This window comes from Colletotrichum spaethianum, assembly GCF_022836535.1.
Source record: "Colletotrichum spaethianum MAFF 239500 DNA, contig09, whole genome shotgun sequence".
In the NCBI taxonomy this organism is placed as follows: domain Eukaryota; kingdom Fungi; phylum Ascomycota; class Sordariomycetes; order Glomerellales; family Glomerellaceae; genus Colletotrichum; species Colletotrichum spaethianum.
The window spans coordinates 1188860-1333038 of record NW_026054779.1 but is presented as its reverse complement, the minus strand read 5'-3'; the positions used below and the strand labels follow the sequence as shown (position 1 = coordinate 1333038).

General features: G+C 35.1%; 21 protein-coding genes across 21 annotated transcripts; 13 read left to right on the top strand and 8 right to left on the bottom strand.

The window, feature by feature from the left end:
• Positions 1-25708: 25708 nt before the first annotated feature.
• On the top strand, positions 25709-26386 carry ColSpa_04547 (esterase fus5; the record flags this gene model as incomplete). Its single annotated transcript, XM_049270759.1, has 1 exon — positions 25709-26386. The coding sequence occupies one exon, from the start codon at positions 25709-25711 to the stop codon at positions 26384-26386; it is 678 nt and encodes a 225-aa protein (XP_049126716.1).
• Positions 26387-27514: 1128 nt separating this feature from the next.
• On the top strand, positions 27515-29818 carry ColSpa_04546 (calcium channel YVC1; the record flags this gene model as incomplete). The annotated part of the gene is made up of 4 exons (XM_049270758.1): positions 27515-27617; positions 27674-28085; positions 28122-29070; positions 29126-29818. The coding sequence occupies 4 exons, from the start codon at positions 27515-27517 to the stop codon at positions 29816-29818; spliced, it is 2157 nt and encodes a 718-aa protein (XP_049126715.1).
• A 2582-nt stretch (positions 29819-32400) lies between these two features.
• On the top strand, positions 32401-33101 carry ColSpa_04545 (putative GPI-anchored cupredoxin; the record flags this gene model as incomplete). Its single annotated transcript, XM_049270757.1, has 2 exons — positions 32401-32768; positions 32843-33101. The coding sequence occupies 2 exons, from the start codon at positions 32401-32403 to the stop codon at positions 33099-33101; spliced, it is 627 nt and encodes a 208-aa protein (XP_049126714.1).
• Positions 33102-34538: 1437 nt separating this feature from the next.
• ColSpa_04544 (uncharacterized protein) lies at positions 34539-34778 on the bottom strand (the record flags this gene model as incomplete). Its single annotated transcript, XM_049270756.1, has 1 exon — positions 34539-34778. One exon carries the CDS (start codon positions 34776-34778, stop codon positions 34539-34541), a length of 240 nt encoding a protein of 79 aa, XP_049126713.1.
• A 2147-nt stretch (positions 34779-36925) lies between these two features.
• On the bottom strand, positions 36926-37615 carry ColSpa_04543 (putative sulfate permease; the record flags this gene model as incomplete). Its single annotated transcript, XM_049270755.1, has 2 exons — positions 36926-37306; positions 37361-37615. The coding sequence occupies 2 exons, from the start codon at positions 37613-37615 to the stop codon at positions 36926-36928; spliced, it is 636 nt and encodes a 211-aa protein (XP_049126712.1).
• Positions 37616-40003: 2388 nt separating this feature from the next.
• Positions 40004-41133, top strand: ColSpa_04542 (uncharacterized protein; the record flags this gene model as incomplete). The annotated part of the gene is made up of 2 exons (XM_049270754.1): positions 40004-40926; positions 40977-41133. The coding sequence occupies 2 exons, from the start codon at positions 40004-40006 to the stop codon at positions 41131-41133; spliced, it is 1080 nt and encodes a 359-aa protein (XP_049126711.1).
• A 52484-nt stretch (positions 41134-93617) lies between these two features.
• On the top strand, positions 93618-94205 carry ColSpa_04541 (uncharacterized protein; the record flags this gene model as incomplete). Its single annotated transcript, XM_049270753.1, is given in 3 exon segments — positions 93618-93696; positions 93789-93885; positions 93899-94205. The coding sequence occupies 3 exon segments, from the start codon at positions 93618-93620 to the stop codon at positions 94203-94205; spliced, it is 483 nt and encodes a 160-aa protein (XP_049126710.1).
• A 1194-nt stretch (positions 94206-95399) lies between these two features.
• On the bottom strand, positions 95400-96023 carry ColSpa_04540 (spermidine synthase; the record flags this gene model as incomplete). Its single annotated transcript, XM_049270752.1, has 1 exon — positions 95400-96023. One exon carries the CDS (start codon positions 96021-96023, stop codon positions 95400-95402), a length of 624 nt encoding a protein of 207 aa, XP_049126709.1.
• A 3785-nt stretch (positions 96024-99808) lies between these two features.
• On the top strand, positions 99809-100774 carry ColSpa_04539 (uncharacterized protein; the record flags this gene model as incomplete). The annotated part of the gene is made up of 1 exon (XM_049270751.1): positions 99809-100774. One exon carries the CDS (start codon positions 99809-99811, stop codon positions 100772-100774), a length of 966 nt encoding a protein of 321 aa, XP_049126708.1.
• Positions 100775-105126: 4352 nt separating this feature from the next.
• ColSpa_04538 (8-demethyl-8-(2-methoxy-alpha-L-rhamnosyl)-tetracenomycin-C 3'-O-methyltransferase) lies at positions 105127-106170 on the top strand (the record flags this gene model as incomplete). The annotated part of the gene is made up of 3 exons (XM_049270750.1): positions 105127-105254; positions 105336-105585; positions 105652-106170. 3 exons carry the CDS (start codon positions 105127-105129, stop codon positions 106168-106170), a joined length of 897 nt encoding a protein of 298 aa, XP_049126707.1.
• Positions 106171-113095: 6925 nt separating this feature from the next.
• Positions 113096-115351, bottom strand: ColSpa_04537 (putative zinc metalloproteinase; the record flags this gene model as incomplete). The annotated part of the gene is made up of 3 exons (XM_049270749.1): positions 113096-113161; positions 113219-113385; positions 113452-115351. The coding sequence occupies 3 exons, from the start codon at positions 115349-115351 to the stop codon at positions 113096-113098; spliced, it is 2133 nt and encodes a 710-aa protein (XP_049126706.1).
• Positions 115352-116484: 1133 nt separating this feature from the next.
• ColSpa_04536 (nuclear GTPase SLIP-GC) lies at positions 116485-120016 on the bottom strand (the record flags this gene model as incomplete). Its single annotated transcript, XM_049270748.1, has 4 exons — positions 116485-116939; positions 116998-117571; positions 117623-118019; positions 118071-120016. 4 exons carry the CDS (start codon positions 120014-120016, stop codon positions 116485-116487), a joined length of 3372 nt encoding a protein of 1123 aa, XP_049126705.1.
• Positions 120017-127487: 7471 nt separating this feature from the next.
• Positions 127488-127787, top strand: ColSpa_04535 (uncharacterized protein; the record flags this gene model as incomplete). The annotated part of the gene is made up of 1 exon (XM_049270747.1): positions 127488-127787. One exon carries the CDS (start codon positions 127488-127490, stop codon positions 127785-127787), a length of 300 nt encoding a protein of 99 aa, XP_049126704.1.
• A 27-nt stretch (positions 127788-127814) lies between these two features.
• On the top strand, positions 127815-128294 carry ColSpa_04534 (uncharacterized protein; the record flags this gene model as incomplete). The annotated part of the gene is made up of 1 exon (XM_049270746.1): positions 127815-128294. The coding sequence occupies one exon, from the start codon at positions 127815-127817 to the stop codon at positions 128292-128294; it is 480 nt and encodes a 159-aa protein (XP_049126703.1).
• Positions 128295-129696: 1402 nt separating this feature from the next.
• ColSpa_04533 (uncharacterized protein) lies at positions 129697-130311 on the top strand (the record flags this gene model as incomplete). The annotated part of the gene is made up of 1 exon (XM_049270745.1): positions 129697-130311. One exon carries the CDS (start codon positions 129697-129699, stop codon positions 130309-130311), a length of 615 nt encoding a protein of 204 aa, XP_049126702.1.
• Positions 130312-134132: 3821 nt separating this feature from the next.
• Positions 134133-134330, top strand: ColSpa_04532 (uncharacterized protein; the record flags this gene model as incomplete). Its single annotated transcript, XM_049270744.1, has 1 exon — positions 134133-134330. One exon carries the CDS (start codon positions 134133-134135, stop codon positions 134328-134330), a length of 198 nt encoding a protein of 65 aa, XP_049126701.1.
• Positions 134331-134575: 245 nt separating this feature from the next.
• Positions 134576-135482, bottom strand: ColSpa_04531 (uncharacterized protein; the record flags this gene model as incomplete). The annotated part of the gene is made up of 3 exons (XM_049270743.1): positions 134576-134836; positions 134962-135327; positions 135378-135482. 3 exons carry the CDS (start codon positions 135480-135482, stop codon positions 134576-134578), a joined length of 732 nt encoding a protein of 243 aa, XP_049126700.1.
• Positions 135483-136044: 562 nt separating this feature from the next.
• On the top strand, positions 136045-137378 carry ColSpa_04530 (uncharacterized protein; the record flags this gene model as incomplete). The annotated part of the gene is made up of 2 exons (XM_049270742.1): positions 136045-136482; positions 136518-137378. 2 exons carry the CDS (start codon positions 136045-136047, stop codon positions 137376-137378), a joined length of 1299 nt encoding a protein of 432 aa, XP_049126699.1.
• A 145-nt stretch (positions 137379-137523) lies between these two features.
• Positions 137524-137862, top strand: ColSpa_04529 (uncharacterized protein; the record flags this gene model as incomplete). Its single annotated transcript, XM_049270741.1, has 1 exon — positions 137524-137862. The coding sequence occupies one exon, from the start codon at positions 137524-137526 to the stop codon at positions 137860-137862; it is 339 nt and encodes a 112-aa protein (XP_049126698.1).
• Positions 137863-139638: 1776 nt separating this feature from the next.
• ColSpa_04528 (sorting nexin-12) lies at positions 139639-140732 on the bottom strand (the record flags this gene model as incomplete). The annotated part of the gene is made up of 2 exons (XM_049270740.1): positions 139639-140336; positions 140399-140732. 2 exons carry the CDS (start codon positions 140730-140732, stop codon positions 139639-139641), a joined length of 1032 nt encoding a protein of 343 aa, XP_049126697.1.
• A 1364-nt stretch (positions 140733-142096) lies between these two features.
• ColSpa_04527 (lactose permease) lies at positions 142097-143318 on the bottom strand (the record flags this gene model as incomplete). The annotated part of the gene is made up of 3 exons (XM_049270739.1): positions 142097-142424; positions 142702-142822; positions 142955-143318. The coding sequence occupies 3 exons, from the start codon at positions 143316-143318 to the stop codon at positions 142097-142099; spliced, it is 813 nt and encodes a 270-aa protein (XP_049126696.1).
• Between the last annotated feature and the right edge of the window lie 861 nt (positions 143319-144179).

Here is a 144179-nt window from a genome sequence, read left to right as displayed (position 1 = left end):
TTAAGCATACTATTCTATATTAAACACAAAGTTAAGATTAACTTTATACTTTTATAAGTTACCTTCTAATCTATATATAACCTTATAATACTAGTCTAAATCATATAATAACTAATACTAGTTAAACATTAAGTCTAAGCTATACACCAGGTTACTATACTACTAGGTTAAAAAGTCTTTTTTATAGTTAACTTTAATAACCTCTTATTACTATAAACAAAAAAACCATAAAATCCTAAAGATATATACTACTTTTACTCTATAAAACCTAGTATACTAAACGCTATACTATTATAAGATATACTAAAACACCTTATTATAAAAAACAATAGCCTTAGTACCCTTATTATTTACTTAAAAGAACACTTAAAGACTATTACTAATAAAGAAGTATAAGTTAACGTGTATTATATTAAATAGGCTAAGGTAATATACCTACTATAAGACTTATTAAGGAACCTACTAAGCGTCCTTAAACTAAATAAATAAGCAAGAAGTAATTCCTTAAGAGCCTAACTAATAACAAAGAGGCCTAACTTATATATAATCCTTAACTATAAAGTATTAAAACTAATAAATATCTTATATTAAACGTTTAGCTAAAAAGTCTCTATTATAATAAATAGCTTTTAATAAGTAAAAGTATATACTAGAATCTTAAATAAATTTAATATATAGTAAAATAAAAGTATTATTCTAATAAAAGATAAAGACTAAATATAAGTTAACTTAGTAAAAAAATAATAAAATCAAAAGACGCTAATACAGCTATACCTTTTAAGACATATAAATAAGGCTTTTCTTAACGACTATTACAATAAACTTTATAAAGCTAAAAAGATAAGCTAAATAAGATAACTAGCCCTAATTATTTACTTAACTTTTATTATAAATTATATAGTAAACAGTAAGCCTAAAGCATAACTAGTTATAGACCTTAGGCTACTTAACAAAGTTACTATACTTAACGTATACCCTCTTCTAGACTAAGACAATATTATTAGCGCTATATAAAATAAATCTAGAATTATAGTCCTAGATACTATAGGTTTTTTCTATTAACTACCTATCTATTTAGCCTACTAAGACAAAATAGTTATTATCTCTCTTAAAGGCTTTAAGAAGTCTTATATTATTCTTATAGGCTTTAAAAATATACTTATATTTATATAAAGATATATACATTAATTATTTTATAAATATTAAGAGTTTATAAAGGTATATATTAATAATATTATTATTTTTAGTAATAATAATAAAAATTATACTAAATATTTTAAAATTATTCTTAAGATTATTAAAAAAAATTACTTTTACTTATTAGTAATAAAGTTATTTATAGAATACCTTAGCGTTAAACTTCTTAGTTATATTATTAATAATAATAGAATTACTTATATAAATAATTATATTATAGTATTTAAGAAAATTAAGTTTTTGTTATTAATAGTAGCTTTAAAAACTTATTTAAGTATAATAAGCTAGCTTAAGGAAAGTATTACTTAGTTTAACGTTATATTTGTTTTATTATAAAACAAAAAGAAACTTTTTTTTACTAAAATAAAATTAAAAGGAAAACTTTAAGCTACCCTTAATTAAATTACTTAGTAAAAATAAGTATAAAAAGCTATATTTAAAGGTATTAATACTAAACACACTGTATTTAATATGCTCTAAGATAACCTTTACTATTAAGCTTTTAGATTCTATTATAACCTATACTTAGCCCTCTTTTTTAAGATTAATACCTATTAAAATACTTTTAGCCTTTTTATCTTTTAGCTAAATATTAACTAAAATAAGACTAAGATCTTTAGCTATAATATCCTTGTTAAGTATGTCTATCTTATCCTCTTCTTATCTAAAGCTACCTTAAAGGCTAAAAAGACCTATAGGGCTATAGAAGCAGAAGTCACAGTAGTTATCTAGGCTATCTATAAGCTCTATAAAATAGTCTAGTTTAATAGCTTACTAGTTAATATCCTTATAGACTATATAACAATAATAAGTATAGTAATATATATTTTACTTAAAATAATAAACCTTAACAAAACTAACTTAAAACTTATAGTAGTAGTAATTTACTTATTATAATTTAAATTCTATATTACCTATATTTTAGATAAACTTAACGTTATACTAGACGTATTATTATAATTATTTATGTTTAAAAGTAATTACTTTAAGGCTAAAACTAGTATAAAAGATGAATTAGTAGATATTATAGTAGTAGTATACTATGTAAAAGATAAGATAATTATTAACTAAGGGACTAAGGTTACTATACTAGGAATTACAAATAATTTCAGAAGTAAGCTTAGATAAAGATATTAATAGAACAAAAAATACTAAAGGATTCTATTATAATAGTAAATAGTAGCTAAGAAAAAGAAGAAAAATATTACTTTTAATATAGCTTAATATAAGAACAAGGTCTTACTATAAGCTATTAACTATAGTCTTTTTTACTATATAAAAACAATAAGATAATAGTAACTTTATATTCTAATTAGCTATAAGTAAAAAGTACTATAGCTTACTTATAATAATAAACATTACTTTAAAGAGAATAGAATAACCTATAAGCTTAAAGGCCTCTTTATTAGACAAAAGTAAGTAAAAGTTTCTAGTTATATTAAATATTATTCTACTTATTAAGAATACTAGAAATTAAGAAGAAAAACGCTAAGGGAATTATAGCTTATCTTAGTTTATATAACCTGTTTTTATACTATTACTATTAACTTTATTACTAATATACTTAACATATTATTAATAAGTACCCTCTAGTTAATACTAAATTAACCTAAGCTAAATATATTATATATAGTCTTTTATCTATTTAATAAATAAATACTACTAATTATAAGGCATATAATATATATAGTAGTAGATTAAGTAGTAGTTTTAGCTTAAATACTTCTCTTTATAAACTAGGAATTACTATAATAAATTATATTTAACTAAGATCTAAAATTTACTTTTATTATTTAATAAAACATATTTACTACTTTAAATATTAAACTTCTCTTTTCTATATTATACTATATATAAACTAATAATATAAATAACGTATATGCATAGTAAGTTAACCATCATAGTAAGTTAGCTACTCCTCTTTACTTCTATACTTTTTCTTTTTATACTAAGTTTCCTTTATATATAACTATAGAATCTTTCTTAAAAGAAAGCTGTATTATACTTGTACTTTAAGCTATTAATAAAGACCTAAATCTTTCTATATAAAAAGTAGCTACTATCTATAATATCCTAAGAATAACACTTTAAGACTAATGCATTAGATAATTACTATAACAAAAAACACAATTAAAATCAATAAAGATAACTAAGCTAGAAGAAACAGTGATTTTTAAACAAGTTATTAACCTAATCCATCAAGGATTTCTACTACAACTTAATAATGTACAAGATATAGCTAATTACCTCCTAAATAAACGCAACGCAACGCATATTAGACCCTAATAGGCAAAGAACTTTGTATAACGCTAACTACAACTAAAGACGCGTTTTTAATATAGAATTAACTATTAGAGGGCATTAGCTAAGGATCCTATAATTATACAAGCCTAGTTTACCCTTATACAAAACATAATTACAAAATATAGAATCTATAATAATAATATCTATAATTTTAATAAAATAAGCTTCTTAATAGGAATATTATTATACACAAAGGTTATTATAACCTCTAATTACTATAAAAAGCCTTATATAAAGCAGCCTAGTAATTACAAATAGGTTTCTATTCTTTAAGGTATATATACAAATAGCTAAGTGTTACCTCTATACGTCATCATTAAAAGCAAATATTACCTCCTCTTATAGTATACTAATAACTAATTCCTACCTTAATAGTATATTTACTTTAGTAAAAATAAATAAACTATAAATAAGATTAGCCTAGATTAGCTACAGCATTTTAAAAGATACATAAAGTCTTATATAAAAAGTATTAAACAGCTCTTAATCCTTAATAGCTATAATAGCTATAAATCTACTAAGTTTAATAATTACTATAAAGAATATAGTATTATTACTCTTTATATACCTCTTTATTTATTATATAAGCTCTAGCCTCTTAATATTAACTGTTTTAGTCTACTAAAAGCGTAATATAACAAAAAAATTAAAAAAATAATATAAATATAAATTATATATATTACTAAAAACAACTTTTTTTTTACCTTTAAAGTAACCTTTTTCACTTTAATAAGTAAAAAAAACGTATAAGCTAATTTTAAATAAGCTAGCCTTATCCCTTTTAACCTAAAAGTAGTTATTTCTCCCTTAGATTTTAAGCCAAAGACGCTAACACTATCTAACTTATACCTAAGCAGCTAAGGCTCTTAAGACCTAAAGACACTAACTATAGCACATAACGCTATACAAAGCTTTACATCACTTAAAAAAAAGATTACTAGTTATTAATATAGCTTACCAACCTATTTATATAAAGTAGTTAACTTACAGGCTAAAAGTATTAATAAATTAATACATAAACTAGTTCTTATTAAAGCTAAGTGCTATAAGCTTTATACAATAAATAAGATACTAAATAAGCATTAAAGGGCTAAAAAAACCTAACTGTATCTTAGAGGGTCCCTTAATACAGCTAAAGCAAAAGTAATCTAAGTAAAGAAAAAGGTTATTAATACTAGAGGCAAAAATACGCATTAAAAGAGGGCTTATACAGAAGAAGGTGAATTATATAGGCAGTAATATAGTAATTACAGAAAGACTAAATATAACGTATAAACATATCAGGTAATATAAAAAATCTCTAAAAAAGAAAATAATAAGTAGTTTTAATTAATTTTATATAATACTACTTAATTAACTTATATAAATAGCTAGAGAGTAAGAGGAGGTAGCTGACTTACTATAATAACTAACTCACTATGCATATACGTTAAATAAAAAACTAGACAATAGAAATCATAATCTAATTTTACACTACTATAACGCTAAATATACCTTAGATAAAGATACTCCTAGCTCTATAATTTAACCTTAATAACACTTTAATATTCTTTATAAAATACTTACTTAATAAAGTAATAATAGGATTTAAGCTAAAATTAGTAATTATATTAGTTACTAGTATAAAAGATAAGAGTACTTAGGCTAATATTAAAGTCCTTTATTATCTATACTAAGAAGAGGCTATTAAGTTAATTAATATTATAAGAGTAATAGTAAAAGATAAATATAATAAAAAACATAATCTAGTTAATTTTTAATAAAAGGATATAGTTTACTTTTACTTAAGAAAAAAATACTATTTACTTAAATATCTTAAGTAGAAATAGTTAATAGAGTAAACTAGTTCCTTTAAAATAATTAAAATAAAAGATATCCTAGCTACTAAACTTAACTTCTTAGCTACATAATAGGTTTACTTAGTAGTCTTAGTAACATAACTCTGGAAACTAGCCTAGGGAAAAGATTCTTTTTAATAAAAAAGCACTTAGCTATAGCTAATAGTAGTTAATAGTATAAGTAGAGAAGACGTCTAGGAACTAGATAAAATTATTATATAATATATCTATTAGTTATATAACTAACCTTATATTAAATTCTTTATTAAATAAAAAGGCTTTACTACTAAAAATAATAGCTAGATCTTATACTTAGAACTAATTAGAATAGCTTAAGAACTTATAGATAAGTTTAAATTAGTTTATTTAATTAACTAGATAGCTAAGTATAATAGAAGGAATATCTTAAGGCTTAATAAAGAAATTATTACTAATATACCTATAAAATCTTAGATTAAAGTAATTATTCTTAGGTAAATAATTTATAAGTTACCCTAGGATATCTAGAGATAATAGTAAGCTTTATAAGACTAATAGATACTAATAGACCTCTTATATAACAAGAAAAGAAATCTTTAAATATATTTATTATATTAAGAGAATAGAGTAAAAAAAAAAAACGTAATAAGCGTAGGTATAGGCTACTAATACCTATATTAGTTAACAGAATATTACTTACCTTAACCTTATTTTTTCTTTTTTTTTTAGCCTTATAAATTTTCTTTTTATTTTTTTTGTTTTTTAAATAACTACTATTCTTATTAGATCTATTAATAGTACTATTACTTTATATAATAGCTTTAGTAATAACCTTTTTTTTATTTTTTTATTTTAATATTTTTATTTTAATAATAATAAACTTACCTTTTTTCTTAATACATTTACTGCTAAACCTAATAATAACTACCTAAGCTAAAGATAACAGCAATATTATTATTAAGCCTCTTTCTCTTACGCCTATTACTAACGCCCTTAGCAATAAGGCTACTTAGCTAGTACTTAACAAAAACAATAACCTAACTAGTATCTTGATTTTTAGTAACCTTACTACTAGTAAAAAAGACAATATTATAGACACTAATAAAAGTTATAATATAAATAAACTTTTTAAAGGTACTAATATTCCCTTTAGCTTAAAAAAGAGCCCTATTAGCCTTAATAATAAAAATAATAATAGAGCTAATAATATAACCTCCCTAAACAATAAGAATAACAGCTTTAATAACAACAGAAACAGCAACTCTAACTAGGAGGACAGTAACAATAAGTCTATCTAGATAGTTAACACTCTTACCCTTACTTATAGTAAAGCTAACAGAAGTAACCGCTATAGTAAAGCTAGTAATTACTATTATTCCCTTAAGAATGTTATTTTTGCTCTTTATAAAGAAATAGCTATTACTTTTAATAATAAGCTTTATAAAAAAGTATTTATTATTTTTAATAAGTTCTTTAAAAAAAAAATCTAAGTAAAAGAATAATAATACTTTATTTATTATGAATAATATTATCTATAGTGTTAAGGAAGCCTATTAAAGAGCCTAAAATACTAAAATAACTAGTATATTAGGTTAGTTAATAAAGCTATTATCTTATGCATAGGTTCTAGTAGTATATATATTATATAAGAACAGATATCTTGTTAAGTCTATTAGTAGATACCTTGCTGAACTACAGAGGTCTAGCTTAGCGTAAGTTAAGAACACTAGATTTACTAATAAGGCTACTAGTAGTATACCTACTATTAAGATACTTCTCTAATAAAAAGAGAAAGTAATTACCTAGTAAAATAAAATTAAAGCTAAATTTAAGAACCTTATTATAACCTATAATAAGGCTATTAATTAGCTTTACATTAAAATTAAAACTAAAAGAGATAATAATATTACTTAGAATAATATAATTAACTAGTTATATAATAAACTTATTACTAAAGTTTATTATAAGGTCTTAATTTTTACTAAGTTTACTATAAAATTTAAAAAGTTTAATATAATATCTAATAAGCTTAATACTATTAACTATAAAACTAATATAATAATAGACTAGCTTTTAATTTAAAAGAATTAAAATAACTATACTACTAAGCTTATTAACTCTTATAATAAGGCTACTACTAAGAGTAATAAGTTAAGTAAAAACGCAACTAATAATTATAGTAATAGTAACTTTTGTTTACTTAACATTAAACCTTATGCCTTTAGCACTAAGAATATTACTAAAGCCTAAAAAGCTATTAACTTCTATACTAAGGCCACTAAGAAATATAATACTTTTAGTGCTATAACTAGTACCCTTACTAAAAAGACGTATATTAATAAGAGTAAAAGAATAAATAAGCACTAAGAATTAAGAAGTAAAATTCTTATAATTCTTATATATAAATCTCTTTATAACTCTATAACTAAAAGTCCTATAAATATATAGTTATTCTTTCTAGATTCTTCTTGAAAAATAACCTATAAAAGTATATATTACTATATATAACTATACTAATACAAACTACTGCAAACTAATACAGTCTACTGCATATAAACGTATATACTTCTAAGCATTACATATGTCGGCGCTTATGCTTATCTACAAGCATATACGGGCATATATATACATATACGAGAAACTATAAGTACCTCTCGGCGCTTAGATATACGCTTAGATATACACTTAGATACTATACGTATCTAAGGGACTTTTTATATAACTAAGAGATATCCCCTCTACTTAGACAGTTTAATAAAATAAAACCTTAACAGTTAATATATATATACCTTTTCTATCTACCTTTATTCTTCTTTACTTTTCTTTAACTATTTATAAATAACCCCTTATTATTCTTACTAGTTATAAGCCTAGCTTAGTAAAGAAGACAACTCTTATACCTTTACCTTATACTTATACCTCTATTTTATACAACAAAAATTCAACCTTACCAAAGGACATACCACATTAGCTAAGAGAATTTTAAGGAATATAGCTTTAAGGTAGCTATACCTTACACCTAGTAGTCTATATTTAGCAGAATAGAGGGACCGGCTTACCAGGCAAGCACTATACCTATCGCTATATTTTACGCCACTACAGCTCCAGGTAAATCACAATCCTACCTTACTGGTTGAAGGTTATTTCTAGTCTATATCTAACAAAGACTATATACCTTAAGCTAGAATTGAACCTAAGAGCTCTAATTGAGTTGCTAATTTAATTAGTTAATCTAGAGGATAGCTAAACCACTAGACTAACTGCTCTGCCGTCTAGCCCATTTTTCAAGACAAATTTAACAGTACTATCAGAATACTAATATCTCTTACTAATCAGCTAAAATCAACTAAAATCCTTATATTTTAATTGAATTTGAACCGAATTAATACTATAGAAAAAATCTATATACTACGCCTTTTTAGTAGCCTTAACTATAATGTTTAGGTAACTAGATTTAAGGCTTTACTAATTAGTAAAGATATTAACTCTAGTCTTATAACCCCTTTAACTACACCTTCTTAATAGAAAAGTAATATAAAAGTATTAGCTTTTATAAAGCTATTTTGTAAGGATTCCTTTTTAAAGGTTATAAAAGACTTTATAATAGGATATAAGGCCTAGAAGAAACTAAAAGATCTATATAAACCTACTAGTTTTATTAACGAATATTTTATTTATAAAGAGTTCTTTAATACCTCCTTAGAATCCTTTAGATCTATAGAAGAATACCTTAATAAGGTAAAAGAGCTTACAGATAACTTATCTTCTAAAGATATAGCTTTACTAAAATAAGTTATTATAGCTTAAGTATTAAATAGTCTAGATAATAGTTATAAAGGTTTTATAACTAATATAACTTAAGCCCTTAGAAAGAATATAAATTCTTATACTATAAAATCCTTTTTTACAAATCTTATAGATAAAGTAAAAAGAAAAGGTTCTTCTATAGTATTATATACTATTTCTACTTTTAGAAAAGGAATTAAAAAGCCTTAGAAAAAGACGAAGGGTGTTTATTATATATACTGTAAGTTAAAAAACTATATAGTTAAAGACTATAACTTTTTATATCTTATTAAGGCCCTTAAAAGCTGGAAAAATAAGGATAATACTAAGGAAGAGGTCTTAAGGCAACAAAGGACTAATATAAAGAGAAATAAGCTTTATAGGGCCTAAAAGGCCTTAATAGCTAAAAAAGCTATAATAGAGGAAGAAGATTTGGAAGAATTAGATAAATTAGACGTAGAAAATGCGTATATTATAGTTATAAGCAATATAGTTATAGATAACCCTTAATAAAAGGAAGAGAGTAAGATAGACTTAGATTTTAAAGATATAAGTTATATAACCTCCTTTATAATAACTATAACTAATAATAAAATAAGTAATATAAATAAACCTATATATATAACTAGGAATAATAAATAAATTATGTTTTGCTTAGATATTACTGCTACTGTTAATATTATAAGTAATAAATCCCTATTTATAAAGACTACTTATATAAACAGGTATGTTAACTAGGGAGATACAGGAAGAAAGAAAGTCTTTCTATAAGGAGATATAGTAATTTCTTTTTTTAATAATAATAATATATATATTCTTAAAGACTGTTATTATATGCCTGAAATAGGTATTAATCTTCTAAGTCAAAATAGACTAAGAAGACTTAAGATAGCTTCTCTTTTCTAGGATATAAAGGTATCTTTAATAAATATAAATAATAAAAGAACCCTTTATAAAAGGGAAATAAAAGATAGTTTATATTACTTAAATATAAAGGTTTTAAATAAAAAGGATCTTAATAACTATAAAGAATATATAAATATTATAAATATAAGAAGAAAACCTTATAAATATAAGAAGGTTATATATAATAAAGAGATTAATAATTATAAAAAGTAGTATAATAGACTAGGATACGTAAATAGAAAAGTCTTAATGTAACTTAAAGATAATATAAATATAACTAATAATATAATAGAAGAAGACTATACCTATAATACCTGTATAAAAGTAAACTTTACTACTAAAGTTAATAAGTATTCTAATAACTATAATAAGGATTATAAATATATAAAAAAAGTCTCTTTTGATCTCTGTAGACCTATAACACCTTTTACCTATAATAAATATCGATGGTTTATTATCTTCTTAGAAAGAAAATCTAGACTTATATCTATAAAACTACTTAGAACTAAAGAAGCAAAAGAAGTTAATACTACTATTCTAGAATATATAAATAAGAATAATATAAATAAGAATAAGATAAAAGACTTTGATATAGATAGTAGTCTAGAATTTAATAATAATACTATAAATCATACCTATATAATTAAAGGGATAAATTATAATATAAAAGTACCTTATATTTATGAGCTTAACGGTATAATAGAAAGAGTAATAAGGACTATAACTAATAAAATAAGAGCTATGCTTTTACAAGCAAATTTGCCTTTATATTTATAAAGAGAAGCTGCTTTAATAGTAGTAGATCTATATAATATAACCCCTTATAAAGCTCTTAACTATAAGACCCCTTATGAAATAGGTAATAATAATATAAAGCCTAATATTAATAATATAGTAACTTTTAGATCTATATGTTACTATAAGAATAAGGATCCTAAGATAAAAAAGCTAGATAATAAGGCTATAAAAGCTATAGTACTTAACTATAGAAATAATATATATAAAGTATATGATTTTTAAAAGAAAACTTCCTTTTAGACTAGAGATATAGTTATTCTAGAAAATTAGTTTATACCTCTTACTATTAATAATAATAATATAAATATAAATAATAATATAAATATAAATAATAAAGAAAATAGTAGTAATAATAAGATATCTCTATATAACTATAAAAGTAAAAAAAAAGACTTAAATTCTAAAGGTATAAATATAAAGCTAATAAATAATAATAATATGATAAATAATAATAATTATAATAATTATACTAAGAATTAAGAAGTAAAATTCTTATAATTCTTATATATAAATCTCTTTATAACTTTATAACTAAAAGTCTTATAAATATATAGTTATTTTTTCTAGATTCTTCTTGAAAAATAACCTATAAAAGTATATATTACTATATATAACTATACTAATATAAACTACTATAAACTAATATAATCTACTGTATATAAACGCATATACTTCTAAGCATTATATATGTTGGCGCTTATGCTTATCTATGGGTATATATGGGCATATATATATATATACGAGAAACTATAAGTACCTCTTAGCGCTTAGATATACGCTTAGATATATACTTAGATATTATACGTATCTAAGGGACTTTCTATATAACTAAGAGATATCCTTTCTACTTAGACAGTTTTTAATAACAACGAGAAAAAACGATACCTTAACGGTTAATATATATATATACCTTTTCTGTCTACCTTTATTCTTCTTTACTTTTTCTTATAACTATTTATGAATAACCCCTTATTATTCTTACTGGTTATAAGCTTAGCTTAGTAGAAAAGGTAACCTTTATACCTTTACTTTCCTTTATACCTTTAACTTCCTTTATACTTATACCCTTATTTTATATAATAAAAATTCAACCTTACTAGGGGACATACCATATTGGCTAAGGGAATTTTAAGGAATATAGCTCTAAGGCAGCTACACCTTATACCTAGTAGTCTATATTCAGCAGAATAGAGGGACCGGCTTACTGGGCAAGTACTACACCTATCGCTATATTTTACGCTACTATAGCTCCGGGCAAATCACAATCCTACCTTACCGGTTAAAGGTTATTTCTAGTTTATATTTAACAAAGACTGTATACCTTAAGCTGGAATTGAACCTAAGAGCTCTAATTGAGTTGCTAATTTAATTAGTTAATCTAGAGGATAGCTAAACCACTAGACTAACTGCTTTGCCGTCTAGTGAAAGCTTTTTTAATTAAAGGCCTATATATATCTATAACCTAAGGCAACCACGCAACACTATACTATTAATAATAACCCAACCACTTTTAAGGCCCATTTTTTAAGACGAATTCAACAGTACTATTAGAATACCAATATCTCTCTCCAATCAGCCAAAATCAACTAAAATCCTTATATTCCAATCGAATTCGAACCTAATCAATACTATAGAAAAAATCTATATACCACGCCTTTCTAGCAGCCTTAACTATAATGTTTAGGTAACTAGATTTGAGGCTTTACTTATTAGTAAAGATATTAACTCTAGTCTTATAACCCTTTTAACTACACCTTTTTAACAGAAGAGTGATATAAAAGTATTAGCTTTTATAAAGCTATTTTGTAAGGATTCCCTTTTAAAGGTTATAAAAGACTTTATAATAGGATATAAAGCCTAGAAGAAACTAAAGGATCTATATAAACCTACTAGTTTTACTAACGAATATTTTACTTGTAAAGAGTTCTTTAATACCTCTTTAGAATTCTTTGGATCTATAGAAGAATACCTTAATAAGGTAAAGGAGCTTATAGACGACCTATCTTCTAAAGATATGGCTTTATTAAAACAAGTTATTATAGCTTAGGTATTAAATAGTCTGGATAATAGTTATAAAGGTTTTATAATTAACGTAACCTAAGCCCTTAGAAAGGATGTAAATTCTTATACTATAGAATCCCTTTTTGTAAATCTTATAGATGAAGCAAAAAGAAAAGGTTCTTCTATAGTATTATATACTTTTACTTTTAGAAAAGGAATTAAAAAGCCTTGGAAAAAGACGAAGGGTGTTTACTGTATATACTGTAAGTTAAAAAACTATATGGTTAAAGACTGTAACTTCCTATATCCTATTAAGGCCCCTAAAGGCTAGAAAAATAAGGATAATACTAAGGAAGAAGTCCTAAGGCAACAAAGGACTAATATAAAGAGAAATAAGCTCTATAGGGCCTAAAAGGCCTTAATAGCTAAAAAAGCTATAATAGAGGAAGAAGATTCGGAAGAATTAGATAAATCAGACGTAGAAAATGCGTATATTGTAGTTGTAGGTAATATGGTTATAGATAACCTTTAACAAGAGGAAGAGAGTGAGATAGACTTAGATTTTGAAGATGTAAGTTATATAACCTCCTTTATAATAACTATAACTGATAATAAAATAGGTAATATAAATAAACCTATATATATAACTAGGAATAATGAATATATTACGTTCTGTTTAGATATTACTGCTACTGTTAATATTATAAGTAATAAATCCTTATTTATAAAGACTACTTATATAAACAGGTATATTAACTGGGGAGATGTAGGAAGAAAGAAAGTCTTTCTATAAGGAGATATAGTAATTTCTTTTTCTGATAATAATAATATATATATCCTTAAAGACTGTTATTATATGCCTGAAATAGGTATTAATCTTCTAAGTCAAAATAGACTAAGAAGACTTAAGATAGCCTCTTTTTTCTGGGATACAAAGGTATCTTTAATAAATATAAATGATAAAAGAACTCTTTATAAAAGGGAAATAAAAGATAGTCTATATTATTTAAATATAAAGGTTTTAAATAAAAAGGATCTTAATAACTATAAAGAATATATAAATACTATAAATATAAGAAGAAAACCTTATAAATATAAGAAGGTTATATATAATAAAGAGATTAATAATTATAAAAAGTGGCATAATAGACTAGGACACGTAAGTAGAAAAGTCTTAATGCAACTTAAAGATAATATAAATATAACTGATAATATAATAGAAGAAGACTATACCTGTAATACCTGTATAAAAGCAAACTTTACTACTAAAGTTAATAAGTATTCTGATAACTATAATAAGGATTATAAATATATGGAAAAAGTCTCTTCTAATCTCTGTGGACCTATAACACCTTCTACCTATAATAAATATCGATGGTTTATTATCTTCTTAGAAAGAAAATCTAGACTTATATCTATAAAACTACTTAGAACTAAAGAAGCAAAAGAAGTTAATACTGCTGTTCTAGAATATATAAATAAGAATAATATAAATAAGAATAAGATAAAAGACTTTGATATAGATGGCGGTCTAGAATTTAATAATAATACTATAAATCATACCTATATAATTAAAGGGATAAATCATAATATAAAAGTACCTTATACTTACGAGCTTAACGGTATAATAGAAAGAGTAATAAGGACTATAACTAATAAAATAAGAGCTATGCTTTTACAAGCAAATTTGCCTTTATATTTATGGGGAGAAGCTGCTTTAATAGTAGTAGATCTATATAATATAACCCCTTATAAAGCTCTTAACTATAAGACCCCTTATGAAATAGGTAATAATAATATAAAGCCTAATATTAATAATATAGTAACTTTTGGATCTATATGTTACTATAAGAATAAGGATCCTAAGATAAAAAAGCTAGATAATAAGGCTATAAAAGCTATAGTACTTAACTATAGAAATAATATATATAAAGTATATGATTTTTAAAAGAAAACTTCCTTTTGGACTAGAGATATAGTTATTCTAGAAAATCAGTTTATACCTCCTACTATTAATAATAATAATATAAATATAAATAATAATATAAATATAAATAATAAAGAAAATAGTAGTAATAATAAGATATCCCTACGTGACTATAAAAGTGGAAGGGAAGACTTGAATCCTAGAGGTATAAATATAAAGCCGATAAATAATAATAATATAACAAATAATAATAATTGTAATAATCACAATTGTAATAATTGTAATAATCATAATTGTAATAATTATAATAATAATAATAAATCCAAGATAATAGTAGAAATTCCTAAGCAGGATAATAATAAGCTTAAAGACTATAAATAGGTAGCAGACCAAGAAAGCGCTTTATATACTATAAAAGACTGCCCTATAATTAAACCAATACTTTCCACTATAAATAATCAAAATAACAAGATAAATAGGTTTAATAAAGCTATATATATCCTTACTATAACAACAGATAAAGACCCTACTACCTATAAAAAGGCTATAATCTCTACTTCTAGAGATAAATGGATTCAAGCAATGGTTTTAGAGGTTAATAACTTACATAATATGTATACTTGGATAATACTTCCTCTACCTAAAGGAATTAAGCCCTTAGGAGGAAGATGGGTATATAAATTAAAAACGGATATAAATAATAATCCGTTAAAATATAAAGCTAGGTGGGTAGTACAGGGTTTTAATCAATATATAGGTATTAATTATCTAGAAACCTTTAGTACTACCTGTAAACCTAAGAATTATAGAGCTATATTTATAATAGGAATAAAGCTAAGCTGGTTTTTTAGGCAATTTAATATCTCTAATGCCTTTTGCCATACTGCTATAGATAAAGAAATATGGGTAAAATTACCTACAGGTTTCTCTTATAACTATAAAACAAATACCCTAGAATATACAGATAATCTAACAGAAAAAGCTTTATATTGTAAGCTTAAAAAGGCCCTATATGGTCTAAAACAGAGCCCTAGACTCTAGTATAAGTGGTTAAGATCTATAATTATAAAACTAGGCTTTAAAGAATCCCCTTATGATAAAGGTATCTTTATAGCTAATAATAATAATATAAGAGCTATAATAGCCTGTCACGTAGACGATATAATAATAGTAGCTCCTACAAATAAAGATATAGAATATTTCTATAATAATATAAATAAAGATTTACAGATACAAGACTTAGGAATTCCACATACGTTTTTAAAGAACGAAATGTGTATAGATAAAGCAAATAAGATCTTATATATCTATTAAACCAAATATACAAATAAAATACTAGAAAAGTATAATAAAAAGGATACTTATCCTTATAATACGCCTATAAATCCTGCTATTAAGCTTAGGAAAAATATAAGGTAAGCAACAAAAGAAGAAATAACTTAATATCAACAAGAGATAGGATCTCTACTCTTCTTAAGTCTTAAGACTAGGCCAGATATAACATATCCAGTTAATATATATGCTTATTATATAAGTAACCTATCTAAAGAGCATTTTATTACGCTTAATAGAATATAGGGATATATAAATAAATATCCTAATCTAGGATTAATATATAACTGTAATATTAATTTACAGTTAGTTATATTTTCAGACTCTAATTGGGCTGGAGACTTAGACGATAGAATGTCTACTACTAGATATATAAGTACCCTAGGGTACTATAATATAATAAGCTGGAATAGTATAAAACAGAAGACTATTGCTTTATCTACTTGTGAAGCTGAATATATGGCTTTATGTAAAGCTATAAAGGAATCTATATACCTATATAACTCTTTTTCTTATATATATAATAACTTAGGGTTAAATATAACGTTAAATAAGCCTATTATTTTAATAGATAATAAGGCAGCATAACGTATAACAGAAAACCCAGAGCTTCATAAGAAATCTAAACATATAGATATAAAATATTACTTTTCTAGACAAGCTGTCTATAATAATTAAGTCTCTTTATACCATATCTATACAAAGAATAATATAGCAGATATATTTACTAAATCTGTTAATAAAGAAGTATTTAAATACTTTATAGAGACTATAAATCTTAATAAAAAGGGGTTTTTACCTAAAGAAACTATAGATAATAAAGAAATACTTTCTAAAAAGAAAGTAATACAGCTTAAATACTAAGGTTTCCCCTTTATAAATTTTTTTTTTTCCTTTAAGGGTTTTTAACTATAACTATAACTATAACTATTTTTCTTAAAATTTTCCTTATATAAGGTTTTTATAAGTTTTTATATAAAATAAGTTATATCTATAACTTAGATATAACTTAAGGAGGAAACTAAGAATTAAGAAGTAAAGTTCTTATAATTCTTATATATAAATCTCTTTATAACTTTATAACTAAAGGTCCTATAAATATATAGTTATTTTTTCTAGATTCTTCTTGAAAAATAACCTATAAAAGTATATATTACTATATATAACTATACTAATGCAAACTACTACAAACTAATGCAGTCTACTGCATATAAACGCATATACTTCTAAGCATTACATATGCCAGCGCTTATGCTTATCTACGGGCATATACGGGCATATATATACATATACAAGAAACTATAAGTACCTCTCAGCGCTTAGATATACGCTTAGATATACACTTAGATACTATACGTATCTAAGGGACTTTCTATATAACTAAGAGATATCCCCTCTACTTAGACAGTTTTTAATAACAACGAGAAAAAACGATACCTTAACGGTTAATATATATATATACCTTTTCTGTCTACCTTTATTCTTCTCTACTTTTCCTTGTGACTATTTATAAATAACCCCCTGTTATTCTTACTATTATAATTATAATAATTATAATAATTATAATTATAATAATTATAATAATAATAATAAATCTAAGATAATAGTAGAAATTCCTAAGTAGAATAATAATAAGCTTAAAGACTATAAATAGGTAGCAAACCAAGAAAGCGCTTTATATACTATAAAAGACTACCCTATAATTAAACCAATACTTTCCACTATAAATAATCAAAATAACAAGATAAATAGGTTTAATAAAGCTATATATATCCTTATTATAATAACAAATAAAGACCCTACTACCTATAAAAAGGCTATAATCTCTACTTCTAGAGATAAATAGATTTAAGCAATAGTTTTAGAGGTTAATAACTTATATAATATATATACTTAGATAATATTTCTTTTACCTAAAGGAATTAAGCCCTTAGGAGAAAGATAGGTATATAAATTAAAAACGGATATAAATAATAATCCGTTAAAATATAAAGCTAGGTAGGTAGTACAGGGTTTTAATCAATATATAGGTATTGATTATCTAGAAACCTTTAGTACTACCTGTAAACCTGAGAATTATAGAGCTATATTTATAATAGGAATAAAGCTAGGCTGGTTTTTTAGGTAATTTGATATCTCTAATGCCTTTTGCTATGCTGATATAGATAAAGAAATATAGGTAAAATTACCTACAGGTTTCTCTTATAACTATAAAACAAATACCCTAGAATATACAGATAATCTAACAGAAAAAGCTTTATATTGTAAGCTTAAAAAGGCCTTATATAGTCTAAAACAGAGCCCTAGACTCTAGTATAAGTAGTTAAGATCTATAATTATAAAACTAGGCTTTAAAGAATCCCCTTATAATAAAGGTATCTTTATAGCTAATAATAATAATATAAGAGCTATAATAGCTTGTCATGTAAACGATATAATAATAGTAGCTCCTACAAATAAAGATATAGAATATTTCTATAATAATGTAAATAAAGATTTATAGATATAAGACTTAGGAATTTCACATACGTTTTTAGGGAACAAAATGTGTATAGATAAAGCAAATAAGATCTTATATATCTATTAAACTAAATATATAAATAAAATACTAGAAAAGTATAATAAAAAGGATACTTATCTTTATAATACGCCTATAAATCCTGCTATTAAGCTTAGGAAAAATATAAGGTAAGTAACAAAAGAAGAAATAACTTAATATCAACAAGAGATAGGATCTCTATTTTTCTTAAGTCTTAAGACTAGGCCAGATATAACATATCCAGTTAATATATGTGCTTGTTATATGAGTAACCTATCTAAAGAGCATTTTATTGCGCTTAATAGAATATGGGGATATATAAATAAATATCTTAATCTAGGATTAATATATAACTGTAATATTAATTTATAGTTAGTTATATTTTCAGACTCTAATTAGGCTAGAGACTTAGACGATAGAATGTCTACTACTAGATATATAAGTACCCTAGGGTACTATAATATAATAAGCTGGAATAGTATAAAACAGAAGACTATTACTTTATCTACTTGTGAAGCTGAATATATGGCTTTATGTGAAGCTATAAAGGAATCTATATACCTATATAACTCTTTTTCCTATATATATAATAACTTAGGGTTAAATATAACGTTAAATAAGCCTATTATTTTAATAGATAATGAGGCAGCACAACGTATAACAGAAAACCCAGAGCTTCATAAGAAATCTAAACATATAGATATAAAATATTACTTTTCTAGACAAGCTGTCTATAATAATCAAGTCTCTTTATACCATATCTATACAAAGAATAATATAGCAGATATATTTACTAAATCTGTTAATAAAGAAGTATTTAAATACTTTATAGAGACTATAAATCTTAATAAAAAGGGGTTTTTACCTAAAGAAACTATAGATAATAAAGAAATACTTTCTAAAAAGAAAGTAATACAGCTTAAATACTAAGGTTTCCCCTTTATAAATTTTTTTTTTTTCTTTAAGGGTTTTTAACTATAACTATAACTATAACTATTTTTCTTAAAATTTTCCTTATATAAGGTTTTTATAAGTTTTTATATAAAATAAGTTATATCTATAACTTAGATATAACTTAAGGAGAAAACTAAGAATTAAGAAGTAAAATTCTTATAATTCTTATATGTAAATCTCTTTATAACTTTATAACTAAAAGTCCTATAAATATATAGTTATTTTTTCTAGATTCTTCTTGAAAAATAACCTATAAAAGTATATATTACTATATATAACTATACTAATACAAACTACTACAAACTAATACAGTCTACTGCATATAAACGCATATACTTCTAAGCATTACATATACCAGCGCTTATACTTATCTACGGGCATATACGGGCATATATATACATATACAAGAAACTATAAGTACCTCTCAGCGCTTAGATATACGCTTAGATATACACTTAGATACTATACGTATCTAAGGGACTTTCTATATAACTAAGAGATATCCCCTCTACTTAGACAGTTTTATAATAACAACAAGGAAAAACGATACCTTAACGGTTAATATATATATATACCTTTTCTGTCTACCTTTATTCTTCTCTACTTTTCCTTGTGACTATTTATGAATAACCCCCTGTTATTCTTACTGAATTTATAGTATTAAGGCTATAGTAATAAATAAAAAATAAAAATAGATTTATTAATAGAATTAGTAAAAAAGAAAGTAAGAATAGTAATATTTTAGCTAGACTATATAGATAATAACCTTGTAAGATATCGCTAGCATAGTAATATCTTAAGGCGAGGGGGGCATATGTTACCCCTGCTAATAGACACGGGAGGTCTACCACTATATAAGGTAAACCTCTTATAGGGTCATTAAGGGAATTAACTTCTTTTACCTTTATCTTCTAGATCCTATCTTTAGTGAAGCAGGTTTACTACATCAACCATAAGGTCTGTTAGACTACACAATAGATCTGACTGCTCCTCTGAAGGACTTACTCTACCAGAAGTGTAACAATATTAAAGTGTTGTTCTTAGGACGTTATAGATAAAGGCTGCTTTTTATATAGATAGTTTTAGGTCTTTTTTAATAGCTTTAATTACAAAGATAATATAACTTTCGTTTAAAAAAGAACTTATTATTATATATAAAGTAAAATTAATATAAAGTTAAAGTTTAAGGAGAAAGGAAAAAGTAGGCTACTTACTATAATAGGCTACTTGCTATGTATATACGTTATATAATAAATACCTTTACTACTTTTAGTATTTAGTAGTAAAATAAAGCTTTTTTTAATACTAAAAGTACTACTAGTAAAAGAGTTATATATATTAGACTTATTAGCTTATTTCTTATAGTATATAATTTAATAAAGTTTATTACTAATTTTAAAGAGTTATTATTATTTTCTCTATTCTTACTTTTTTCTTTAACTTAGTATCCTTAACTTATTAGGTTACTAGTAACCTCCTTAGTATCTAGGTTATTCTTATAGATTATACTTTTAACCTAGTAAGTATTAACGCTTATATCTATATTCTTAACGTATAGTTTTTATAGCTATTATATCTAGTAAAGGTAGTAGAGAAGAGGTTACTACTAGTCTTAGTTACTAAATTATTACTCTTAGTGTATAGGTTAATATAGTAGCTAATCTTATATACCTAGTAATAAGTATTCTTAGCGTTAAGGTTAGCTATAATCCTTCCTAAATTCTTATTACCTTAAGTATTCTTACCTTTCTTATAGCCTTACTTATTATCTCTATAGCTATATCTTATAGTTATATAGTTAATATCTAGCCTTATCTTTATAATATATACTCTTATTATTTCTTTTACTATTCTCTTTTTAATTTACTAAGCCTAGGTCTAAAAAGTAAGTTATTAGCTTTATTTTTTTTTAAGTATATCTTAAAGTATCTACTATTTTTCTTTAGCTTTAATAAAGTATATATTAATTATATTATTTTTTATAGCTTTAGATATAATAGGTATAAATATAAATATAATATTAATCTAAAATAAATAAGTAGATAAAAGTTAGTAATATCTCTTTATACTTTAGTATAAGTAAAAGCTATTATAGTAAAGGTCTTAATTAGTTTCTTATTAAGGTTATTTTAGGCTATATATAAGTATATATTAAACTAATCTTTAATAGTACTTAGATATAAACTAAAGACTTTCTTTAAGGCTATAAACTACTTATTAAGACTAAGAATAAGTATAATTTATTTAATAGTAAAGAGTTATTCTTAATACTAAATAGTAATAGCTTTTTATAGAAGTTTAAATAGCTTTTAGTATAAAATATTCTTTATAGATTTTATTATAGCTTTTATTATAATTAATTATATTTAAAAGTTTATATTATAGTAATAAACTTATTTTTTATTAAAAAATACGTTTCTTTTAAGGAATTTATTATATAAAACATTAAGCTAAAAGATTCTATACTTTATTTATTTTTATATTTAAGTAATTACTTATAAAAATAATATTATTATTACTACTAAAGTTAATATATTTAACTATATATTACAAAGAATATTAGTAAACTTACTAATAAGTTATATAAGTATAACGTTTAAGGTCTTAGTTTATTAGACTATATAGGTTAACCTTAGTATATCCTAGGGTTTCTTTGTTACTACTAGTAAAAAGCTACTTAGGTAAGTAAAGGTCTAGTGATCTTCTACTTTACCTATTAGTTCTTATATAAGGTTAGTACTAGTTAAAGGTGTTAGATATAGTAAAGACCTTACCTTGTCCTTTAATAATCTTAATATGCCCCTAGTTATTAGAAATAGTAGTAAAGCTAAGTCTCTTAGCTAAAAAAAGATTTAGTACTATTCTTATAGTAAGTTATTTACCTTATAATCTATAGCTATAATAATAGTCCTAGGCTAATTACTTAGGCTACTTTAGTCCTCTAAGATTAAAGATATATTACTAATTATATTTTTATCTCTAAAAAGCTTATCTTAGTATATAAGCTAAATAATTTACTTTATTATTTATAAGTATCTCTTAATTTCTCTTTTAAGATTTTATTTAAAAAAGTATAATAGTAAAATATAATCTTTATTATTAAAAAAAAGGATCTTATATTATTTATTATTAAGGTTAATATACTAAAATACTATAGATAATTAGGTATAGTTCTATTAGAAGTTGTTTAAAAGACTATAAACTAATAGTTTATTTAGCTTTTATTTAATAAAGCGCTATATATAGTAAATATCTTAGATATAAGTATAAATTAATTATACCTTATAGTATAAAATTAGTTTAAAAATTTTACTTTTTAATTTACTTAGCTAAGTATTTACTATTACTATTATAGTAGTAATAGTATAACTAGCTTAATTAATAAGAAGTATTTAAGTATATCTATAAGGTTTTAGATTTAATTATAGTACTTTAGTCCCTTAGGTCTTATTATTAGCTATACTTAATGTTAGCGTTAATATAATAGTATATAAAGTAAGTTATTATATTATTGCTTTTATTAAGCTAAGGTTTACTTTTTAGTTATTTACTTTAATAAAAAATAAAATTTATATAGCGAATTTATTTCTTAATAAAAGCTAAGGAATAAAGTAGAAGGTTATATTACTACTTATTACCCCTCTAATAAAGCAAGTCCTTTAAAGGAGTAGTTAGATTTATTGTATAGTCTGACAGACCTTACGGTTAATATAGTAAACCTGCTTTACCAAAGATAGGATCTAGAAGATAGAGGTAAAAGAAGTTGATTCTCTTAATGACCCTGTAAAAGGTCTACCTTATATAGTGGCAGACCTCCTGTGTCTATTAGCAAGGGTAACAATATATATCTAAGGGACTTTCTATATAACTAAGAGATATTCCTTTTACTTAGATAGTTTTTAAGAACAATAATAAAGTATAATAAAACCTTAACGGTTAATATATATATATACCTTTTCTGTTTACCTTTATTCTTCTTTACTTTTCCTTGTAACTATTATAAATAACCCCTTGTTATTCTTACTATTACTATTTAATAAGTATTAAGGTTAATTTACTAAATAAAAGTAATTAAAGTATTATAATTAAATATCTAATAATAGTATTTTTTATTAATAAGTAACTAAAGTTAATACTTAGTAATAGTAAAATAAGTCTTATTAGTAATCTTATTAGTCTATTAATATTTAATAATTAGTTAAGTATATCTAAGTATAAATAGCTTTAAAGCTTTATAATAGAAAAATAATCTAAAAGTTATTTATAAAAAAATAAATTATAAAATTAATTACTAAAAAGCTATAAAAGGTTTTTATCTTCTTAAAATAAATATCCTTATATCTTAGCTTTTTTTTTTAAATTATTTTTATTACTTATAATCCTAAGTAAAGCATTAATCTTACTAGTTAATAATCCTTACTAAAAGATCACATTAGATTACTAGTGATCTAATTGATCCGTCACGTGACCTTCCCTAGTTCTTCTGTTCTGAGCCCGGTTCGTGCCGTTAGCCTGCATACTTAAATGTCTGGCTGCCCTGTTGGCCGCTCCAGGGGTTCGCTTCAGGCTGCACTAGCCACCAACCGGATTTGGGTCGTAACACTAGGCATCTACTACCTATGTAAGTAGAAGTAAAAGTTAATGGTTTAGTATCCAGTTACAGTATCTTATAAAAGGACCCAGTAAAAAGTGTACTATAGTTAACTTACTTAGTAGTAACCAGGGAGTACCTAGTATTATACATATTTGATTTCCAGTACATATCTCTACTTAACATCGGCGTTTAGTCTAAGAGGAGTTAAGGAACATATTGTCATTAGATAAGCAAAGGATTCTTAAGAAAGATAACGGCAATTTTCATTGATTTTAGCCTAATAACGGCATAGTCTAAGTAGAGCGGCGTCACGCTCCTCGAATCTAAGCACCTGCTGTTTAGGCCAAGATACACCCGTAGGTCAGCTCTCATCTCCAGAAGAGAGTACAACTCCCTCAAGGGTTGTCAGTAATACAAGTATCAGGGCAGAAAGACAGAATTAGAATATTATATCCACGTCAATTGTGTTAGTTTAATCTGTCTTGCAGCGTAGCGCCCTACCTACATTAAGAGGCATTAACAAGAGCTAGGTCAACATGCCTTATTCCTACTCTTCTATAATTATCCTCACGTCTCCCTAATCTCTTTTGATTCATTGCTACCGTATACTCAGCCAAACAGATTTACCACGCCATATCCATATTCCGCCTGCCCGATTTCGCGGGAGACTACAGGGTTTATGCTTCGTGATATCCCGGCATCGATCGCAGAGATCTGGACACGCCATGCTGGCGGCAGACCTCGGCGTCACAGCTTTCCCCGCAGGCCATTCTGACATTGACCAGTCCCCGCCCCACCAGTTCATGCCCCATCACGAACTCAATCTCGTCATCTATGGCGGCGCGATGGGGGATGATTCGCAAGGCAGTCACGTTCCAGCGAGCTGTTGGGGGCTGCTTGCACGGGTGAGTCCAGCACGAAGGATTTGCTCGAGGAATTTGGCCGCCTGGCGAGCAGTTGGCGAAGAAGGTAAGGGTGTGGAGTATCCAGGCCGAGGCCACCAAGTAGGCGTCTTTCATCACAAACCGCTGGAGCATCAACGTCAAGGCCACATGCGGGAGACGGAAACAGATAGCAAACGGTGTCGTAACGTTGGGTGCATGTTGGGTTTTCGCCACAGATGAGGTCGACGGCGAATGGTTCGGACCCGGGCCCGGTTGCCATTCGGTCTCGACCAAAAGTGTGCGCGTGAAGGTTCCGACACCATCGAAACAGAATGGACGGTCCGAGTTCGATGCTACCTGGTAGAGTTCCTGAACGAGTGATGGTTGGTCGAAAAGAGAAGTAAGTTGGGCTTATGTAAGTGAGGTGAGACCAGGACCGGGCGTCGGAGGTTCAAACGACAGAGCCCGAAACGACCGAGAGCATATGATCCACCTTCTCATCTCACCAGCCACTCGCCGTCAGCTCGCATTGCAGCCTTACTTATCCCGCAGAACGCCGCAGAATGTCCAACTAGCGAGCACAGCTCAGTCATTACCTCACGTGCAAGTCGACTCACCTTGGTCCCTTCACTTGTTCAGAGGCAAAACCCCCAGCGTGTACCAAACGCCATGTACCAGCCATACGCCGTGAACGTGCCGCCACCAGAGCGGCCCAAGATCCTCTGCCTCCACGGCGGAGGCTCATCCGGCACCATCTTCCAGATCCAGCTCATCAGGCTCTCGCGAGTTCTCGAGCCGCGGTTCGAGTTCGTCTTCCTCGACGGGCCCATCGAGACGGAGCCCGGGCCGGGCGTGCTCCCCGTGTTCGAAGGGTGCGGGCCGTACCGGCGGTGGGTCAGCGACGATCCGTCGTTGCCGGCGGAGGAGTTGCAGCGGCAGAAGGAAACGGCAATGGAGCTGCTCAAGATGTACGTGCAGCAGACGGGGCCGTACGTCGGGGTCATGGGGTTCTCACAAGGGGCGCGGGCGGCAGCGAGCCTGCTGCTTGAGCAGCAGCGGCAGCCGTTCGTGCCGTACAACCTCTTTGGTGTTTTCCTGTGCGGCACGTACCCACCGTTCGTGCCGGACAACGACAAGATCCTGGCACCGACGGCGCACGTGGTGGGGCTGTTTGATCCGTGGAAGCCGGCGAGCGAGGAGCTGATTGAGCTGTGTTCGGAGCGGAGCACACGCAATGTCGTGAGGTACCCGGGGGGCCATCATCTGCCGAACGCGCCGGATACGATTCAGAACATTGCGGCCATGGTGATTGATCTGTGGAAGGAGACGACGGGCGCGAGGACCTGATGGTGTTGGGGTTTGTTTGCTCGATGAGCTCATGTGTGGCGGACGGTCACGATGGCTTGTCCCGAGCGGCCATGAGATGGCGGACAGCGTTAGATTAGAGGAAACGTCCGGACCTGAGGCCCTTGCATGACCTAGATGGGCTGGGTGATGGCAACGGATGAGAGTTGGGTGATGGAACGTGTGAGTGAGATGACGGCGCCGGCGGACGACATTTGATGACGAGGAGGGGACGGGAGGGCATGTAAATGAAACAGCCGTTAGGCAAGCAATGAATGACATTGATGAATGCCCGTCATGTGAGTTTGTCGTCGACACCGTGCCGTCGTCGCCTGTACTTCATCCATCGAATTCACTCCGAGTCGGGAGAGAACGTCCGCTTGTGGGTGCTTGTGTAACTGCAGCGGATTACCGCAGCAATCAGCATGCGAAAGCATAGAATAATACAAAACAAAATAAAAATACCCCCGACATGTCTTTGGACCAACAAACGCGAAAAGACGATGGCGTGTGGTGTAGTGTGGTGTGGTAGTGTGGGCGAAACGGCAGGAATACTGGCGGGTTGAAGCTTGGCAGCCAAGTTTTGGCACCAACGCTGTGGGGTCGGCCCAAAGCGGCGTTAGCTCCATTGAGCTTCGATGTACCTGATTATCTAATCACCCGCAGATTGGCACTGTTTCTTGTTAAGGCTGGCCCCCCATCCCCGGTGCCCCGCTGTAGGTCGACGTCACTTACAGAAGACGCGCACTAGCAGCTTCAAGCTTGCTGTGTCTCCTCGACGCCAGCGACCAAAACAGGGAAGGATGCGACGGCCGCCAACCGCTGCGCTACACCTCGTCAAAAGCCAAGTTTATTTATTTTATTTTTTCGCGTTTGCTTTTGCCTCTTAGTCTTTAACGTCCTGCTTCACCCCTCCATTCTTGCGCCAGCTTTGGAGTAGGTGCTGTGCTGCAAGTCTTTGCCAATTGCCTCTGTCGACTGCTCCTTGCTCTTCTCGCCTCTTGAGATCGACGACCGCGACGACAACAACGACGCCGCGCGCTGCAGCAACTTAAGAAAGATCGGGTCACTCCGTACCTCGACCATTGGCTATCCGTCCGACACTGATAAGACGAGGCAACCGCAGTCGCCATGGCCAACTTCAACTGGGTTTCCCGCATGCTGGGCTGGGACCGACACCCAAGACATCACCACGACTTCCACTCGGATTGGATTCGCGACGACCGCAGACGCCGTACGTACCCCTCTTGATCTTAACCTCCTCTCCCCCCTCCGAAACACCTGTGGCAGTTGTCGCGGTCTCGGTTCGCGTCAAGATGGACCCCCTTCAACTAGCCCCCATTGCTTACAAGAGGGTCTACTGCCCCGAACCAGTCCTCCCGCAGTACCGATCCGAGCACCTCGAGTCTGCGATCCCCGCGCCCGAAGTCACAAAGATTGCTCTGAAGCTCCGCCACCTGATTGAGCTTGCGGTGCCGTGCGAGCTGGACGAGGACGAAATCACAAAGGCGCATAGCAAGATCATCACCACCAAGGTCGTCAAGGCTGCCAAGGAGGCTGGCGGCTCGCACTACGGGTCCTGTGTGGTCTTTTGCCTGATTGTCTGCAAGAGATGGTTCAAGCACCAGGCCTTGGTCGAGCTGTGGGATTCGGACTTGCACCGAGTGCGTGCCGTCGCCTGCGAAGTCATAGCCAAGCAGATGTAAGCCCTTGTCACGTCCTGGAAAGCTGTGCCCAGTACTGACCACAACCGCTGCAGCATCGAAGGCGAAGAAGACCTCCAGTACCTCATGCACTCGGTTCTGCTGCGCCGCTACTCCATCCTCATCGACGGCGACCCGACTCCTCCCGCCAACGTCATCGAGAAGGCCGTCGATCTCCACGCGGTCAGGGTCATTGGGTCCTCGGGATACCAGAAGTGCATCTCTTACCTCTGGAAAGGGTGGCTGGTCCAGGACGAGAACGATCCCGCCGTCTTTGTCGACTATAGAGACAAGACGAACCCGTCCTTCCTAGTCCACATGGACCCCGACCGTATCCGCGCCCCCATGTACCAGAACGCAACCCAGGTCCTCATCTCCCTGATCTACATCGGCCTCTACACCGCCGTCATCAACTCGGTGAATGCCAAGGGCGACTTGGACGCGGCTGAGGTGCTGTTGTACGTCTTCACGTTCGGCTTCATCTGCGAGGAGGTCACCAAGTTTTGGAAGGCTGGCTACCACATCCTGGGTTTCTGGAATGCCTTCAACGGCGTCCTCTACTCCTTCATCTCGCTGTCGCTGATCTTGCGCATCATCGGTCTGACCCATGGCGAGAACGAACAAGCGCGGAAATACTACAGCGAGCTCAGCTACAACTTCCTGGCCTTCAGCGCGCCCATGATTTGGTCCCGGCTGCTGCTGTACCTCGACAGCTTCCGCTTCTTTGGTGCCATGCTTGTGGTCCTCAAGGTCATGATGAAGGAGTCAATCATCTTCTTCGCCTTGTTGGCGGTGTTGATCATTGGGTTTCTTCAGGCGTTCGTCGGCCTCGACCTGGCCGATGACCTGGTGGCGGACGATATCCTCTTCATCATATCGGCCATGGCAAATGCCATCATGCAGAGTCCCGACTTTGACGGGTTCGACAAGTTTTCGCCGCCGTTTGGCATCATCCTCTACTACTGCTTTACCTTCATTGTCATGGTAAGCTTCTTCTATTCTCTCCGAGCGGTTGTTTCCGTCACTAATTCACGTGCAGGTTGTCCTGCTCAACATCCTCATTGCGTTGTACAACTCGGCGTATGAGGACATCTACGACAACGCCAACGACGAGTACCTCGCGCTGTTTGCGCAAAAGACGATGCAGTTCGTTCGCGCTCCCGACGAGAACGTCTACATCCCGCCTTTCAACCTGATTGAGATGGTGGTCATTGCCCTCTTTTGGTGGATGGACAAGGCAAAGTTTGAGCGCATGAGCGATATCATTATGGGGATCCTCTACTCGCCCGTCCTCGTCGTCGCGGCCTTTTTCGAAACTCGATCTGCCGCCGAGATTAGGAGCAACCGAGCGCGAGGCGAGGAGGACGACGACACGATCGAGGAGTGGGAGCAGATGATGGACCAGGTCGACTTTGAGTCGGATGGGTGGAACAAGGTGTGCATCACAGCCAAGACCAACCTGGATGTGGACCCTGCGATTTCCGAGGTGCAGAAGCTGCGCAGCGAGGTCGAGGAGCTCAAGAAGATGCTGGTCGACATTTCCAAGGCTGTCTCGGGCGGAAACGTCGGGAACGCGCAAGCCACCAACCTGATTGACCTCGGCGAGCCGGCCGAGGGCTCGAGCAAGAAGAATAAGAAGAAGAACAAGAAGGGAAAGAAGAGCAAGAAGGACAAGCAGACGGCTGGTGACGGCCAGGCATCGGGAGGCTCCAGCTCGAGCGACGAAGAGTGAAGAGCGTTCGTCTGATGGGTCGGCAGCAGCGGTGGCCCATGCTGTGTGTTTTTACCCTTGCGTGTTGGGGTGTGTACATGCTCTCGACTGTCACGTCCCGTCGCGCCGTCACGGAGGCAATTGAGTCGATTTTTTTCGGTGGTTCATAGCAGGAGGAACGTTCGGCTACGAATCAGGAAACAATGGCGTTGGACATCGGTCATGGTTTGTAACAAGCGTAAGATGGCTTAGAGTTAGGTTTAGACTAGCAGCGGCAATTACCAAGATATGACAATTTGGTCAACCCGTCCATCATGAGTTGAGAGCCCGACGTACGCGCGCGCGAACAAACGAGCGGAGCCCCAGGGTTACATGCCAGGCCGGCGTCTTCGGGGCAATTGCCCGCGATCGGCTCCGGCTAGACTGGTTCGACCGACTCGGGGGCTGGAATGATGAACCGTCATGGCCACCACATGGCAGCTCTCCTAGGCTGCCAGGACGGCGGGAAACGGGCGTGAGTTGTCCCGTCCGCCGGCTCGGCTTGTAGGCGAGGGGGGGGGGCTAGAACTGTAGTGCGCACAAAACGCGGAGGACCTTGTCCCAATCTGAGCAAGTGGGAGACTTGTTGCAGCGCGCGCTGACCCGCCTGCTAAAGAAGACTAGAGGAACCTTAATCATCTTGTTGGGACGGGGCAGACTGTCTTTCAACCTACCCAGCCGAGACTGCCGTAACGGCGTGGGAGATGCAACGCAGAACACACACACTCTCTCTGTCAGACGTTTCTGGCGTAGGTGTTCAAAGATTCTGGACCCGAGAACCTGAGAGACACAAGCAGCAGTGAGCCGAGGGTCGAGCATTGAAAAGCATTGAAGAGCATTGAGCAGAAGAGAAGAGGGAGTCAGAGGATAGGAGAGACCAAAGACCACGCGCCGCCCGTCAGCCATGTCGAAACCCCGGATGACCCAGCAAAAAGGAGTGGATGGAGCGGCACCTCAAGCTCGAGACGTTTTAGACTTTGTTGCGGCGCCAATCTGAGACCTCCCGGTCCAATCACGATCCCAGTCACGGAGACGGCGCGATGCTGATTGGCCAGCGCCGCCAACTGTGGCATCAACTCGGCACGCGTGGCGAGAAACGCCAACATCGTTGTTGCGGGGATGGCGTGGGCAGGCCGCCGCCTCTTGTTGTTTCTGTTTGGGACGAACGAGACTCTGCGGTTTTGCCATTGTTTCCGAAGACTCTGCGAGGGCTTGACTGATTGCCGGCGGCGTTGCAGCTGGGTGCGTCGAAGAGGGGATCGACATGGCACCCGGCACCGGGGCGAGTGGCTGCTTATGGGGACAGAATAAGGGGGGGCCATCAGCACTATGCCATTAATCTCGGCTCCTCCAGTGAAGCAGCACTGGGAGCGAGCCTGAAATACTACGTAGGTAGCGAGGAGGACGAACGTCTCGCTTGCCTCCCCCTCCTGGCGATTCCAGCGAGGAAGGGGGGAGAGGACGAAGAGGACAGGATGATTTACGAAACGCGATCCGAACATTGGCGGCGGGAACGACGGGACAGATGCACGGCGGTAACTGTCTTGGATTGGTTTTCGGCTGAAGGCAGACAGACTCACGTCTTCGGTGTCATCCAGTCCATCAGTCTGGTGGTGGGCACTTTGACGTTTGGCGCGCCCCCATGTCAAACGCCGCGGTGCCTCATCGTTGTCGGTGTCGTCGTCGTAATTGTCGCCTTCGTCTTCGTCGTCGGGGCCTCTGCAACAACCCAACCTCACACACGCCATGTCGCGCCGACTTGGGCCACGCCACATCCATCCATCCCACGCTCTGCAGCGCAGTCGCTGCAGTGCAACAGTGCAGCACCGTTTTTGGGGGCGCGGCCGGCTGAGGGGGAAAGGCGCGACCCTGAATTTAGACTTACCAAAGATTGGGACGTCTGATGCGCCCCAGGGATCCGCCTGCGTCCGGGAAGAATGCGGCAAATGCTTGGCCTGCAGGCTTGTTCGCTTATTCGGATGTCAGATACCCCGGCCGGTGCAGGGGCGGAACGGGTCTAGGGAAAGCATTCCATCCGTGGGGCGGAGCTTAATTCCCATTACCTCTTGGTTTGTTCCTCCTGGCCGTCTTTCTCCCTCTGTGTCTCTGACTGCCTAGGCGACACGACCTGCTCCCCAAGGGTCAATTTGCTTCCGGACGGCGTTGCGGAAAGAGGCCGCCACTGTGCTGGTGTCCCTGTTTGGGGGTCGGAAGCCGACATATCCATCCTGGGGACCGCTTGGCTGTAGACTCAAACGTCGGCCAGGATGATAGGAAAGGGCTACTGAGGACGAGACGGAGGGGGGGGGGGGGGCGTGTGCGTCTCTTGGGATGTTCCAAGGAGGGCGGCGGTTTGAGGGTCTTTGTTGTTTCTCCTGCGGCTCTTGGTTCTCGACTGAGCAGCAACTTCCAGTGTGTATAAGAAGACACCGTCCTTCCCCGTGAGAGTTGGATCTTGTCCTTCATTCAAACCAAACAAGTCTCCTCACCAGCCCACTCTTAATTGCAACCGTCCAACCGTGTCTATTCCCACCAAAACAAACAGTAATATAACAACCGCCAAAATGCACTCCTCAACCATCATCTCGGCCCTCCTCCACGCCACCGCGGCCACCGCGGCAGTCCACGTCGTCAAGGTCGGTGACGGCGGCCTCAAGTTCGAGCCCAACTCCGTCAAGGCCGCCGTCGGCGACAAGGTCGAGTTCCACTTCTACCCCAAGGCCCACTCCGTCGCCCAGTCCGCCTTCGATACCCCGTGCCAGCCCCTGACCAACGGCACGACGACGGGCTTCTTCAGCGGCCCCGTGGCCGTCGCCTCCGGCGTCGGCGCCGAGGCCTACACCATCGACATCACCGACACGAGCCCCAAGTGGTTCTACTGCGCCACCGGCATGCACTGCCAGGGCGGCATGGTTGGTGTCATCAACGCTCCGTACGTTCCCTCCTTCTCTCCTTGGCGTAACGTCATGATGAATTGTGTTACGATGTACTAACACTCTAACGCAGTGCCACCGGTCAGCGCACCGTCGAGGCGTACGCCAAGGCCGCCGCCGCCGCCAAGGCCAACGTCGCTCCCGCCTCCACTGGCGGCGGCTCCCTCGGCCCCGCCACCTCGACCGGCAGCCCCAGCTCCTCCTCGGGCGCGCCCTCCGCCTCGTCCTCCAGCCAGCCCAGCGCCGGTATCGAGGCCCGCGGCGACGTCCGGTGGGGCCTGCTCGGCTTGGGCATGGCTGCCGCTGGCTTCGTCGGCGGTCTCCTCATTTAAGGGGTTCCCCGCTTTGCCTCTTCTCGCGGAGCGTGTTTTGACTATGAGCGACGAAACGGGCGTTGGCCTGTCTAGAAGGAAGGAGAGGGGAGCCCTTGTTTTAATACCAATATGCATTACCGGGGCGGGGCGCATTCAAAAAAGCAGAGGGTTGACGGGAAAGACATGACTTTTGCAAAGCCTGGAGCTTGTTTCCATTGAGTGGAACGGCGACGGGAAACACTTCTTCTATATACATAGTACCCTATTGCATGTTATCTGAATTATCATACTCCATTTGAAAGACTCGATTGCCTTTGTTCTACGTGATAAAGTATCTGGACTCTTTGAAGCTCAGTGTGATGAGCGTAGTTGGTACGCCGTCCAAGCTGCCATTGTATGCTTTAGCCCTAACCTCACGAGGGGTATCCAGTTAACTGGTCAGATATTGGGGGCTTGCTTGTAGTGCATGTCCCATGTAACATGCTGGTGTTCTCCCCCATGTCTATCAGGCTCTCTTTGGATGCCGCCCGCGTAAAAGTGCGTTCTCAAGCTTTGTCCTGTGGCAGAACACACCGAGACGTGTTCAAAAGCTTCAAAACAGCAGAACACGTAAAGGTAGAATCGTTCAGCGTCCTAAATAGGACGTATTTATTCTTGGAAAGATGTGAACGCTCGGGCTTCGACCACGTTTATTTCGGCGTCGCCAGTAGAACGGAAACACGGGTTTTCACGGCGAAACTAGATCATAAAATCAATAGGACACAGGAATGTCGACTTGTTAACAAGTTGTTATTGGGCAAACTATAAAACTAGTGTGCCGAGACGCCTAAGAACCTTACAAAACAATCTTTCCACTGATGACGCCCTCGTACATGTCGCGCGACAGGCGTACACAATATGGATCCTCGTCGAACCTGAGATAGTCATGGTGTTCAGGGATCTTACGCCCCATGAAGACATTTTGAAATTGAGAACCACTGAATCATCCACACTTGGAGGGCTTGACCTCGGGCAGGCGTTGATGAAGAAAAAGTTCTCTTCTCCGAGCGGGTTTGGATCTGACTTGACCCGGTGCAGCAATTCAATTATGTGGTCTGTACTTGCGTCTGGACTTTGTGGCTCATAAAACAACAGCCCATTCAAACAAGTTTCTCTGCTGGTAGAAGGGGGAGACCTACCTTTCTAGAGCCGAGGATGGACAAATGGCAGAGAGAAGCCTGCGCCATCGGCCACGTGACGGGGTGTATTGTCCCACGTTACCTGACCGCCGCGATAATAGATCCTGTGAGCGTGGGGGTTGTGAGGCCATCGAGAGGTGTCCATCCCACCGCCGCTCCTAAATCAAAGCTCGTTCATTGCGTCGGTCGGTCCGCGGCTATTCGGGCTGTCACCCTCGAGCTTGGTCTCGACCACGTCCATGCCACCGATGGCAGAGTCCTCTGACGCCCAGATACGTCACGCGTCGAACATCCTCTTGCCCATGTCTCCCATATGGTAAGGGTTGTAGATCATCATCTGCACCTTGCCGTTTACCTCTGATATAGTTAGGGTGTTTGAAAGAGGTGCCATCCAATCATAGTGTTTACTCCAATCGTCGACGCCGCCGTAATGCTGGGCGAGTAAGGTTCCGTTGCCGTTGGGTCTGTCTGCGCCATCCCAACGGACAGTCCAGGGCTTGATGGCCCAGCTAAGCATGAACGGTGAGTCAGGATGGCCATCTTTTAGCATAGCTTGCAAGCGGGGTACCCGGACCAGTAATGATGACAGGCTGTCTTATGAATTCTGCGAACATCATTCATTAGTGATCCTGATAGTCAATACAGTGGTTGTAAAGGGCCTGGGGACTCCACATCGGCTCTTCTTTATCGTGTCTGTCCATCTTTTCCGAGTGGAGGAGGTCCAAGAGATTATAGAACCCGACCTCCTTCACTGGGCGTGGGCTTTCGACGCCCAGCTAATTATTGACAGTAACCTTTTTGACATTGACCCATTCTGTGAAGTTTGCTTCCCAAAAAGTTGTTGTTATCCGGAATCGGATGGAACCGCGGGAAAACATAAGAAATGGGTTTGATATAGTGATCCTCATGTTTCACTGTGAGCTGTCAAGGTGCTTCATCGACTGTGTCTTTCCGAGCATGTAGTGCCCTAGTATATCGTTGATGGGAGAGCCGGAACTACGCGATCCTTTGGCGTCACTTGTGCTGCCTTGGTATTTTGACCTCAGGCTGTCCGTTTGCGAATAACCGGGTTGTTGCGGTGGCCTGGAGCCAAAGGTATCCAAGATATTACCGTTGCTGGCATCAGGAAAGTAGGAAAAAGACCCGAACTAGCAGAATCAAAGCGGCGAAATTAGATAAGATGCTGCCGACGCAGTCTGGAAAGAGTCTGGGAATCGAAAGAAGTCGTTGGATAGCCGTGAATTGACTTCATGGCTTAGTCATGGGCATGGCATGCAGTGGAGCGAAAAGAGGTTGGACAGCAAAGCGTAAAGTCGGAGGGACTCATAAATAATCTCCATCAAATTCAATCATGAGGGAGCTAGAAGGAATACAGAACTATCAGAGCTAGCGAACGGTTGTATGAAGGTCTCGGAAGCCAAGATATTGTAGTGGCTGAGGCGAGGGTCTGAATTCGATGCCTCACTGCAAGGCAAGTGCTATAACCTTTTCTTTCTGCAATGAGGGTGTTTTCCCGCCTTTCATAGACCACGGCCACAAACACCATGGGCGACGCCACTAGATATCGCACTTTGGTGCTGCCGAAAGCAGCAGCCTGGTCGCCTCGATTGTTCCGCTGCATCCATCAACAGAAATGGTGTACACTTCCCAGATACTTACTGGCTATGCAGACGAGCCTATTTCCACAAAGGGAGTGGCAGACCAATTAGATTCAGTGATTGGAACGTATAAGTCATTTGAAACTTCGGAAAACAACAGCACCTCCCTATTTTGTCCAGAAAAGGGGTAGAAAGCTAGAGGTTGCAACCAACAACAGCGACTCCTTTATATCTTAGCCACTGATTAGTAAAGAAACCTTGCATCAATCTAGGCTTTGGGTTCCTCCGGATTCGGTAGCAAAGGCTAACCTGAAGAGTGGAGGAGTTCGGCAAAGTGGACAGCCCAAGCTAACGCAAGGGTAGTGAGATTATTTAAATGAAGAGGATATGGACTGGTGGAACCTTGGCTAGGACGCCCTTAATCCTCCAGCGTTCGTCGTAGATTTGGATTTGCCTACCGGTGACTTTGGGGGTGTGCAAGATACACGCTAGCCCTCCACTGCGTTCTCCTATTTCATATCAGCATTCGATCCCTGAATGGCGAGTAAAAGTCAAAGTACAAAGCAGGCATTGTGACAGGCCCAGAATTCTTCTATGTCACTCTACTTTTCTTAGGCTACAGCACAGAATATAGATACAAGGCTCTAACAAACCGATCCAGTCTTTCCGAGTACTATAAGGCTTTAACATCTCTAAGCTCTCTGTAACGCCATCATCTAACCCCATTCCTCCAGATCATCGCTACTAGCCACCAACCCATAGCTGGAAATAACTGTCGGGACTTAAAGAGACCGTCATACCCTCTTCATTACATCATTACCAGTCTGAGGTCACCGATTAAGATTCGGACATTGGCGTTGAGGACTCTGTGATTTTAGACCTGGGGCAACTGCTACCCTAGAACTCGTTGACCGTATGCTCGAAAATGGTTCCTGGGCACATACAGGGTTGTTGATGATCAGATTCTTATTAGGTGGCTTTTTAAGGAAGGAACTGCTGTCCTCCCTTCCTCGGCCGCCTTCTAGGTTATTGTGTGCTTAAGTTTTGGCAAGGAAAAAAAGGATGTCTAATTGCCGACGGTCTCCATCGTGGTCAACGAGTTCAACGGCACTGTCGAGGCTCCATAGGTGAAGCCCAAGATGAGCATCCCAATGATGAGGACTATCAGACCAACAACAATAGCGTGTTCCCTAAACTGCGAGCGGCGCCCCTCGTCGAGTGTGTACGAGTCCCAAAGGGTGCAGGCCCACGCAACGGCGTCAGTGCCCGACCCCTTGAGTTGCTCCCATCCAGTTGAGTAGATAACGAGGCCCACAAGAGCGATGCTATAACCAAAAAACTGCATCAAGCTGATGGTGTTCTGCCAGATAATGACAGAGACGATAATCAGAAGGATGTTTTTGAAGATGCTGCTGAGGGTCATGACGAGACCGGATGTTTTACCAATCTTAGGTTATCAGTAAGCTCGTACTATCAATTCCTCAGATAATGGATGACTTACAAGAAAGACGCTAGATACGTTGAGCATGAAGGCTACAGTCGCGTTGAGCAGCAGTGTTGCAACCCCCGTGTGTTGTAGGTCGCTCATCTTAAAGGTACTGAATTCACTCGCCCAGGCGACAAAGAAGTTCATGATAGCGCAGATGGGGGCGAAGTAATAGAGACTAACGAGGGGGTCCATCTTCTGCGCGTCCTCACCCTTGAGGAGCACCTGGATCATGACTAGTCGAATGGCCTCGAAGACTATGCCACCCATCTGGAAAAGAAAGCCGATCCATGAGAACTCTATCTCACCAAACGAAGCAAGGCCTACACCAGCAACAATAAGCAAAACATTATAAAATGTCCTCATAGAAGGGTCAACAACGCCCCAAACCCAGCTAGTAAAGAGTACAGCTACAGGCGCACTAGCCTTAAGCATCTGAATAAAGGGTACAGAGAGGTAGAGGTATACGAGGTTAGAACAGATTAGAGAGCCTGAGTATAATAGACCAATAGGCAAAATTGCACGCATATAGACCTGGGCTGTCATCCCAACCTTGTGGCGGCTGTCAAGGAGGCAAGTTGTGTGTGCCAAGACCTGTGTTGCGAGGGTTGAGAAGACGAGATGCCACCATGTTAAGATGACAGCTAATTTGATTAGCAGCGTCCTGAATATGCTGTTGACGTACACGTACGGTATTCTGTAGTATGTTAGTGGACAGAAACTAAAGTTAAAGTTGACAGTGATAACGTCTCACTAAAGCCTGCTGTGTCGAGGAGCCACTTATTGAACAAGATGGTGAGATTGGAGAAAAACATCCAACACCTGTCAAATGGTAAGCAAAGCCCCAAAGCCAATGAAGGTATAACGCGCACCCAATAAAGTAGGCTGGATGAAGAGAACCAAAACTGAAAGGCCTCCTCATCATCGAGATTGTGTCCATGGTTGGTTATTGCAGTGGGAGTAAGTTAACGGACGTCTAATTCCTGTTGTTGGCGTCGTCAAAAGTCATGGTGACAGACTGAGGCAAACTCTAGGTCGACTGAGTTTTCTACCATGTGGGCAGGCGTGCTCTTGCTAGATCAAATAAACGGCATGAGCGGGTGGCGGTTATGAGTAGACACAAGAAAACATACTGGGGAGGGAGCGCAGGTGTAATTCATTTAGCTACAGCATCCAGTAGTAATATCTGATCAGGACTGAGAATGATAGGAATGAGACAATGAAGGCCTAATACGAAAAGACAGGAGCACATGAAGAATGAAAAGGGCGCCCCTGGCAGTGGTCCTGTCGGCATCTTTGGGCCGCTTGTTAACGAGAACCCCTCTCCCTGGGCCCCCTTACTACTGGAAGGCACCAAACGTGGAAACATGAGTGATTTAGCCCCTCTTTTTCCTAGCGCGGAGAGGCTGCAGCTGAAAGACGCTGACCAAGGGGGTTGGCGCAAATCTCAAAAAGCAAAACCAGCAAGGCCGGGCGACGGCAGGGAGGCATGCAGGGAGAAATATGACGCCGTACACTGACTTTCTGATCGCATTAGTATTCTCTTTCAAAACAAGCTACTAACCAAGACGTTAAGTTGCTGTTAAATCACTTAAGTCCTGTCTTCTTGTCCATCCATTGCCTGCAAACTTTCGAGTAAGGACGGGAAGCAGGGTTGAAGACAGATGCCTTATTAGGCCAACCAATCTTCGGCCTGAGTTGCTAGTTTTTCAGGAGAGGAAGCTAGGTCTGGAGAGATGATGGACATTTAAGGGACGCTTTCGGAATTGGATTTGCTGTCGCATCCTTGGCCAAATTTCCGCCACTGTTTCTCAACAAGTAAATGTCCGAGACACCTTGTACACCGCACTAATCATTCGATCATGGGGCAATGCGCCTCGACCCTAAAACAAGCTTTAGTTGACAGATTTCTCCTTGTGCGGTATTGAAGAAGACTCTGTTAGAAAGTCTGAGACTCTGGTCGTTTACGAACAATGTCCTGCTGGCAATACGCATTCAGGAACTGGCCTAGCCTTCTGGCCAAGGGATGGTTTGGTGGCGCATCAAGAGTTGCGGGAATTCCAAGCCAAAATTGGACTGCTTCTTGACCAATAGGCCGATTTAAAATGGGAGCCTCGCGTTCTTTGGAAAGGCCACCCTCACCAAAGCTAACACTAGCCCCTGACCCATCATAGAGATAGCATGAAGAGCTAAACGCACGACACTGTTAGCCTCATTAACTCATAACATGTTATTTTGGGGGCTTTTCAAGGGGTGCGAACGTTCCAGCTGATGTCATGAACCGATGCTTCGCCGAGTAGTGAGTCTACCACTGTAAGGGAGCCGATTGTATGTTTGGCTAATGTTATCTTGACCAGAATGTCGTGGGCCTACGACTCCCTGTGTTTACCAACAAATATGTGCCAAAGGCGCATCGGTGGCGCGATGTGAGATGCCTTCGCACTGGACATTGCACCAAAGTATTTAAGGCCAAATTAGCGGGTATGCCTGGACTTCAAGCTTTGGTGACCTCAAATCAACTTATACCGCATTCAAAGGCAACTTTCCCTTTCTCAAACCATCACATCGGCCGACTGTTGGTTACAAGACTGGGACTCGTCAAGCTCCTGCGTCCAGCCTCATCTCCCAACACTCTTGAGCACAGTACCAGTACTAGTCATGTATCGCCCAAACACCATCAAATACCTAGCAGGATTCGCGGCGCTGGTTTTTGTTTGGTTAGTGTGGCAGCTTGATCTTCACCAGCAGGTCGCTGAGACAGCCCGACAGATCACGCGTCCTCACGGAAAGCCGTACGATGGCATCACCGGCAGCGAGGTGTTCGCTCCAGCCAAAGCAGCCGAGTACTGCGACCACTATCGCCTTGAAGCAGCCGACCGTGAAATGGTCCAGAAGCGCAAGATCTACGACCTGCTTCTAGTCAACACAGAGATGGAGATGCTCGAGATACGTATCGGTCAAATGGCCCCCTACATCGATTACTTTGTCATCCTCGAGTCCGACCTGACATTTACCGATCAACCCAAGCCACTATTCGTCAAAGACAACTGGGAACTTTTCAAGCCATGGCACGAAAAGATGATTCTGAGGACCATGGACCTTGAGGCGTTGAAAACGGGCACAACATGGGACCGTGAGCATGCGAGCCGAAACGCTATGTATGAACAGGTCATCCCCACACTTGTGGATGAGCAGGCTGCGAATATTGATGACGTCCTGATTGTATCCGATGTCGATGAGATACCCAAGCCTGAGGTACTTCGCGCACTAAGGAATTGCAACGTCCCAGTACGCAACAACATTCACTCTGATTTCTACTATTATTCGTACCAATGGCGTACGGGCGATTGGCCGCACCCTCAGGCTACTCTCTACCGAGGTGCAGATACTGTTCTCCCTTCCGACCTCAGGTATGGACCAGGACACGACTTTCTCTATGGCGGTTGGCATTGTAGCTACTGCTTCGGCACAGTCGAGGAGATGGCGGAGAAGATCAACTCATTTTCTCATTCCGAATTTAACAAGCCCGAATTCAAGGATCACAGCCATATTGTCAATGTTTCACGCTATGGAACAGACATGTAAGTCTCAAGTCAGTTACTTCGTCAGGAACTTCACTGACAGCATGCAGCTTCAACCGAGATGACGCTAAGTTTTACCGCGTCGAACGTAATTTCGATGTGCCTGATTATATCAAGCAACACTCCGATAAGTTTAAATATATGATCGATCGCAACCCACCGAACGGCAACTACAGAGATTACGATCCTATTACAACATATGAGTGACATTGGCCCAGGGTCAGTCAGTGGAGGGCGTTTAATCTTGAAATTCGGGGCACTTATTTTGTACGATGGCGTTCATAGAGTGCATCAGCGGTCCGTCTACAAATTAAAAGAGAAATTTAGGCTTGCTTCATGATTGTTTTTGAAGGGCATGAAATACTTGCAGGAGGGTAATTGTGGTGGCACGTGGCTTAAGATATCGTAATCAACCACGAGAGCACAACACTGGCCTTACAGAGGTAACATAACTACTTCGGATACACGTCTGTCTAAATGCTGTTCATGAACTCCGGTATGTATTAGCCTATCATAAATTATTGTAGCTTAGATTCTTTTATATATTTCTACTTTGTTCTTACTATTATTGCTATTAGGAACTCTTTTAACTATATCTAGAATTATGAAAGAACTATGAAAGAACTATGAAAGAACTGTAGTTAAGAGAATAATTGCTAAATGTAGGTCTTGTAACGTAGTTCACAAGCGAGTGAGCTACACAAGCGAGTGAGCCACTTTTCTAGAATTTTATAGGACCTACCTTTCCCTTTGGTTTTCTCTACCTAGAACTATGATACGACAATCAAACGAAAGCGATTTAGTTCTAGCGCTTAATACGCTTAAATCGAATCTAAAATTAAGCGTATAAAAGGCTATATTATAGTATAATATATCTTATGCTACTCTTTAACGACGATAAGCTAGCTAACCTGCTAGATATAATATATAACTAACGTACATGCATAGTGAGCGGGCCAACATAGTGAGCGGGCCAACATAGTGAGCGGGCCACATTTCTTACCCTTTAACGATTTTTATAAGTCAATTAAGCAGTATCGTACAATTTCAAATAAAACTACTCATCATCCTCTTCTTTAGAGGTCTCCTAAACTACCTGACATGTTTGTACGTTATGTCCAGTCTTTCTGTAATTGCTATATTGTTGCCTGCGCATTTTATCCTCTTTTGTATAAGCCCCCTCTTAACGCATATTTTTGCTTCTAGTATTAATAACCCTCTTTTTTACCTAGATTGCTTTTGCTTTGACTATATTAAGTGATCCTTTAAGACGTAGTTAGGTTTTTTTAGCCCTTTAGCGTTTACTTAGTATTTTATTTATTATATAAAGCCTATAGTACTTAGCTTTAATAAGAGCTAGTTTATATATTAACTTACTAATACTTTTAGCTTATAAGTTAATTATTTTATATAAGTGTATTAGTAAATTATATTAATAACTATAAATTTTTTTTTAAGTAATATAAAGCTTTATATAGCGTTATATGCTATAGTTAGTGTCTTTAGGTCCTAGGAGCCTTGGCTACTTAGGTATAAGTTAGATAATGTTAGTGTCTTTAGCTTAAAATCTAGGTAAAAAATAACTACTTTTAGGTTAAAAGGTATAAGGCTAGCTTATTTAAAACTAGCTTATATATTATTTTTACTTATTAAAGTAAAAAAGGTTTCTTTAAAGGTAAAAAAAAAGTTATCTTTAGTAATATATATAATTTATATTTATTTTAGAATTATAGCACTAGCTAGTTATATAATACGTATAACTTAGGGACATATATTATAGTAAAGGGCATAGACTAGATATTTAGCTTTTAGTTAACTATTAAGGGAATTAAAAGTATATTTATATTAAACTAACTTAAGGATATATAAGATTATATATCTTATATATAAAAGCTAAGTCTTATAGTTAAGAAAATAATCATAGAAAATATATTTTTAGTTTACCTTAACTTTAACCTAAGTATAATTATATAAATAGGTTCTCTTAAGAAATTTTTTTTTATTTAATATTAATTAGTAGTTACTTAATAATTTATATAATTGCTTTATATAATTATAAATTAATAAGAGTAAAGAGATAAGACTTAGGCTTTATAGCTAGGCTACTAGGTAGTCTTATACTTTATATAAAACAAGAAATGCTTAGAGATACCTAAAGGGTCACACTAAAAAGTCTCTTATACTAAAAAGCTTTAATTTTACTTATTATTACCTATTAAACTAAACTAGGTAAATAAAATAAAGATAACTTTTGTTTTATTATTATATAAAATAGATTCTTGTTATTATTTACTAAGCTAAACTAAATAAGAATCTTTATTATACTATATATAGAATATAAAGTATATATTATAGTACTAAATAAACTAATTTTAACGTTATATAATATAAAATAACTACTAAATATAATATAGCTTCTTAAAAAGATCTAAAGAATAATTATTAAAGCTAATATAATAATATTAATAAATACCTATTAATATATATAAAAATAAGTATAAAGAGTAAAGTCCTACTATATATATAAAAAAAGACTATAAATCCTAAATACTACGAAAATCTAGTTAATATTATATAAATATTATTTAAAAAAGAAATAACTATATATATTATATATATTAATATAGAAATACTTTATCTTAAGTAATTAAAAAAAAACCTAATAATATTACTATATAAAGATTTTAATAAATAGTTTATCTTCTAATAAAAAAAGGTCTATTATACGTTTAAGGCAAAGTTTATATAACTTATTAAGCTAAAAAGATTCTAATTACTGCTAATAAGAAATATAAATTAATAACTAGTTAAATGTATTACAAGAATTAAAAAGAAGTTTAATAAGTAAAAAAAAATAGCTTTTTACTTATATAATATTTATACTAAGTTATGTAATTATAATAACTTAAACACCTATTTAAAACCTTAAATTAACTTTACCTTAAAATATAGCTAAACTAATAATAGAGCTAATTAAACCCTTATATAATCTATAGATAACTTAAATATTAATTATATAAGAGTAGTTATAATTAGCTTTAAGAAATATATCTCCTAGAATAAGATTTATATAAGAGGTTAAGAGTTTTCTATAAATCTAAGGTTATATAATACCTTTATATAAAGGAAATAATATCTATAACCTACTACTAAAACAAATAATCTAAAATAAATTATATAAACTAACTATAATCTTAATCTTTTAGAAGGAATAAAGAAAAGACAAGAATTATATAGGTAAGCTATATAATATCTTATATAATAAGGTAAAGGTCTTTATTAGTTTTTATTAATGCTTTAAGATCACTAAAGACTAATACTATGTAGTATTTCCTAATATCTTAGCTAATTATATAGAAGAGTTTTATTTTTATTATATTAGGCTAATAAGGAGATAAGATAAGGTATATAATGTATTAGAAATATACTTTAATAATAATATTAACTATACTCTCTATTAAACAGATTAAATAAGTCTATTCTTTATATAAATTAAATAAAATAATCTAAATAAAAATCTAATAGATATATTAGAAATACTCTTAGATAAAATACCCCTTATATAATAAGTACTTAGCCTAGGTTTTTAAGAAAAAGATTATGCTTTATATGTAAATTACTTAAGTATATAGAGGTATACTAGAACTAAAAATTACTTTAAATAATCTTAAAGCATATTACATATATAAATAATTCTTTTCTAGCCTAAGAGCATTACTATAAGTCGCTTTAAACAAGAAGTCTATATTATATAATAGACTATTAAATAATAAAAGATCTTCTTAATAACCTTAGAAAAATTAACCTTTATTATAACCTAAGTTTAATTATATAATATCTAAAAAAAGATATTTTACATATAAAAAGAAGAGTTATTAGTCTATAAATTATTTAAATAAAGAACATAATTATATAAAAGACTAATACTTTTAGGTATATAGTATACTTAAATAAAAACTATAGAGAGATTTTACTTTATATTTTCTTAACTTTAAAGAAAAAAACTTAGAAGATAAATCATATAATGAGAAGAGAAAATTCATAAAAAATAAAAAAACATTAATTTTCTTAATATCTTCTTTATTCTTTTATTATATAATAAAAAAAATATCTTTTTATTATTAAAGATATTAAAGGCCTATTAATTCTTATTACATAATCTTTATATCTTATTATACTAAGGAAAACTATAAGATATAAAAGCAATAAAGTTCTTTATTATAAGGAAACCTTAAGTCCTTATATACCTATAGGAGAACCCTTATATAATAATATTCTAAGGACTAAGATCAGTAAACGTATAATTTAAAGCAAGTAACTTAATTATATTAGTTAATACTATAGAAATAAAGAATTAGCTTGGAAAGGTTATATATTATATCCTTAATACTTTTACTTTATTCTTGTTTTTATTATATAATATAGATAAGTTAAGTATATATTTTAATAATATTAATAACATAATTATATAATAAAATAAAAAACTTAACGTACATGCATAGTGAGCGGATCAACATAGTGAGCGGATCACTTGCTTATCGTATATAAAACCCCTAGTTTTTAACTATTTATTAAAAGTCTATTTTAAGACTAAAAAATACTAGGTTTTAGGTATTAGTATTCGATAAGAGTTATATTATAGAAAATAATACTATTAAAATTCTTACTTTACTTATTATACTAGATTATATAAGCTAGCTTATCTAGCCTTTAGATAAGAGCTTTATAAGTTACACTTTATAAGACTAGAGTTAAAATTTATATAGTATTTATTCCTATAATATAACTCTTATCAATTACTAATACCTTAAATCTAGTATTTTTTAGGCTTAAAATAGATTTTTAATAAATAGTTAAAAACTAGGGGATTTATATACGATAAGGAAGTGATCCGCTCACTATGTTGATCCGCTCACTATGTATATACGTTATCTTAGTTATATAGAAATAAGGTTACTTATTCTTTAACCTTAGTTATATAAAGGCTAATATATTCTTTATAAAAGAATAACTTTAAAGGCTTTATAGACGATTTAGATATCCTTGTATAAACTATTTTTATTATTTCTTAAAAAAAACTAAGTATTATAATATTAATATTAATATTCTAAAAAAGGTTTAGAAGTTTTGTTATTATTATTAATTATATAACTTAGTACTAAAGAAGTTTAAGTTTATACTTAAAGACAAAATCTACTTTAACTATAAAATAGTTATAGATATTATATAACTAAGAGATAAGAATACCTTATATATTATTAATATAAAGATAAGCTTCTAAGGAGCTACCTTTCTAAACTCCTTATTTATATAAGATATATAGAATATACTTTATAAGTACTAGATTAGTATATATGTTAATCTACTAGACTATATTATATATAACCTAAGTATAAACTTTATATTAATAGAATTTAAGAACTATATTAATATTATAAGTATATTATATAAAGAAATATTAGTAGAAGCCTACTAAGTAATAAATAAGATAAAAAGAGCTTATACTTTTTTAAGGTATATATATAATATCTTATATACTAAGCTTAAGTATAATATAAACAAGGAAATTATCCTCTAAATAGCTATAAAAGCATTAAATGATATAGCTAGTTTATATGGTATTATACTTATACTACTTATCTTTAAGATATATCTAAGGATTAATAAGGACTTATTTTTATTACCTAAAATTATTTAAAGAGTAAAAGTAATTTAGAAAATAATAAAAATGCTTTAAAGTATTTATATAAAAGTAAAGATTAATTATATAATTAATACTAAAAATAGCCTTAACCTTTAGAACATATTATTACTACTAATCTAAAGTAAGGTTCTAGTATAGAAAAAAAATAAGAGATAAACTAGACTATATAAAGTCTAGGCTATAGAAAGCTATATAGTAATAGTTAAGATAGTTAATAGTCTTATATAGTTTTATATAATATATGTTAAACTATACTATTAAGATATAGTATAGTTAGATTTAAATATTATATAACTTATTTCTTAAAAATAGCTAAATAAAAGAAAAAGACTAAAAAAAGGCTAAAAAAGGGCTATATAATAATTACTATATACTAATTAGATATTTTTATCTTAGAAAAAAAAAGACTGTAAGAAGTTAATAGAAAAGTTATAGTTTAATAATATAATTATAATACTAAGTGCTTTATATAAAGAGTTAAACTAAATAAAGATAAATAACCTTATTAACTAAGAAGTTTTTACCTTTATATTATATAATCTAAAAGAGTATAATTACTTTTATATTTATAAGACATAAATAGTATAAGAAATTAAGAACTTATTATCTAAGCTATATAAGAAGTTAAGACTTATTATATAAAGGTATAAAGACTAAGAAAAAAAAGAACTCTTAACCTAAGCACTTATTATTTAACGAATAAGCTAAAGGCTTATACTTATAATTAGACTTATTCTTATATAAGACTATAAATACAAAAGAAAACTTAAAAATATAACTTAAGTATATATATAATTAAACAATTATCTAACTAAGATAATTATTATATAACTATCTAAGAAGTTAAAAGACAAATACCTTAAGAATATACTTCTCTATATCTTAAAACTACTATATAGCTTAGTAGAGTTAGGCTTATATTAGTATAAAACCTATTCTAAGTATTACAAAAAAGATCTAAAGATAATAAAGTTAACATATAATTTATACTTACTATATATAATAGAAGGACCAGATACCTTTAAGATTATAGCTATATAAATAGATAATATACTTAGCTTTATTATACTTACTTTCTCTTAGAGAAAAGAAGAAGAGCTAAGAAAAAAAGGACTTTATATAAAACTAAAGATTACCTTATTACTTAATAATAAAATTAACTTTAATAAAGAAAAGATTTAATTATATAATAACTATATTACTTTTACTTAAAAAGGCTAAGCAAAACACCTGAAACTCGTTAATCCTGATATGTATAATATATATTAGTAGTATATTTCCTAAAGGGTAAGAGAAGTATACTTTATATTTATCTATTAACTAGAGGTATTATATAACCTATTAATTATAGCTTAAACTAAAGAACTTAATAAAAAAGATATTAAACCTTTAAATATATAACTTTAGTAGTAAATTAATAACTTTATATAAGGTCTTATATATATCCCTTTTAATCTTAATTATATAAAGATATATATCTTTATAGATAAATTATTTATAAATAACTTAAATCTATTATTATAACTTAGATTTATTATTATACTAGCTAAAGAAATAACTTATATAACAACAGACTTCTAGATTAAAAGAAACATTATATACTAAAGTTTAATAAAATATAAAAGAGTTATATAAAGTATACTTATAAGTAAGTTATATAAAATAACTATAAAATTTAATAATAAGATATCTCTTAGTATAACACTTACTAAGATCCTTTATATGTTATAACTCCTATAGATTCTAGTTATTATCTATTTAGACTTATAATTTCTATATAAGTACTTTATATAACTAAGTATAATAAATAAAAAGAGGCTTATAATTAATACTATAAGTCTATATAAGTTATATAAAAAGAAAGAGATCTTAGAAGTAAGATAAATTAATAGGAAAAATAACTCTGTTAATGCCTTTACTAAGAAATCGCTAAACTTAGTACTTAGATAATTAATTACAATAAACACATTAAGGATTTAAATTAAGGTATATATTAAAAGATTAAGAGAAAACACTTAATAATTAATTTATATAACCTTACTATTATATATTACTAATTATCTAAAAACGAAATATAACCTTAAGAAGGTATTTAATATACTTAACTACTACTAATTCTAATCTTAATATTAGATTATACTTCTACTATATCTATAACTTTTTTAAATTACTATATTATATAATTTATCTAATTACTATATAAGATTTTAAGAAAAAGAAGTTATATAATTACTTTTTGTTAATAACTATAAGGCTAGTAAAAGTACTAAGGAAGTAACTACTGAAACTGCGTGAAATAAAGGAAGCTAGTAAGTAGGTAGTTAATACATAAACCACACTAAACACCAAGGTCCCAGTATTATCACGAGTGCACCTGGAGTAACCGATTACCCTAGGTGACTACCTTAACGCCTAGACCATAAGATACTACTTTTTCTAGGTCCTCTTTAGTCTAATTAAGGCTATAAGCAAACTAGAAAAAGTGTATCCTTTACGTCTTATAGTTTATTTAGATTTGTTTTTATTACTAAGTAGTATATATATATATATATTGTAATCTCTAGAGGAAAAAGATACTCTCTTAGACCTTAGAGGTCTAGTTAAGCCTAAGGAAACAAAGTAATAGTTACTTATTATATATCTTATTTAAATATTAAAGTAATAAATTTATTTATGTTTATCTAAGTACCTATTTAAAGATATTAAGCTTATTTATTTACTTAGTAATTAGATACTAATACCTTCTTTTTATAATAATATCTAACTAGAGTCTTCTTTTATACTTAGAAGAGTCTTGCTTAGTTACGTCTAATTAGGCCTATAATTATATTTATAGACTAATAAAAAGAAAAACAAAAACATAAAACCTTACCCTTTTCTAATTATTCTTTAGTTTTCTTTTTTATATAATATATTAAAAAAAGAAAAGTATGAAAGCATAAAAGCAAATAATATATAAAAGCAAAAACTACTTATCCTTATTATATCTTCTCTAATTAGACCTATAATATTCTCTTAGTAATAGCAGAAAAAGTATTTTAAGCTACTTATCTTATTATAAGCTACTTTCCTCTTAGCCTTAAGATACTTCTCCTTAAACTTAATATTCTACTCTTATTCTTAATTATACTACTTATAACCCTCTTATCTAGGTGTAATTATAGGTTATAAAAACAGCTACTAAAAACGCTATTATATTACTATTATCTTATAAAGGTTCTTAAATATATTAATATATTTATCCTTAGTATAGTTAGTAATAGACTTAACCTTATACTCTCTTAGCTTATAGCGCTACTCTTATATATTAAATAAGGCTTTTTTATAAGTATTCTATTATTCTTTAGTCTTTATATATATAATAAAAGCTATATTAAATAATTACTTAAGGTTAAAAGGGTAATATAGAAGCATAGACTTTATAGTAACCTTAGACTTAGTATTGCTAACCTCCTCTTTATTATTTATATCCTAAGCCTAATTAGGCTTAAGAGATAGCCTTACTACGTTACCTTCTAAGGTTAACGTAGTAAAGAAGCCTAGCTAGTCCTATAGCGCACTAGTATCTAAAAGAGAGTACATTAAACCAAAAAGACTAGTAAGATTATTATCTTAAAGTACTAAAAAAGGCGTCTTTTTAATAGGCTTAAAAGTCCTAAAAAAGGTATTAAAGAATTTAGGTATATTCTCCTTAGTCTAATTAGGCTTACTAAATACTTCTTATTAAAGTCTTTTATTATAACTATTTAGTATAAGCCTTAGCTTATTATAAAAGTCCTTTTTATTATAATTTCTTAGTTTACTAAACTTTTTAATAACCTATTAATACTAAAAATAATTAATATAATTAATAATATTACTTTTACTATTATTCTAAACCTTTATCTAAGTTAAACTCTTTATAATATTAGTAATATTATCTTAAATATAATATCTAATAAATTCTATTATATATATTCTATAAATCTACTTATTAAGCTATTAAGGGCTAATTATAATACCTACTTTTATATAGATTACTTTAATTAGGTTAAGGGCAGCATTAACGCTTTAATAGAACTTATAGAGATAGTCTATATTAATAATATACTAAAGGGTTACATCTCTATCTCTCTACATACTATTATACCAAAAAGATCATCTAGTAACTTAGTTAACAAAGAGGGCAGTAAAATGATTAATGTAATAGGTAATAAACGCTAAGTAGTCTACCTTTTAAATCCAGTCCTTCTAATCAGGTCTAGCCATCACAGTAGGGATATCATAGCTCTAAAGAGAGCTATTAGCAACAAAGTAATTAACCTTAGTATCTTAAGCAGTAAATACTACAAGACTTTAGACATCATTAAAAGCCATCTAAGACTACTTAACCAAATATCTAACCACGTTATAGATACTAGAGAAATAGGTTTTTTACTTATTATTTGTCCACTTTCCCTAAGAACCATCTTGCAAAAAGCCCTTGCCCTAGCGATTATACATCATGCTTATAGCAGACGCGTTGTTACTCGGAATCTACATAGGAGCAGGTCTATCGCCTTGATTAGACGGACCAGGACAGTTGGGAGGTCTCTGAAATGCCGGATTTGGATCCTCCGAATGATTCGTGCTGTTACCGGTCGGAGAGATGTATGAAGGATGATTGTATTAAGGTCTATCTTGACGTGCACACCGCTACTTATAGTTGGGTACGCACTACCCACGTGATGGCTGGCATCACGTGACGCTGGCAGTGGCCACCCTGCCAAGGGGGTAACCCTGGCAGTGGCCACCCTGCCAAGGGGGTAACAACTGCCCCCCGACGCTTTAATAAGCAATAGTCCCTATTGCTTCACTGGGCTAGTCCGGTAACCTTCTTCTGCAACGGCAGAAGGCGTGTTGGTAAGCGTGTTGGTAGGCGTGTTGGTAAGCGTGTTGGTGGGTTTGTTGGTAAGCGCGTTGGTAAGTATGTCGGTAAGCGCGTCAGATAGATAGGGTTGAATTGAAGGTCGGCAGATAGGGGTGTCGTCTACTGCAGAGAGGTCGATCGCAACGTACGAGTGTAGGGCGTAGGTGTTGTTGCCTTTGTTTACCGAGGTTTGCTTCTCGGCCTGACTGGAAGGTCTGGCGGCTGACTCGAGGGTCAGCCAATTAATTGCCCTTACGTGAAGGTATAATTATAGCTCTTTTAAGAAGTTGCTATCTTCCTGCCCTTTCTGTAAGGTGGCAGCTCCTTAGCCTTTGTTTACCGAGGTTTGCTTCTCGGCCTGACCGGAAGGTCTGGCAGCCGACTCGAAGGTCAGCCAATTGCCCTCACGTGAAGGTGCAATTATGGCTCTTTTGAGAAGTTGCTATCTTCCTGCCCTTTCTGTGAGGTGGCAGCTCCTTGGCCTTTCAGCCGATACACCTGTCTCCCTACCCGTACAGAGGTTGTGCTACCACTTGTTACCGGTCGGAGAGATGTATGAAGGATGATTGTATTAAGGTCTATCTTGACGTGCACACCGCTACTTATAGTTGGGTACGCACTACCCACGTGATGGCTGGCATCACGTGACGCTGGCAGTGGCCACCCTGCCAAGGGGGTAACCCTGGCAGTGGCCACCCTGCCAAGGGGGTAACACGTGCAGTCAAACAAAGTAGAGGTTAGCGTCAATAAAATCTTCAACCTGATCAGGGCTCTTATATTCCTCGATATTAGATAACCCTGGTGCTTTTCGTGATAGCGTATCTGCTACCACATTCTTTGTCCCTGGTATATGCTTAACGTCAAAGTCGAAAAGACGTATCTAAGCAATCTACCTAGTGATTAAGGCACTAAGAAAATCATAAGACCCTCTATTAAGCTAAGCAACTAGGTCCTATACATCAGTTTCCAACAAAAATCTAATACTATAGATATAGTTTTAGAGCTTCTTTAATGTTATTAAAACTACTCTTAATTCTAGTTTCCTAGAGTCATATTTTAACTCAGTACCTCTCTAAATACCACTTTTATACCTTACTATAGCCCTCTAAGTACTAATCATCTAACTTAGTACTACACCTTAACCTTATAAGCTTATATCTATACTAATAACTATTAACTTAGCTTTTAAGCTATAAAATAATAAAATAATTATAAGAGAAGTTATTAGTTTAAACTTAAAGGTATTTATAGTATTAACTTAATTAGGCCTTTAAGTAAATATAATGTTCTTTTTAAGGAGTTTCTAAAAAAGCAAAATAATCTTTAAGTATCTATTAACCTATAATCTATAGAACTTAGTTATCCTTATAAATAACTTAACTTTACTAATATCTTTATATTCTTTTTATTCCTTAATCTTAATAACGTTTACCTAATTAAAGTAATAACCTCTAGAACTATAAATATAGCTAATAATAATAGCTATTCTTAAAAGCTATTATAATTTCTTATTAGCTATTATATAGCTTATTAACTTAATATTAAAGAGTATTATATTAATATAGTAAATATATTTATGAATATAGTATTAAATATTAGCCTAATTAAAGAGCTTCTTATTATTATATATAGTTATAGGCCCTTTAATAATAATATTATTAAAAAAAGCCTAGTAATAATATAATATAAGGTTATAAAGTATCTAAGTAATAACTTTTATAAATTATACTATAAAATTAGTATTACCTTATAGTAAAGTATATATATATAAAAGTCTAAAGGGAATAATAAACGTTATTAAATCTTTACTTTTTTTAGCTAAAAGGACTTAGTTATATCTAAAGAAGAAGTCTAAGAGTAAAAGAATTTAGTATATACTAAAGTCTTCTAAGAAATTCTTTGCTCTTAAAGAAGTAAAGGTATTATAAATTATAACCTTATTTATTTAAGTAGCTAAATTAATTAGGTATAAAGAACTATTCTTTTTTTTTATAAAAAACTAAAGGTTTTATATAGCCTTATAACCTTTTTTTAAAATACTTTTATTAATTTATACTTAAATAATATTTATAACTTATAATTTAAGTACTTTAAGTATTAGAATCCTTTTTTTTTACTAAGCTTTATAAAGTATAGTCCTAATTACTTATAGAGGGGTAACTTTTAGGTTAAGTACACTGTTTTTAAAGAAGTCCTAAGCTGTTACCCTCTTAGTAGGGTAGCCACTGCTAGCGTCACGTGATACTAGCTATTACGTGGGTAGTATATGCTTAACTATAAGTAGCGGTGTGCACATTAAGATAGACCTTAATACAATCATCCTTCATACATCTCTTTGACTAGTAACAAGTGGTAGTATAACCTCTGTACAGGTAAGGAGACAAGTGTATTAGCTAAAAGGCTAAGGAGCTACTACTTCACAGAAAGGGTAGGAAGATAGTAACTTCTTAAAAGAGCTATAATTGTACTTTTATGTAAGGGTAATTAGCTGACTTTTAAGTTAGCTACTAGACCTTTTAGTTAAGCTAAGAAGTAAACCTTAGTAAATAAAAGCTAAGGAGCTATTATTTTATAAAAAGGGTAAAAAGATAGTAATTTCTTAAAAGAGTTATAATTATACTTTTATATAAAGGCAATTAATTAGCTAACCCTTAAGTTAATTACTAGACTTTTTAGTTAAGCTAAGAAATAAACCTTAGTAAATAAAGGTAATAACACTTATGCTTTATACTTATATGTTATAATTAACTTCTTTATAGTAGATAATACCTTTATCTACTAACCTTTAATTTAACCTTATCTATCTAATGCGTTTACTAATATACCTACTAATATATTTACTAATACGCTTATTAATATGCCTTTTGCTATTATAGAAGAAGGTTATTAGACTAGCCTAGTAAAGTAATAGGGACTAATGCTTATTAAAGCGTTAAGGGGCAGTTGTTACCCTCTTAGTAAGGTAGCTACTACTAGTGTTACGTGATGTTAGCTATTATGTAGGTAGTGTGTGCCTAACTATAAGTAGCGGTGTGTATATTAAGATAGACCTTAATATAATCATCCTTTATATATCTCTCTGATTAGTAACATAAGCAAAAGCATTTTTATAGTTTAGAAGAACTTAGAGGAATAAGTCCTTTTTACAAGGTAAAAGATAACCTAGTATATTTATAATAACTACTAATCTATTTAGCTTAAGGTATAAATATAGGTTAATACTTAAATATTTAGGCCTAATTAGGCCTTAGAATAGTCTCTTATTAAGTTATATTATCTTTTTAGCTTTAGCTAAATTCTTAACTTTCTAGAGAAGATTACTATTAAAGGTTAATCTATTAAACGGTTAGTTATTAACTAGATATATCTTTTTATCTTTTCCCTTATATATAATAAATACCTTTATATTCTTCTTAGCCTAATTAAGCTAAGAATAATATTTTATTAAATTTACCTTATAGTTATATAGTTACTTTAAAAGTAAAGGTATTCCCTTTTTATTAATTATATTAAAGTACTTAACTATCTACTTTCTAATTCTCTTTACTTTAACCTTCTTAATAGTTACTAACAACTAGTTAAAATAAACCTTAGGATAGTAAGCCTAATTAAGATAATTAGTATTAATATAAGGTAAGTTAAGCTTTCTAATATAATAAGAATATCCCTTATTATTATACCTTCTAACCTTTACTATAGTCTTATAGATATCCTCTATAGCTAAAATAAAAAGTATGTTTAATACTATTTTCACTAAATAATCTAATTCTTTTTTAAATAACCAGATTACTTTTTTATTATCCTCTTATAACTTATATCTAAGAATTTTAAGCTTTCTAGTAATAGTCCTAATACTATTATTAAAGTCTAGTTTTCCTAGTCTTAACATAGCTTAGTCTAATCAAAGAAATAGTCCTTAAGAGCCCTTATATAGTTATCCTAGTCTAGCAAATAATCTAGGAACTTCCTAGGATTACTAAACTTTAAAAGTATAGCTAGGATATAAAAATAAGTTTACTTTATTATTAGTATTAATATAATTATATTAAGGCTATATATATAGTTAATCTATATATAGAACCTAAAAGGTAATCCTAAAAGAAGTAGTTTATTTATCCTTTTATTATTAATAACAAATATACTAGTTAAAAAACAATAGCCTTTAACCTAAATAAGTATAATAACTACTTTATTAAAAGATATATACTTTAAATTAGAATTAAAAGCGTTTATCTTAAGTAATATAGTTATAAGCTTAATAATATACTTATCTATATATAATCTTAAAATAACGTTAATTTATAAACTATTATTAATAATACCTTTAATTAAGTCGTTCTTATTAAAACAAAGACTATTAACTTAAACGTTAATTATAAAATAAAACATTATAAAGTATAAAACAATAAACTTAATAGTAATTAAGTTAAACATCTTAATAAGTCTAACCTTAGTAGTTCTACTTATAAGGTTTAAGACATCTCTATTATATCTATTAATTACCTTATAAGCCCTTAATCTTTTATATAGTTTTATTTCTCTAATTAGGTTAAAAAAAGCCTCTAGGTAGATATCTAAGTACCTATTACTATTTAGTATCTAGTATATTATTACTATTACATCTTAATTAAGCTAAGGCTAGACTTAAAGTATAATATTAAAAAGGATAATAATATTTCCTTTAAATTTCTTAATAATAGCTTAAGTAGATATAGCTTAGTTTATTATTTCTAGTTAATTTAAGATAAAATCCTTTTTAGTAGCTTTTTAAGTATATCCTAGGCTATATATAAAGCTAACGTATTTACCTACTAGTATAGTTTAAATAAAAGAAGACCTTAAACTTTCAGGAGTCTAATAGGCCTAATTAAAGTACACTAGACTAATAGGTTATATGTTACGACCTAATAAGTATAATATAACCAGGGTCGCTTTATAGGCACCTAGTAGTTATAAGACAAGGTTATATGCAGGATTGTTAAATGGATTCTCTCTTCCTGAGAGAACCCGTTTGTACGATCGTACTCGGGTTAAAGTTAGGGTGAACCAAAGATGTATTTTCTGTGATTATCTTCCTAACTACAAGACTTGGCTTTCGTACACGAGATATATGATCTCGTATGTCCCTGAGTCAGTTCGGCATGAATATACTTTTGATCCCCTCAATGGATAACCGAGAGCCGAATATCCAGTCTGTGCCCTCTGCCATGATGTGTGTCCCTGAGTCGTGCGTGTCGTACAACCAGCTGGTGCTGTTATTCCAACAAGGATAGTATAGGAACATGTTAATCCCCTCTTAGAACAGAAGAACTAAGGAAAGTTATATAAAGATAAGAAGAACTAACAACAAATAAGTAGTCTATAACCTAGGACTAATATACTAAGGATTAGTCCTTATTAAGGACTAACTTTAAGAGATTAGTCTTAATAGAGTAATAATAAGATATAAGGATAATTATTTTAACTAAACTAAATACTTTCTATAGCTCTTTAGTAATTAACTTTATAATTTACTCTCTTATAAGTAACTCTTAGATTATTCTTTTATTATAAAGCTATAAAGCTATCTATGCCTAGATATATTTAACTAATTACTAAACACTAATAAACTAGTAAGATTACTAATAAGACTTACCTTACTATTACTAAGTATTAACTTTAGCTACTTATTAGTAGAAAACACTACTATTAGATATTTAACTATAATACTTTAATTACTCTTATTTAGTAAGTTAACCTTAATACTTATTAAAACAGTAAATATATTATTTAAAAACACCTTTATATTATTTAACTTAGGTTTAAAAAGAAAGACTCTTACTATACTAAGGAACCTAGATAATAAGATAAAAGACACTAAGAACTTTAATAATAAGTTAGGCTTTATCAAGAAGATCTATACTAATTTATAATTATATATTTAAAAGAATAATACTAATATTACTTAAATATAAAGTATATTTAATAAAGCTATAGCTAAACTAGAAGCTAAAGCTATTAAAGCTAATATACTTACTATAAAAGTTAAAACTTTATAAAAGGCTACTAATATTATCTTAATCCTATTAGAAGAATAAAAGAAACTTAAACTTAATTCTTTTACTACCTATAACAAGTCCTCTAGAACATTAAAAGGATTCCTAATTTAGATCAGAACCTACTAGACGTTCTATATAAGTAACTTCTATATAGAGACAAAAAAATCATCTATATAAATACCTTCTTTAAAGAGTAAGTACTTTCTTAGTTTAAGCTTTACTTAGAGGACTACTTAAATAATAAAACGCTAAAATACTATAACCTAGAAACTTAGTAAATCTTTAGAAGCTTTATAGGATTTAAGTATACCTTAAAATTCTTATTCTAGGATCTAAATAAAAAGCAATAAACTAAATAAGATTTATTAAACCTTAAATAAATTAAGTTAACTACTAATTATACTACAAAATTCTAAAGAATCTATATATAACTTAACTATACTAATAATACTAAGATATTTATGTTCTACTAAGGACTTAAGGAAGATATAAAGGATAAGCTATTTAAGCTTAACTAACCTAATAACTTCCTATAATACATAGAAGTTATAGTTAGAATTAATACTAGGCTATATAAATAGTAAAAAGAAAAAAGAGAAGTATATTACCCTTAACTAAATACTAATAAAAAGTATATACTATAGAAACCTAGGAACTTATAACTTAACTTATATTAGTAAAATAACTAATAATATAGTAAGCTAAGTACCTCTTATAGGTAACATAGTAGACCTATAGACGTTAATACTATAACTAAGAAGCCTTATTAAAACTACTAGGATCTAAAGGACTTTAAATACTATAACTATAAGAAGCCTAGCTATATAGCTAAAGACTATAAGTAGCCTAAATAACTTTAAAACTAACTTATGTTTAAAAGTACTAAAAAAGCTAATATAATAAAAAAAAAAACTCCTTATAAATAAAAGAACTAGACTATTTACTTTAATAATAACTATTTAGTTTATTAAGAATAAAAAGAATAAGTAAAATAATACTTATAATAGCTTAAACATAGAACTATAGTAATCTCTTAATAAACCTAGAAAGGAAACTACTTAGAATAAACTATAGTTTAATAACTAAAGTAATAAAACTAATAGCTAATCACTAAGCTTATTTAAGCTAAAGAAACTATATAAAGCAAAAAAGATAACCCCTATATACCTAATACCTTAAAAGTTATTAAAGAATAACTTTAATTATATATATAAGCCTAAAAGAACTTTTAGAAATAATAGGTACTTAAAAAAGACTTTAAGAATACTTTTAAAGAAGAAAAAAGTATTAAACCTAAGAAACCTACTAAGATAATAGCTATAAAGCAAAAGTAACTATAATAACTTAGATTTTCTCTTTTAAGACTTAGGTTCAAAGAACTTATACCTTAAGAATTAATTAAAGTACTTAATAAAAAAATAAGCTTTAAAGAAGAATATAAGGAATTACTTAATAAGTTTAAACCCTTAAGTAAGCTTAAGAAAAAGGCTACTAAGTAACTTATAGATCTTAGAAAATCAAACTAAACTTCTATATAATTAATATTTTATAAGGATATTAAGAAGAAAACTAGAACAATTATATTTATACTATTTTAAAAAAAAAAAAGAATCCTCTAATAAATTAGACCTTAAATAAAAAGTCTTTTATAAAAAGAAAGTATAGCTTTATAAGGCTAACTAAAGCTTAACTTATTATAACCTAAATAAGCCTATAGCTATATAAGCGTATATTAACTTTAGTAATGACCTAATAGTTAAAAGAGCTTAGCTTACTAAGAATAACTACTTTAAGTACTAACTATAGTACAAAAAAGACAAGAACAATTAGGAAGTCTGGTTTTATAGAACAGATAATACTAGAATTAACAAGAAACCAGTAGTATTTATCCTAGAGGAACCTATATTCAGAGACTATAAGTACCTTAACTAAAAACATATATACTATACTAAAGTATTCTAAGCTAATTACATCTATAATAAATACTAGTTTTACCTCTAAGACAAAGAACTTAATAACTTCTTTTCTTAACAAAGGAAACAATAGTTAATTCTTATAATTTACCTCTATTACTAACTTAGTATATAGATAATTAAGGAATTTAAAGTAAGCTAGTTATATGTATAACTTAGTCTAGAACACCTAGTCCTATACTATAATAAACTAATTAAACACTAGTCTAAATGTATATATAACAAATATATAATATATTATATAAATAAAGCTAAAGCCTAGAGAACCTAGATTAGAGAACAAACCCCCCTAAGATAAAACTAGTAAACACAAAAGGAAAATTAAACTATTAACACTACTTAAAAAACTAGGGACACTAACTACACCAGGACAACAAGTAACAACACTAAAGAAGTCCTTATGTTTAGCTATAACAATAGACGCCTTATACCTTATTCTAAGCGTCTATATTAAAGGATAGCTTACTTAAGTCATAATTAACAGTAGAGTCTAAGTAAACCTAATGTTACTACAACTAGTAAATTAACAAAGAATCACATAGAGATTTAAGGAGAATCTATATACCTTATAAAATATAGAAAAAGAAATAGTTAAGTATAGTAGAGGTACTATTAATAAAGAAACCATATAACTCTTTATAGTTACCTATAACTATTAAGAATAGCTAATCTTTAATATAATATAAATAAAAGATATAAATATTATTCTTAAAATCCTATAGTTATAATAACATAACCTAAACATAAATTAGAGAACAAGTTAACTTTAATAAAGAGATTTAATTATAAGGTAGTATTATAAGCTATAACCTCTAAGTAAATTAAAGCAACATAAATACATTATATATATTAAAAGAATTAAGCTTATAAAAGATAAATAATTTAAATAATTTATTAATAATTAATAAAAAAAAGAACGCCTTTTTTTAATGCTAGAATAATACTATAAGTATACTAAACTCTTTACTAAAAAACTAGAAACCAGCTTACTTAAATACAGCTTATATAATTATAAGATTCTGCTTAGAGAAAGAGTATACCTAAAGTTTTATAAAATCTATAGACTTAATAAAATAGAACATAAAACACTTAATAAATACCTTAAAAAAAACCTATATAAAGGTTATATTTAATTATTAATATCCTTTATAAAATACCTAATATTATTTATACTAAAGAAGAATAGTAAACTATAACTTTATATAGATTACTAATAACTTAATAATATTATAATTAAGAACTACTATTTACTACCTTTTATCTTAGAATTATAAGACTAGTTATACTACGCTAAATAGTTTATAGCTATTAACCTTAAAGGAGCTTATAACCTGATTAGAATAAAGGAAGGTAAAGAATAGAAGACGTGTTTCTATACTAAGAAAAGTAACTTTAAATATCTAGTTATGCCTTTTAGACTTATTAATGTACCTGCTACCTTCTAGACAATAATTAACCACGTCTTAAGAGAATTTCTAGATATGTTTATTATTATTTACTTAGATAATATACTTATTTACTCTTATACCTTTAAAGAACACAAGGAGTATATTTATACTATACTTTAATAACTATAAGAAGCTAAACTACTAGTTAAACCTAAAAAAAGTATATTTTATAATTAATAAGTTAACTTCTTAAAATTTATTATTATACTAAGAGAAATCTAAATAGAAAATAGAAAAATTGTGGCTATTAAGGACTAGCCTTAACCTTAAAATGTTAAAAATATTTAATCTTTTTTAGGATTTATTAACTTTTACTAATAATTCCTTAAAGGATATTTTAGTAAAATTAACTTCCTTATTAAGCTTACTAGAAAAGATATACCCTTTAAATAAACTAAAGAATAAAAAAAAGCCTTTAAAGAAGTTAAGTAATAAGTTTATTTTAAACTAGTTCTAATAATCCTAGACCTAAAAAAACCTTTTAAACTAAAAACTAATACTTTAGATTATACTATTAGTAAACAACTTAGTTAACGTAATAATAAAAGAAAGCTATACCCTTACACTTTCTTTTCTTAGAAGCTTAGTAGAGCTAAACTTAATTATTAAATCTATAATAAGGAACTTATAGTAATTATTAAAGCTTTCTAAGAATAAAAACCTTAGTTATCTAGAACTAGATATAAAGTTAAGGTCTACACTAACTATAAGAACCTTATTTACTTTATTACCTTTAAAGTCCTTAATAAATAACAAATTAGATAGTCTAAATTCCTATTAAAATTTAACTTTAGAATTATTTATATTAAAGGATCTAAGAACAAAAGAGCTAATGTTTTAAGCTAAAGACTAGACTATAAAACCTTAGTACTAGAAGAAACTTAAGTTATTCTTAAAAAGGATAATAATAGTAACCTTATTTTAGTACAAAAACTTATTATGATTAGTACCTGTGTTAATACTAGCGTAACTAGTAAAATGATACCTGAACAGATCATGGAGATTCATAGTGCTAAGGCCTATAGATACTAAGAAGTTACTAAGATATTTAAACGAATTTAATAATATTATAACGTATAAGTTACTTAAGTAGAAGTAGCTTTAGTAATTAAGGATTATGATATGTGTAAAAAAAGCAAAAATAGTTTGTATAAACTATATAAATAATTATAACTACTACTAGTACTACTAAAAGCCTAGTACTTAATCTCTTTAGACTTTATTATTAAATTCCTTAAGTTAAGAGAACTACTTATAAAAACCTATTATAATAGTATATTAGTTATTATTAACTAACTTATAAAATATATATACTTTATCCTATACTTAGAGTTAAGCATAATAAAAGACCTAGTATATATATTTTTAAAATATATTATTAGTAACTATAGATTACTTTAAGAAATCATATTTAATAAAAATAAACTATTTATATCTAAATTTTAGAAATCTTTGATTTTATAACTAGGAGCTAATTATAAGCTATTAACCACTTTTTACCTATAAACTAATAAATAAACTAAACAAATTAACTAGATATTAGAACAATATTTATAATATTATGTTAACTATAACTAAGACAATTAGGTATTATTGTTACTAATAGCCTAATTTACTTATAATAGTACTATAAGAGAAAGTATACTAAACTTCTTATTTTACTTAAATTATAGATTTAAGCCTATAGTATATAAAGAACTTTAATAAAGACTATAAGCATTAAAGGCTATAGTAGATTATAATAAATTATAAGAAATCTAAAAAAATACTATTAAAGACCTTAAATTTATTAAAGTATAAAGAAAGAAATATATTAATATATTAAGGGTTAAAAGATTAACTTTTAAAAAAAGAGATAATATATATCTTTTATAATATAATATTAAAATAAAAAGATTAAGTAATAAATTAAACTATAAAAAACTTAGACCTTTCAAAATCATTTAGAAAATCTTAGACGTTAACTTTAAACTTAACTTACTAGATATAATAAAGATCTATTTAGTTTTTTATATTATACTACTTAAACTAGTACTATAAGGATTAAATACTAATAATTATATTATTATAGAACTAAATAAACTAGAATATAAAATTAAATAAATTATTAATAAATAAAAAGAAAATAAAAAAGTATAATATTTTATTAAATAAAAAGGGTATAAATATAAGAATAACTTATAAGAACTAATTAAGAACCTCTAATACTCTTAATAGTTACTTTAGGACTATTATAACTTATAAACATATTAGAACTAGATGCCTATATTAACGGCCTTAAGTCTAAGAACTTATTACTAAGCTTATACAAGGACTAGTCTATGTTATTAGGTACCTATATAAACTATAACTCCTCTATTATTCCTTATTTATAAGCATCTAATACTAACTCTAAGGCATTAAACTTATTGATTTCTTATATATTATAATAAAAAGTTTTAGCTTAACGTTTATAAATAAGTTTCTAAGTTTTCTAAATCCTAGATAAGTAGCTAGTTATAGTAGCTATTAAAGACTATAATTAAGTAAGCTCTTTATAAAGCCTTAAAAGCTTTTTACTTATTACCTTCTTTTTCTTATTTTACTTCTTTTACTAAGCATTTAATTTTTATACTATAAATAAAGGTTAGATAAAAAAGACTATACTTAATTAAGAGATACTTATAAGTAGAAGCTACTAAAACACTATTATAAGGCTTCTTAGCCTTAATATAGCTTTAATAGTAAAAAAAACCTTTACTAAAACGATAAGTAGTCTTTATATAAAAATAATAAGTATAAGGCATATTAGTAATAATAGAATAAGCTTTAATAAACTCTAGAAGCATAAAGTACTTATAATCTTTTGTCTTTATCTTCTAAGATTTTGTTTTTAGTTTTAATTTTTCTATATAACCTAATATAATATTAATATTATAAATAAATAAAGAAGTAAGTTTAATAACTCCTTAACCTAAGAGAAATAACCTACTTATAAGGTCTTAAGAGTAAGACCTTTAAAGAAGAGACCTAATGTTATAACTTAACAAGTATAATATAACCAGGGTTACTTTATAGGCGTCTAGTAGTTATAAGACAAGGTTATATATAGGATAGTATAGGAATACGTTAATCTCCTCTTAGAACAGAAGAACTAAGGAAGGTTATATAAAGATAAGAAGGACTAATAACAGATAAGTAGTCTATAACCTAGGACTAATATACTAAGGATTAATCCTTATTAAAGACTAACTTTAAGAGATTAGTCCTAATAAAGTAATAATAAGATATAAGGACAATTATTCTAACTAGACTAGATACCTTTTATAGCTCTTTAGTAATTAACTTTATAATTCACTCTTTTATAAGTAACTCTTAGATTATCCTTCTATTATAAAGCTATAAAGCTATTTACGCTTAGACGTACCTAACTAATCACTAGACACTAACAGACCAGTAAGATTACTAATAAGACTTACCTTACTGTTACTAAGTATTAACCTTAGCTGCCTATTAGTAGAAAACACTACTGTCGGATATCTAACTGTAACATTATATTAGTAAAGGAGTCTAGGTATAAGCATTAATGTTTATTTTCTTAGCCTAAGAGCTAGTACTAAAAGTACTTCCTCTTTAATATATATTTTTTAAAATAAAGCCTTAGTATACTAAATAAGGCCTTATTTAATTAAGGTAATATAAAATAAGTTATAGTATTATATTTAATAACTTAGTAACTACGTTTATTTTTACTCTTTAAGTTAAGAAGACTTTAGTATATATCTTAAAAGATACTAAGACGTATTTAATAAGATTTACCTAGGCGTTTTAAGTATATAGTAGTAAGTAGTACTATATCTTAGGTTAAAAAAGACATTTAATACCCTAGTTAATTATATATTTTACTACTTTTATAGCTTTTAAGAACAAGGTGTTATTTACTATATAAGTAAAAATAATAACTTAGTTAAGCTAATAGTTTTTATAGGCTTCTTAGATAATAATATTAAGAACTTTATTTACCTTAACGTTTAATCCTTAAAGTACCTTATACTTATAAATATTATAGTTTAATATAATTAAGTTAGCCTCTTTATCCTTTTTAAGTTATAAGTATATCTAATATGTTCTTTAGTTATATATATTATACTAATACTAATTAGAATAGCCTAGAATAAAACCTAGCTTACTAAAAGAGAATAATTATTAAGCTAGTAGTATATATAGCTATAAAGGACTAGATATAAAGATATTATAACTATATATAACTATAAGTTAACTATCAAAGATAGTCTAGGCTTTAAGACTAGCTTTTACAGTAAATATAAAAGTTACTACTATTTTTAAAAGTTTATTTATAGTAAGATTAGTTATAACTTTAATGTCTTTAAAAGTAAACTTTTTAAAGAGTATACTTTTAACCTAATTAAAGCTAAAAGGCTACTTTAAGAAATAAAAAACTATAGCTAATAAAAAGAAAGTAAAAGTATTAGAATCTCTATAATAACCCTTATATCTTAACTTCTATTCTATTTATATAAGTATTACCCTTTTAAAAGCACTAAAGTTCTTTTTTTTAAATAGATTAGTAAAAAAAAGTCTTATCTATAAAGATACTACTATAATTATGTTTTTAGAAAACTATATAGTAAAAAGCTTAATTAGCTCTTAAGTACTTATTATAAGCTTTTCTTTAGCCTTTACTTTTTTTCTTATACTTTTAACCTTTTAAAACAAAGTTATAGTTTCTATTAGGTTATTATTTTTAATTAAGTCTCTTTTTATAAAGTTCTTAATATAGTAGTTTAGTTAAAAAATAACTTTTTTATTAAGTTATTTATAAGTATTAAAAAGAAACTTATTTAATTCTTATTAAGTCTTCTTTTTAGCCTTAATCTTTACTATTACTTAGTATTTATTAGGTAAATACTATAATAACGCTTTTATTTTCTTTTTATTAAAGTAACCTATAAGCCTAGTTAAGGCTTTATACTTATTAAGGAAATTAGTAATATTATAGCTATTAAAAATAAAAGCCCTTTTAGTGTTTAATAGTAGTATCTTAATAGTTAATTAATATAAGTAATCTATTTTACCTTAATCAGGCTTAATAGACCCTTAGTTCTTAGTTATACTTATATTAACTATTATTAATAGGTTTACTATTAAGAGTTACTAAGCCTAGAAGTTTATTATAGTAAAGGAGTTTAATGCTAGATCAAAAGAAAAGCTTATGTTCTTACTAGCCTAATTAGGACTCTCTTTATACTACTAATAGCTTAAGCTTAGGTCCTTACTTTTATTTCTCTTAGTAGTTCTAAAGTTAAGAATCCTAGGACTAGTCTTAGACTTAGTGTTTATATTATTATTAAGGCCTTAGTAACTCTAGAAAGCTTTACTAGTAAATAAGGTAACCTAATTAGTTAGACCTTTAAGTTACTTTATATTAGTTATTAATAAGGTTAGTTTAGATATATTACTATAATTCTAGTAAGCTAGTTATAAAAAGTATAAATAGTATTAATTACTTTAAATTAATTTTAAAATATTATATATAAAATCTCTTTAAAGTTACTACTTAACTTAGTCTATTAACTTAATTAAACTTAAAAGTAGTATTTTATATATTCTTATAAAGTATTAGTTTATTATATCCTTAATTAAGTTTTTAAAAAAATACTTATTAAGTCTAAGTTAATTTTAAAAAAACATTAAATTTCTATTATTATTAATTTATTAATACTAAGATATTTAGTTTTTATTAATAGTATAATATTAAACTTAATTAAACTAAGGCTTATATAATAATAAGATCTTAAGAAGTTTTAAGCTTAGTTTATAGTTATAATTATTCTATAACTTATATTAAGGAAGCTTCTTAGCTTACTAATCTTAGTAAAAGGTATTATTTTTATTTTATTTTTTATTTTTTTTTATGTTTTATAAGCTCTTTTTTTAATTAGGTTTACTTAGTACTTACTTATAAAAGGATTATTTATATAGAAGATTTATTTAGCTATATTATGTTATTATAGCTAGTTATTTATTTCTTTGTTTTTTTAAAGAATTCTGCTTTTTTTAAGTTTTATCTATTATAGTTTTTTAAAGTTAAGCTTATTTCTATGTCTAGGACTAAGTCTAATTAGGTTAAGGATATTGTTTCTTTTATATATTTTTAAAGGTATATTTTATTATTTAAAGCTATTTTGAAGATATAAATATTAGATTTATTATATAATTAAAATAAAATAATAAAAAGATTAGTAGTTTAATTCTACTATAAGGTATTATTAAAACTATATAAGATAAAAGAAACTAGTAAATAAGTAGTTAATATATAAACTACATTAAACACTAAGGTCTTAGTATTATTATAAGTATACTTAAAGTAACTAATTACTTTAAGTAACTACCTTAACGCCTAGACTATAAGATACTACTTTTTCTAGGTCCTCTTTAGTCTAATTAAGGCTATAAGTAAACTAGAAAAAAGTATATCCTTTATGTCTTATAGTTTATTTAGATTTACCCTTATTACTAAGTAGTACATATATATATATTATAATCTCTTAAAAAGAAGAATGCTTTTTTAGACCTTAGAGGTCTAGTTAAGCCTAAAGAAACAAAATAATAGTTACTTATTATATATCTTATCTTAATATTAAAGTAATAAATTCGTCTATATCTATCTAAGTACCTATCTAAAGATATTAAGCTTATCTCTTTCTACTTAATAATAAGATACTAATCTCTGTGATAGTATCTGACTAGAGTCCCTTTTTATACTTAGAAAGGTCTTGCTTAGTCACGTCTGATCAGGCCTGTGATTATGTCTGTAGGCTAATAAAAGGAAAAATAAAAACACAAAACCTTACCCCTTTCTACTACCCTTACTAATATTCTTACTAAGCTTACTACTAGGCGTATAAGGCTTATAAGTATTAGTAACATTAAGAGCGTTATAGTTACTAAGGCTACTGTTATTATTATTATTATTATTATTACCTAGGTTATTAGATAAATTAATATCTTAACTATAGTAGGTATAGTAAGCGCTATGTAACTACTAGATGCACTTAGTGTAAGTGTTACCTTAAAAGGTAAGAATATAGGTATACTAGTAGAAATATAGAGAGTTAATAGTTATATATTTATTACTATAAGTAATAGCTATATAACTATAAGACTAAACTAAGACTATAAGAAAATAGCTTTAGTAATAGATAATACTAGTAATAAACTACTAAATAAAAGTGTTACTAGTAATATAAATCTTAATATTATATAATAGTATATTAATAATAAGATAATTCTTATCTTATAGTTAAGGTTAATATATAAAGACAAGATAAAAACAAAAGTAATATATATTAATAGCTAAAGCTAATAGAAAAGCGTAGTTATTAGCGTTACTAGTTAAAAGATAAAGCTAATAACTATTAGATATATTAGTATATATACTAATATTACTAAAAATTAAACCACTAAGAGTAATAAGAGACATAATAGATTAATTATATAAAATACTATTAATAAATTAGTAAAAGGAAACATATAAGAGTAAATCTTATATATAAGTAGTTATTATTAAAGTTAATTAAGGAAAAAGAGGAAAACTATTATTAATTAATTATATAAAAAAACAATATATATAAAAAGTAAAAAACAAAAAAAAACAAAAAAAAAAATAAGTAAAAAAAGGTTTAAATACCTAAAGTTACTATATAAATAAAAAAAAGTATATTAATAGTAAGAATATAAGTAAAGTTAATAAGAAAAAAAGAAACTTTATTAATATATAACTTACCTGCTTAACTAGGTAAAAAGAGAATAAATAGTTACTTAGAGTTTTAATATTAGTAATTTATTATATAACGTAAATAGCTTAACCTATAAGATTATATAATAAGGTTATTAATGTTATAATTAGTATAACCTAATTAGATACTACAAGGAGTTATATAGTTATAAAAGAAAAAGTTGTAAGTATTAAAATAATAGTACTAGCTAGTTATATAATATGTATAACTTAGGGACATATATTATAGCAAAGGGTATAAACTAGATATTTAGCTCTTAGTTAACTATTAAAAGGATTAAAAGTATATTTATACTAAATTAACTTAGAGATATATAAGATTATATATTTTATATATAAAAGCTAAGTCTTATAGTTAAGAAAATAATTATAGAAAATATGTCTTTAGTTTACCTTAACTTTAACCTAAGTATAATTATATAAACAGGTTCTCTTAAAAAAAGAGAATCTATTAAACACTAATTAGTAATTACTTAGTAATCTATATAATTACTTTATATAATCATAGATTAGTAAAAGTAAAGAAAAAAGACTTAGGCTTTATAGCTAGGCTACTAGGTAGTTTTATACTTTATATAAAGCAAGAAATCCTTAGGAATACCTAAGGGGTTATACTAGAAAGTCTTTTATACTAAAAAGCCTTAATTTTACTTATTATTACCTACTAAGCTAAACTAAACAAGAATCTTTATTATACTATACATAAAATATAAAATATATACTATAGTACTAAATAAACTAATTTTAATGTTATATAATATAAAATAACTACTAAATATAATATAACTTTCTAAGAGGATCTAAAAAATAATTATTAAAGCTAATATAATAATATTAATATATACCTATTAATATATAAAGAAATAAGTATAAAAAGCAAAGTTCTATTATATATATAAAAAAAGACTATAAATCCTAGACACTAAAGAAATCTAGTTAATATTATATAAGTATTATCTAAAAAAGAGATAACTATATATATTATATATATTAATATAGAAATACTTTATTTTAAGTAATTAAAGAAAAACCTAATAATATTACTATATAAAGATTTTAATAAATAGTTTACCTTTTAATAAAAAAAGGTCTATTATACGTTTAAGGCAAAGTTTATATAACTTATTAAGCTAAAGGGATTTTAATTACTGCTAATAAGAAATATAAATTAATAGCTAATTAAATTTATTAAAGAGATTAAAAGGAAGTTTAATAAGTAAAAAGAATAACTTTTTACTTATATAATATTTATACTAAGTTATATAATTATAATAACTTAAATACTTATTTAAAACCTTAAATTAACTTTACCTTAAAATATAGCTAAACTAATAATAAAGCTAATTAAACCCTTATATAATCTATAGATAACTTAAACATTAATTATATAAGAGTAGTTATAATTAGCTTTAAGAAATATACTTTTTAGATTAAGATTTATATAAGAGGTTAAGAGTTTTCTATAAATCTAAGGTTATATAACACCTTTATATTAAAGAGACAACATTTATAACCTACTACTAAAATAAATAGTTTAAAATAGATTATATAAGCTAATTATAATCTTAATCTTCTAAAAGGAATTGAGAAAAGATAGGAATTATATAGGTAAGCTGTATAATATCTTATATAATAAGGTAAAGGTCTTTATTAGTTTTTATTAATGTCTTAAGATTACTAAAGACTAATATTATATGGTATTTCTTAATATCTTAGCTAATTATATAAAAGAGTTCTATTTTTATTACATTAGACTAATAAAGAGATAAAATAAGATATATAACATATTAAAAATATACTTTAATATTAATATTAACTACACTCTCTATTAAACAAATTAGACAAGTTTATTCTTTACATAAATCAAATAAGATAATTTAAACAAAAATCTAATAAATATATTAAAGATACTCTTAAACAAAATACCCCTTATATAACAAGTACTTAGCCTAGGTTTTTAAAAAGAAATTATACTTTATATATAAGTTACCTAAGCGTATAGAGGTATACTAAAGCTAAAAGCTACTCTAAGTAATCTTAAAGTATATTATAACGTATATACATAGTAAGTAGCCTATTATAGTAAGTAGTCTACTTTCTCCTTTCTCCTTAAACTTTAACTTTATATTAACATTTCTTTATATATAATAATAAGTTCTTCTTTAAATAAAAGTTATATTATTTTTGTAATTAAAGCTATTAAAAAAGACCTAAAACTATTTATATAAAAAGTAGCCTTTATCTATAATATCTTAAGAATAACACTTTAATACTAATATACTAAATAATTACTATACTATAAGACTTATATAAAATTAATAAAGATAACTAAGCTAAAAGAAATAGTAATTCTTAAATAAGTTATTAACTTAATTAATTAAGGATTTCTACTACGACTTAATAATATATAAGATATAACTAATTACCTTTTTAATAAACGTAATATAATACATATTAGACCTTAATAAGCAAAGAACTTTATATAACACTAACTATAACTAAAGATATATTTTTAATATAAAATTAACTATTAAAAGGTATTAGCTAAGGATCCTATAATTATATAGGCTTAGTTTGCTTTTATATAAAACATAATTATAAAGTATAAAATTTATAATAATAATATCTATAATTTTAATAAGATAAGCTTCTTAATAAAAATACTATTTGTTAGAATAATAGCACTAGCTGGTTGTACGACACGCACGACTCAGGGACACACATCATGGCAGAGGGCATAGACTGGATATTCGGCCCTTGGTTATCCATTAAGGGGATTAAAAGTATATTTATGTTGAACTGACTCAGGGACGTATAAGATCATATATTTCGTGTATAAAAGCCAAGTCTTGTAGTTAAGAAGATAATCACAGAAAATATATCTTTAGTTTACCTTAACTTTAAGCCAAGTACAATCATACAAACGGTTTCTCTCAGGAAGAGAGAATCCATTTAACACTAATTAGTAGTTGCTTAGTAATCTATGTGATTGCTTTGTACAATCATAGATTAGTAAAAGTAAAGAGACAAGACTTAGGCTTTATGGCCAGGCTACTGGGTAGTCTTATACTTTATGTAAGGCGAGAAATCCTCAGGGATACCTAAGGGTTATGCTAAAAAGTCTCTTATGCTAAGAAGCCTTAATTCTACCTATTGTTGCTTGCTAAGCTGAACTGGGTAGATAGGATAAAGACGACTTTTGTTTTATTATTATATAAGATAAATTCCTGTTATTGCTTACTAAGCTAAATTAAATAAGAATCTTTATTATACTATATATAGAGTATAAAGTGTGCGCTATAGCACTAAATAAACTAATTTTAACGTTATATAATACAAAACAACTACTAAATATAATATAGCTTCTTAAGAGGATCTAGAAGATAATTATTAAAGCTAATATAATAATATTAATAAATACTTACTAATATATAAAGAAATAAGTATAAGGAGTAAAGTCTTACTATATATATAAAAAAAAACTATAAATCCTAGACGCTAAGGAAATCTAGTTAATATTATATAGGTACTATTTAAAGAAGAGATAACTACATATATTATATATATTAACATAGAAATACTTTATTTTAAGTAATTAAAAAAAAACCTAATAATATTATTATATAAAGATTTTAATAAATAGTTTATCTTCTAATAAGAAAAGGTCTATTATGTATTTAAGGTAAAGTTTATATGACTTATTAAGCTAAAAGGATTCTAATTACCGCTAATAAGAAATATAAATTAATAGCTAGTTAAATTCATTAAGGAGATTAAGAGGAAGTTTAATAAGTAAAAAGAGCAGCTTTCTACTTATACAGCACTTATACCAAGTTATATAATTATAATAACTTAAATACTTATTTAAAACCCTGAATTAACTTTACCTTAAAACACAGCTAAACTAACAATAGAGCTAATTAAACCTTTGTATAATATATAAATAACTAAAATATTAATTATATAAAAGTAATTATAATTAGCTTTAGGAAATATACCTCTTAGAACAAGATTTATATAAGAGGTTAAGAGTTTTCTATAAATCTAAGGTTATATAATACTTTTATATTAAAAAAATAATATCTATAACCTACTACTAAGATAAATAATCTAGAATAAATTATATAAGCTAACTATAATTTTAATCTTCTAAAAAAAATAAAGAAAAAACAAGAATTATATAGGTAAGCTATATAATATCTCATACAATAAAACAAAGGTCTTTATTAGTTTTTATTAATGCCTTAAGATCACTAAAAACTAATACTATATAGTATTTCTTAATATCTTAACTAATTATATGAAAGAGTTTTATTTCTATTATATTAGACTAATAAAGAGATAAGATAAGATATATAATATATTAAAAATACACTTTAATACTAATATTAACTATACTCTTTATTAGATAAATTAAATAAGTTTATCTTTTATATAAGTTAAACAAGATAATCTAGATAAGAATCTAATAGATATATTAGAGATACTCTTAGATAAAATACTCTTTATATAGTAAGCACTTAGCCTAGGTTTTTAAGGAGAGATTATGCTTTATACGCAAATCACCTAAGCGTACAAAGGTATACTAGAGCTAGAAACTACTCTAAGTAATCTTAAAGCATATTACACGTACAAGCAATTCTTTTCTAATTTAAAAGTATTACTACAAGTCGCTTTAAATAGAAAATCTATGTTACACAACATTAACTTTGTAAATAGAAGGTACTCTAATAACAAGAGTTACTTATAATTATTATACAATAGACTGTTAAACAATAGAGGATCTTTTTAATAACCTTGGAAAAGTTAACCTTTATTATAACCTAGGTTTAATTATGTAATATCTAAGAAAAGATGTTTTATATACAAAAAGGAAAGTTATTAGTCTATGAATTATTTAGATAAAGAATATAATTATATAAAAGACTAATACTTTTAGGCATATAGTATACTTAAATAAAAACTATAAAGAGATTTTACCTTATACCTTCTTAACTTTAAAAGAAAAAACCTAATAAATAAATTATATAATAAGAAAAAAGAATTCATAAGAAATAAAAAGATATTAGCTTTTCTAATATCTTCTTTATTCTTCTATTATACAACAAAAGAAAATATCTTTTTATTACTAAAGACGTTAAAGGCCTATTAATTCTTATTATATAATCCTTATATCTTATTATATTAAAAAGAACTATAAGATATAGGAGCAACAAAGTTCTCTACTATAAAAAAACCTTAAGTCCTTATATACCTACAAGAAAACCCTTATATAGTAATATCTTAAGGACTAAAATCAGCAAATATATAATTTAAGGCAAGTAACTTAATCATATCAGTTAACACTATAAAAATAAAGAATCAGCTTAGAAAAGTTATATATTACATTCTTAATACTCCTACTCTATTCCTATTTTTATTATATAATATAAATAAGTTAAGTACATATTTTAACAACATTAATAATATAATTATATAGTAAAATAAAAAACCTATCCTAGTTATATAGAAATAAGGTCACTTATTCTTTAACCTTAGTTACATAAAAGCCAACATATTCTTCATAAAAGAACAACTCTAAAGGCTTTATAAACAATTTAAACATCCTTATACAAACTGTCTTTACTACCTCCTAAAAAAAGCTAAGCATTATAATATTAATATTAACATTCTAGAAAAAGTCTAGAAGTTTTATCATTATTATTAATCGCATAACTTAACACTAAAAAGGTTTAAGTTTACATTTAAAGACAAAAGCTACTTTAACTATAAGATAATTATAAATATTATATAACTAAGAGACAAGAACGCCTTACACATTATTAATATAAAAACAAGCTTCTAAAAAGCCACCTTCCTAAAGTCCTTATCTATATAAAATACATAAAATACACTTTATAAGTACTAGATCAGCATATACATTAGTCCACCAGACTATATTATACATAACCTAAGTATAAACTTCATATTAGCAGAATTCAAGAACTATACTAACATCATAAGTATATTATATAAAAAAATACTAGTAAAAGCCTACTAAGTAATAAGTAAGATAAAAAGAGCTTATACTCCTCTAAAGCGTATATATAATATCTTATATACTAAGCTTAAGTATAACATAAACAAGAAAACTATTCTCCAAATAGCTATGAAGGCATTAAACAACACAGCTAGTCTACATAACATTATACTTATACTACTTATCTTTAGTATATATCTAAGGATTAACAAAAACTTACCTCTATTACCTAAAATTACCTAAAGAGTAAAAGCAATTTAAAAGGTAATAAAAATACTTCAAAGTATTTATACAAAAGTAAAAATTAATTATATAATTAACACCAGAAATAGCCCTAACCTCTAAAACATACTATTACTACTAATCTAAAGTAAGGTTCTAGTATAAAAAGAAAACAAGAGATAAACTAGACTATATAAAGTCTAGGCTATAGAAAGCTATATAGTAACAGTTAAGATAATTAATAGTTTTACATAGTTTTATATAATATATATTAAACTATACTATTAAAATATAATATAGTTAAATTTAAATATTACATGACTTATTCCTTAGAAATAACTAAATAAAAAAAAAAGACTAAAGAAAAGCTAAAAAAGGGCTATATAATAATTACTATATATTAATTAAGTATTTCTATTTTAAAATAAAAAAAACTATAAAGAGTTAATAGAAAAGTTATAGCTTAATAATATAATTATAATACTAGGTACTTTATATAAAGAATTAGACTAAATAGAAATAAATAACCTTATTAACTAGAAAGTCTTTATTTTTATACTATATAATCTAAAAGAGTATAATTACCTTTATATCTATAAGACATAAATAGTACAAGAGATTAAGAACTTATTATCTAAGCTATACAAAAAGTCAAGACTTATTATATAAAGGTATAAGGACTAAAAAAAAGAAGAACTCTTAACCTAGGCACCTATTATTTAACAAATAAGCCAAAAGCTCATACTTACAATTAGACTTACCCTTATATAAGACTATAAATACAAAAAAGAACTCAGAGACATAACTTAGGCATATACATAGTTAAACAATTATCTAACTAGAACAATTATTACATAACTACTTAAAGAGTTAAAAGATAAATACCCTAAAAACATACTTCTCTATATCTTAAAACCACTATATAGCCTAGTAAAGTTAAGCCTATACTAATACAAAACCTATTCTAAGTATTACAAAAAAAATCTAAAGATAACAGAGTTAATATATAATCTATGCTTACTATATACAACAGAAGGACTAGATACCTTTAGGATTACAGCTATATAGATAGATAATACACTTAGCTTTACTATACCTACCTTCTCTTAAAAAGAAAAAGAAGAGCTAAAAAGAAAAGGACTTTATATAAAACTAAAGACTATTTTATTACCTAATAATAAAATTAACTTTAATAAAAAAAGAATTTAATTATATAATAACTATATTACCTTTACTTAAAAAGGCTAAGCAAAATACCTAAAACTTATTAATCTTAATATATATAATATATATTAGTAGTATATTTCCTAAAGGGTAAAAGGAGTATACTTTATATTTATTTATTAACTAAAGGCATTATATAACCTGTTAACTATAGCCTAAACTAAGGAGCCTAATAAGAAGGATATTAAAGCTTTAAATATATAACTTTAATAGTAAATCAATAACCTTACACAAGGTCTTATATATATTCTTCTTAATCTCTATTATATAAAAATATATATCTTTATAAATAAATTATTTATAAACAACTTAGATCTATTATTATAACTTAGATTTGTTATTATACTAGCTAAAGAAACAGCTTATATAACAATAGACTTCCAGATCAAAAAAAACATTATATACTAAAGTTTAATAAAGTATAAAAGAGTTATATAAAGCGTACTTATAAGCAAATTATATAAAATAACTACAGAATTTAATAATAGGATATCCCTTAGTATAACACTTACTAAGATCTTTTATATATTACAACTCCTAAGGATTCTAGTTATTATCTATTTAGACTTATAATCTCTATATAAGTACCTTATATAACTAAGCATAATAGATAAAAAGAGGCTTATAATTAATATTATAAGTCTATATAAGTTATATAAAAAAAAAAAGATCTTAGAAATAAGATAAATTAATAAAAAAGATAACCCTATTAATACCTTTACTAAGAAATCACTAAACTTAGTACTTAAATAATTAATTATAATAAACACATTAAGGATTTAAATTAAGGCATATATTAAAAGATTAAAAAAAAATACTTAATAATTAATTTATATAACCTTACTACTATATATTACTAATTATCTAAAAACAAAATATAACCTTAAAAAAGTATCTAATATACCTAACTACTACTAATACTAATCTTAATATTAAATTATACCTCTATTATATCTACAACTTTCTTAAATTACTATATTATACAATTCATCTAATTATTATATAAGATTTTAAAAAAAAAAAGTTATACAATTACTCCTTATTAATAACTATAAGGCTAACAGAAGTACTAAGAAAACAACTACCCTTATTAACATTCTTACTAAGCTTACTACTAAATATATAAGGCTTATAAGCATTAGTAACATTAAGAGCCTTATAGTTACTAAGGCTACCGTTATCATCATTATCATTATTACCCAGGTTATCAAACAAATCAATATCTTAACTGCAATAGGTGTAGTAAGTACCGTGCAACTACTAGACGTACTTAGCGCAGGCGCCACCCTGAAAGGTGGGAATGCAGGTGCACTAGCAGAAGCACAGGGAGTCAATAGTCGCGCATTTATTACCACAAGCAATAGCCACACAACCACAAAACTAAACCAAGACTACAAGAAAATAGCCCTAGCAATAGATAATACTAGCAACAAACTGCTAGACAGAAGTATTACTAGTAACGCAGATCTCAATATTACATAACAGCATATTAATAATAAGATACTCCTCATCCTATAATCAAGGTTAACATACAAAAACAAAATAAAAACAAAAGTAATATATATTAATAACTAAAGCTAACAAAAGAGTATAATTATTAGTATTACTAGTTAAAAAACAAAGCTAATAACTACTAAATATATTAGTATATATATTAATATTACTAAAAATTAAACTACTAAAGGTAATAAAAGATATAATAAATTAATTATATAAAGTGTTATTAATAAATTAATAAGAAAAAATATATAAAAAGAAATCTTATATATAAATAGTTATTATTAAAGTTAATTAAGGAAAAAAAAGAAGATTATTATTAATTAATTATATAAAAAAACGATATATATAAAAAGTAAAAAAAAAAAAAAAAAAAAAAAAAAAATTAAGTAAAAAGGGTTTTAAATACCTAAGGTTACTATATAAAAGAAAAAAGGTATATTAATAGTAGAAGTAAAAGTAAAGTTAACAAAAAAAAAAGGAACTTTATTAACATATAACTTATTTACTTAACTAAGTAAAAAGGGAATAGATAGTTACCTAGAGTTTTAATATTAGTGATTTATTATATAACGCAAATAGCCTAACCTATAAGATTATACAATAAAGTTATTAATATCATAATTAGCATAACCTAATTAGACACTATAGAAAGTTGTATAGTTATAAAAGAAAAAGTTGTAAGTATTAGAATAATAGCACTAGCTGGTTATACGACACACATAACTCAGGGACACACATCATAGCAGAGGGCATAGACTGGATATTTGGCCCTCAGTTATCTATTAAGGGAATCAAAAGTATATTCATACTAAACTAACTTAGGGACATACAAGATCATATATCTTGTGTACAAAAGCCAAGTCTTGTAGTTAAGAAGATAATCACAGAAAATATATCTTTAGTTCACCCTAACTTTAACCTAAGTACAATTATACAAACAGGTTCTCTCAGGAAGAGAGAATCCATTCAACACTATTATATATAAAGGTTATTATAACCTCTGATTACTATAGAAGGCCTTATATAAAGTAGCCTAGTAATTATAAATAGGTTTTTATTATTTAAGGTATATATATAGATAACTAAGCGTTATCTTAATATATTATTATTAAAAGTAAATATTACTTTCTCTTATAGTATACTAATAGCTAATTTTTACTTTAATAGTATATTTACTTTAGTAAAAATAAATAGACTATAAATAAGATTAGCTTAGATTAGCTATAGTATTTTAAAAAGTATATAAAGTCTTATATAAAAAGTATTAAGTAGCTTTTAATCCTTAATAGCTATAATAGCTATAAGTCTACTAAGTTTAATAATTATTATAAAGAATATAGTATTATTACTTTTTTTATACCTTTTTATTTATTATATAAGCTTTAGCCTTTTAATATTAGCTATTTTAGTTTATTAAAGGTATTATATAGTAAAAAAATTAAAAAAATAATATAAATATAAATTATATATATTACTAAAAATAACTTCTTTTTTACTTTTAAAATAGTTTTTCTTACTTTAATAGATAAAAAAAATATATAAGCTAGTTTTAAATAAGCTAGCTTTATTCTTTTTAATCTAAAAGTAATTATTTTTTGCTTAGATTTTAAGCTAAAAACGCTAACACTATTTAACTTATGTTTAAGTAGCCAAGGCTCCTAGGACCTAAAAACACCAACTATAGTATATAACGCTATATAAAGCTTTATATTACTTTAAAAAAAAATTACTAGTTATTAATATAGCTTATTAACCTATTTATATAAAGTAGTTAACTTATAAGCTAAAAGTATTAGTAAATTAATACATAAACTAGCTTTTATTAAAGCTAAGTACTATAAGCTTTATATAACAAATAAGATACTAAGTAAACGTTAAAGGGCTAAAAAAACTTAACTATATCTTAGAGGGTCTATTACCCCTCTAGTAAAGCAAGTCCTTTAAAGAAGTAGTTAGATCTATTATATAGTTTAATAGACCTTATAGTTAATATAGTAAACCTGCTTTACTAAAGATAAGATCTAGAAGATAAAGGTAAAAGAAGTTAATTCTTTTAATAACCTTATAAGAGGTCTACCTTATATAATAGTAGACCTCCTATATCTATTAGTAAAGATAACATATACCCTCTTTACCTTAAGATATTACTATACTAGTAATATTTTATAAGGTTATTATCTATATAGTCTAGCTAAAATATTACTATCCTTACCTTTTTTCTTACTAATCTTATTAATAAATCTGTTTCTATCCTTTATCTATTACTATAACCTTAATACTATAAATTCTAATAAAGATTATAAGTCCTAAACCTCACTTAGTATTAGTCTTCTTATCTAATCTATTATATTTCCTATTTCTTTTATTATTCTTTATAGATCTATATCCCTTAGGAACTTATTTATTCTTTTACCCTTATTAATATATATCTTCTTAGTAAAGGTACTAGTTATAATACTAGGAGTATTATGTTTTTTAGTAGCCTTAATATAAAGGTTAGTAGCCTTCTAGGCTTTAGTAATACCTTTAGTACTAAAAGCATAAGGTTTAATATTAAGTAAACAAAAGTTACTATTACTATAACTACTAGTTATATTTCTATTTAACTTATTACTTTTAGTAATAACCTTATTATAAGAGTTAATAAGATTAATAGTATAGCTATTTTAATTCTTTTAAATTAAAAGCTAGTCTATTACTATATTAGTCTTATAGTTAATAGCATTAAGCTTATTAGATATTATATTAAACTTTTTAAATTTTATAGTAAGCTTAATAAAAATTAAGACCTTATAATAAACTTTAATAATAAGTTTATTATATAACTAGTTAATTATATTATTCTAAATAATATTATTATCTCTTTTAGTTTTAATCTTAATATAAAGCTAGCTAATAGCCTTATTATAAGTTATAGTAAGGTCCTTAAATTTAGCTTTAACTTTACCTTATTAAGTAATAACGTCCTCTTTTTATTAAAGAAATGTCTTAATAGTAAATATACTACTAATAGCTTTACTAGTAAATCTAGTGTCCTTAATTTACGCTAAGCTTAACCTTTATAGTTTAGTAAAATATTTACTAATAGACTTAACAAGATATCTATTCTAATATAATATATATACTACTAGAACCTATATATAAGATAATAGCTTTATTAATTAACTTAATATATTAGTCATTTTAGTATCCTAGGCTCTTTAATAAGCTTCCTTAATATTATAGATAATATTATTTATAATAAATAAGGTATTATTATTCTTTTATTTAGATTTTTTTTTAAAGAACTTATTAAAAATAATAAATACCTTTTTATAAAACTTATTGTTAAAAGTAATAGCTATTTCTCTATTAAGAGCAAAAATAATATTCTTAAGAAAACAATAGTAATTACTAGCTTTACTATAGTAGTTACTTCTACTAGCTTTACTATAAGTAAAAGTAAAAGTATTAATTATCTAGATAAACTTATTATTATTATCCTTTTAGTTAAAGTTATTATCTCTATTATTGTTAAAGCTATTATTCTTATTACTTAGAGAGGCTATGTTATTAGCTCTATTATTATCTCTATTACTAAGGCTAATAAGGCTCTTCTTTAAGCTAAAGGGAATATTAATACCTTTAAAAAGTTTATTTACGTTATAACTTCCACTAGTATCTATAATATTACCTCCTTTACTAACAACAAGGTTACTAAAAATTAAGATACTAGTTAAGTTATTGTTTTTATTAAGTACTAGCTAAATAGCCTTATTACTAAAAGTATTAGTAATAAGTATAAAAGAAAAAGGCTTAATAATAGTATTACTATTATTTTTAGCTTAAGTAGTTATTATTAGGTTTAATAATAAATATATTAAAAAAAAAGTAAGTCTATTGTTATTAAAATAAAAATATTTAAATAAAAAGGTAAGAAAAAGGTTACTACTAAAACTACTATATAAGGTAATAGTACTATTAATAGATTTAATAGGAATAATAGCTATCTAAAAAACAAAAAAAATGAAAAAAAAGATTTTAAGGGTAAAAAGAAAAGAAAAAGTAAGGTTAAGGTAAGTAATATTCTATTAGCTAATATAAGTACTAGTAGCTTATACTTATACTTATTACACCTTCCTTTTTTGCTTTACCCTTTTAACAAGATAAGTATATTTAAAGATTTCTTTTTTTACTATATAAAAGGTCTATTAGTATTTATTAGTCTTATAAAGCTTACTATTATCTCTAAATATCCTAGGGTAACTTATAAATTATCTACTTAAGAATAATTACTTTAATTTAAGATTTTATAAGTATATTAATAACAATTTTCATATTAAGCCTTAAGATATTTCTTTTATTATACTTAGCTATCTAATTAATTAGATAAGCTAATTTAAACTTATTTATAAGTTCTTAGGTTATTCTAATTAGTTCTAGGCATAAGACTTAGCTATTATCCTTAGTAGTAAAGCCTTTTTATTTAATAAGAAATTTAATATAAAGTTAATTATATAGTTAATAAATACGTTATATAATAATCTTATCTAGTTCTTAGATATTCTTTTTACTTATACTATTAACTACTATTAGCTATAACTAACTACTTTTCTATTAAAAAGGATCTTTTCTCTAGGCTAGTTTCTAAAGTTATACTACTAAGACTACTAAGTAAACCTACTATATAGCTAGGAAGTTAAGTTTAGTAGCTAAAACACCTTTTATTTTAACTATCTTAAAAAGACTAGCTTACTTTATTAACTATTTTTACTTAAGATACTTAAGTAAATAATATTTCTTTTTTAAGTAAAAGTAAACTATATCTTTTTATTAAGAATTAATTAGATTATACTTTTTGTTATATTTATTTTTTATTATTACTTTTATAATATTAATTAACCTAATAGCCTTTTCTTAATATAAATAACAAAGGACTTTAATACTAGCCTAGGTACCCTTATCTTTTATACTAGTAACTAATATAATTACTAATCTTAGCTTAAATCCTATTATTACCTTATTAAGTAAGTATTTTATAAAGGATACTAAAGTATTATTAAGGTTAAATTATAAAGCTAAGAGTATTCTTATCTAAGGTATATCTAGCGTTATAGTAGTATAGAATCAGATTACGATTTCTACTATTTAGTTTTTCCTCTTATTTATGCTATTAGTTTATATATAATATAATATAAAAAAGAGAAGTTTAACGTTTAGAGTAGTAAATATGTTTTACTAAATAGTAAAAGTAAATTTTAGATCTTAGTTAAATATAATTTATTATAATAATCCTTAGTTTATAAAGAAAAACATTTAAGCTAAAACCACTACTTAATCTACTACTATATATATTAAATACCTTATAATTAATAGTATTTATTTACTAAATAAATAAGAAATTATATATAATATATTTAGCTTAAGTTAATTTAGTATTAACTAAAAAGTATTTACTAATAATATCTTAAGTATATTAGTAATAAAGTTAATAGTAATAATATAAAAAAGGGTTATATAAACTAAAATAAGCTATAATTCTTTTAGCGTTTTTCTTCTTAATTTCGAGTATTCCTAATAAATAAAATAGTATTTAATATAACTAAAAGCTTTTATTTACTTTTATCTAATAAAAAAGCCTTTAAGCTTATAAGTTATTCTATTCTCCTTAAAGTAGTATTTATTATTATAGATAAGTTATAGTACTTTTTACTTATAGCTAATTAAGATATAAAGTTACTATTATCCTATTGTTTCTATATAGTAAAAAAGACTATAATTAATAGCTTATAGTAAGACCTTGTCCTTATATTAAGCTATATTAAAAGTAATATATTTCTTGTTTTTCTTAGCTACTACTTACTATTATAATAAAATCCTTTAGTATTTTTTGTCTTATTAGTATCTTTATTTAAGCTTACTTTTAAAATCGTTTATAATTCCTAGTATAATAACCTTAGTCTCTTAGTTAATAACTATCTTATTCTTTATATAGTATACTACTATTATAATATTTACTAATTTATCTTTTATACTAGTTTTAGCCTTAAAGTAATTACCCTTCAACATAAATAACTATAATAATATATCTAATATAATATTAAGTTTACCTAAAATATAAGTAATATAAAATTTAAATTATAATAAATAAATTACTATTACTATAAGTTTTAAGTTAACTTTATTAAGGTTTATTGTTTTAAGTAAAATATATATTACTATATCTACTATTACTATATAATCTATAAAGATATTAACTAATAAGCTATTAAACTAAACTATTTTATAAAGCTTATAAATAGCCTAGATAACTACTATAACTTCTACTTCTATAGCCTTATAAGCCTTCTTAGCCTTTAAGGTAACTCTAAATAAAAAAAGAACAAGATAAACGTGCTTAATAAAGATATTATAGCTAAAGATCTTAGTCTTATCCTAGTTAATATCTAGCTAGAAAACAAAAAGGCTAAAGGTACTTTAATAGATATTAATCTTAAAAAAGAGAACTTAGTGTAAGTTATAGTAAAATTTAAAAGCCTAGTAATAGAGGTTATTTTAAAGTATATTAAATATAGTATATTTAGCGTTAATACCTTTAAATATACCTTTCTATACCTGTTTTTATTAAGTATTTTAGTTAAAAGTAGCTTAAAGTTTTTCTTTTAACTTTATTCTAGTAAAAAAAAGTTTCTTTTTGTTCTATAGTAAAGTAAATATAACATTAAACTAAGAAATACTTTCCTTAAGTTAGCCTACTATACCTAAATAGGTTTCTAAAGCTATTATTAATAATAAGAACTTAATTTTCTTAAATACTATAATATAATTATTTATATAAGTAATTCTATTACTATTAATAATATAACTAAAAAGTTTAATACTAAAGTATTCTATAAATAACTTTATTACTAATAAATAAAAATATTTTTTTTTAATAATTTTAAAAATAATTTTAAAATACTTAATATAGTCTTTATTATTATTACTAAAAATAATAATATTATTAATATATACCTTTATAAACTCCTAATACTTATAAAATAGTTAGTCTATATATCTTTATATAAACATAAACGTATTCTTAAAGCCTATAAGAATAATATAAGACTTCTTAAGCCCCTTAAAAGAAATAATAACTATTTTATCTTAGTAGACTAAATAGATAAGTAGTTAATAGAAAAAACTTATAGCGTCTAGAACTATAATTCTAGATTTACTTTATATAGCGCTAATAATATTATCTTAGTCTAGAAAAAGGTATACGTTAAGTATAGTAACCTTGTTAAGTAGCCTAAGGTTTATAATTAGTTATACTTTAGGCTTACTATCTACTATATAATTTATAATAAAAGTTAAGTAAGCAATTAAGGCTAGTTATCTTATCTAGCTTATCTTTCTAGCCTTATAAAGTTTATTATAATAGTTGTTAAAAAAAGCCTTATTTGTATGCCTTAAAGGGTATAGCTACATTAGCGTCTTCTGATTTTATTATTCTTTTACTAAGTTAACTTATATTTAGTCCTTGTCTTTTATTAAGATAATACCCTTATCTTACTATATATTAAATTTATCTAGGATTCTAGTATATACTTTTACCTATTAAAAGCTACCTACTATAACAGAGACTTTCTAGCTAAACGTTTAATATAGAATATTTACTAGTTTTAATACTTTATAGTTAAGGATTATATATAGTAAGAATATTAGAGGGTTATTTATAAATAGTTATAAGGAAAAGTAGAGAAGAATAAGATAGACAGAAAAGGTATATATATATATTAACTGTTAAGGTATTATTATACTATCTTTTTTATTAAAAACTGTTTAAGTAAAAGGAATATCTCTTAGTTATATAGAAAGTCTCTTAGATACGTATAGTATCTAAGCGTATATCTAAGCGTATATCTAAGTACTAAGAAGTACTTATATATTTCTTATATATGTATATATATGCCTGTATATACCTATAGATAAGTATAAGTACTAGCATATATAATACTTAGAAGTATATACGTTTATATATAGTAAACTATATTAGTTTATAGTAGTTTACATTAGTATAGTTATACATAGTAACATATACTTTTATAGGTTATTTTTCAAGAAGAATCTAGAAAAAATAACTATATATTTATAAGACTTTTAGTTATAGAGTTATAACAAGATTTATATATAAGAATTATAAGAATTTTACTTCTTTAATTCTTAGTTTAATATAACCTAATTAAACACTATAAGGAGTTATATAGTTATAGAAGAAAAAGTTATAAGTATTAGAATAATAGCACTAGCTAGTTATATAACACGTATAACTTAAGGATATATATTATAACAGAGGGTATAGACTAGATATTTAGCTTTTAGTTATCTATTAAAAAGATTAAAAGTATATTTATACTAAACTAACTTAAAGATATTTAAGATTATATATTTTATATATAAAAGCTAAGTCTTATAGTTAAAAAGATAATCACAAAAAATACATCTTTAGTTCACTCTAAGTTTTAACCTAAATACAATTATATAAACAGGTTCTCTTAAGAAGAGAGAATCCATTTAACATTATCCTTATATAAAGCTTATAGTTCTTAGCTTTAATAATAGTAAGCCTATAAGCTAACTTACTAATACCTCTAGCCTAAAAGTTAATTACTTTAAATATTAGTATTAGTAAACTACCTTAATATACTTAGATCTTTTTTTTAAAAGAAATAATACTTTATATACCTTCTAGTACTATAGTTAATGTCTTTATATCTTAAAAGCTTTAGCTACTTAGCTATAAAGTTAAAGGTATTAATGTTTTTAGCTTAAAATTTAACTAAGAAATAACTACTTTAAGGTTAAAAGGTATAAGGCTTATTTATTTAAAATTAGCTTATATAACGTACATATATAGTAAGTAGCCTATTATAGCAAGTAGTCTACTTTCTCTTTTCTCCTTAAACTTTAACTTTATATTAATTTTATTTTATATATAATAATAAGTTCTTCTTTAAACAAAAGTTATATTATTTTTATAATTACAGCTATTAAGAAAGACCTAAAACTATCTATATAAAAAATAGCCTTTATCTATAATATCCTAAGAATAACACTTTAACATTAATGTACTAAATAATTACTATACTATAAGACTTATATAAAATTAATAAAGATAACTAAGCTAAAAGAAATAGTGATTCTTAAACGAGTTATTAACCTAATTAATTAAGGATTTCTATTATAACTTAATAATATATAAGATATAGCTAATTACCTCCTTAATAAATATAACGTAACGCGTATTAGACCTTAATAGGTAAAGAACTTTGTATAACACTAACTATAACTAAAGACGCGTTTTTAATATTAAAATTAACTATTAAAAAGCATTAGCTAAAAATCCTGTAATTACATAGGCTTAGTTTATTTTTATATAAAACATAATTATAAAGTATTAAATCTATAATAATAATATCTATAATTTTAACAAGATAAGCTTTTTAATAAAAATATTATTATATATAAAGGTTATTATAATCTTTAATTACTATAAAAGGCCTTATATAAAGTAGCCTAGTAATTATAAATAAGTTTCTATTATTTAAGGTATATATATAGATAACTAGACGTTACCTTTATATATTATTATTAAAAGTAAATATTACGTCTTCTTATAGTATACTAATAACTAATTTTTACTTTAATAGTATATTTACTTTAGTAAAAATAAATAGACTATAAATAAGATTAGCTTAGATTAGCTATAGTATTTTAAAAAGTATATAAAGTCTTATATAAAAAGTATTAAGTAGCTTTTAATCCTTAATAGCTATAATAGCTATAAGTCTACTAAGTTTAATAATTATTATAAAGAATATAGTATTATTACTTTTTTTATACCTTTTTATTTATTATATAAGCTTTAGCCTTTTAATATTAGCTATTTTAGTTTATTAAAGGCATTATATAGTAAAGAAATTAAGAAAATAATATAAATATAAATTATATATATTACTAAAAATAACTTCTTTTTTACTTTTAAAATAGTTTTTTTTACTTTAATAGATAAAAAAAATATATAAGCTAGTTTTAAATAAGCTAGCTTTATTCTTTTTAATCTAAAAGTAATTATTTTTTACTTAGATTTTAAGCTAAAAACGCTAACACTATTTAACTTATGTTTAAGTAGCCAAGGCTCCTAGGACCTAAAAACACCAACTATAGTATATAACGCTATATAAAGCTTTATATTACTTTAAAAAAAAATTACTAGTTATTAATATAGCTTATTAACCTATTTATATAAAGTAGTTAACTTATAAGCTAAAAGTATTAGTAAATTAATACATAAATTAGCTCTTATTAAAGCTAAGTATTATAGGCTTTATATAATAAATAAGATACTAAGTAAATATTAAAGGGCTAAAAAAACCTAACTATGTCTTAGAGGGTCCCTTAATATAGCTAAAGTAGAGGTAATCTAAGTAGAGAAAAGGGTTATTAATGCTAGAGGCAAAAATACACGTTAAGAGGGGGCTTATATAAAGGAGGGTGAATTGTGTAGTTAGTGATATAGTAATTACAAAAAGACTAGATATAACATATAAATATGTTAAGTAGTATAAAAGACCTTTAAAGAAGAGAATAATAAGTAGTTTTAATTAATTTTATATAATGCTACTTGATTAACTTATATAAATAGCTAGAGGGTAAATAGAGGTAGGCTACTTGCTATAATAGGTTACTTGCTATACATATATATTATTATTTTTACCTATTAAAATAAAAAATACTACTTTAAAGGTAAAAAAAAGGTTATTCTTAGTAATATATAAAATCTATATCTATATTATCTTTTTAATTTCTTTACTATATAAGTACTTTAATAAACTAAAATACTTAATATTAAGAAGCTAAAGCTTATATAATAACTAAAAAGGTATATAAAAAAATAATAATACTTTATTTTCTTATAGTATTTATTAAAGTTAGTTAATTTATAGCTATTATAACTATTAAAGATTAAAAAGTAATAAAAACCTTTTATATAAGTCCTTATATATTAATTAAAGTATTATAGCTAATTTAAGCTAATATTATTTATTATTTATTTATTTTTACTTAAATAGATATACTATATAACTAAGAATTAGCTATTAATATACTAAGGAAAAAAGTAATATTTACTTTTTATAATAATATATAAAGGTATTTGTTACTAGTTAGAGAAATATATAAAGGATAATTGTATTAAGGTCTATCTTAACGTACACACTACTACTTATAGTTAGGCACACACTACCTACGTAATAGCTGGTATCACGTGACGCTGGTAGTGGCTACCCTGCTAAGGGGGTAATAACTACCCCTTGACGCTTTAATAAGTAATAGTTCTTATTACTTTACTAGGCTAGTCTAATAACCTTCTTCTATAATAGCAAAAAGCGTGTTAGTAGGCGTATTAGTAAGCGTGTTAGTAGGTATGTTAGTAAGTACGTTAGATAGATAGGGTTAAATTAAAGGTTAGTAAATAAGGGTATTGTTTACTATAAAGAGGTTAATTGTAATATATAAGTATAAAGTATAAGTGTTATTACCTTTATTTACTAAGGTTTACTTTTTAGCTTAACTAGAAGGTCTAGTAACTAACTTAAAGGTTAGCTAATTAATTGCTTTTATATAAAGGTGTAATTATAGCTCTTTTAAGAAGTTATTATCTTTTTGCTTTTTTTATAAAGTAATAGCTTCTTAGTTTTTGTTTACTAAGGTTTACTTTTTAGCTTAACTAGAAGGTCTAGTAGCTAACTTAAAGGTTAGCTAATTGCCTTTATGTGAAGGTGTAATTATAGCTCTTTTAAGAAGTTGCTATCTTTTTGCCTTTTCTGTAAGGTAATAGCTCCTTGGCCTTTTAGCCAATACACTTATCTCCCTACCCGTATAGAGGTTGTGCTACTACTTGTTACTAGTCAGAGAGATGTATAAAGGATGATGGTATTAAGGTCTATCTTGACGTGCACTGAAACTGCGTGGGATAAAGGAAGCCAGCAAGTGGGCAGTTAACACACAAACCACACTAAACACCAAGGTCCCAGTATCGTCACGAGTGCACCTGGAGTGACCGATTACCCCAAGTGACTACCCCAACGCCTAGACCGTGAGATACTACTCTTTTCAGGTCCTCCTTGGCCCGATCAGGGCCACGAGCAAACCAGAAAAGTGTATCCTTCACGTCTTGCAGTCTGTTCGGATTTGCCCTTGTTGCTAAGTGGTACGCATGTGTGTGTCGTGATCTCTGGAGGAGGATACCCTCCTAGACCTTAGAGGTCTAGTCAGGCCTAAGGAAACAAAGCAACAGTCACTTATTACACGTGTTGTTTAGATATCAAAGTGATGAATTCGTCCGTGTCTGTCTAAGTGCCTGTCTAAAGATGTCAAGCTTGTCTGTTTGCTTCGTGATGATATCCCGATCTCTGTGATAGTATCTGACTAGAGTCCCCTTTTGTACTTGGAAGGGTCCTGCTTAGTCACGTCTGATCAGGCCTGTGATTGTGTCTGCAGGCTGATAAAAGGAAAAATGAAAACGCGAAACCCTGCCCCTTTCCAGCACACCGCTACTTATAGTTAGGCACGCACTACCCACGTGATAGCTGGCATCACGTGACGCTGGCAGTGGCCACCCTGCTAAGGGGGTAACAGTTTTACTTAGTTATTTATACAGATACCTTAAATAATAAAAACTTATTTTTAATTACTAAGCTACTTTATATAAGGCCTTCTTTTATAGTTAAATATTATAATAACTTTTATATATAATAATATTTTTATTAAGAACCTAGTTTTATTAAAATAATAGATATTATTATTAAATATTTTATATTTTATGATTATGTTTTATCTAAATATAAACTAGTTTTATATAATTATTAAACTTTTAGCTAAGGCCTTCTAATAGTTAATTTAACGTTAAAATTACATTTTTAATTTAAAGACGTGTTATATAAAGTTCTTTACCTATTAAGGTCCTATATATATCTTATTATATATATTTAGAAGTTAGTTAGCTATTTCTTATACGTCTTCTTATCGCAAAAGGAACCCTTAATTAATTAAGTTAATAACTTATTTAAAAATCACTTCTTTTTTAGTTATAGTTATCTTTATTAAATTTAGTCGTCTTTTGCCTTGAATAACGCGTCTAGCGTATTAGTTATGTAGCGTTATTTAGGGGACCTTAAAAGTAAAAGCAGCTATTTATATAGACATTTTTAGGTCTTTTTAAGAGCTTAGATAACAAGAATAATACAACTTTTAATTAAAGTAGATTATATATTTATACATAGAGAAAACTTAGTATAAAGGTAAAAGAGGTAAAAAGTAAAAATAGTAGGTAACTCGCTATGATGGGCAACTCGCTATACGTGTACGTTATATATTATATACATTACTAAAAAGGATTTTCTCTTAGCCTTTTATAAAGTATATAATATTATAATAACTATATTAAATATTTAAGTAAGCTTTAAAGTAATTAGCCTTATACTATATAACTTTAATTATATAATTTTATAGCTAAATATTAAGCTTTATACGCTAATACTACTTAGTTTATTTATTAGCTTACTATTAGCTTGGGTCTTAAAGACACTAAATAACTTAATTAAAATTACTTTATAATTTAATGATATTAGTAATTATATTATATAATACTAAAATAGCTTTTTAATAATAATTCTTTTAAGTATATAGTAACAAAAAAAAGATAATAATAATAATATATAAATAGACCTTAATATAAAGTAACTTAGCTAAACTTTAAGAAGCAAGTAATTGCCTTAGCTACTATTACTATATAAAAAGAAAATAGCTATAGTAAAAAGGATTACTTATAATTAACAAAACAAAGGATTTAAAGTCTTAAATAAATACAATAAAGCAATTAAAAGTAAAAATAAGTTAAAATAGTAGTTATGTAAGGAGACTAGAAACGCGCACACAATAATATAGCATTTATAGAGAGCCTAGTCATAATACTTATATATGTTAAAAAGTTAAATTCACCTCTGAAGAAGGGGATTCTGAATAGTTTGAATTGATTTAAGGCGTTATAGCCAATATCTCTTATATGTTGTTTTACAAGTACTATGAAAGTGGCCCACTAGCTTATATGGCCCACTTGCTTATGGACTACGTTATAAGCTATTATTATTATGTATAAAAAAATAGCTTTAGAAAAGTAGAACACTTATAATTAATTAGATAAAAGATATAAAGTTTTAAATTAATACAATAAAGTAGTTATAGGTAAAAATAGGTTAGAGTAGTAGTTATATAAAGAGGATAGAAATATGTGTGCGACGATGTGGTATCTGTGGAGAGACTAGATATAATGCTTGCATATGTCAGAAAGTTGAATTTACCTCTGAAGAAGAGGATTCTGAATAGTTTGAATTGATTTAAGGTGTTGTGGTTGATTTCTTTTACACTTTGTCGTATGGGTACTGGAAAGTGGCTCACTCGCTTGTGAACTACGTTATCGAACAGAAAATAGATCTAAGCCTAAGAATCTCTAGCCTTTTGCTAGTTAAAGGGCCCTGTACCCTAAGACACTATCACAAGCTTTATAATCTCTTGTAGCTAAGCCATGCAGTAGTACCACGTTGCGCCACAGTGCCTGCAGGCGGGCCATTGTCCTTCAACAGATATAGATTAAAATATTTAATCGTGTTATTCACTTTTTTATGGAATTTCGATATCTTTCATTTTTTGAGTCTGTTTTTAATTCTTTCCTCCCCCCCTTCCAAAATTCCCTAACATCAGTATTTGCTGCCTTATTATTAGTATCACTAATATTAACCTGCTTCACAGTGCATAGCCTGGGTTTGCCCACAAGCTTCCTGAGAACAACCAGGTTGACTCTTCCAGATGCATATACAACTTCGTACGGGGTCACGTACAAATATTGGTGGGCATATCTTTGGAAATCATCATAGACGTATCCATCTACCCATAGAGAAGGTCAAAGGCACCTTGTGTACCCACGATAGACCTGTGTTGAATTAGTCGTCCCTCTTCTATGGATACAAAGTACATGTCGCGTGGCAGATACTATTCACTTGAGTACGGATTGTCCTTCCACGGGATCTAGCCCTATTAGTATGTGCAAGACCAGCAAAATTGGCACATTTATATCTTACATTATTTTGAAGACATTTACAAGCGCCGGCCCAGTATGCTAGAGATAGGAAGAGGTCGCTCCTGGATTGTTATTAGCCTTTTGGGAATGATGAACAATCAGAGTAGGTACGCGAGGGATGTGTGCGTGCGCTTCAACATCCGTATAACCTACGAGTTTGTTTTGTCATACTTTATTATCATAAATCTATGGCTGGGCAAGCCAGGGATGCGGGGGAAAAAATGGAAAGATCATGTTGTCTAAAAATGTTGATTCATTCCACAGGAGGTGGCTTGTCAAGTTCCGCCCTTAAGCTTCTACTTGTTAGTGCCATGCCACGCACGCAGCCCACCGTTTTGGGTCTCTTGACCCACTGATCTGCAAGTGGCATTGCAGTGTCTTGCATAAAAAAAGCCCCCTCTACCAATGATACAAAGCTACAGCCTAGGGGTATGAAGGGCACCGGCTGAACCCAAAGCGCCCTTGAAGATATTTCTTGACGAATCCATCGTGGAGCCTGCCACTGATCTTACTGCCTACCACCCGAGACACCATGCAGCATAGCGTGGAAAATGAGGAAGCTGTGGTGAACGCTAACCTCCATGGTCTTAGTAGACCAATACTCTCATCCGACTTAAGCAATGGCTGAGATCAACATACAATAGTGCGAGAAAGCATAAGAACCCAACACCCTCGATCGGTAGGAAACTAATGGGACACGGTGGCAAATGGGTCTGCGGCATGTCACGATACGAGAATTATCACGAGGATAAGGAGTGTATTATCTACTCCTTCGGCGTCCGTGACGAGTCTAATTTCGGTAAGTAACTTGCCCTATGACTTTGTTTCCGATCCATGCTGTTATATCGAGTAGGTGAATACATGAATGCTGACGGGACTGATGCGTTGCAGAGCAAGAGATGCTGAGCCGGAACAATTGTGTTGTTTATGCACATGACTTCTATGTTATCGATTTTGGGAAGCAGCTTGAGCCTAGCAGTAATTTGTAGTAAGCACTCTAGCGAGATTCTTCGGATGGGTATTGAGTTTGCCGAGTCCCAGGCGCTGGATGGCATGCACCGTGACTTTTCATCTGCCGCGGGCAAGGAGCAGCCCATCGGCCAACTAATTGTTGAACTACACTTGTATACTAGTAACGGCATCACCTCGAAAGTTTTCCTTGACTGGTGGGGGCGTCTCGAAGCACGCGGACTGCGTCCGGCTTGGACTGAGCCCAACCTACTCGCTGTCACCTTGTCTGCGCTCAACAAGAACCCAATGATGGCCGAATACACCAAGGTCAATATTCACAACAGCAGGAACGACTAATTTTAGGGCCATTGAATCGACCTGGAAGGGTTGCCTGTACTGCTTGATCTTTAGGGCTATTCTATAGTTTAAAAACCTCTTGCACGAGGTAAATGTGTACAGGCATTGGAGCTAGTTTATGAAAGAAAAAACCTGCAAGTTACAATGTAGCCGTGATGCGACGACTCTGGTGTTGAGGTAGCCCAGTGACGGGAATGCTTACTCCTTCCAGGAGGTTCAGGAGTTCTGGCACCCATTATATACTGTCAAGAACATGGTTATCTAAAAGAATGTTCTGGTAATTGCACAATCACCTATTAATGATTTTAGCATGAAAGCGGACATGTTGAGAGGCCGTAAACTCGATTGATCTATGGATGAAAATATGTCATTTAGCCACCCCTGCTTCACCACTATGGGAACGCATCCATGATATCTTGACCATCAATTACAAACTTCTGGTGAATTCATTCCCCTTCATTATCAACGATTCAGTGTAGATTCGATTCAAGCTTAAGAGTTGAGTATTTTGGTAGATGTACGTCTTGAAGAAGTCTGGCTCGTTCATGGTCCGCGCGTAGGCTAGGAGTGATGACATTATGGAGATGAGATTTTAGTATGTGCCAAGTTCCCGAAGCCTGTCTCATTCTTTCCTTCAGCATTTGAGATCAACTTTGCCAAAAGAAAAAAAATTAGCCTCTTCGTCCCCCAATATATGGGAAAAGATCGTGTAGATGGAGATAGAGAAACGCCGAAGGATTCCTCAACGCTGAGGGCGGAGTAGTTGTTGGCTTCATCATTGTACCTGTCAGAGATCAGAAAAGCTGTTTAGGTGAGCCAGGTCAGTATAGCAGGCCACTTCGATGGGGCAATGAGCGAGGCAAGACCTCATGCAGAAGACATAGGAGGACCGCGGTCAGGCCAAAACATCCAAGCAGGAAGTACAACGGTGATGATTATAGATATGGCTGCGAATATGGGTTTGGTAAGGGCCCATATTCTTGCCTCTCTTGACCTTATCAGGCCGCGAGGAGAGACAAACCAACGTAGCATAGCATGTTCTCCTGAAAACTGGGCTGCGTGTTTAGAGATTCCCTGACGGGGATTCGCGGGGAGTTCAAGACCTTGGGTTACAGATAGCTCTGACGTAGGATGAGTCGTGGCCCTCTTTGACTCCAAAACTATAACAATCCAAACATCATTGACATTTCAACATCAAACACCTCCTTGTTCCTTCTTGATGCCTCTCAACGCCTCCCACTCGTGCTCCAGCATGCCGTAACTGATCAAATCGTACCATTTCCGGTCAAACCAGTGCGCCTCACGACTCCGGCCCTCTTCCACAAATCCAAGTTTCTTGTAGAGATGCTGCGCACGCTCGTTGTATGATACCGTGCCGAGGTGGACGCGATGAAAGTTTCCATACCGGAACGCCCAGTCCAGCGCCCAGTTGATGGCTTCGGCGCCATACCCCCTCCCGCGGAACGGCGCCGCCAGCGCGATGCCAAGACCGACTGAGCGGTGCTGAGCCATGTCCGCCGGTATGCCGGCCCATCCGAGAGTCAAGAAACCGACGGGAATTGATTCATTGTCCTCAGCTGTGTTTTTATGAGGCAGGCAGATCATCACTGTCAAGATGGACTTTTCCATCTTTTCAGTCATCGAGTGGCTGTGCTTGCTGTTTTTGGGCTTGAGTAGCCTTAGATCCGAAAGGGCGGTATTGACCGGGTCGTTCTCGAGCTGGGTGTGCAGAAAGGTGCTGTCTGCTTCGTTGTTTTCTATCGCCCTGTAGATGAGGCGGTCAGAGCAGAAGGCGTTTTCGAGGCCATCGGTAATCATTTTCGTAGTGTTGCTCTAGGGTGTCTGTCGTGGTGTTCCTTGAGATTGCTTGTTAGCCATATAAACAGAAGAAATTTATATATATGCCATTGAAAGCCCATGTCCAGCACCAAATATCAACCTGCTGCTTTCCCCCTCCTCCTAACCCCTCTTCTCCGTCCTCGCATTTTGGGAACTTGGGGACTTGGGAAATACACGAAAGAAATCAACAGGGATAACAGACACAAGATAAACAATGAGAAAAGGCAATGGGAAAGAAACTAGAAGCAGACAGTTCTTGGGTTTCAAAAGATTTGCGTCACCACTGCGGTGCAGAGATCGATTGAATGTGATGGGCTGCCATGCTGGAAGAATACTGACGATCCTTACCAAGTCAAATTGACACAGAGCGGTCAACGTGCACGCTGATTTCTTCAAGAGCGCAAAACGAATAATTTCGATCTTACCTAAATTTTCAATACTGTGATTGGTCGTTGAGCTCTCTTTATACTACCGGTACTTCCTCGAATGAATTGGTAGTTGGTGTCTAGGTGAGTTTCTTCATTTTGCACCCCGCAAACATGCACTTGGATGATGCGGGGCTGGCACGCTTCGCTCTATACGGCAAGCGTGACTCATGCCTTCTTCACCCTTATCTGAACAAGGGTATATGTGCCCGGGCAGTGCTTAAAATTGGGTTAGGTTGCGATAACGGTGTTTCACATTGAGCAAAGAATATCATCATCTTTAAGGCGGTTAACAGTGATTTACTAGTTTCTGCAAACTGGAGCTCAAAGGCAAGCAGCAGATAGTCATAGCAGTATATTGCGAAGAGACGATAAGGTGCATGTCCTCCTTGACTTTAAGCGGATAGCGGGAGCGAGATCGAACATCGCCGCCTCAATTCATCAGGCTTCTTTGAGCTAAATAACCATATCCCGCTGCGTAATCCAAGCATAACACTATAACAACGCCTCTTCGGCCTAGGCCAGTTGGTAGAGAACGTCATGCTCTAGCAGCTTGCTAATGCAGATATATCCTTTTCGACACCGGCACCTGTACGGAAAACGCATGGTATTTACTTGGTGACGGGAGTCAGCAGGGAGTGCACTCCTAAAACCTTGAAGTGGCCTACGGCTTCAGCAACTTGGCCACCCTTTGTTCAACCACCAGCTTGGCGCCGCTGTTGAAGCCATATTTAGAAACCTTAGCTTCTTGAAGAAACGCTACAAAGCACCGCAATCGAATTCATGAGGAGCAGCTCATTGTTAAACGACGTGCACCGGATCACAAAATAAAAACATTTTAGCTGCTGTCGATTACCTCGTTCATAGTACCCTAGCACTGGTCGTGGCGTGCCAGAGCACAGCAGAAGCCTTGAGTTCCAAGACGCAAGAAGCCGGATCGTAACTTCAACCGCAAGTATTTATGATGCTTACGAGCCTGGCTCCTAGGTTGCATCGGCCAGGCCTATGGGTAAGCAGAGGTTTATGTGTGGATCCGTTTCCAAAGCGAAGTCGACAAAGAATATAAATCGAAGAGCTGAAGCTAGATAAAAAGTTTGGTCAACGTCGCGTTTGCAGCATTCACCGACTCGGGGCCAGTTACTTGATTGGGCCCGTCTGTGTTGCCCAGTGAGAACTTTCCGTTCCTCGATATCCAGCCAGTTCTTCGACATATGTCGGCACAGGCTGCACCGCCTTGACGCAGCAGCGTTCGCTCGGTAAGTACAGACAGCGTGGAACTTCTATCATTAGTGTTGTTACTCGTCAGAAGTTCAAAGTGAAAATCCGATGCGTGGTGACAACCATCCACTCGGCGAAAAGGCGGGTCTGCCTTCCAAAGGAGATTTCTTGCTTAGTCAGATCGAGGCTCCTGAATCAAATCAATTGGACCCCCTGAATCATTAGTTTTCCCCTTATTATCCATGTTCAGGTGTCCGGAGCTTGGTTCCCAGAGCTACACGAGCGCTATCCTACAGCTTTTGTCATGAACTTGGCTCGACCGCACGCTCCGCTGCTAACAGCACCGAAGACCATATTCACAGCGAGGGGAAAGACGTCAAGGACACTACCAGGGGCAAGCATGCCATAGCGACGCATCAGCCAACTGGGGTGGGGGGAGCATTGGCTTCTTTCCAAGCATTTTCCGCACCGTTCTTTCCAATCCACAACTCAGATCTTTTTCTTTTGGTCTTTGATGATTGCAGGTCCCAAAAGGGTGCCTAGCCCCTGCTTAACGTTATGACAGCCCAGCGGTAATCCGGCCCCACATTGGCAGCCCAGCACTTCCCGACATTCGCTGCCGATTCCCGAAGTACAGCATCGTAGCCCATGATTATGGCCCTAAACACTGAGCTGGTAGTCGACCCCAGGAGCAAATCCCCGGATTGCGTGCCTGCGACGGTATGAACCCACGTATTTCGTGGTCTGTAAGTGAACAGCAGTGACAGTACCCTATTCGGCAAGTACATTGCCTAATATCGGGAGGGACGAATACTTCCATCAGTGGTTTAACCGTACAAGTTGTGTGATTCGTTGCATCTGGATAACAAAGTTGGTAGTGGAAGAAAGCTCCAACACGATCTTGTAATAAAGCAGTCCATGGTGGCTGAGGACTTGGCAGCTAGAAATGCCCGATTAAGATGCACTTAATCGGTAACTGGCCGAAAGGCGATGCGCCGGGAGCCGAACGCCGCTGATTAACATAGCAGGGGTCATCTCACACGAGCCTCCTGTGGGTCCTAGCCGCTTAGGAAGAAAACCCGGGAAAAAAACATCTCTTCGTGCCCATGTCGAGGGGAGAGAAAATTAGGATCGATGTTGGCCACAGAATCACACAAAGGCCCTCGCAGCTACTATTTCTGGGATGAGATGTTCAAGTCTATCGATTCATTAGCAACACCAATGCCGATCCACGACGATGCCCCAATGGTCAGCACAGATGAAGGTCAAGCTGTTTAAATGAACAGACCGGGACCTTGTACCTTGGAAGGGTTCCGTCCAGGTCAATATCATGTATAACAAAGAAATATTTGACCTTGTAGTTCCGACAATGTTGCATGACTGAGATGCTGGCAAGTGGACCACCTCGTCAATGTGGGCTTCTCTTAAGGCATACTTGTTGATAACAACGCCAGGGATTCTCGAGCGGCCGGGCCTGCATTCGTTCATCCGAGGTGATGACGATAGGTAATGGGCTGCAAGCAAGTTTATCACAAGCTCAGCGTGAGTCCATGCGACTGAGTGAGCTCCCAGGTTCAAGAAGTAACGGCTGTCGGCTCTTCTTTCTTCCCAAAGAGATGAGCCCCTGGGCTAGCAGATCTCCCGGGCTGATCCATTCACAGCATCGCGTGCGAAGGAAAAGCGGGTAAGAGTGGAATCCTTGCACGCGCTAAAGTTCTTAATTGTGGTTAATAACCAATCAGCAATACTGAGCTAATCCAACGGCGGCATCGTGCGGCTCTGCCAAGTTACTTGCACTTTCGACAAAACGGGCGGCTCCACGAGGAGTGTTCCCTTTCCGACCAGTTGCCGCTGCCAGAGGCGACGGTATGAAACATGAACGGAAATTAAACAAGGAGCCATGATATTAAAAATCCCTTTTTGGAAGAAGAGCCAAAGAAATGGGCTTGGGGAAACACGAGTTTTCCGTTGGATACTTAAGACTCGATGGCCTTTGGCTCGAGATTATTCCATTCCCATATTCTCCAACGTTCTGTTCATCGTCGCATTCCCTGCTTGTTTCCATAAGCATTTTACTCTTTCTTTTTTTTGTAACACACTTCCATTCGTTACAGACACAGGATGTCTTCCCTTCTTTTCGCTACCGGCTTGCTTGCCGGCATTGCTCAGGCCTACACCGTGGTCCAGGTCGCCTCTCCCTTCATGGCCAAGAACATTGACCCCATCGTATTCCCCGGCCAATATGACAAGTCTCACCTACACTCCTTCTTCGGCTCCGATGCCGTAACCATCAACACCAACACCAGCGCTGAGCTCCAGAAGGGGTGCACAAACGCCGAGAACCCCAACGACCTGTCTGTCTACTGGATCCCCACGCCTCTCTACACCACCGACGGTGGCAAGACATACGAGCCCATGCCCGTGTCTCGCTTCAGCGCCTACTACAACCTCGGCGAGACTCCCGCCGAGGTCCCCATTCCCCAGAACGTGAAGATGGTTGCCGGCAATGCCAACGCCCAGACCAAAGCCGACATGCCCGCCGAGGCCCAAGTCTCGTGGGCCTGCGAAAACGGCGGCGGTGAAAGCCAGGATGCCAATGGCTTCCCCAGCACGACCTGTGGCACCCACCTGCAGCAGCTCCTCTACTTCCCCCAGTGCGTCAATACCGAGACCCTCGAGACCGGCTATAAGGACCGTCGCGGCGGTAGCTGCCCGACCGGCATGAAGTCTATGCCCCAGCTTCGGTTCTCCGTCCGCTACGACGTGCGCAAAGTCCTTCCCAAGGGTTGGAGCGGCACTGCTCCCTTCAAGCTTGCTTGCGGCCCTGCATGGTGCTCTCACGGTGACTTCATCAACGGCTGGACCGAGGAGGCTGCCAAGAACATGGTCGCCACCACCAAGGAGAAAATGGAGTTCTCTGGTGTTACCGGCGCTCTTGGAGGCTACAACACCGGCCCTACTTGCGAGGCCACCGACGCCGATCCTTCTCATGGCACTAGCGACTACGCCAAGAGCGTTGCCGCTATGAGCAAGCGTGACGTTGAGGCTTGGGGATGGTCCACCAAGTCGCGCTTCGTTCGTGCATGAGTCTGGGCCGTTCAGAGTTGGGCGACGATGACGTTGTACATAGAACATTCGTGTCAAACCTTCTTTGTACCATACTATCTTTGAGGACGAACTTTCTTGGCTCCAGGAGCCAGAGAGAGCAAGAGTAACTTTGCCGATTACATCGCTTACATTACGACAAACCCGGGGTTTTATTTAAAAGTATTGTCTTGGAACATGTGATTTGCTGTCATACTTCCACCTGTACCGCGTCGACGAGATTGTCACCGATGAATGAAGATTTGTCTCTCTGGGACCTAGTAAAAAATACAACGCTGTAACGTTCTGTTTAGTACTAGATGTAGTGTCAGTGTTCACCATGCACTATCATTGAGCCGAGAGCCGTAAGGCATCGTTTAGAGCACTACTGGCACTCGGCAGTCGTCTAAGACAAAGACTAAAAGGCGCTTCGATGACATCGTAATGCAAATTGGTTCGCGACTCTGGGGGACTAATAGATGACGAGAGGAAAAGGCCTCGTGCTAGACGAAGGTTGCATCTCATGCTTGTAGATCTAGGCCTTGTTGTCTTAGCCACTGCCTGGCTGAACATTTTGGAGTATTGTTACTATGTCTTGTAGCAACTTGTCCAAAAGTCATGAGCAGGATTGAAGGAGTTTTTCGTTCCTCAAATATCACTGTGTTGTGGTAAAGAATAACAATGCAGAACAGTGAAGCAAATTACGTTCGGGACCTTGAATCGTGCATCACACTGTCTAGCAGGCCCTGAATATAGCAAAACTGAATCGTTCGTATGTATACCTGTACGTGTCTCTGAGGGATAGGAAGCCAGTGCCTCAACAATCCACAATAGACGGTGCCAAACATGCTTCAAACTCCATCCTCGGCGCGTATGGACCCACATCTGCAATGAACAAAACCAAAATGCTACCCAAATCCTGTCAAGTGGATGCCGCAAACCTGTTCCTTCTATCTTTTCGGAAGGCTGTATCATCCCGTATCGCTGTGGACGTGAGGCCCGGAGAGGGATCCGCGCCATGCGATTTTGGTCCCGATCCATGTGACCGAAAGCCTTGGCGTCAGCCCTAGGCCAATGACTGACCGCTGCGATGTTCGCAGGATGACCAGAAATGGCAAATTCTTGGTAGTCCGTTGGCTACACCAATCAACGCCAAATGCCTGTCAGCGTTGATCTCATAGGAGTCCTGGCAGCGCAACGCCAGGGAGCTACTCTGTAGACGAAGCCGCACAAGATAAGAAACGGCCGCCACCCCAAACCCTTAGGTATTGCTGGGCAGTCTTTACGGGATTTTGCCTGAGCGCGGCCAGCTTCGGGGACATCTGGTCTGAAATGGAAGATTTCAATGCTGAGATGGACCCTTCTGGGCTTGTCTCACTCGCAATGCTCTTCTGCTTTCCTCTCAGAAAGGTCTGAGAATCCTGTTTGTCTGCCATGCCGACAATTTGTTCCAGCAGTTCTGACGTTTGTAGTGAACCACTCTGTCCACCAAGTTTCCGACGAACATCTCATACTCGAACTCCACTCAGTATGCCATCTCTAATGATTACTGGTCCAGATGTCAAGGCGGCATCCACCCGGCTTGCTTTTTTACCCCGGAGAGCACCGATGACGTTTCCGTCACCATCAAAGTCCTTACTTCATTGTCGGCGCCGTTTACGGTCAAGAGCAGCGGCCATTCTGCTTTCGAGGGGGGCTCAAGTATCGAAAACGGCGTTACCACCGGCCTAGCGCGCATGAATGAAGTCATCGTCTCAGATGAGCGCCAAACCGTGTCCATCGGCCCCGGCAACCGATGGTATAATGCATCACAAGTATTAGATAAACTAGAGATGAACTAGGTCTTGCTGTAGTTGGGGGTCGCGTAATCGACGTCGGCGTCAATGGTCTCATTCTCGGAGGCGGCATTTCATTCTTTTCGGGCAGGTATGGATGGGCATACGACAACGTCCGCAACTTTGAAGTGGTGCTGGCTTCAGGAGAAAATGTCAATGCATCTCCAACAGAAAACAAAGATCTTTACTGGGCTCTGCGTGGAGGTGGAGAGTCGAGCTTTGGTATCGTCAGCCGTTTCGATCTTGTCGCATTTGACCTGGGAGACATATGGCTGTACCTGTCTCTATATCCCTTGTCTTCTAGCACAGAGCTGGTCTCGGGATCCGTGGATTTGTCTATCGACGGTTTACCTGCAGATGATGATGCGCACACTTTTCTGGTTATGACCGACTATCCTAAGATTGGTGGTGATCTGGTCGCTAACTGCACGTATCATGCGGTGCCTCCATCGTCAGCTGAGGACACGCCTCCAGTTCTCGCCGATCTCAAGGCTGTCCCAGGGGCTTTTCTGAACACAACAACATTTGCAACTATATCGGCCCAGTCTGTCGCCATCTCCGAAGCATACAGCACCCATGAAGCATAGTCTGGCACCTCGATTTATCTCAAAAACGGCTCCGCTCAGCTCCTCTAAGACATCGTTCCACTTTGAAAAGCACACGTCGGCGGTCTTCTGGCGGCCGCTGAGGAATTCAACCAGACCGCAACACCATATCTGGCATACCAAACCATATCAACCAATATTCTGGAAGCGATAGGACGACGGTAATGCTTTGGGCCTGTTTCCTCGGCAGGAACCGTTAGTCCATATTCTTGTGCCTACTAGCTGGGAAACTTCCAAACTGGACTGCGTCATCGATAGTAGCACTGCAAACCTCATCAGTCAGATAATCAGTTTGCAGACGAAAGAGGCCTAGCCTGTAACTTTACGTATATGAACTACATAGGTAATTACCAGGATGTTTATGGGGGATACGGTGCAGAGAATTGTGAACGACTAAAACAGGTGGCAGAGACTTATGACCTCGAAAGAATGTTGGAACACCTTCGGAGAGGTTACTTCTGGGTCTATAGTGCATTCAACATCGCGTTTCATTCATAAACTATTATCTCTACGGCCTCTCTCACCGTGTTCATCTTTCTCAGTCACCGGAGGAATAGCTAAAATTCGAGAAAATCTGCAGACGCGGCGTTTCTGTGATGGTTAATAGTATATATTATAAGCAAGATTTTTCATCATTCACAACTTCTCAGACGACATAGACCTAAACAATGAAAACTAGTGTCTATGCTTCCCTCCATGCACATTGATGGGGTCGTGCTCCTACCAGGAATAAGTTTAGCGCACTTGAAGCCATCAAAGATCTAAACCTCAACCAGCTCAGAATCAATCCAGGTAGAACAAAGTGTAGATCTCGAGGGACTTGAGAAAGACCATTCGCCTGAAATCGAGCCGTGGAAATAGAGGGAATTCTGTTATTCAACGCTCACTAAGTAGTCTTTGGCTGCCGAATATGGGGAAGTTATGGTACATGGAATCCATAGCCTGGAACCAACCCAACCTGCTTCAAAATTATGGCGTTCAGTTCTCGCGTAACCTAGTCGAGCTTAGTTAAGCGTACCGTTTTATCTCTAGTACTGTGATCTGCATGAGGAAGGATAACTGCATCCAACTGGCACCCCAGTATTCAGCAAATTTGACCATTGACAGGCAGCAAGTCTGACTAAAGGCTTTCCGTAGATAGACCCAGATTTGTGTTTTGGCCAATCAAGACAGCTCGACCAAGAATTTCCCGTAGAGGGTACCACTAATGCTCGGATGCCAACGACGAAGCCGTCTCTGAGCAAAGAAGGGGCGGATGAGAGAGGGGCTGAGACACAGCATGCTCGACTTGACACCAAAGTATTCAAGGGGCCACAAGTTGAGTCAAGGGGCCACGAAACAACAGCCATTCAATTTTACTTGCCATTAACATTTCTCCTACTTTTTTTTTTGCCTCTCCTCGCAGTAGAACCACGCGAAATTTTGTTTGCCACAAGAAGCACGCAAGGGCTTCATAGCTGCCGCGAAATTATCTTTTTAGTGGCTTTTATAATGGCACTTAATGGCTTAAGGGCAACAAGTCAAGACACGCCATACCATCAAGGATGCCGTTTTTGGATAACGCTCATGCTTTGGCCAATCGGAGTAGCTGGTCTAGCAAGCCCCATAAGAAGAGGGCAAATATGGTGCTGGATTGTCCGAGTTGCTTCGTACCGAGTGACTTCGCGTTGCAGGTCCCGTCCCAGAGGTATATATACTGACGTTATCAATTTCTCCTCTTTGACTTGTGTTCCTACACTCCACCTCATGTTTACAATCTCTGCTCTCTACAACTGTGATCGCAACGGCACAGTATATAGAATGTCATGAAGTTTTGCCCCTCTCGACCAGAACTTTATATAAACATATCTTCTTTTTTCGGAATCAGCGCCCAATCAGCAACCTTACTAGTTAGCAACAATCTTTCGCCGGCAAGATGATTCAGAAACCGCGGTATCTTTCGGCGTTGCTTGTGGGAGCAACCATTCTCCTGCTTCTCGCTACGCTGCGCATAACAGGTGATGAGATACCCGAGGTCATCAATTCGGCAAACCCTTGGTCCAGGTGCGTTTCCTTATGCCAAGATGCTTTTACACGGCAATTGCCAACACTTTGTTGCCATCAAGACTAACAGCTGTCGTACAGGCCTCCGAAACAACACGATGGTCAGCAAGACACACAGCACGAAGGTGCACTTGAGGTTGCTGCGGCTGCCAAGAAACCGATCTTTGGTGGCAAGAATCACGACGAGCGGCCCACCTTCACGGACTTAGCTATGAAATCCGGTACTGACAAGGTGACGACCCACAACTACGGTTTCTTGTACGACAAGTACCTTGCTCAGTTCCGTGATCGCCCTGTCAGAATGATTGAGATTGGTTTGGGCTGTGGTATGGTAAGCAAAGAAACCACCAATGATATTTCTGACTTGTGGTCATGTGCTTAAGAAAATTCTATACAGCCTTATGGCCCTGGCGCTTCGTACCCGATATGGACCACGTACTTTCCAAAGATCGAGCTGAACATTGTCGAATACGACGAGCGCTGCGGCTCTGCTTGGGCGGCTAAAAATCCGGAGGCTGTACTTTTCTTCGGCGATCAGTCGTCGGTGCCGTTCCTCAGACACGTTGGCACAGAGACCACAGCCGATGGACTGATGGACATTATTGTTGACGATGGTGGCCACACCATGTCACAGCAGATAACTTCCTTGCAGGAGTTGTGGCCATACCTTCGTCATGGCGGTGCCTACTTTATTGAGGACCTGCAGACTAGCTTCTTGGGTACCTACGGCGGTGATGAAACCAGAGCCGACCTCGCCAAAAAAACCGCTGTCCGCTGGATTCATGAGCTTGTTGACGATATAATGTCTTCTCCGGTTGGCATTGCACCAAAGAACGCTTGGTCCTCGGAGATTGCAAGCATCGACTGTATGGCGGAGTTGTGCGTACTGACCAAGAAGGAGCAGGGGGCACGGTAAGGCACTTCGATGATTAGGGCAGGCTCATCAGTGTAAGCTTAATGCAAGAAACGACGGACTTCCATTACATGGCGTTTTAACTACTTATGTAAACCAACATCTGTTGTTCCCGATGGCAATGACGCTTCAACATGAACATGCTTCCCATTTGGGACCTGCGACTATTCTCCTGTTCCATATTGCAAAATTCTTTATCTATCTTCCGGTTGCCGCTCTCAATCTTTGTCAAAACCGAGGCACATGGCCGTAATGGTCTTTGTCTACTTCACTACATCAACTCAGTTGAATTTCTGCCGTTGTCTGTCATAAGCTGAACAAAGCAACTGGAGTGTAAAGTAATCACAATTAAGGGGACAACTTGTTGCATAACGATCATCTATAAGCCGTATAGACCAAGTCCAAAGTCATTCAAGCTCGCTCCTGACCATTCTCTAATACGGTTGACTCTTCAACAGCATAATCTCTTCCCCAATCTTCCGTAGAGGGTTGGTTTTTTCTGCCTCTTTCTTCAGCGCTTTCGCCTGATTTAGATACCTCCCATCACTGAGCACCTTATTAATCGCCGCGCGAACGGCACTCACGGGGGGCGGAGACTCTACTAAGTATACGCCCAAGCCAGACCATTCAATTCTTCTCCCAATGTCAGGCTTATCAAAGACGTTGCCGGCCTGCACCATCGGGACGCCGTTTGAAACAGCATGTTGAAATCCTCCGTATCCACTGTTGGAGACAAATACATCGGCATGTGCTAAAATTGCATCATACGGAAAATAGTCGACAACTCTGGCGTTAGAAGGCAATTGGCCGTTGTCAAAGCTGCTAGTGTCGAGAACGGCGCCAGCCACGCATAGACAGGCAACGACCAACACATCGTCTTGGTTTACCAACGCTTCCATCGTGGGAATTATGAGTTCTCGGTGATTCAACACTTCAGTACCCTGTGCTACGAAGATAATCCTCTTTCGGTCCAAACCTGACGGTTTTAGGGTCGCGCTGTTGGCCAAAATGTCGTTGAACCAAGTCGGATATGTGAGGTTAGACGGCAATGGCTTGATTGGCAGTGTACCCGCGAACTTGATCTTCTCCGGCCAGTCTTTCGATGGAAACTCGAGGCTGGGGAGGCACATCTGAAGTGTCGTATCGTGGCAGATGGTTGGAGCATCCCAGAATGGGTGTGGGATGGTGGACGGAATGTCATCGTACAAGGAATTGACATCTCTGGAGCAACCCATCACCCCCAAGACCCATCTTGCACGCTCTTCGGCAGCATTGTTCCATGTGGTTTGAGTAATCTGCACGTTTCTCTTTCTCCCCTCCTCACTGTTGTCGAACGGTAATCCTGACCCCCAGGGTGGCCTTTCAGGACTGGCCCAAAAGGTTGGCACAACCCCGATTCCGATTGTTTTGATTTTTTCTCCCTCGTCAAAGCCCTCCGGTAGATCGGTCTCCAACTTCAGAGCCAATGTCCCAGAGAAGCAAGTGTCAGATAAGATAATGATCTGGCGTCCGGGCTGCCGCCTGCGAAGGGCCGCAAGAGCGAACCTTAACGATTCGAGACCGCTGGGTAAAAGGGAGACGAATCCCCCATCAAGGGATGCAGCAAGACGTGCAGCTGGATTCGATGCGTGGGCGACATCTGGCCAGCGGTCTGGGTCATCAAGCGTTCCCCAAAGTCCGATAATAGGACTAAAATGAGCGCCTGCTGCTTCAATTATTGTTTGCCACTTCTTGGTGCCTAAAATGGTGACGTCAAAGCCGTTGTCATTGAGGTGCTTGCTGATTTGGAGGGCTGGCCGCATATGCCCTTCTCGTGGGGGTACGGCATAGAGAACAAGTGGTTTTGCCTTCGCATTGGCTGCATTGGCTTCGGCCGTCATCGCGATAAAGTGATTGAATTTTCGGCTTCTGTGATTGCCAGATCAGAGGGAAGGTGAAAACTAGCATGCTCTATAATAAGTGAGAGACAAGACGAACTGCTCAGATGGATCCGTTGACAAACTTTGGGCAGTGACAGGTTGACAAATCATACACAAGGGACCCTGATTCACCATTCAAATTGGATCCTGATAAGAAAGTGCTAGGATGAACTACCGTACCTTTTCAAACACTCGAAGTGATAATCAGCGAGTCAGGCACGATGCTGAGTTCAATTGCACACAAAAGAAGTCGGGGAGCCATGTATTATCAAATTTGACCATCGAGAAGAACAACCAACGCTCATGACCTTCATTTGGTCCATCAACCTCAGCACTGGGTGCAGGTTCGCTCGCCGATTTTCCCAGTTGTTGGTGAGCATGCTTCTTCATTGCAGTAATCATTCTGTGGCGGACAAGCGAAACCACAGGGATATCCCTGTTTAGGTCCACATGTTTTGGAGCGTAAGCTTTACGGGGAAATTCCTCGATGCGAAGTCCTTGGTTGTTTGACTCGTAAAACAAGATGAGTTGATAGATAAGAAGAACTAATAGCATGCCTGTTTCCACTGGCTTTGGCGTCTATGAAACCTTCTCGGCAGACGCCAGACTTTGAGGACTTGAAGTTGGTGGCAACATTTGCCACCCAATTATCCGGACTTTAAACAAGTCTTTGATTGATTGTATGGTCAACTCATGGGAACTATTGTTGAGTTTGCCACCATGGCGGCCGTTCGTGGATTACCCTGCGTTGGTCGGCGTCTAAGAATAAATTATGTCTCCAGCCACGCGAATCCAACTCTGCATTGGAGTGCCGAGTAACAACACAGGCGCCAGGTCATGTCAGAGACAATGGGCTGCCGTTCACTCTCTAGAAAACCCCATACGGCAAATAGCCACCACCCACCCAAACATGCTTCTTCTATGCTGAGGCCAATTCACGGAATGTGGGGCCTTGGGTAGCACGAGGCTGGCAAGCGTCGAGTATACGCCCGCAATTAACCTCTCAACGGCGTAAATAAGCTTCTGTTATCTGGGGATGACCATGCAACAACTCCTCAACCTAGTCTGAATCATCTTCACCCTGCCTCGAAGCCGGCTCCTGCGGTGCATTCATGAAGCCAGATATATCAGAGCTTTTCCTCCTGCACCGACTCTATGGTAAACTTATTCTAGTTTGCAACAAAACAAAGATGCTATTCTCACAACCATTGGAACTTGCTGAATAACAAAACTTGCCTCGCCGGCCATCCTCTTGCCAGTGTATGGCCTCTCACGACTGCGGAACGACCATGACTTGCCCCACACCATCCGATGCGATATGTCGAAAGTAGAGGGGGCAGCCCCGCCGCCAGCAGGCGTAGTGCCCGACCTGCAGCACCCAACAGACGTCCTGCACACGATCAATCTCGTATCGCAAATTCTGTCAATCACGTCGGTCACCGTGTTCATGCTGCTGCGCATCTTCGCCAAAGCTTTCATTGCGCCACCGTTCCACACTGAGGATTGTAAGCGCTGTTGCGGCTGAATATCTGAAATAGTAATGGTTTGCTCACACTTTATAGGGGTGGCGGTTCTAGCATGGGTAAGAAACTGGTCATTGAATTTTGTCTCATGAAAGGATATTGATTCATGAGTAGATATTATCTCTCGGGTACAGCGCCACAGCACTCGTGAGTGAGTAGCTCCGGTTGACCGACAAAATCTTTCTAAGCTAACTCTTACAAAATAAGTGCATCATTATGGTGGTGGATTCCACGTCTACGAAATCTCACCGGCAGACTTCGTAGGCTTCTTGAAGGTAAACCGCTTTCCCCTACGTGACGGAAGCTTACGTTAACATCCTCTCTGGGGTTGTATGCCGACACACTTGTGTATGGGCCAAACTCATTTTTCACAAAGCTCGCTCTTCTTCTGATGGTGGTCAGAGTTTTTAGATTACACAAGAAAACGAAAATCGGGATTTTCCTCACAATCGCCTTCATGGTTGGATACTACCTTCCCGTTTTCTTCCTCAAAATGGTTGTTTGTCGACCTATTATGGGGTTTTGGGATTCGACGATCAATGCCTCTTGCTTCAATCAGAGTGCAATATTCGTAGCTGACACGGTTGTCAGTGCTATCACCGACTTAGCTGTTCTTTGTCTACCGATACCTGTCGCTGTAACCCTTCGGATGTCGTGGAGTAGACGACTTAGAGTCATCGCTATGCTTAGCGCTGGAGGCCTCGCTACAGCAGCGAGTGTTGTCAGAATGATCATTGTGATTCAACTACAGCATTCAAACGATCAAACGGTAGACTTCATCCGCTTCAACCTTCTCGGGTATGTAGGTCAAACTTCTCATTTACAGCTTTGCCAACACCACCATAGAGACTAACTGTACGACCAGCACCGCAGAAGTGAGCATAGGGATGATCTGCGCATGCCTTCCTGCTGTCAACATTCTCGTTGCACACGGCTTCGACTGCACTCAAGATTCAAGTCGAAACACAGGCGGCAGCAGCAGAAAGCTCATTGAGCTCAAGTTCCTCAGGGGAAGTAAGCTACGGACTCAAGAAATGACGGTAGTTCATGTTGAGCCTGTGGAAGCGCCTCCGCCAACTCCTCCGCCGGAGAGTGAGAACTGCATATTCCCGATCGAGCGCATAAGCCGTCTTCCCCCACCATTACAGCAGGGTGTTAACACGGGCACATGGCCGGATGAGTGGTGTTCAAGGTTGGTACATTCACCCTTCTCAGAACCGGGATCTCCAGAGTGGGCTCGAAAGGGGTCTGTCGGTTGACTGGGATAAACGCTATACACCGAGTAACTAGACTCGAGGGATTGAGGTTTCACTTGCTCAGGCGACGCGTGTGACACGATTAATGCATGAAAACATAGGGTTATTTCTCATAAATTATGATATAAGACAGCGAATAATACTAGTACCTACCTATATAGTCATTTAACGTAGTGATTTCCTTCTCAAAGACAAACCTCCGCCGAGGTTGGTTTTCCAAGTTCTAACCCTATTCTATCAAAATTTTCTCAAAAATGGCTAAATGGTACCACAATAGTCTAGAAGTTGAGGGGTTCAGGATGATGCCAGTAGTCAATATGTGCGAAGAATAGACTTTGCAGGATCGTGACTTACTTCAAGATGACCAGCGATATTGCGTGTTCTCATTGGTGCAGGCTGAAGAGAGTTGTGTGTTGAAACAACCCCGGACGGAAAGATGTGGGGGCTGACAAAGACAAATCGGGTCGCAGCAGAATTGAATTGCGTTGCGAAGCATGCCTCTTACATGTTCGCCTCCGCATCAGCAAGCTGCACCACCAATAATACAACGTTTACAGGCGCCAGTTGTGTGTTTGCCTGCCATTGCAGGGCGCAGGGACGATTCGCCCGTCTTCCCCTCGTTTAAATCGATTCAAGGTGCTCTGCTTCCTGTAGCCTAGTTACACTTAGATTGCAGCAACATCTCAAAGCCTAAGCAGCGCCGGCCAAGTACACATTTTGGAGGCTGCTGATGTTCCTCTGTTCAGATTTCTTATGTGAAACTCCGCCTATCAATCTTGTGTTGAAACGATACTGAAGCTCACAAAGCCCTCCCAGCTGTTTTCGCTACGCTGGCGAATGACGCAGACGCCGTCAAGACCACAAAATACTAAACTAGGAGGTCTTCCAGTAATAGTTCTTGGACAAAGGAGTCGACAGCACTAGCTTCATGACAATCAGATCGACGCAAAAACATCGATAAGGTCACGGGTTTCGATTTGATTACTGATGCGTTTAGTTAGAAACAGACATAAAGCCCCATCATATAGGTAGGGCGCAGGAGTATTGGAAAGACTACCATCCTCAATGGTTGCGGGTTCTTGTTGGGGAAAGCCTTCACAAAGCACCTCACTGCTTCCGTCCTGAAGACAACTGAAACCTCTTGTGGGTCTATATCACACATTATTTGGGGAGATACCTCAGAGCGCAATCCCATAGTGAGAAATATTTGTATCTGAGCACTGATTTGTTGCAGTCTGATATGGCAGCAAGTACTCAAGATATCAGAGAAACCCGGGCCACCTTGAATTCGTTTTGTCCCAGAAGACTTCGATCCTGATACAAAGACGCCGGGAATGAAGCGCGAGATGGGCCAACTCCCTGTTTTTTTGTTTTGGCGGGATGGCAATAGAGTAAAACACCTTCGTCTCAATGGCCATGCTTCGTAATACTTAAGCAGGAGGTCTTGTTTCATCGACTCAACATCTTGAGAAAATTTTCAAGGCTCTCACACTTTGAGAAAACTGCTGTATGATGACTAATATTTTCAGAGCAAAGAAGATAAAAGAGAACTTCTATTAGCTCATTAGGCTAGCAGTGGCCAGTCATGGGTTCTCGGTTCTTGACATGGACTATGACAAGACTCTTGTCAATACTTAGACCAATATAACGGGCTTTATAAATAGGCATGAACGTTTTGATCATGGAAAAGGAGGTTCCATTTTCCTTGATGGGAAACTAGTTTTTTCCCCCACTAATGGAAACGCCTAGCACGCCGTTGCAACAACTCTTGTGGCCTTACGACCCAGAGCTTGAGAGCACATCCGGGCAAGGACGCCAGTAACATCCTCCAACTGTGTTACAGCGGCGCGGGCCTCATGCCGTAGACAGATCTCCCGCCGCCATGGCCGCTCCAGGATATTTATACATAAGAGATCAGGAAGGTATCACATCTAAATGAGGAACCGAAGGGATGGGGTGTTCTTCTCTGTGAACTACAAGTGCGGTACGATTTCAATGCTAGGGCATCGTGGAAGGCACGCGGACCTATGAAGACGCAAGTGAGGCAACGAATCTATGGTTTAGATGCCCGAAGGATGTTATTCTTATCGTTCTACAAGAAGTTTGACAGATGTAAGCATACACACGAGAACCATGTCTTGAATGGTAGAGAACTAAAAAGTCTGATGGCGGGTATTGCAACGGCTAGTAGCCTGAACAGTGATGCCGCCGGTGCCAAAGCGCTTGCCGGTCACTCTTCATCATCCATGGCCTTGTCTTCATCGTCGGACCCCTCATCTTGTTCAATCTCTTCCGTCTGAGGTACCGTCAGTAACAGGATCTCCATTCTTGAGAGCCAATGGGGGCATCATACGCTACGTCCGCCATCTGTGTTCTGAAGCTCCAACATCCCATACACCACATTAGGGAGCACAAAGTGCTTGGGCGCCGTGATGATACCAAACTCGACCAAGCCGTCGAAACAGTTGCCCCACCAGCTGCGGCCGAAAAAGCCGACGATGCGCTCATCGGCTTGCGGTTCTGTTGCGGCACGCTTGGTTAGCTAGTCGTCAAGGCGTGAGCTGGAAGAAATGTTATATCACTTACCCAGAGACAAGGTTTCAGGGTCGTCACCACCTCCGGATAACGCACCACCGGATTCACCGTTGCTCAAGTGAATCTTCATTCCCCGCAGAACATCATCCTCCCTCGACACCTCAATCTTGACAATCTCCTGGCCCTTTGGAATGCGGACCTCTTCAGAGGCGTGCCCGCCGAAGTGATGCTCATGACCACCCCATTTCGAAACCCTTGGGCCGCAGTTGATGCGCATACCGTCATGGAAGTGAACGTACGCGCCATCGAGGATGCACCCAGTCCTGACGTCAACGCTCGACGCATGCACGACGGTGCCGTCCTCCTTACGCCGTGTAAGAAGCGTCGCCCAGGTCCAGAACTTTTCTCCGTCATCGTCGTCTGATTCCTCGAGATCTTTGCTCATCACGGAGCGCTTCTGCAATAGGACGTCGGAGCCCGGGACGTGGATGTACGTAGCCGAAGTGAATAGACGCCATGCGTCGCGGACCGTCTTGGTCTTGCCGTTCATACCAACGACGGAAATCTTGAGACCCTCTTCCCTAGAGAAACGGTCCTCGAGATCTTTGAGGCTGTAGTAGGCCTTGTCAGACGGGGTGGCCACGGAGGGTTGCGGCTCAGCCTCCTCGTTGAAGTCGATGCGCGCAACGCCTGCGGCGCAAGAAATCTCAAGACCAGCGTCGTCAGCTCCGATGTTGACCGGGGAAACAGCCGGGGCGCTTGAACGGGCGGCGATTGACAGTCTGGCGTCACCAGGGAGCCAGAAGTGGTCGAGTGATCTGAAGGACAGGGCGTCTCGCAGGTCCCATCTAGCGTCGTTCTCCGTGTCATCGTCCACGACAGAGAGGCCCTCCTGCTGGTTACTCTGAGAATACGCCGTCTTGGCAAGAAAATTGCGCGGCCAGTGTCGAGAGTAGCCACGGGACATGATACCAGTTGTGTGCGGCGCACCAAAGGCGTGGCCGACTTCGTGAAGGAACGCGCCTTGGCCGACGGAGCAGGCTTCCCAGAAAGTTCCGCATTCGCCGTTGTCGTTTCCAACACTGGCCCCTGGTGCCCGGACGTCAAGCAGGCAATCAGTGACCTCCTCTAGGAAGCGTGGCCAGGAGTACGCCAAGTGACTACCCATCATGCCGAGGGAGACGCCAGTGGAGTTATGGCAGCCCAAAGCCGCGTGGCCCAGGATGAGTTTCTTGCTGACCGAAAAGTGCGAGTCGAGGATCATGCCAGCAACAACGGGATGGGACGAAGAGTCGAACGGCAACCCATGTGCCGCGAGAGAGTCCAGGAAGTAGTCAAAGAGTTTGTCCCTCGACCTGGCCGACTCATTCTGCTGTGCGACATCGGCATCACGGATCTGCGCGGTCGTCATGTCGGATCTGATGACATGAACCTTCGCAGACGCGCGCATTGCCCCACTCTCGAAGAGGGCGGCCTCGTGAAGGCCGTTGAGAAACTCGCGGCTCGTTGTGTCAGCGGTCCATTCCTCCTCCAGCCTGAACGAGCGACGGCCGAGCCCCTTCATCCGCATGTCCTCGGCAGTGAGGGCTTGCCACATGTAAGCCGACATGCGAAGTTTGGCGATGGCGGCGTCAAGGGATGAGTGTGCCGAGGAGACGCGGCCGTGCTTCGCGGGCGGACAGTCTATGAGTAGGGGTGAGTCCTTCGCGACCATGATGGCAAGATGGAGAGGCGGCGATTGAGTGAGCGGGATGTAAGTCAAGTTGAGCTCGCGGACAACCTTGCATGTGCCGGAGAAGCGGGTTATCGTCAGAGTGTTCCGTCCGGGGGAAAGCATGGCAATGATCTTGACTCTGTTGTCTGCGATAGGCCAGGACTGAGTTGGGAACGTTACGCTGGTGCCATCGTGAGTGTCCACAGTTGCGAAGACATCAGCAGATTCACCGTCCATGGTGTAAGTTCCCTTCACTATAATGCAGCGCTATGGGGAAGGGAATAGATCAGTAGACTGCGGGCAACGGCCTGGGAAAGTTCGGGTGTACCTGGTGTACAGTCTCGCCGTCTTCGAAATTTTCAATCTTGAGAGACATGCTGGACTTTTTTTGCTCAACTGGAGGCATCTGAGTAATTGAGTGTTGTTCCGGGCTTTCGGTTTTGTCGTAGCGAATGTACATGTTCTGAGTAACTTTGGTGAGATCAAGAGGTGACTTATTGACAACGGTGATTACTCGAAGGACGATACGAGGACTGAAATCTCAAGTGCACAATGTGGTAAGAAGAAGAAGCAAGATCATGATTATCGAGGACATCTCCTCATATTTATGTCCAGAATCCAGGCTTATATTTCGGCCTTTGTGTGTGAGAGATGATGCTCTTGTCGATGTAGGGTCCGTTTAGGCAGTCTTAGCTCTGATTGGCCCACCATGCCGCACGAGCCGGGCCTGCCTAAACCACACCGGCCCCGTACCCCACCTTTTTCGGCTCGCTTGGTTCCCATGGAATGAGGTTTAGGCAGCACAGCGGTCGAGACCTCGTAAACAGGCCGATGGTTATATCAAAGGATGACCAGGTAGGTGGTTTCTGTTGGTAACATGGAGACTCAATACGTAGTTAACGGTAACTACCCAAGGTAGATAGGCATCTCTTGATTCATAATGTCTTGTTCTCAACCCTTGCAATTGTGAGATTGCAGGAATTGAAGGTTATTGTAAATCTTGTACGGATGATGCATCTTCCAGTGCCTGGGCTGCAGTTCTTGGATGAAAGGTCAAATAGACACGGGTAGCCACTTCACGATCTGGCGACGTCTGACGATATTTCGGTCATGTGTCGATGAATGCATAAGCTGATATCATCGAAAGCAAGTACTCATTGTGTGGCTATCTACGAAACTCCCATGTGAAGCAGTCGGGTATCTTCGTCCATCGCATGCTAAATCGAAAGCCACTTTTACCATAGAACCAGTCGCGAAGGCAGGAATCCGCACGCCAACGCTCAAAGTACAACTGGTGACCAAATTCGCCCATGCTTTTCCTCCCCCATGAGGATTCCCAGTGACCGAAATACGACTGTTCAACGACAAATCTAATTAAATGATTCCCTCTTGGCAGCCATTTTGTCGCCTCCGCTAAGTTGGGCAGCCAGAAGGTTGCCCAAGCCAGCTTCATCGTCATCGCCAAAAGGATTATCCATGTTGTCGGAGGTGCCCATAGCCCGAGGGCCGTCCGTGGAGTCGGAACGGGCGAACCACTGGTCCGTCTTCTCCAGGATGGGACACATCTCAGCCCGAAGCAAACGCTCGGCCCGAGAGAGGCTGGTGTGCTTGACGTTGTTATCGATGCCCACAAGGACGGCCAGGTAGTCTCGCGCAAGCAGGTTGTAGATGTCCTGGACTTGCTGGGCCATCTCGTCCTCGACTCGCTTGCACAACGCTCGAAGTTGCTCCTTGACGCTGTCGGTGGAGTGACGCAACATGGTGTGGCGTGAGTCCTCAACGTGGTTGACCATGTGACTCTTCATGCGCGCGTAGGAACCAGGACCTGTGCCGTTAGGTGTCAGTGGGTGCCAAGATAAACGGGTGCTAGGAACAGAACTTACCGTTTTCCGCGACGCAAATATCGTACGCTGGTTGCATGTCCTCCTGGATGACAGGATGAAACCCACGACTGGCTTCACGTTGTAGTTCTTGGACGACGGTGTGAAGCATCGCGGGGATCTCCTTCAAGCGAGTTGTATGCGTTCGCAGCTGGTTGCTCAGCATGTTGACACCAGCGTAATTACTGCCGCGCTCCTGTGATTGGGAGGTAGCACTCCGATGAAAGTTTTCCAGCAGCAATCGAGCACTCATGGCGAAACTTTCAAGAGCTTGTGGAAGGCGACGCTGGAAAGCCCGCTCCCACCCAGTAGCGAGTTGCCGGGAGATGGGTTCAAACAGCTCCGCGTTGAAGTCGCGAGGACCAGAGGCGCCAGTGTACACACCAGCCCGACGGCAAGTTGCCTTATAAGTGGCCCAGAACATACCGCCGTCGTTGCGATGTGCTCCCCAGCCCGACGCCGTGGGGACAGCAGCATTTGACGCACCTGGGATTGTCTGGTCGAAGACATCATAGATGCTCTCGGACAGTGCATTCTCCACGGCAGCGACACACTCGTCGACCGCCTTGGCAAAGTCCTGATGACAAGTCAGTGAACACCCGACATTCCGATATAGCTACGAGCAAACCTTTTCCAGGGTAGATAACTGAGCCCTTAGGTTCGTCTCTTCATGCCAGCGATCTCGGTCGTTCCAATGAAACCGAGACCCGTCATTTGCAGCCCACATTTTCATTGAGTTAAGGAGCTGCCTCAAGTCGTTGAGAAAACGACGGCAATGAGCAGCCCGACCGCCCTCGGTGAGCTTCTTCGCATGCTGCTGAAGCTGGGGGATCTCAGTTTCAGCAACATCACGGAAGCCGTCGTTGTTAAAGTCGTCCTTTTGCAGTCTGCCTCGCATGTTCTGGTAAGCACGACTACTGACACAGAACACCGGAAGATTTCGGGCAACTTCGTCGTAGTTACGGATGTCCTTGTCGGGATCGAATGTCTGTTCGTCTTCCTCAATGGCAGCTTCTTGGTCCAGCCTGCAACAATCAACAACTGCAGTCCGTAGGACTTAAATGGACGCAACTTACTCTTTGATGCCCATGGCAAAGTCACGTTGAATCGCACCCTTCGAATATCCGTTTCGACCCTGAATGCAAACAGACTTGACCTTGCCTAGCAAGTGCTCCTCCTCCGACTGAACCTTCTTTATCTCCTGTCGAATGTCTGAAAGCTTTGCATCTACCTCCTTGCGGTTCTGGCGGATCTCCTTCCTCAGATTCTTGAGGTCAGTCAACTTCTCCTGGATCTTATCCTCGGTTAACGGCTGTCGATTCTCGCTGTCGGGGTTGTTTTCCTTATCACTGTCCGAGTTGAGATCCGAATCGTCCGAGCTCTCGTCAGATTCAGACGATCTGCAGTGCTTGCGACTCTTGAACGTGGAGGATCCGCGCTTGCGTTTCTTGCTCTTTTCGGAAGGAGCAAAAACGGTCTCGCCCTCTGTAAACTTGGCCGCGAGTTCGTCCCACTTGTCCCAGTCGCTGTCAGCCTGCTCAAGACAGTCAATGAGATCTGACTTCTCGTCCCTAGCGTTGCTGAGCGCCTTCTTAAGGCCTTGAAGCTTGCATCGAAAGGCTTCGATCTTGGCCCAGGATTCGGATATTTCGGAGTCAATGCCAAGACTCTCAGCAGCCTCAGTCACTGAGATGTCATCTGTCTTGGAGCAGATAAATGTGACAGCGGAATAAATACCGTCGTACTTGAGCTGGCGCTTGAAAGAGTCGCCGAGAAGGGACTTGGCCGTCTTATCGTCGACTGCACGGTTGATGGGAGCGACGATCCAAAGACCGGTGCAGGTCTTCATGTGGTTTTGGGCAACAGCGGCTCGAGCAGCATTGGAATCTTGAACACCAGGCAGATCAACGACGACGGCACCAGTGCAGAGAGCATTGGCTTTGGTGTAGATGCGGACCACTTTGATCAGCGGCCAGAACTCCATGGGTACATCCTTCTTGGTGTGCGGATTCTTCTCCTTGCTGTCGACATAGCGCTGCATGCTAGCATATAGGTCCTTGGCCGTAGTCGCTTTGAGCGTCTTGACAGTGCCAAGAACGCGGGCAACTGCAGGCTCATTGGCCAATCGCTCAGGGCTGCTCTCGGCAATCATCTCCCTTGTCTTGGAAGGGTAGACAGACCTAATCTTGGCGTATGCAATGCCTGCCTCACTGTCTTCATTTGTGCACTCTCGTGAGATTTTGCCACCGTCGTCGAGAAGATCCGTGAAGAGAGTCTGAAGCTCCTTGTGCCACTCCTCAAGTGAGATGAACTCGATTTCGGAGCAGTACAGCTCCTCGGGGTCCTGGGAGTAGTTGTAGGAAATCTCAGTCGGAGAAGCAGTACAAGCTCGCAGACAATTGGTCGGAAGAAGTCGCTCTTCGTCGAGCAAGGCGTTGATGACAGAGCTTTTGCCGGCTCCGGTGTTGCCAACGACGCCGACAATAGTCTTGGGTGGCCGAGAACGGGCCTGAATGTGATTGATGGCTTTCAGCCACGTCAAGCTTTCGGTCTCTGGAAGAGAGGCCGTGAGACCGAGTGGGACCTTGAGGCTTTCAAGAAGCTCCATGCCAATCTTGACGCCTTCCTCTAGGACCTCGGACGATGTCTCTTTGGTCCACTGCTCGAGAAGGTCTGGCTCATGTTCCTGAGGCCTCGTCTCCTCAGGTTCTTGGGCCGAGGCGGGCACTGAGTCCGACGCCGAGGTCGAAGCATCGCGAGCTGGAACACTGGAGTCCATGGCGGCATGGAATTCCTCTTGCTTGATCTCTTGCTTGACCGAAGCAGAAGTTGGCTCAGCCTTGATTGGACGGAGCGGCGTGTCGGCTGGAAGAGTGGTCGCCGACGACGGAGCTGTGATGCAAGGAGAAGCAGCAGATCCTCGAACAGAATGCTGCAGCATGGTGTCGGGTGTCATGGGCAAGCTGTTCAGGTTGCCCTCCAAGTGCTCAGCCTTGATGCCCTCCATCTTAATTGGGGGCATCTTGAGACTGGGGGCCGAGGACGTGAGATGTAATAAGACGAGATGTGACTAAGCCGAGTAGGGCGACACTAGAGCTGCGATCTAGAAAAACGATGAATCGTGAATCCAGATTGCGGCTGACGTAGAATCCATCGGCAACGAAGCCGATTTCGATCGTGATGAGCCACGTCCGTTGGCTAGCTTCTCTTGGTATGGCGGGACGGAAAAAGCTTGGCCGAAGTCGCGACTTATAACGACAAGGTTGCAGCAACTGGGAGCTTGAAGGGACGGAACGGCAGAAACGGGTGGCTAACAAGAAAATTTTGGGACGGGTTCAAGATCCTAGTCGGTAAAAACCCATAAGCAGCCAGAAGGCGTCGATGAAATGGATGGATAGTTTGGTAATGTTGAAGGCGATTCCTTGTGAGACGCGCTGGGAAGCAATTACTTTTCGCGACTGGGGCGGGGCAAGAACACCACGAGCATCGCGCTGGACAAGGAAGCTGGGGGTACGTATCCCTGTAGTGTGCATCCCTGCAACCTCTTGCAGGAAGGAGCTTCCCCCCCTTTCTTCCTTCCTTCCCCAAGGGCACTTGGCAGTGGCCAGTCACGTGCCCTCGTTGAGCTGACCCACCGACTGACCGCTTTGATTGGACAACGGCCGAGGATGACTATCTCGACATTTGAGGCGGTGGACGGCGCGCGAGATGTCAATGGCAATTAATTATAAGGTGGCTTCTTCTGGACTTGGGTACTGTGAATGCAAGTCTCCTATATCTACTGATGGTGTTACCCATCTATATATTCGGAACAAAAAGACGGATGTCGGCTTCATCATCAACGTCTTTATCTTACGGCTGACCTCTCAACCCGCTGCTATTTTGGGGGGGAAAATGAAGTGTGATCAGGTGCTTACTTTGGAGAGTTGAAAGCACTTTGATAGTGAATCGCAAGTTTTCGGATGGTCATTGCGGTATGCGTATAGGTATTTGGCTTTGCTGGCAGCTTGGAAATGCTTCTACCGGATTTTGACATAGTCATCAGTAGTCCTGTACAAATCGACACGTCAAAAAGCACAAACCCAAGATACTGGTTCACGTTGACTGTCAATCCTGGCGTTTCTAACTCTCAGTTTCAAAAGCTAGTAGCAGGATAGATATCAAAATTACGGATATAACAAATGCAATTCAAGCTTCTCCTCTGCCAAGAAACCCGCAAAGCGCGCGTCCCACATGGACAGCCATACAGGCAAGGAGTCAGGACGCAACAGCTTCCCTGTCTTGCCCCTCAGATGGTCTGGATAGTTTTTTCAGCGGAAGGTAGAACTATGTTCAGGCCTTTCATCATCAAGCCCCATACTTTGAGCACGAACTTGGGGCGTGATCGATGACTGCGGTAAGAACTGAAATGTGCAATAAGAATTTCAAATGTGCAATAACACTAGCCACAAGTACCCTCTGAACTCAAATTGTGTTACACTAGGCCTAAAACAGGAGGGTATATTATAATTATAGTTCTAGATTATAGAACCTTATATTATTATATATTTGTTATATACTTTAGTAAAAAGAGACTTTATATAGTATAAATTATTAGTTATTTTTTATTTTTTTATATAAATTTTTATTATATTTAAAACTTATATTAATATTATTATAATTATTATTATACTTTAAAAATTACTTTTTTATTACTTATTACTATAATTAATTATTATAAATAATTTATTATAAAATTTAATTATTTTATTATAATAGTTATATTTAATATTATTATAATAAAATATTAAGCTAATAAAAATAAAAATAAAAAAAAATTAATAATAATAATAATATTATAATTATATATTAAATATATTAAAAGCTTTTTTTTAGTTTAAACTATTATTTTTTATACTTTTTTTATTTTAATAAATAGTAATTTTAAGTATTATTAAAATAACTTATAAATAATATACTTTTATAGTTATTTTAAAACCTTTTTATTAAATAAAAAATATTTATTTATTTATTTATTTTATTTTATAGTAATAATTTTAGTTAATAAGCTATTATTTACTTTTTTTATATTAATTAATTAACTATATCTTTAATTTAAAATAAAGTTTTATTATACCTTATAAAGCTTTATAAAGTATATATTATTTTTTATAAAAAAGCTAAAGTCTTAAAAGAAATTAAAGGTAATAAAAAACTAAGTAAATATTTTATTAGTTATATTAAAGTAATTAATAGTATATTTATTAGTATATATATTTTTATTACTACTTAAAAGAAATAGTATAATTAAAAAAAAATAATTTCTTAAAATATTTTTACTATTATTTATTTTAATAATAGCTTTTTATTTATATTTATTAAAACTAAAAGGTTAATTTATAATATTAGTTTAATTAATTTTATAAATATTAAAAAGTTTAAAGTCTTTAAAGGCTAGTATTTCTTAGAGGATATAAGGTTTAATGCTTAAAATAATATTATTATTTTTTATTTAAAAACCTATTACTATTTATAAAATTTTAAAGATATAAATAAATAGTAAGAATAACAGGGGGTTATTTATAAATAGTTACAAGGAAAAGTAGAGAAGAATAAAGGTAGATAGAAAAGGTATATATATATATTAACTGTTAAGGTATTATTATACCTTGTTGTTGTTATAAAACTGTCTAAGTAAAGGGAATATCTCTTAGTTATATAGAAAGTCCTTTAGATACATATAGTATCTAAGTGTATATCTAAGCGTATATTTAAGTGCTAAGAGGTACTTATAGTTTCTTATATATGTATATATATACCTATATATGCCTATAGATAAGTATAAGCGCTAGTATATGTAATGCTTAGAAGTATATGCGTTTATATGCAGTAGACTATATTAGTTTGTAGTAGTTTGTATTAGTATAGTTATATATAGTAATATATACTTTTATAGGTTATTTTTCAAGAAGAATCTAGAAAAAATAACTATATATTTATAGGACTTTTAGTTATAAAGTTATAAAGAGATTTATATATAAGAATTATAAGAATTTTACTTCTTAATTCTTAGTTAAACTACTAGAAATAGCTTAAAAGTTATATAATCTTTAGTATAGTTATCTTTAAATAATTATTAAGTAAATATTTAGTTATTTAAAACAAAAGTAAAAAATAATTACCTCTTTAGTTTTAAAGTATAGTTTAAATATATAAGTATAAATTATTTATATAGTAATAGGCTTATATAACTTTTTATTTTATTATACTAAAAATAAGGGGTATAATAGTAATATAAAAAACTAGCTTAATATAAATAAAGTTAATAAAAAAGCTAATAGGTAGTATTTAGGTTAAAGTATAAGATAAATTTATAAAAAAATAATTAAAGTAATATAAAAATAGTAGTAAGTATAAAAAAAATAAGAATTATTATAACTAATTACTATAATTTATATTTCTTCTTTTTAGATATTTTTTACTATTTCTTTAATAAAATTAAAGTTATAAGCTTATATAGCTTTATAAGTTATACTAAAAACCTTTTTTTAAGAGGTTAGGTATACCTTAATAGGTAACTAAAGCTAAAGATAAAGTAGTAAAACCTCTTATAAAGGCTTAAAAGCCTTTATTATTAAGTAATTAAATCTTATAGTTACTTCTAAGTTAAGAGTAATTTTATCTTATATTTTTATAGGACTAGAAAAAATCTTCTCTTAAGAGAATAAAGTAAAAGAGCTTTAAACTTATATTTATATTAATAATTTATAGTAATTAGTTATAGTAATTAGTTTACTTTTTTAATTAACTACTTAATAGTTAGCTTAAAGTTCTAAGTTAAGTAATAATATTAAATAGTATAAAGGAAACTTTTACTTTATTAACTTATAATAAGGTAATATTAAAGAGTAAATTGCTTAAAAAATGATTAATTAGTAAAGTCTATTAGTTATAAAATTTTAATTTTATTTATTTCTTTTTTTAGTAAAAACAAGAGATAATTTTTAAGAGCTTATAATCTTTAGAAGTAAAGACCTTTTAATACTTAGTTAGGACTAACTAAAGAAAAGATTTCTCTTTTATAAAGATATTTGTAGTAGTTAGTAGACTTTAACTAGGCTAAAAAAAGCCTACTTTAAAAGTAACTTTAAAGTAAATAAAAGGTTAAACCTTTAGGTAATAGACCTTAGTAAAAAGCTAGTTAAGAGCTATATACTAGTAGTTAGTTATATAGTAGTACTTTTAGTAAATAAAATCCTAGTTTTATTAGTAATTTATAGTAATTTTTTATAATAATTACTTATTTTTTTACGTTTAGTAATAAATACTTATATCTTTTACTAAATATTAATACTTTTAATAAAAAAAGAATTAACTTTAAAGTTATAGTAATCTTTAAGATTAGTTAGCTTTTTTTTTATTTATTTTTCTAAGCTAAAAAAAAGAATTTCTTTTTAGTTATTATTATTATTATTATTTTAAATAACTTAATTATTATTATTAACTTAAATAAAGGCTTAGCTCTTAGAAGAGGCCTAATAAAGACTAAGTTATATAATAATAATTCTTAGATAATTACTTTTTATTTACTTATTTTTAAGGTTAAAAATAAGTATAAAATAGATAAAAAAAAAATATTTATGCTATAATAATAACGTTATTAATTACCTTAGCCTTTATATTAGCCTTAACTAAAGTTATATTATTAATATATAACTAGGACTTTTTAAGAGTAGTTAGCTTATAATTTTTTTAAGTAATAAAGGACTTTTTAGCCCTTTTAAGCTCTTTTATTTCCTTTATTATTTCTTTAACATACTTATAAGCTTTTTTAGTATATATATTCTTAGAGTAGCTATTATTAGCTTTTTACTTTATACTAATACTAGAGCTTAATAGGTAACCTAAAGAAATATTAGTTAAGTTACTATAATTAATTACTATAAACAAATAAATATAAATAGACCTTATAAAAGCTAAAAAAAAAATATCCTTAATAATAAATAAAAAACTAAATAAAAGTTAAAATACTTTTAGAATAAATAAAATAATTAGTTTTTTACCTTTAAATTAATTTTTTTTTAAAGTTATTATTATTATTATTAAAAAAAAAAAAGTAAAGTTAAAAAAAAAGAAAAAGTAAAAATAGGTTAAAAATAATAAGTAAAATAACTATAAATTACTTTATTTTTTATACTTTTTTTAACTATTAATTATATTTACTTTACTTATATTTTTTTATTTATTTTCTTTTTTTGTTTTAATTTTTTTTTTTTTTTAATAATAATAATAATAATAATAATAACTTCTATAAGTTATTTCTTTTTTTATTTTATTTTTTTTAAAAATTATTAACTATTTAAATTTATTATAATACTAATAGCCTAAGCTTTTTATAAGTACCTTTTAAAAAAAGATATTAAAAAGCCTTTTATAAAAAAGAATAATACTAAAAAGTCCTTTACTACTAAAGCCTTAGTAAAAAAACTTTTAGTTAAAAAAGCTACTAAAAAAACGCTTAAGAAAGTTATAGTTATTCTTTTAAAGAAAAGATACTAGAAGGCTAATAATAAGTATTTATTTAATTACTATAAGTAATTACTATAATATTAATTTACTCTTAGCTATTACTTTTTATAAAATCTATAAGTATTAGAAGTTAATTAACCTTTTAATAGTAAAAGTACCCTTTTAACGTTTTTATAAAGAAATTATATATAATATTTCTTAATAAAATAACTTTTACTTTTAGAAAATAGCTATTCTTATACTTTAAGAAACTATTAAGACTTATTTTATAGTTATATTTAAAGGTATATAATTACTATAATTAATTACTATAATAACTAACTTATATTTTTTTAGTTATTTAGTTAGCTATTATTTATACTAAAAGAGTTACTATTATAAAAAAAAATATAGACTATATTAAGTTTATTCTTTTTACTATAAAGCTAATAGGTAAAGACTAGTATTATTATTAATTTCCTTTAAAGTCTTTTTAGTCTCTTAGATAAGAGCTATCTAGTTCTAGTTCTAGTTTAAGTAAAAGAAAAAGAAAAACTAGCCTAACTATTATATAAAAGCTTATACTTAAATAGTACTGGAAAGGGGCAGGGTTTCGCGTTTTTGTTTTTCCTTTTATCAGCCTGCAGACACAATCACAGGCCTGATCAGACGTGACTAAGCAGGACCCTTCCAAGTACAAAAGGGGACTCTAGTCAGATACTATCACGAGGGCATCGGCATGGGATCACCAAGCGGACAGACAAGCTTGACATCTTTAGACAAGCACTTAGACAGACACGGACGAATTCATCACTTTGATATCTAAATAAGACGTGTAATAAGTGACTATTACTTTGTTTCCTTAGGCCTGACTAGACCTCTAAGGTCTAGGAGGGTATCCTCCTCCTCCAGAGATCACGACACACACATGCGTACCACTTAGCAACAAGGGCAAATCCGAACAGACAGCAAGACGTGAAGGATACACTTTTCTGGTTTGCTCATGGCCCTGATCAGGCCAAGGAGGACCTGAAAAGAGTAGTATCTCACGGTCTAGGCGTTGGGGTAGTCACTTGGGGTAATCGGTCACTCCAGGTGCACTCGTGACGATACTGGGACCTTGGTGTTTGGTGTGGTTTGTGTGTCAACTGCCCACTTGCTGGCTTCCTTTATCCCACGCAGTTTCAATGGTGCCTCGTGGCGGAATCGAACCGCCGATCTTCTCATTGATTTATTTCGATTACGCGACAAATCCGATATCAGTACCTCGAAAATAGCTTCAACCAACAGAACATATCATCGAAAAGATATGAAGGAAACGATATCCTCGACCTGATCAGACTCAGTCCTAGACGTGGGAGTGAGCCTGACCCTGAGAAACCGCAATGGACAAGACCCAAGAAAAGCGGGACTCTTTGAAAAAGCAAAGAAACGAACGACCAGCCATAACGACACAATACGGCCAGACAAACCTTCTGCGTGGGCGATCCTTTTGTGGGCAAGCACTGAGCAAGCCCAATCGGAGAAAGGAGCCCGCAAGACGTGAGAGGAAGAAGAAAAACGATAAGATAAGAATGATACCTTCTGCTGGGACCAGTGAGCTAAGCTCTCTCAGCGTAGGTTACGGAATGATTACGACCACGAACCAAGCCCAGAACTTCTCGAGAGCTTGTTACCATGCAAGCCTCGGTCTGATCAGGTTCGACATTGCGCTATTAACAGAGACTAAACGTCTCAGCGTTGATGGATTGGCAGCAATGGAAATTCAACGTTCCTTTAGGATTAGCCTGGACTTGACGAGCACCCCCTTTAGAAACTCAATCAAGGACGCAATAAACCAATGCCTTATAAGAACATACAAAATACTGCTCCCAAGTCTGATCAGGTTGACAGACTGGGCCAGGCAGCAACTCCGAAGAGATTTTACGCGCAGCACCCCAAGATCAATTCAGAGTGATCAATACCATTTACACTTCCCACAACTAGCCTGCCAGGATATCAGCAACATGTCTAAGCCGACCCCATCAACGACCGACACGGGGCAGCTCGGAGGTCTGACTGATCAGGCAGCCTCATTCGCCGGTGAAGCTTTCCAGAGTTACCGAGGCCCTGACGACAATGTGGACACTGAGTCTGAGACCGGTCCTGAGATTCCCAACTTCGGAACCACCAAGAGAAGCGAGGGCAAGGACCCAAGCTCAGGCTATCGGCAGTACAAAGGGAGTCCTGATCAGGCCGGCAAGGACATAAGCCCTTCCCCTGATCTGGCATCAGACTCCCTTACTGCGGCAGACTTCCGGGCCTAGCAACTCTTGATGGCGAACCTATTAACAATGGTCAACGCAAGCATGACCAAGGACCAAGGGTCTGTTAAGCCTGATCAGGGCGGGACAGATAACCTGCGTCGGTCAACCATCAAGATGCCACCGCCGGACACCAAAGGGGCCCCCACCTTTGACGGCTGTAACATCACCGATTTCCTTGACAAGTATGAAGCCTTGACTGGGCTTGCTGGTTACTCTGACAAAGAGAAGACAAAAGCGTTGCCATGGTACTTACCTGATGAACACCGAGCAACGGTGAAGATCAAGGCTGAAAAGGAGACTTGGCAAGAACTAAGCAAGTTCCTTCTTGACACTTACGGACAACTCGACGAAGAGGTCATCCTTCAACCGAACCGCCGCATCAAGGACCTTATGAAGAGAGACTTGATCAGGGACGATAACCTGACAGAAACTGCAACTTTGTTTCAGAAGGTTGAGAGCGTAAGAGAAAAGGCAAAGGCTAAAGGGAAGCCTGTGATGGGCGCCTAAGAGCTGATTGAGCTTTTTGCTATGTGATTTTCCGAAAACACGATTATGGCAGTGTCCTTGCAGATGGGACTTTCCCCTGCTGATCTGTTTGAGAGAGGGAACTTCAGCGCCTTCAAGAGGGCAATGCTCACATGGGTGGGACAGAAGTCAAGATATAAGGGTCATTACGGAGATTCTGACACTTCTGCCTCCTCCTCATCGGCTACGGTTCCCTATTCCTCAAAGCGGCCTTCCAGCCCTGATCAGGTCAAAGGTACACTCCCTAAGAAGTCTGCTTTCAAAGACATCAAAGTTATGACCGATCCCGCTATGGACGAACTTTCGAAAACAGTAGCAGCCCTCACACTCGCTGTAAAAGCCAGTCTTGAAGCCCAGACTATCTCTAACAGTCAACCTATGGTTGCACGTAGTTATAACGTCTCTGTATCCGGTCCTCCACGGCTATATACACCACCAGCTCGACAACCGTCGTCCTTCAGCAAGCCAGGTTTTGTTCCAGGCCATCCTGATCAGTGTTGGTATGATGCATGCGACCAAAGAAGGTATTGGATGTGCTTGTAACTCAAAAAGGACAAAGAGGCCAACCTGATCATGTTGGACCACGACGTCTACAAGTATGGGGTACTTCGAGGATTGAACGTTGAGGTAAACGAAGTTCCTGATGTTGTTATCTGGGAGCCTGCAAAAACTACTAGCCTGACCGGGTTACTATCCTCACCCATGTGGCGAACAACACCTTGTTCCCAGAAGCCGCAAAAGCAGCAAAACGTATAATTGACCAGGGTGTTGGACGTCCCTTTCAACCTGAGATACAGTGCTACCCACCGCTGTACACCCAAGACGCCCGGGTGAATCTTGTCAAATGCGTCTCAGTATCCCCTAAGACACACGCCGAAGTCTTCCTAACTCAAGGGCAAAAGTGAACGCGGTTACCAGGTCATTGGACACAATGCCGCGACCTATTCTGCGCCGCCCTGATCAGGCAAGGCCCCATTCAGTACGCCAAGGCTTTGTTTCGAAAAACATGCATCGAAGAGGGAGCACTTCCAGCACTGGCTCCCAGGCTGAGGAAATGAATATCGATGCCCGTGCCCAGACTCCTCCGCCGACACAACCTACCGGTCCAGTGCACCCTGATCAGGCCTATCAGACTCCTGAAAGTTCAAGGTCCCCTTCTGTTCAAGCTGTACCAGCGGGCGAGCACGCCAACTTCGCGCATAGTTCAGGATATGCTCAAGAACTGCCAAAGAGGATTCTATCCCAGATCAACTGGAGATAATGGACTGAGCTGCGTCTGCTCAAGCTATTGCCAAGAAATTTGGAGGGAATATTACCATCCCTTCGACGTCGCACTTCGAGTCTGGCCCAGCTTAACCAGGATGCGATGGTAATGATACGCCAGATGCTGGACAGCAACGGGTACTCGGACATCTACCTAGAGGCTCCCTCTGACCTGATCAGGGAGGTGAAACCATACGAAAGATCAGGGGCCTGCGAGGCAATTGACAGATATAACAGAGACGTCCTAAACCTTATGAGCGGAACTGCTAAGGTCAGACTTATCAAGACGCTTGACTTGACCACCATTGAGTCTATTGTTCTGCACTTTATGATGCCTCACTTTGTGATCAACGTCCGAGTCGGTGGTCTTTGCCCTGATCAGAACGACTTGATCAAGGGTGTCATTGACAATGGTTCACAAATCAACGTTATTTCAAGATTGTACGCAGACAAGCACGCTATCAAGCTTACAACTACGCCGCTTGGGATGAACGCTTTTGATCCCAATTCAGAGCGTGTATCCTTTGACGGAGCAGCTATCGTGCCTGTCTGGGTTGAAGGCCACTGTTTCCTAACCAGCATGTTCGTTGCTGACGATAGAAGGATGAACGAACCACTTCTTCTGGGATCGCCTTTTGGGTTCCATACGCAGATCAACTACGTGTATGGCCCCGACATGATCACGCTGATACTGACAACAGGGCAAATTCGCTCTATGTCCCAGCTGTATTCCTGAAGTTTGGCAATCCTGGGAAATTCCTGGACTATCTGCCAGACTGGGACAACTATGTAAGAGCTCTTAAGGCCATCTCCCTGATCAGACCAAGCTGCATCAAGACCAGGAAAACTAGACTCCAGTAATGGTACTAGGACTGTTGCTGGAAAGCTTGAAATTCCTGGACATGAGCTACAAGAAGACGACGAAGAAGTGATCCAATTATCTGAAAAAGAGTCAGATTATCTGGTGAAAGTGGCACTAACTACACTTCTTGCCCCAGCTGTAGAAGACGTCTATAAGACTATAGCAAAGGTTAGAAGGCACGATAACAAGGGATGTTCTTGCTGCGTTGGAAAGCCAACCCGCCCCACATCGACACAGATCGTCTTGATCAGGCCTGCTGCCCCAAGGTCTACCTTAACCAGTTATCAGCGACTATTGGGAAAGTTAAAGCAGAAAGAATCAGGAAGCGAATAGTCAAACAGTTCGACATGATCAACAAAAAGGGACGCCGTTTCCCCAGAGCAACCACACAGCTACGCAGTGGAGCTAACAAAACATCATTCCCAGCCTGATCAGACCAAGCAGGATGCAAAGGTATTCACCATGTATAAGGGAAAAGACAAGAAGATACATCCGGTTGATGACCAACCGTCTGACGGATCAACCCCTGACGGTGATCCCCTCTGGAAAGTCAAGAACCTGGCTGAAGCCGAAAAGACAATGCAACCCGATGAGGGACCGTTCCGAGGCCTGATCAGGCCTAAGTATTCAAGTATTGAGCCGTATTCACGCCTCAAGCCAGACAGATTGGCGGCCATCATGGATACACTGGTCATCTCCTACCCGCGAGAAGGACCTATTCCTCCAAGTCCTTCTGAACCGCGAAAATGCTCTCGCTTGGGACTTCTCTGAAAACGGCGCGCTTGACCCGAAAGTTGCCCCCCCACAGGTGATCAGGACTGTGCCTCATAAAGCTTGGCGAGAAAAGGGAATTCCGATACCTAGAGCGCTTGAATCACAAGCTATGGACATTATCCGGGTACGAATCGATAAGGGTATCCTAGAAGAAGGTCATGGGGCTATACGAAACCCTTGGTTTCTTGTAAAGAAGAAGGATGGTTCTCTACGCCTGATCAATTCAGCTACTCGAATGAATGGGGTCATGATTCGCGATGCCTTTGCTCCTCTAGGAGCAGAGAATTTCTCAGAAGATTTCGGCATGTGCCAGATTCTCTCACTCTTGGACTTCTTCTCTGGATACGACCAAGTCCCTCTAGCTGAAGAAAGCAGGGATTTAACAACGTTTGCTACACCCCTTGGACTTCTACGCATGTGCACCTTACCGCAAGGTGGCACCAATTCTGTGGCACAGTTCATGAGAGTTATCACCCGGATACTCTATGACCTTATACCACATTGTTGCCGGGCTTTTCTTGATGATATCGTCATCAAAGGGCCTACAACCACGTACAACGATGAGGAGCTCCCTGATCAGGCCGGCATTCGACGCTACATCTACGAACATATTCGCTACGTCGACATGGTGCTCTTCAATGTCGAGTTGGCAGGCTGCACAATAGCTAGCAAGAAATCACAGTGGCTTCAGAGAACGGCTGTTATCGTCGGCTATGTCTGCGGTTCTGGAGGTCGCTGCCCTGATCAGGCGAACGTCATCAAGATCAAGGAATGGGAAAAATGCAAAGACATCAGTGAAGTCAGGTCATTTGTAGGGATAACTGGGTTCTACAGATCATAGGTCAATAGATACTCGGAGATCACTTTGCCTTTCCAGAAACTCCTCAAAAAGAACGCCACGTTTACCTGGGGGCCTGATCAGGTCAACGCCATGGATACCCTTAAGTCCAAACTAACAACTTCTCCTGTAATCATTTCATTATCCTATGGCCCAGAGCTGGGTTAGTGGTCATCAGCACAGATGCGAGCCTGCAAGGTTGGGGCGCAGTACTAAGTCAGATGATCAGTACCCAGAGGGCTGTGGCAAGGTATGAAAGTGGTATCTGGAGAGGCGCTGAGTTAAAATACGACTCTGGGAAACTGGAATTGAGAGCGGTTTTGATGACATTGAAGAAGCTCTGAAACTACGTCTACGGTATCAGATTTTTGTTGGAAACTGATGCACAGGTCCTAGTTGCTCAGCTCAACGGAGGGTCTCACGATCTTCCTGGCGCTTAATCACTAGGTGGATTGCTTGGATACGTCTTTTCGACTTTGACGTCAAGCATATACCGGGGACGAAGAATGTGGTAGCGGATGCGCTATCACGAAAAGCACCAGGGTTATCCGATATCGAGGAATACGAGAGCCCTGATCAGGTTGAAGATTTCATCGACGCTAACCTCTACTTTGTTCGACTGCACGAATCATTCGGAGGATCCAAATCCGGCATTTCAAAGACCTCTCACCTGCATCAACTCCCTGAAGCATGGCTCTGCCCTGATCAGTACTGGACTGACCGAACGAGACAAATCATCTTCCATCTAAAGACACTATTACGCCAGATGGAATATCACAGCATACTTTCAGGAAGTTCAAAATAGAGGCCTGGTGTTATCTTGCTCGAGATGGCTATTTATACCGTCGACCAACAAAGAGATGCCCGATCCCTAGACGCCTTATTGACGACCCAAAGATTCAGGAGAACCTGATCAGGAACGCACACGTCGAATCAGGACACCGGGACGCGATGCAACATTCCATCGGCTTTCTGTATCCTATATCTGGAAAGATATGTACCGGAGGGTGCAGGCCCAGCTCGCGTCATGCCCATGCCTGTCAGAAGGCTCGATCAACCCGGATGGACGACTGGCACATCGGTACAGTCCCAGGGGAATTACCGTTTACGAAGATATCTATTGATGTCCAGTGGATTGGTTCCTGGGCACTGATCGAGGGACGTTGTGATATGACGGGTTGGCCCGAAGCAAGGAGGGTAAGGACTGTCACCTCTGATCAGGTCGCCGACTTCATCTGGGAAGACTTTTTCTGCCGCCACGGTGTCTGTGGAGAGATGATTGTCGACGGCGGACCAGAAAACAAAGGGACTGTGGACCGCCTGAATGAAAAGTATGGTATCAGAAAAAGGGTTATATCAGCGTATAACTCAAAGGCGAACGGGGTCAATGAACAAGGCCATAAACCCATTGCGCACACCATCTTGACCTGGTCAGACGGAGGAAAAAGAGATTGGGGGAAGATTGTGCCTACTACGCTGTTTGCAGACCGAACGACAGTCCGCGCACCAACGGGCTACACACCTTTCTTCCTAACTACAGGATACGAAGCGATCACACCCATCGAAGAATCTACCTTGACTTGGAGAGTATTAGACTGGGGACGAGTTCGTGACCCTGATCAGGAACTCGCTGCCAGGATACGCTCCTTTGAACAACTTGAAATCGATAGGGAGACTGCAGCAAGAATGTGGCTCTTGCGAGACAGAAATCTGCGGATTACTATAACGCACGCCATCAACACACAATGCGGTCAGAGAAGCTTCAGCCTGGCGATTTAGTTCTTGTCTTCGACGAGAAACGCGCAATCGACAAATCGAAAGCTAGGAAACTTACATACCGTTGGCAAGGCCCTTTACGAGTCCACTCTGTGTCTGAGAACTCGGCATGTACCGCCTAGAGACGCTTGCTGGTGACCTTATCACGAGGGCCACATACGCTGGGAAACGTCTCAAGAGATATATCGAGAACGACGCCGGTTTCTGGGAATCGGAGGATCCTGCGTGGGCCAAAGCCAAGCTCAAAGACGAAATAACCCCCTTCTTCCCAGCCCAGGACCACCAAGACGAACTTTGGGAAGTAGACATGGCTCCTAGCCCTGATCAGGACGAAGACATCATGCAGACACGATCGAGGCTTCAACAGCTACGCCTCGAAAAAGAAAACGACACGCTCCGCAGAGAACTAGAGCATTGGAAGTCATCGTCCAGACTTGCGATTGACATCCAACCCAAGGACTCGGCAAAGGACGCGCAGTATACTGACATGACACAGCAAGCCTGATCAGGCCTGCTGTCATATCCTTTCATTTTCCTTTATTAATGTCTACATCGCACTGTCATTTCCATAACATTTCGCACGCATTTCCTTTCACGAAAAGTTCATTGATTCGGAACCCTTATTGCATTCATCAATAAACTTGGGACGAGGTTATCTGGGAAAGGAAACGCCTGATCAGACCTAGAAACATCCCAGAATCACCCAAATCCTAAGCCCAAACCACCAAGTCATCAGACAACCCTATATCCCTAGTCCGAATCCTCATCATCACCCTCCGTCTTCCAGTCAATACTATCCTGCACCCAGATAGAGCCATCCAAGATACCAGGCGACTTTCTCTCCTTCTTAGAAAGCCCCTTATACTGATCCTTGATAAGTTTCATAAGGTCAGACCGAAAGAACTGCGTGGAATCGATAGAAGAGATATTGTTAGGAATGCTTGAGGGGACGCCGCCGCCGCTGGCTCTTCGCTCTTTGGTGCCCTTTACCCGACCCATGTATCCAAACTCCTGGTAAAAGTCCTTGTTTCGATAGCAGCATTGGACTTGAGTCTCGTGGTAAAGGCAATTGGAGCATGCATTGCCGAATTCGTTAGGAAGGGAGACGCATTCCCAGAAGGGACGAAACAGGCGACCTGATCAGGCCCAGCCCGGACAGCCTGCCAACCCTTTTCGCAGCATTCGCAAGGGACAGCATTGCGACCACCAAGGCCATGGACAGCCAAGGCGGCGCCAGCCTGCATGCGACTAGCAAGCTTCCAAGCCAGGGATCCAAAAGCACCCTGATAACCGGCATAGACGAAAACGCGACGCTTGAACAAGCCAGTCTTGGTATGATCTTGGAGGACTTGAAGGACATTGCCTCTTGCGATAGCCTGCCAGAAGGCCTGAGCAACTTTCTTGCGAGTCTGACCATTCTGAATTTCATCGGCAAACTGGACTTCGCAGTAGAGACTACCGATCGGAGACTCGAGTTTTCGCCACACTAAGGAAGTTGCGATCTGTCTGATCAGAGCTATGAACCTTCAACAGGGAGTAGGGGACGACTTACTGTGGCATTGACAGGAGTTATGGCCAGGTAATTGTTTCCAGCAGGAGGGTCGCAAGTAAAGAACCACGGGTTCCAGGCAGCTTCAGGCTTGCGCTTGGGAGGCATGGCGATGTCTGATCAGGGCTGTGGTGAGAAAGTTAAGTTGATTTGTTGAGTGGTTTTGAGTTGCAGAAAAGATGAAGCTTAAGAAGCAACGTGAAGTTGTGTGGAGGAAGAGAAGAAGTGATCTGAAGGAAGATTCCTGGCCTCTTTTTTTTTATCCTGCTAACTACGGCCTGCTTCTTCTAATTCACTGATCAGAGGGAAGGAACTAAGAGAAAAGAAGTGATTCACTGTTGTGAACAGGAAGAAGTTATTCACTTTTGTGAACATTGGGCAGATGAACAACTATCTTCTTTACCTTCCTGTATCCACCTTTTTACTCTTTCTCTTCAGCAACTTCGAATTGCTCCTTCCTCACAACAAGGTCAAGATTCGTCAGAAACAAAGCTATAAAATAAGCCCAAGAAACCCGCCAACAACAACTTTCACTTTTCCTTCTTCCACCACCACCATCAACTTCAGCCACACAATTTCGAGCCAACCAACAATCAACAACACATTATTCCCTTTTTCTTTTTACTTTCTCACCCTGATCAGACCCATCTACACACATCTACAACTCATCATGTCTTCCTTCCAAGCCGTTAACGTTATCTGGAACGCTCCTGCCGGCCCAGATGGAACCAACAACATGTGGGTTTTGGAGCACTGCCAAACTCTCTTCGAGGAATGCCGCATTCAGAATCTCAGCGACAATCTCCCTGATCCGACTAAGCAAACCACGAACGCCATCAAGATGCCGCAGAAATCACAGCACGCGCATCCCGAAGACCTCAAGCCACTCGAAGGGTTCACAGACCCGGCTACTGAAGACCCTATTACTCCGCTGAGACCTCCCAACTGTCCTGGTCCGTCTGATCAGGGCGACGGACCTGCTCCCATGTGGATTCCGAGTAACAACGCGTCTGCCATAAGCATGATGTATAATCGCTGGGGCAAGGGCTTTTCGCAAGATGGTTCTTGGGGAAGTGGACAAACAACGAGTCAAAAACCTACCTCCCTGGTATCTACAACGCGGTTGGACATTTGGTTAAGCAGTCTTGGATGGCCTCTGACGATGTCCAAAGTCTTGCGGCATTTGCTGCTCGAGATGCCAAGGTCAATTGCTTTGTTGCCGACAGCCCTCCTTGGAGCCGCGACACCCCTACTGTGACGGCCAGACCTGATCAGAAGGACCGGATTCGAAAGGCGGACTGCCTGGCGTTCGTTACCCATCACATCAATCATTTCACTGCCCTCTTCGTTAACCAAGTTACTGGACGATCTTTCTGGTATGACAGTATGTGGAGAGACGGAGATGCAACCCTTCGGTACGCTATTGATATGGACCGTCTCTGCAAGTTCTATCAGAGCGTCAATGCTGCCCCCAACCTGATCAAGGTGATCCGCATGAAAGCAGGCATTGTGATCGGCCCTCAACAGCCTGACGAGTGGACTTGCGGAATGCATGCAGCGGAATTCATCAGATGCTGCATCCGAGACAACGTTACCAACATCGCAAAGAGTCCGACTTGGACGAAGGTTTGGAACGATAGCAGAGGCAACGTCATTGACCACGTTAACCATTTCTGGCGTCAATGGGTTACTGAAGAGTTCAGTAAACCAGGAAACTACGGCAGAAAGGACCTTCGCAATAAGCCGAGGCTTGTACTGGACAGTTATGACAAGAGACTTCGACAAGAAGCATCCAGCAAGCCTGATCAGACTAAGGAGGACACACCGGAATTCTCTAACACCTTTCCTGGGACTTTTAAGCCCATCAAAAAGACGCCTTCTTCAGCACCTCAAGACGACGATCTCACCAGTCTCTTTGGTTCGATGCGCCCCCCTCAGATACTGGTGCGCCACAGGACCAGCCAGGCTTCTCTACCACGCCAGCCCCAGAAGGTAACGTGGTGAGGCCATCTCCTAAGCCTGATCAGGCTCAGGATGTAGACGACGAAGAGGAGGTTAGCGATGCTGAGTCTGAGGCCACCGCGAAGCCCGCGCTCCCGCGCTGCCCCTTAACCTCAAGCGATTGTCTAATGTGGCTTCTACTGCGTACATGAAGGCTGAAGGACAGCGAAATGCTTATGAGAAAGCCCTGTTCAATACACAGGAGCAGCGCCACAAGCTAAGGGAGCGCAGGGTCAAGTCTATTACCGACTACACCAGGGACGAATATGTTAGTATGTTCGAGAACCCTTATGAGACGGTGGCAGTGCGACAGCGCCCTTGGCAGCTGTTTCTACGACCTACAATTGCACCTGGATGGGAGGGTCATAAGCGGTATGATCAGGGACGGGAGTGGGATGCTAAGTTCGAGGAGGAGCGTCTCGAGGCTGAGAGGGAGGCAGCTCGTAACGAGGCGAGTGGCTCGAGATACTCTTTCCGCCGCCGCTAGGAGGACATCACAGGTCTGATCAGGGAGGATACAATAAGGAGGATTGGTTTTTGCTTTTACATGTCGTCTGCCCCTATGCTTTTACACTTTTCTCCTTTTAATATGTTGCGCGAAGAAGAAAACTGGGGGACGATTGGAAAGGGGCAGGGTTTCGCGTTTTCATTTTTCCTTTTATCAGCCTGCAGACACAATCACAGGCCTGATCAGATGTGACTAAGCAGGACCCTTCCAAGTACAAAAGGGGGCTCTAGTCAGATACTATCACAGAGATCGGGATCTCATCACGAAGCAGACAGAGAAGCTTGACATCTTTAGACAGGCACTTAGACAGACACGGACGAATTCATCACTTTGATATCTAAACAAGACGTGTAATAAGTGACTGTTGCTTTGTTTCCTTAGGCCTGACTAGACCTCTAAGGTCTAGGAGGGTATCCTCCTCCTCCAGAGATCACGACACACACATGCGTACCACTTAGCAACAAGGGCAAATCCGAACAGACTGCAAGACGTGAAGGATACACTTTTCTGGTTTGCTCATGGCCCTGATCAGGCCAAGGAGGACCTGAAAAGAGTAGTATCTCACGGTCTAGGCGTTGGGGTAGTCACTTGGGGTAATCGGTCACTCCAGGTGCACTCGTGACGATACTGGGACCTTGGTGTTTGGTGTGGTTTGTGTGTCAACTGCCCACTTGCTGGCTTCCTTTATCCCACGCAGTTTCAATAGGTAGATAAGGCAATTAACCTTTAAATAGTAGCTATATTATACTAAAGAAGTTAATATTTATATTCTATTTAATACCTTAGATCCTTATTAGTATAATAAGCTAAAGGAAAAATTTATTATTAACGTTAACTTTACCCTTTTATTATAGTATATACTTGATTGATTTAAGTATATAGTAAGGCCTCTTAGTTAAAGCAATATTAACTAAGTATTAGCTAATACTACTATAAAGGCAGCTAGGCTAGACTTTGATCCTGAGATATTTATAGATATAGATGATCTTATTAATGAAAATGTTAATAAGGCTGTATTTAGTAAAGAATTAGTTAGTATAGCTAGGGATAAAAATAATAACCTTAAAATAGTATTAGTACTATTACTGTTAGTAATATTAACGCTAATAATAATATTATAAGTACTATTATAATATAAGTTATAATATTATATAATTAAGGATAATATAGATACTTAGTAAAGCAGGGGCATAATAGAGAATAATCTACTTATTCTCTTATTAATATAGGTTAAAAAGAAATAGTAATATATAATTAATAATAATACTAGTAATAGTATTATTATAGTAGTAGTTTAAATTTTTAATTATTATGCAAAAAGGGAAAAAAAGGTATCTTTTTAAAGCCCTAGATTAAGGCTATTAATTAATACTACTCTTATTATTATATAATATTGTAGTTGTTATGACCTTTTGAATTAAAAAGTAGAAGTTTCTATATATAATAGGCAAAAGTGATGCTATTCGTGATGCGAGGTGCAACCCCCCTTTTGCTGCTGCAACCCCCCTTTTTTTGCCCCTTACGTGAGTAAGGGGTTTTTAGCGCAGCAGCCTGATGACTAAAACCCCTGGGTAAGTGCGCTTCGAACAAGTGTTTTTTGCGTTGACGTTTCAGTGTCAAGACGTCTTTGTAGTTAGGCTATAAATGGAAAAAAGCCTATTTTGGCGAAGCTCCTTGCTCAATGCTTTGCATACATGTTTCAGAACGTCTGCTCCTGCTCAACTCGGGGTATATGATCCATGCAGTCCACAACAATCACCACGCTGTATGACCACCGTCAATGACCAGGTTGCTACCCGTCATAAACGTACTAGCGTTGCCCATCAAGAAAAGAGCTGCACCCTTGAATTCTTTTGGCTCCGCCAACCGGCCGAACATGTTAAGGCTCTCCCACTCTTTCTTTAAGCCTGGGATCTCTTCAAAGTTTTTCTCCACCATCGGCGTCATGATATGACCCGGGCTGATGCAGTTTACTCGAACACCACCAGTTCCTTCCTCCGTGATAGGACTCCACTCCATTGCGAGATTCCGCGCCAATTGAATGACTGCAGCCTTGGAAGAATTGTAGACCGGGGACAGCAGGCCGTGGTTTGCAATCAACCCCGACATGCTGGCGATGAAGCAGATGCTGCCGCGGGTCTTGTACTTGAACATCTGGCGTGCAACGGACGTTGCGGTCATGAAGACACCTGTGTAGTTGACGGCTAGCATCTTGTTCACATCATCAACGCTGTAGTCGGCCGCTGGTGTAATTTGTTGGATTCCTGCAGCTGCTACGCATCCGTCGATTCTCTGATTCTCGTCGGCGATTTCGGTGATGATCTTGTCGAGTCCTTTGGTATCCACAACGTCGGCTTTTCTGTACTGAAGAGAACCTCCCCATTCCGGCACAACTCGGGCAAGTGCCTCGGCGTATTCTTCATGAGGATTTTCTTGCCTATCCAGGCAATAGACTAGGCAGATGTTAGGTTTAATTTCCTCATCGTCAAATCATGGAAAAATATGGTCGTCTTACCTTTACCCCCGGCCTCGGCAAGTGCTTCCGCAATGCTCAGTCCAAGCCCCTGAGCGCCACCTGTAACGATAAAAGTCCGGCCCTTCAAGTTAAAGTCGGCAAATTGCGCTTTGCCGAAGTTGGTTTCTCTAGGCGGCACGATCTCGGTCGCAGCGTTTTTCTTGGGATCAATAGTGGTTGGCTTTTGCTCGACGTTCTGTCGATGTGTGCTGTGGAACAGTCGGCAAGAAAGTGGTTCGCTTAATGCCTGGACGGTGGCCGGTGCAAGAAGTGCGCGTGATGGCCAGGCATGAGAGCGTAAGGCGCAGCGCACGGCTCTGTTTGCGAGAGACATTTTTAATTGCGGGAACGAAATGGTTTTAATGTGCGCTGAATCATAAACACGGTGTTAGGAGGTAGAGATTGGGTACAAGTTGATGGATCAGGTTGCTTAAGATAGATGGAGTGAGATACCAGCATGCAGCGGGTTCCAGGTGCGGCGTATGCGCGTTCTAAATACCAATAATGACACCTAGCTGTCACCCGTGTATTTGTGGAGATTTGAGACCGCCCGACGGAACAATGGGAGTAAAGATGCCAAAATGAACCTTTCAGACAGAATGTTGACCTCAAAACAATCCAGAAGTGACCTTCTGCTAGGATTGACGTTTCGCTGGCGTCATCCCGAATCCTGAAACTTAAGAGGACCAGCAGTTGGCGTGACAGGCCTTGATTTTAGCAGGAGAGTCTATTTCCTGCTGAGCCGCTGCGAAACGAATCAGGCGGACGCGTGCCACGGCAGCTGAAATCAGTAAGGAGCAGCTGCTCCGGGCCGCTGGTTTGCTGATTGCGGCGAAGGTTTGTGAACACGGGACCGTTGTGCCGCCGAAGATTCTCCTCCAACAGCGTTGAAAGGTGGTTCAGCCACACGATGCACACAGGCGATGACGTGGCTAACAAACAGGGCAGACAAATGAGCTTGAGGGTGACAAGCCGCAGGCACCATCTGTAGATCAATGCCACGGAATCAAACAAGGTCGCCGCCACGCGCAGCTAGCAGAGCTGGTTGGCTTGCGTTGCGTTGACGGGAAGACATATCGGGTCCTGGTCTAGGATTTCCTCATGATGAGCGAGTTGACCCAACAAATCCGGTCCACTTCCCGGTTTACGCTCCTGGTCGCTGATCAACAATCTTACCGCCGTTCGTTTCCCGTTTGGCCAGCTATTCGCCCCACAGCACCCTTGCCTGGAGTGCTTCTCCAACAAACTTCGGCCTGCTGAGATTGCCATCGGGATTCAGCTGGCCCAACTCGCTTACCGAAAGTTTCTCTCGGTATTTCGGTATCACTGACAGCAGAGGTGGTCTGTGGTCTGGACGAAAGCGATGGCAGGCCGGAGAGACCTCCGCGCGGAGATCACCTCCGGATATAGAGATCCGCTCCCCGGGCCGTCTCGGTGGGTCCCGCAGGGCTGAAGGGCAGCTTCCGAAAGAGGCTTGACGTCAAGCAGAAAACGTTGGAATAAGCGTCCGGTTTCATTCCTATCCATTCCTTAAATTATCCCTTACCGTCGACCGCCAACAGGTCTTGTGTTGGATATCTTGGCCATATCGCTTTTCGCCTTACAGGGTGCACGTCCCCCATCACTGCTAGGTACAATATGAGTAACTACCTCCCCGGCCAGACCCACTTAGGCTATGGAGCAAGCATTCCGTTTTTATCAAACCTTTGCACCCGGAGGCGCATTATGTGATCCTGGTCGTGATCGAGCCCCGACGTCTTCGAGTTCGACTTGAAGCACCTTTTGGGTATTCTTCTGGACTTTGTCCTGTATCTCTTTGCCCTCGAACATGAAAGAAAGTTCTTCGAGAGTGCGACCTTGGGTCTCAGGAAATATCGTGTACACCGTGGCAATCTCGACCAAGATCCAGACGCAATATACAATGTAGTATTTCCAGCCAATAGAGTCGAGGGCGATGGGGTTGACGTAAGTGTTGAAAAAGACAGCGAATCGAACAGTAAGTTGCTCAACAGCAATTCCTTTGGCCCTACAAAATGTTGTTAGCTCCAATCAGATGGGGTAAAAAGGGAGGCGAAATAGAAGGCCAGCGCAGTTTCAGTTGAAAAACGCACCTCTGACTGAATGGAAATAGCTCCACAAGATAAGTGTATCTATAGTAAGTTTACATTAGTTTCAATTCCGTGGAACAGAACCCTATACGAAGATGGAGGTAATTACGCAAGAGCATTCCAGCCAATGTTATAGAATCTGTGATTGTAAATTTAGCACCCGCAGCGTTCTTATATTCCAGTGTTCTTACTTACGGGGAGTAAACGAATATGAAAACCAGGACGGGAATGGCCGCCCTTTGGGAATTCTCTATCGCGAATCTGGCAGATGCAATGGTCCACACAGTGTATACCGCAGCAGTCCCGATGGTGCACACTAAGAACATCTTCCTTCTGGCAAAACGGGGGGCAATCAACGCTATGGGAACAGCGTTGATTAATCCTTCACCCACATTAGTTTATATTCTTGTAATCTTGCGACACACAACAGAGAGAACAACAAACTTACCCCAACACGTGTTGCTTAGGATAACCTTCTGGACAGTGCGGTTGTCCGTAATGCCTACGAGATTGAGAATCTTTTTCATATAAAAAGACAGAAGACCGTTTCCACTCCATTGAGTGAAGAAGCCCATGATTGCAGCGAGCATGAACCGACGGCGCATAGCGGCATCGCGGAAAACATCAGCCCAAGCAAACTTGCTGGCGACTTCCTTCTCCTGCTGAATAGTGGACATGATCTGTGCGTACTCTAGGCGGACAAATTCTTCGCCGTTCTCGCCTTCGCTGTGGTACTTGTGCAGAATGGCGTATGCTTCATCACCCCGGTCCTTGGAAATAAGCCACCGAGGTGACTCGGGACAAAAAGGCATAAATATGATTTGACATCCGCTAGGTACGAGTTGAAGGAGACTCGGAATCCTCCAGGCCCATGTGCTGGACATTTGAAAGGTGCCCTGTCACTATTAGTACATGTAACAATAACACAACCCTTTCGAGCAAGTGGTAAGAGGCAGGAAATACATAGGTGATACCAGCAGCCGCTATAGCGCCTTTTCATTTTTTTCCTCGTTAGTCTTTTTACGAATGTGAACTAATCCGGAGTTTCAATCATACCTACGAACCAACTAGCATTGAAGAGACTTTTTTCTCACCCAAGTTAGCAACAACCATCTTCGGGCTTGAATGGTGTATAAAAAAACGAACCTGGTCATGATTGGGCGCTCTTTTGCATAGGATAGTTCACCAATGAGTGAGGATGCGTTTATGATAGCGAAAGGGATGCCGAACCCTAGAACCCAACGTGAAGCTAAAAACATGTCCACATTCCGCGAACCGGCTTGAAGTCCGGCACCTAGCACCATGATCCAGGAACCAAAGAGGATAGTGCGTCGACGACCAAGACGTTGGCTGACGAAAGGCACAAATGGGATTGCCATCAAAGCACCGAGCGAGTACATTGCATTAAGAAGACCGAGTCTAGACGCGTTTGGTCGCCCAAAGTCTGAGTTTGTCGGCATCAGCAGCGTTCGTGTCAGAGAGACAGAAGGTTTACACTCCAAGCTTACATTCGAACCATGATGTAACGGCTTGAAGACTATTCATCATAGATGAATCGAACCCAGAAGTCCATTCCACTCCAAGACCAGTTGGAATCAGGATTAAGTAAAGAAAGCGCAAGCTCGGCTTCTGATACCATATCTTTTTGTCGTCTTGAGCGATCCGCGATAGAG